The sequence below is a fragment of the Cibotium barometz genome, chromosome 40 (genome assembly GCF_041138505.1).
Source record: "Cibotium barometz isolate CiBa-2024 chromosome 40, ASM4113850v1, whole genome shotgun sequence".
In the NCBI taxonomy this organism is placed as follows: domain Eukaryota; kingdom Viridiplantae; phylum Streptophyta; class Polypodiopsida; order Cyatheales; family Cibotiaceae; genus Cibotium; species Cibotium barometz.
The window spans coordinates 8,921,968-9,066,146 of record NC_141085.1 but is presented as its reverse complement, the minus strand read 5'-3'; positions in this window follow the sequence as shown (position 1 = coordinate 9,066,146).

The window sequence follows — 144,179 nt, the reverse complement described above, 5'->3', positions numbered from 1 at the left end:
CCTTCGACACAGCTTGCTCCCGTCCACGCCGGCCTGCCGTGCTCTTTGCCGCCGACTGTCTGCAACGGCCAGACTCCAACATCCAGAGCTGTACCTTCGTTCCCGGCTGCAACAACTGGCAGCTTGAGTCCATGGCCCTTTATATGGATCTGTTGGTTGATCTTGCTGATCTTCAACGAGAGTCCATCTTGATTTTTATAAGTGATTATATTACCGAGTATTATGGGCTAGGAACTATTGAAAAGGCTCCTGTGTGGACAGGTGGTGATCGTTCTAGTTGCCAATGATGCCATAGATACTCTGATGAAGGAATGATGGAAATTATGAATCAACCGGATAAATTGGTGTGATCAGTGGTACTATGGTTTCATTAAAGGATTGTTTTAAAGTTAGCTGATGCTAAGAAAAAGGCAATTTCATATTGGGTGTGTAAGTGGTGTGGCTAGTTTTATGTTTGCATGAACTTCCGGCTACGGGGCCTTGGAACTCTTTTCCTTTGTACCCGGGACAAAACCTAACCAAATTCCAAATTGGATCCCATCACTACAGTGGTTGGGCGGTTGGCTAATCCATGGGATCGGATGGGGTTAGGCTGGACTGATGGATCCATAAATCGAGACTCAACTTTTGTTATTACGATAGATAAAGTAAATCCCGGACAGTAATTGTTCTATGGATAGGAATCAACGGCTGTGCCTCTTGAATGGGGAAAAAAGCGTTGATCCCAATGATCCAAGTGCAAGTTTCTTCCTTGATCCGACCAAATATCTTATAGATGCAATTGGATCAGTTTGATCAGAAATGATCTTGACTACGTTAGAGTAAAAAGTTATCCTGGTGGAATCGCCCGTGCTTTCCGGTAAAGGAAGTTTTTCCGGGTTCAGTTTTGGAACAACTGAGGGATTAGTCTCTTATCCGGATATCCGTGGGTGAGGCCCCGAGTGTGGGACCCCTGTCCCGCGCGAGAAGTGCTACTTCCGCTGCTAGTACCCCGAATCCGTTGCTCGGTGGGAACAGGGATCTCACAGTTGGTATCAGAGCATTTGGCTAATAAAGATCAACTGAGAAACCAAATATGTCAAAAATTTATCAAGAAGCACAAAAAGGTTATAATTGTGTGATATAATTCATACAATTTGATATTCAAACTGCAATTCGTAATTTGGTAATTGGGTCTTCAGATGGAAATACCGTAATTATATAGAATCCCTGACTTGCTTGAGGCCTAGATATGATGGTATTTACCTTATAATTCCAAGGGCCGTGACTACCCGTATATACCGAGAGTATACTGCAGCTCTTTACTGACAGTATATATGAGTAAATCTAAGACTTGAAATTATAAGCGTTAATGCTATCCAGATGATGAATTCGAATGTGGTTGATATGATTTTTAATTCTGTTTGGGAACTGATGAAATTGATTTGGATTCTGATTGAAAAATGATGATTTCTGAAATTTAGTTAAAATGTAATAAGCTGAGCGAAACCACAATGAGGATGAATGGGACGAGTCCCAGTGATAATATTCATAACTGGAATGATAATAATAATTTCAGCAAATCACTATGAGATTAGTGGATTGTGCTGTCAGATTGCTAATGTTAACACTTGAGACGGTAGATTAAGTTAAGGGATGACAAATTGAGAACTTGCTTAACTAAAATTCCTGTGGAGGAATGTTCAGAAGGAAAATTTTCAGTCTAATGGACCATTATCGTGTTAAAGATATGAATGATATGATCTGAATGAATTGTTATTTAATGATGAGTTCTATATAAGGGATAATTATCCCCGTATTCTGTTGGGTTGACCAGAATATAAGGAACCCCAGAATAAATTGGATCTTAAGAAAAAGAGTTGTCCTCTACCTTGCGAGATGAGGACATCTCGCACTTTTCAAGTGGGGTAGAATGTAAGATTCTCCCCCAGCCTTCGAGGTATACAGGAGTAAGAATCTCCCTTTCTGATCTTATAATTATTCTCTCTCTAAAATAAAAGAAAGATTCTGTTTAAAAAAGGAAGAACCTTTTCCCTGAATACTTCTCAAGAGTCCCACCTGTTTTAAGGATTCAGAACAATGAGTTCAAAAGTGAGAATCGATGTTTTGGATATCAAGGTTTTGGTCTTTATTCGAGTATGGCCCAAAAGAAGTTCTTTATCTCTTGGGAAGTATAAGAAGTTATCTCCCAGATATTGTGGACCAAAGAAAGTAGGTGATTTAGCTTACGAACTTCTTTTATCTCCTCATCTCAAAGTTCTGAATGCCTTCTATAGAAAAATGTGCCAAACCCAAATCATGGAAAGACGGTAAAACTTCAGTGGCAAGTTACCGTTTGCTTCTAAGTTACGCTAGCTCCTTCCTTTATATAAGTTGTAACTTTTACTTGTCGTTCACAGTAATCTTACTCCCATCGATCTCCTTTCTTTCTTAATCTCCTTCATGGCTTGGCAACAAGAATTAGTTTTATCCATAATGATTCCTCACCTTCAAGACGCAAATTAATCTGTGAAGAAGGATTTTATAGAGCATTGCATAGTTGAATAGAAATGAAGAAGATGAAGTTAAGCTACTAATCAAGAAGTAATTAGCATAATGATGAGCATAATGACAACATAAGTGAGGGGCAATAAAATGTGTTGATTTCAATAGATGAGAGCCTCTTTATATAGGCTGAAGTACATGAGGATTAAGCTCAAGATTAGGTGTTAATCATCATCTAAATCATCTCCACCTTCCCTCCTAGATTCAAGCACCTAAAAGTGACCACCAACCCTAGAATCTTGCTAATCACACCAATGCTACCTAATCAAGGGATCACGACCCCTTTGGCTGATGTTGAGCTCCTAAATGACTCTTTTACATCATGGTAAGATTGCATAATAACCTTTGTATCCATTTTCCCATAATCTATGACTTTAGTGCATAGTGCTAGTTACAAGGTATGTGCCCTACACATCATTTTAGTGAAGGTGTTTGCCATATTTTTTAACAGTCTGCTTAGCCATGGTTATTGAAGCTTTGGGTTTGGGTCCCTGATACTACTGCGTCATGAGATCAAGGCATCTTGGGTTTTCTGAGCGGGTCTTCTTACTGGCGTGTTTTTCTTCCTCATGAGAAGATATGCCTTTACCCCGTTTTTGGCTTGCCTCTCAGAGGTCCTTTTGTTAGATCACCTCATACCACTCAGATAGGTGCGACAAAAACCAACAGAATTATTCCCATAGATGAGTTACCTTATACTTGTGCAGCTTGTGAGTGCTGCTTTTGTGACCATATGATGGACGGGCTTATGGAAGTGTAAAGAGTTCTTCTATCTTTACTATATAAGTTCCGAGAATGAATAAATTTTAAATCTTGTTCTTATCTTGCTCTCTTTGAGACTTTTCTTGGTGGTTAATCTTGATTAAAATTTTTCTCTAAGTCTCATATTCGTGCATCTTGTGAAATTACCCTAGTTTGCGAGATGAGGACATCTCGCGTTTTATAAGTGGGGTAGAATGTAAGATTCCTCCCCCACCCCCTTTTTGATGTCTAGTATCTTTCCCTGTAATCAATCCCTCTTCAGAAATATAAAGACCTTGTTTCTAACTATTTTAACCTAGAGAGAGAAAATATTCTAGAGAGAGAATATTCAGATTTTGAATATTTTTGGATAGAAAAATATCTCTTATAATTAAGATGAATTCCCCTGAAACAGAAATTCAAAAAGAATTTTCCAATGTGCAATTGGAATTAATTGGAAATGTGTATAAAAAGGACCTTAGCCTAAGGGTCTAGATTTTCAGAAATTTTTGGATTATGGTCCAATTAAGGTTCCTATGGGCCAATAGCATCAATCCATGTGTAGAGAGGAGATAAATCCAATTTGTAAAAGAAGATACCCAAAAATGAGTAAATGCTCACATAAGATGAAGAGTTGAAAATGTACAAGGTTTATTAGTAAAAAAATATGAGCAATATTAAAAATATGAGATATTTTGGGTATCCAAAAATGAGTAAATGCTCACATAAGATGAAGAGTTGAAAATGTACAAGGTTTATTAGTAAAAAACTATGAGCAATATTAAAAATATGAGATATTTTGGGTATAATGATTCCATTTTGACACATATGTAAGGAAGGGGAGTTCTTTAAAGGAGGTGCATATTTCACATAAGATGAAGACTTGAAAATGTACAAGGTTTATTAGTAAAAAAACTATGACACATATGTAAGGAAGAGGAGTTCTTTAAAGGAGGTGCATATTTCATATAAGATGAAGAGTTAAAAATGTACAAGGTTTATTAGTAAAAAACTATGAGCAATATTAAAAATATGAGATATTTGGGTATAATGATTCATCCAAAAAGTTAGCTTAACTGACCTAAAAATGGTCAAAAATTGACCAAATTGATTTGGAAAATTCTAGAATCAGTTTGTTTGGTTAGGAGCTCAATTTTTCCTATAAATAGAAGCCTACCCTTGTTGAAAAATATAGATAGTGTTTATGCATCGTTACTCTACTCCACCTAAGCCAAGAACTGTGAATTCAGTAATAATTCACTAGTTTTTGGAGCTTCCCTCTTTCTTCAATCCCCATTGGTGCCTCCATCAACATACTTAACCAATTGATTGGTTGGGGGCCTCTACCGTGAATAAAGAATCAAGCAATTTGTAAGGTAATTAGTGAAACTTGATCATTTTCTATAATTTCTCAATGTTTCTCTCTTCTCAACCCCTCTCAAGCTTGAGAAGCTTAATTAGAATGGTTTTTGAATGTTATTGAAGGTAATTGATGAATGGTAGTGAAGAGTTACATAATTTGATGAATGCTATTGAAGTTAATTGATTAATGATAGTTAAGAATTACATAAATTTCTATTTATGCTTAATTCAAATGGTATTTATGAAATTTCTCTCTCTCACTCAAGAAATGGTCATACTCATGACCCATTCTCAATCCAAATGAAGCTTTTCATAAAGCTTTTCCTTAATCCAAGATTAATCTATACTTGAGGTCAAATTAATGGCTTTTTTCTATGCTTTTAGTTTATGTATTTCATGAATATTGATGATTCAATCCATTATGGATTATTGATCCAATTAGGGATCATTCTAATTAATTCTTAATGATAAGCTTTATCCCTTAGAAAAAAATTGAGATTTATCAGTCTCATAGCAGCGGAGCTATGGTAAAATTTTTATAACAATTACGCATAAAATAATTTCATTCAAAGCATGAAAAGACGACTTCCTACCATATTCTAGGAATTATCATCCTAGATTAATTGAAGATATTCATAGAGAAATTGATTTTTATATTATGCATAATTGATTTTCATGCATAGAGGTATGCATACTAGATTATTATTTTAACATAAAAATGTTACTTTTATCATAATTAGATTTCATGCATAGAGGTATGTATAAAAGATTATTATTTTAATGTAAAAGTGTTACTTTTAGCACAATTGAATTTCATTCATAGAAGTATGCATAAGAGTTGATTATTTTATTATAAAAGTGTTACTTTTATCATAATTGGATTTCATGCATAGAGGTATGCATAAAAGTTGATTATTTTATTATAAAAGTGTGACTTTTATCATATTTGAATTTCATGCATAAAGGTATGTATAAAAGTTGATTATTTTATTATAAAAGTGTTACTTTTATCATATTTGGATTTCATGCATAGATGTATGCATAAAACATGATTATTTTATTGTAAAAGTGTTACTTTTATCATAATTGGATTTCATGCATAGAGGTATGCATAAAAGTTGATTATTTTATTATAAAAGTGTGACTTTTAACATATTTGGATTTCGTGCATAAAGGTATGCATAAAAGTTGATTATTTTATTATAAAAGTGTGACTTTTAACATATTTGAATTTCATGCATAAAGGTATGCATAAAAGTTGATTATTTTATTTTAAAAGTGTGACTTTTATTATATTTGGATTTCATGCATAGAGGTATGCATAAAAGATATTCTTTTATACTAAAAGTGTGATTTTCATCATAAATGGATTTTATGCATAACTTAGATGCATAAGAGAAATTCTTTTATTCTAAAAGTGTAATTCCTACCAAATTGAATTTATGCATAAGAAGATGCATAAAAGATTGATTTTTACTTCGAAAGTATTAATCTCCTTAAATAGAATTTATGCATAAATAAATGTGTAAAGAAATCTTATATCAAATATAAGAATTCTCTTGTATTCTATAGATAGATATGAGATGTGATAGGATGTGATAAGAGGTGTATAAGATGTGACAAGAGGTGATAAGATGCTTATGAAATAAGTTATGAGGTGATAAGATGAATTAAGATTTGATAAGATGTGTATGGGATGAGGTAAGAAGTGTATGTGATAGGATAAGATGTATATGGGTTGTGATAGGGCGAGAATGGATGTGATGTAAAAGATTAGATGTGAAGGCATATGGGGTTATATGAATGGGAATGTGGAAATGGATGTATGTATGTGGATGTGTGGATGTGGAGATGGGAGTGTGGATGTATGAATGTGGAAAGGGATGTGTGCATGAAGATGTTTATGCATAGATGTGAATGTGGATGTGGATGTGGCTGTATAGATGTGAATGTGGAATGTGGATGTGGATGTATGTATGTATGTGGATGTATAGATGTGGATGTATGCATGTATGTGGATGTAGATGTGGATGTATAGATGTGGATGTGGATGTATGTATGTATGTGGATGTGGATGTATGAATGAGGATGTGATAGTAGATGTATGCATGTGGATGTGGATGTATGGATGTGGATATGGATGTGTATGTATGAATGTGGATGTATAAATGAGGATGTGAAAATGGAGGTAAGCATGTAGATGTGGATGTATGGATGTGAATGTGGATGTGGATGTGTATATAAGAATGTGGATATGGGATGTGGATGTATAAATGAGGATGTGAAAATGGAGGTAAGCATGTAGATGTGGATGTATGGATGTGAATGTGGATGTGGATGTGGATGTATGGATGGGAATGTGGATGTATGGATGGGAATGTGGATGTGGATGTATGTATGTATGTGGATGTGGATGTATGAATGAGGACGTGATAGTAGATGTATGCATGTGGATGTGGATGTATGGATGTGGATATGGATGTGTATGTATGAATGTGGATGTATAAATGAGGATGTGAAAATGGAGGTAAGCATGTAGATATGGATGTATGGATGTGAATGTGGATGTGGATGTGGATGTGGATGTATGGATGTGGATATGGATGTGAATATATGATATGTGATGTGAAGGAATCTGAAGTGAAGAGATGGAAAATGATGTGATTGGATGAGTACACATATAAATGGTATGTGGAATAAGTAATGTGGATTAATGAGGGATAATGTGGATTAATGAGGGATAATGTGGAAAAATGAGAGTTAATATAGAAATTGTATTTGTAAATGCTGTTTGTAAATGGCTCTTTTATGTCAAGAATGCTGGGGAAGCATTTTGACCGTCTTGTGATTAAGGTTGTGGAGACCTAACTGATAAAGTTGCAACTGCTAACGGAGAGTCAATGGAGGACGTCTCGGGTAGCAAGGTCGACCGAGGTCTTGACCAGCCTCGGTTCGATTAAAATGGTGAGCTTCCGGTACGGTGGATGAGGGACCAAGGAAACGGCCTATGAGTGAAGCGCTAGGTCACGTGGCTGCGAAGGATCCTAGAGGGTGCTGACCATACGGTGCTCGGGCTCTGGGTCGGCTAGGATACCCACGCGTGCGTCGAGGAAGATATTGGAACAAGGAGTAAGAGTTGTTTTGTGAAACTGGGCATGGATCTGGTTGATTGACCTTGCTGGTCTTCAATGGATGAGTCCATGGCTCTTTATATGGATCTGTTGGTTGATCTTGCTGATCTTCAACGAGAGTCCATCTTGATTTTTATAAGTGATTATATTGCCGAGTATTATGGGCTAGGAACTATTGAAAAGGCTCCTGTGTGGACAGGTGGTGAGCGTTCTAGTTGCCAATGATGCCATAGATACTCTGATGAAGGAATGATGGGAAATTATGAATCAATCGGATAAATTGGAAGTGTGATCAGTGGTACTATGGTTTCATTAAAGGATTGTTTTAAAGTTAGCTGATGCTAAGAAAAAGGCAATTTCATATTGGGTGTGTAAGTGGTGTGGCTAGTTTTATGTTTGCATGAACTTCTGGCTAGGGGACCTTGGAACTCTTTTCCTTGGTACCCGGGACAAAACCTAACCAAATTCCAAATTGGATCCCATCACTATAGTGGTTGGGCGGTTGGCTAATCCATGGGATCGGATGGGGTTAGGCTGGACTGATGGATCCATAAATCGAGACTCAACTTTTGTTATTACGATAGATAAAGTAAATCCCGGACAGTAATTGTTCTATGGATAGGAATCAACGGCTGTGCCTCTTGAATGGGAAAAAAAGCGTTTATCCCAATGATCCAAGTGCAAGTTTCTTCCTTGATCCGACCAAATATCTTATAGATGCAATTGGATCAGTTTGATCAAAAATGATCTTGACTACGTTAGAGTAAAAAGTTATCCTGGTGGAATCGCCCGTGCTTTCCGGTAAAGGAAGTTTTTCCGGGTTCAGTTTTGGAACAACCGAGGGATTAGTCTCTTATCCGGATATCCGTGGGTGAGGCCCCGAGTGTGGGACCCCTGTCCCGCGCGAGAAGTGCTACTTCCGCTGCTAGTACCCCGAATCCGTTGCTCGGTGGGAACAGGGATCTCACAGTTGGTATCAGAGCATTTGGCTAATAAAGATCAACTGAGAAACCAAATATGTCAAAAATTTATCAAGAAGCACAAAAAGGTTATAATTGTGTGATATAATTCATACAATTTGATATTCAAACTGCAATTCGTAATTTGGTAATTGGGTCTTCAGATGGAAATACCGTAATTATATAGAATCCCTGACTTGCTTGAGGCCTAGATATGATGGTATTTACCTTATAATTCCAAGGGCCGTGACTACCCGTATATACCGAGAGTATACTGCAGCTCTTTACTGACAGTATATATGAGTAAATCTAAGACTTGAAATTATAAGCGTTAATGCTATCCAGATGATGAATTCGAATGTGGTTGATATGATTTTTAATTCTGTTTGGGAACTGATGAAATTGATTTGGATTCTGATTGAAAAATGATGATTTCTGAAATTTAGTTAAAATGTAATAAGCTGAGCGAAACCACAATGAGGATGAATGGGACGAGTCCCAGTGATAATATTCATAACTGGAATGATAATAATAATTTCAGCAAATCACTATGAGATTAGTGGATTGTGCTGTCAGATTGCTACTGTTAACACTTGAGACGGTAGATTAAGTTAAGGGATGACAAATTGAGAACTTGCTTAACTAAAATTCCTGTGGAGGAATGTTCAGAAGGAAAATTTTCAGTCTAATGGACCATTATCGTGTTAAAGATATGAATGATATGATCTGAATGAATTGTTATTTAATGATGAGTTCTATATAAGGGATAATTATCCCCGTATTCTGTTGGGTTGACCAGAATATAAGGAACCCCAGAATAAATTGGATCTTAAGAAAAAGAGTTTGTCCTCTACCTTGCGTGATGAGGACATCTCGCACTTTTTTTCAAGTGGGGTAGAATGTAAGATTCTCCCCCAGCCTTCGAGGTATACAGGAGTAAGAATCTCCCTTTCTGATCTTATAATTATTCTCTCTCTAAAATAAAAGAAAGATTCTGTTTAAAAAAGGAAGAACCTTTTCCCTGAATACTTCTCAAGAGTCCCACCTATTTTAAGGATTCAGAACAATGAGTTCAAAAGTGAGAATCGATGTTTTGGATATCAAGGTTTTGGTCTTCATTCGAGTACGGCCCAAAAGAAGTTCTTTATCTCTTGGGAAGTATAAGAAGTTATCTCCCAGATATTGTGGACCAAAGAAAGTAGGTGATTTAGCTTACGAACTTCTTTTATCTCCTCATCTCAAAGTTCTGAATGCCTTCTATAGAAAAATGTGCCAAACCCAAATCATGGAAAGACGGTAAAACTTTAGGGGCAAGTTACCGTTGGCTTCTAAGTTACGCTAGCTCCTTCCTTTATATAAGTCATAACTTTTACTTGTCGTTCACAGTAATCTTACTCCCATCGATCTCCTTTCTTTCTTAATCTCCTTCATGGCTTGGCAACAAGAATTAGTTTTATCCATAATGATTCCTCACCTTCAAGACACAAATGAGTCTGTGAAGAAGGATTTTATAGAACAGTATGAGCGCTCACCTTTCCCTCACTTGGGAACTTCTGTAGCTCAGACCAAATGGCGGACCTATCAAGACATAACTAGGGTAACACCCTGGGGTTAGCAGCACCTTCGTAACAATGTCTGCTTAGCCATGGTTATTGAAGCTTTGGGTTTGGGTCCCCGATACTACTGCGTCATGAGATCAAGGCATCTTGGGTTTTCTGAGCGGGTATTCTTACTGGCGTGTTTTTCTTCCTCATGAGAAGATATGCCTTTACCCCATTTTTGGCTTGCCTCTCAGAGGTCCTTTTGTTAGATCACCTCATATAACCACTGAGATAGGTGCGGCAAAAACCAACAGAATTATTCCCATAGATGAGTTACCTTATACTTGTGCAGCTTGTGAGTGCTGCTTTTGTGACCATATGATGGACGGGCTTATGGAAGTGTAAAGAGTTCACCTTTTTCCGGTGGCTTGTCAGCGGGTGGTGGTGGTGGGGGGGTCTCCACGTCGCCGTCAATGCAGCTGGCGCACCGCTTCTCCACCCATCCCTCGAAATCATACTGCGTCTCCCCTCTCCAATGCCGTCCACGACATACACGCCCGATTAAACCCGCTATCACTCCGAACACCGTGATGATCGCCAACACAACGAATATCGGCCCCACTACTCCTCCTCCTCCGCCACCACTGCCGCTGCTCAATTCGGTTACGTGGTAATTGTAGGTCTGTGTATAATTCTCTTGGAATTCCATGTGGCCAATCTCAACTTGTTTGTAGCAGTATTACCAGAAAATAATTTGGGGATGTGGTGTGTGTGTGAGAGAGCAAGAGACAGAGAGAGAAAGAGAGAGGACCTCATAAATAGAAGGATTGAGCCTACCCTAAGCCCTGATATCTACTGATTCTTACTAAAATCCTAAGAAGAATTAACAATGGCAAAAATTGACCAAACTGATTTGGAAAATTCTAGAATCAATTTGTTTGGTTAGGAGCTCAATTATTCCTATAAATAGAAGCCTACCCTTGTTGAAAAATATAGATAGTGTTTATGCATCGTTACTCTACTCCACCTAAGCCAAGAACTGTGAATTCAGTAATAATTCACTAGTTTTTGGAGCTTCCCTCTTTCTTCAATCCCCATTGGTGGCTCCATCAACATACTTAACCAATTGATTGGTTGGGGGCCTCTACCGTGAACAAAGAATCAAGCAATTTGTAAGGTAATTAGTGAATTTTGATCATTTTCTATAATTTCTCAATGTTTCTCTCTTTTCAACCCCTCTCAAGCTTGAGAAGCTTAATTAGAATGGTTTTTGAATGTTATTGAAGGTAATTGATGAATGGTAGTGAAGAGTTACATAATTTGATGAATGCTATTGAAGTTAATTGATTAATGATAGTTAAGAATTACATAAATTTCTATTTATGCTTAATTCAAATGGTATTTATGAAATTTCTCTCTCTCACTCAAGAAATGGTCATACTCATGACCCATTCTCAATCCAAATGAAGCTTTTCATAAAGCTTTTCCTTAATCCAAGATTAATCTATACTTGAGGTCAAATTAATGGCTTTTTTCTATGCTTTTAGTTTATGTATTTCATGAATATTGATGATTCAATCCATTATGGATTATTGATCCAATTAGGGATCATTCTAATTAATTCTTAATGATAAGCTTTATCCCTTAGAAAAAAATTGAGATTTATCAGTCTCATAGCAGCGGAGCTATGGTAAAATTTTTATAAAAATTACGCATAAAATAATTTCATTCAAAGCATGAAAAGAGGACTTCCTACCATATTCTAGGAATTATCATCCTAGATTAATTGAAGATATTCATAGAGAAATTGATTTTTATATTATGCATAATTGATTTTCATGCATAGAGGTATGCATACTAGATTATTATTTTAACATAAAAATGTTACTTTTATCATAATTAGATTTCATGCATAGAGGTATGCATAAAAGATTATTATTTTAATGTAAAAGTGTTACTTTTAGCACAATTGAATTTCATGCATAGAAGTATGCATAAGAGTTGATTATTTTATTATAAAAGTGTTACTTTTATCATAATTGGATTTCATGCATAGAGGTATGCATAAAAGTTGATTATTTTATTATAAAAGTGTGACTTTTATCATATTTGAATTTCATGCATAAAGGTATGTATAAAAGTTGATTATTTTATTATAAAAGTGTTACTTTTATCATATTTGGATTTCATGCATAGATGTATGCATAAAACATGATTATTTTATTGTAAAAGTGTTACTTTTATCATAATTGGATTTCATGCATAGAGGTATGCATAAAAGTTGATTATTTTATTATAAAAGTGTGACTTTTAACATATTTGGATTTCGTGCATGAAGGTATGCATAAAAGTTGATTATTTTATTATAAAAGTGTGACTTTTATTATATTTGAATTTCATGCATAAAGGTATGCATAAAAGTTGATTATTTTATTTTAAAAGTGTGACTTTTATTATATTTGGATTTCATGCATAGAGGTATGCATAAAAGATATTCTTTTATACTAAAAGTGTGATTTTCATCATAAATGGATTTTATGCAAAAATTTAGATGCATAAGAGAAATTCTTTTATTCTAAAAGTGTAATTCCTACCAAATTGAATTTATGCATAAGAAGATGCATAAAAGATTGATTTTTACTTCGAAAGTATTAATCTCCTTAAATAGAATTTATGCATAAATAAATGTGTAAAGAAATCTTATATCAAATATAAGAATTCTCTTGTATTCTATAGATAGATATGAGATGTGATAGGATGTGATAAGAGGTGTATAAGATGTGACAAGAGGTGATAAGATGCTTATGAAATAAGTTATGAGGTGATAAGATGAATTAAGATTTGATAAGATGTGTATGGGATGAGGTAAGAAGTGTATGTGATAGGATAAGATGTATATGGGTTGTGATAGGGCGAGAATGGATGTGATGTAAAAGATTAGATGTGAAGGCATATGGGGTTATATGAATGGGAATGTGGAAATGGATGTATGTATGTGGATGTGTGGATGTGGAGATGGGAGTGTGGATGTATGAATGTGGAAAGGGATGTATGCATGAAGATGTTTATGCATAGATGTGAATGTGGATGTAGATGTGGCTGTATAGATGTGAATGTGGAATGTGGATGTGGATGTATGTATGTATGTGGATGTATGCATGTATGTGGATGTAGATGTGGATGTATAGATGTGGATGTGGATGTATGTATGTATGTGGATGTGGATGTATGAATGAGGATGTGATAGTAGATGTATGCATGTGGATGTGGATGTATGGATGTGGATATGGATGTGTATGTATGAATGTGGATGTATAAATGAGGATGTGAAAATGGAGGTAAGCATGTAGATGTGGATGTATGGATGTGAATGTGGATGGGGATGTGTATATAAGAATGTGGATATGGGATGTGGATGTATAAATGAGGATGTGAAAATGGAGGTAAGCATGTAGATGTGGATGTATGGATGTGAATGTGGATGTGGATGTGGATGTATGGATGGGAATGTGGATGTATGGATGGGAATGTGGATGTGGATGTATGGATGGGAATGTGGATGTGGATGTATGTATGTATGTGGATGTGGATGTATGAATGAGGACGTGATAGTAGATGTATGCATGTGGATGTGGATGTATGGATGTGGATATGGATGTGTATGTATGAATGTGGATGTATAAATGAGGACGTGAAAATGAGGGGAAGCATGTAGATGTGGATGTATGGATGTGAATGTGGATGTGGATGTGGATGTGGATGTGGATGTATGGATGTGCATATGGATGTGGATATATGATATGTGATGTGAAGGAATCTGAAGTGAAGAGATGGAAAATGATGTGATTGGATGAGTACACATATAAATGGAATGTAGAATAAGTAATGCGGATTAATGAGGGATAATGTGGAAAAATGAGAGTTAATATAGAAATTGTATTTGTAAACTGTTTGTAAATGCTGTTTGTAAATGGCTGTTTTATGTCAAGAATGCTGGGGAAGCATTTTGATCGTCTTGTGATTAAGGTCGTGGAGACCTAACTGATAAAGTTGCAACTGCTGACGGAGAGTCAATGGAGGACGTCTCGCGTAGCAAGGTCGACCGAGGTCTTGACCAACCTCGGTTCGATTAAAATGGTGAGCTTCCGGTACGGTGGATGAGGGACCAAGGAAGCGGCCTATGAGTGAAGCGCTAGGTCACCTACGAAGGATCCTAGAGGGTGCTGACCATACGGTGCTCGGGCTCTAGGTCGCCTAGGATACCCACGCGTGCGTCGAGGAAGATATTGGAACAAGGAGTAAGAGTTGTTTTGTGAAACCGGGCATGGATCTGGTTGATTGACCTTGCTGGTCTTCAATGGATGAGTCCATGGCTCTTTATATGGATCTATTGGTTGATCTTGCTGATCTTCAACGAGAGTCCATCTTGATTTTTATAAGTGATTATATTGCCGAGTATTATGGGCTAGGAACTATTGAAAAGGCTCCTGTGTGGACAGGTGGTGAGCATTCTAGTTGCCAATGATGCCATAGATACTCTGATGAAGGAATGATGGGAAATTATGAATCAACCGGATAAATTGGAAGTGTGATCAGTGGTACTATGGTTTCATTAAAGGATTATTTTAAAGTTAGCTGATGCTAAGAGAAAGACAATTTCATATTGGGTGTGTAAGTGGTGTGGCTAGTTTTATGTTTGCATGAACTTCCGGATAGGGGGCCTTGGAACTCTTTTCCTTGGTACCCGGGACAAAACCTAACCAAATTCCAAATTGGATCCCATCACTACAGTGGTTGGGTGGTTGGCTAATCCATGGGATCGGATGGGGTTAGGCTGGACTGATGGATCCATAAATCGAGACTCAACTTTTGTTATTACGATAGATAAAGTAAATCCCGGACAGTAATTGTTCTATGGATAGGAATCAACGGCTGTGCCTCTTGAATGGGAAAAAAAGCGTTGATCCCAATGATCCAAGTGCAAGTTTCTTCCTTGATCCGACCAAATATCTTATAGATGCAATTGGATCAGTTTGATCAGAAATGATCTTGACTACGTTAGAGTAAAAAGTTAGCTTGGTGGAATCGCCCGTGCTTTCCGGTAAAGGAAGTTTTTCCGGGTTCCGTTTTGGAACAACCGACGGATTAGTCTCTTATCCGGATATCCGTGGGTGAGGCCCCGAGTGTGGGACCCCTGTCCCGCGTGAGAAGTGCTACTTCCGCTGCTAGTACCCCGAATCCGTTGCTCGGTGGGAACATGGATCTCACAATATAGCATAGGGACATGCACCAATAGAGCTATTTCTCAATGTTTGTGCACTAGCTATATGAAAAGATGCAGGGAGGAAGAGAGCTTGAGCTCTTGAAAGCACACACACACTTACACAAACCCTAGAAGAGAACACATAAGATGAGAGACTGAAAATTGTTGTTGTTCTTCTTCTTCAACAAAAGGGTTCTACCAAAAGATAATGGAAATACAATATAAGTACTAAAGTACTATGTACATGCGGTCCATAATGTGAACACGCTAAGTGAGTGAGCTGGCAAGATAAGTATGCCATAACTCTATGGTGGACTAGTAGCTGGTGTAGTTAAGCTATAGAATCACTAGCAAATCTATCATGTTAGCATCCTACCAAACATGCTAGTGATGTAAGTGGGGAAACGGTCACCCAAGCATATCATAATAAGTGTCAGCTCGTGTCTTGAGCTTGACATCTCAACACTCACCCTTAAGCTCAACTCCATCTCTAGGACTCCAAGCATAGTTGAAATTTGTAAATCTTCTCTGCTCCTAGGGCTTTTGTGAAAATATCAACTACCTACTCCTCTGTGCTAACATACATGAGATCAGTGTCTCCTGCTAAGACCCTCTCTCTGATGAAGTGATAGTGGACCTCTGTGTTTGGTCTGCGCATGAAAAATTGGGTTTCTCACCAACTATATACTGATAAGGTTGTCACAATAGATAACAACATGTCTATCAACTTGCAGCCCCAAATCACCAAGTAGCTTGTGCAACCAAGCTACCTCACATGCTACCATTACAGCACCCCTATACTCTGCCTCTGTACTCAATAAGGCAACTGTTGGTTGCTTCTTGTTGCTCCATGTCATAGCCCCACTCCCAAAAGAGAACATAAATCCACTGTTAGATCTCCTATCTGTGATACTACCAGCCTAATCTGCATCGGTGTATCCAAACACGTGTATCCCAAACACCTGCAACTTTGTACTAGTCTCATAAAAGAGGCAATAGTCTACTGTAGACTTCACATAGCGCAATGTGTGCCTCACACCATCCAAATGTGGCTTTCGAGGAACTTGCATAAACCGACTCTGTAATCCAACTGTATAGTTCAAATCTGGCCTAGTGATCATCATGTAGATCAAGCTACCCACTATCTTCTTGTACATAGTGGGGTTCTCTAAAATCTCACCCTGCAACTGCACTCAACTTGTCATCTGAATCTAATGGCATAGAAATTGGCTTACAACTAGCCATTCCATACTATTAGATAGCATGTCCAATGCATACTGCCACTGTGAAAGCTATATGCCCTTGGCCGTCCTAATAACCTCAATGCCAAGGAAGTACCTCAGCTCACCCAGATTCTTTATGTCAAATTTTTTCTTGAGGAGGAATTTCACACTCTCAACTTCCTCCCCACTATCACCCCCAACAATCAAGTCATCCACATAGATTGTGATGAGACCACATGGCCCTTATCACTCTTCGGCACATAGAGTGAATGACTAGCATCTGCCACATGAAAACCAATGGTGATAAGATATTGTTCTATCTTATCATACAATGCTATTGGTCCCTATTTCAAGTCATATAAAGCTTTATGCAACTTGCATGCAAAATTAGGGTGACCCACATCCTCATAACCTGGGGGCTGATCCATATATACTTCTTCTTGCAAGAACACATTCTTAATATCCATTTGCTGTAAAACCCATCCTTTTGATGTAGCCACTGCAATAACAACTCTTACGGTTTCCATCTTGGCAGGGCTGAATGCCTCCTCATAATCAATGCCATAAGTTTGAGCATAAAACTTGGCAACCAATCTTGCTTTATACCTACTAATACTTTCATCTGAGTTGTGCTTTATTTTGTTCACCCACTTGAATCCAATAGCTTTCTTGTCCTCAGGAAATGGCACTAAGTCCCATGTAGCCATTTCTTCATCCATGGATCTCTCCCAATCTAAATTCCCAATAGCTTCTTCAAAACATGTGGGTTTAACATCTTGCATAACTTTAGCCACATATGCATAATGATGAGAGACATTAACCATCATATGTAAACTTCCCCCCAATAAGTTTTTTGAATCTCCCTAATCTGCGTTGTCCAGGATCACTCCCTACTATTTTTGCAACTTCTCTTTCCTTTCTTAAGAATCCCAAGTTCATTATCAAGACTCTGCTCCAAGCCACTAGACTCTTTGTCAACATAAGAATGCCTTGCAGAAATGTCGGACATACCAAGAAGCTCACCAACCTTCTCTTTGCCTCTTCATGATATATCAACTACATTTTCAGGATTGGTATTTTGATGTAGCCTGCCACTCCATGGTCTAACAATAGACCCAACACAAGAGGACTCTCTAGGTCCGCTCAATGACTGTGATTACTGACTTGCATTCTAGTGCAACCACATTTCCAGTTACATCAACCCTAATGGCAGCTTTCTCAATAGCATACTAGCTACTCATTTCCTCAAACACAACATCTTTGCTTACCCTCAACTCACGTGTAGTAGGGTTATAGCATATATATCCCTTTCTCTTAAGGGAATATCCAATAAACAAACATTTTTTTGCCTTTGGATCTAGCTTTGTACACAACTCATTTGGCACATGCACATATGCAATACATCCAAAAACTTTCAAGTGAGACGAATCAGGTTTCTTGCCCATTAAATTTCTCCTCTGGTGTTACATCATGTATGGATGTAGTATATAAACTATTGTAGAGAAACAGCTTCAGCCCAATAGCTATGTGGTATATTCTTCTCTGTCATCAATTTGTGCTATCTTTGCAATGTGCCTGTTTTTCCACTCAGCAACTCCATTTTGTTGTAGAGTGTATCTACATGTAAACTGTCTCTGGATGCTATTATTCTGCAAGAATTCATAGAACTCATTGGAGAAGTTTCTCCCCCCTCCATCTGGCCTTAGGCACTTCACATGCTTTCCTGTTTGTTTTTCAGCCCCATCACTTTGAAATTCTGAAAATGAGTGAAAACTTCACTCTTCTCCTTCATGAAATACACCCACACTTTCCTCGTGTGATAATCAATGAATGTTACAACCCATAGACGTAGTTTTTGTAGGACCCCATACATATGAATGCACCACATCTAGTATATTCCTACTCACATTTATATCATGTGGAAATGCATGCTTTGTTTTCTAAATTACATGCTTCACATACTTTATGCATACAATGAACCTTAAACTTAGGCAGCCTTATCACAATTTCTTTAGTTTGCACAAACTTCATTCTTTGCACATTTACATGCCCGATTATCTTATGCCAAATGTCAGTATCTGCAACAACTCCTGAACCCAATGCAAATATTACAGCGTTCAATTCAAGCATATTTAAATCTAGTTGCCCACTTTGTTGCCTTTTGTAACCAACCTGCACTTGTCTATAAAGTCTTCGGGCATAACAACCATTAGGGTTAAAGTGCACCTATAAGATTCCTCCTCAACCTGAATAATGAATAAGCTTTTACCTCAATGCCATGTAATCATTCCCTATTTCTGAATACAAGAAAATATTATTTTTTCTTGTTTTTGCCTAGAGAGAAGAAAATTCTAGAGAGAGGTAATTTAATATTGAGGTATTTTTAGATTAAAAAATTCTCCTAATATCTAAAATATATTTCCTTGAAATAGAAGTTCAAAATAAATTTTCCAATGTGCATTAGGAATCGATTAAACATGATATAAGGGACTTTAGGCTAAGGGTCTAGATTTTCAAAAAAAATTAGATTATGGTTTAATTAAGGCTCCTATGGGCCAACAGGATTAATCCAAGTGTTGGGATGAGATAAATCTAAAGAATAAAAGAAAATATCCAAAAACGGGTAAATGCTCACATAAGATGAAGAGTTGACTGAGTACAAGGTTTATTAGTTAAAAATTAAGAGATATTACTAAAAAAATGAGATATTTTAAAGAAATGATGAATTTTTGACACCTTGGTAAGGAGGGGGGACCTTTGACGTAGGCACCTCCTTAACATGTGTGGGAGGGTTTTTACTTCAAAAAAATTGTAATATTTTTATCTCTCCTCTCTCCTGGATCAAACTGGTTCAAAAGGGGAGCCAAACTGGTCCAAATCTTGTCCAAATTTAGTCAAACTAAAGTTGGAAAATTCTAGAACCCAATTGGACTTAGTTAGTGGCCTCCCTCACCTATAGATAGACCCTCATTCTTTTGTATTCTGATCTTGAGCTATACCATGCCAGTGTTACATTAAAATAATCATATTCTCTATTATCCCTTAAAAATCCTCTACTTTTGGGGAGCTTGGAGCTTCTCTCTCTCTTCAACAACTCTTGGAGCTCTCTTCTCCACTTGATAAACCAATTGATTTGTTGGGGGCTTGACTTCTAGGAAAAGAAGCAAGCTAATCCTTGAGGTAAGAATGAATTTTATGGTTTTTTTTGTTAATATTCTCAAATGACTTCTCTTCTCAACCCCTCTCAAGCTTCAGAAGTTTCTAATTGGTTGTTTTAAATTTAAATCAAGCTTTCCCTAAGAATTTTAATGTGTAATCAAGAAAAAGTTAATCTTTATGCTTATTTAGAATGCTTTCTTATGTATATCTCTCTCTCTCTCCAAAAAGAATAGTTATTCCTATGGCTAATTCTTTAGCAAAAGAATGCTTCTCATTGATAAATTCTAAATTAAAAATCAAACTCTAAGCTTGTTAAGCTAGAGACTAAGAAAATGGTATTTTTACGCTTTTATGTTAAAAAAATAATGGTAAATTCTTTTAGAATATTTATAAGTAGTTAAAAACTACTTTAATTGATTGTAAATGGGAACGAGATAATCCTAACAATTTGGGAAAGGAGGAATAATGGAAATAGCTTTATCTACTAGTAGAATAATCATAATTAAGTTTATGATTATAGTTAAAATTATGATTTAAATTCATAATTTAGATTTAAGTTTAAGAATAGATCTTCTATCATATTTGCATTACAATGTTCTATTCTTTTAAGAAAAATTAAAAATTATCAGTAATAGCAACGAAGCTATGGTAAAATTTTTAGAAATTAATACATATCTTATTTTATGCATAATGCTAAAAGAGGACTTCCTACCATATTCTAGGATTGGACATCCTATGCAAAAAGAATGATTTTCATCATATTCATGTGAAATAAATTTTAGTATTTATGCATAAATATTGAATTAAGAAAAAAGAAATTTTTGGTAAATTTATTTTTATGCAAAAAGAGGAATTCCCATGATAATTGAGATCCAAGTAATTAAATAGTAGAAGAGGAATTTTTGGCATATTTAAAATAATAGATATTTTTATTTAATTTAAAAAAAATAAATTTTAGATAAATTTATTTTATGTATAAGAATTTTTAAATGATAAAAGAGAAATTCCCATGACATTTGGAATTCAATCATTTAAATGCAAAAAGAGGAATCTTAAGCATATTCAAAAAATGGATAATTGTATTTAATTAAAAGAAGAATTTTTATGGTATTTTAAGTAGAGAAATGTTTAAATTAAATTTTGGAGACAAAAGAGGAATTTTCACCATAAATCCACTTAGAAAATTAGGGTTGATAATTAAATTGGTAGAAAGTATTCTTAGATATTTTATGTGGATAAATCACCAAATTGATATTTACCCAAAATCAGATTAATGGAAGAAGAGTATTTTTATAAAAATCCGATATTATATAGAACCATTTCTTAATCTATTATGGTTAGGAAGGAATGAAATTCATAAAGTTGGAATTTTCCTTATGGTTAGAAGTTCAATAGATTTTTATCTGAAGAAAATCATTAGGGATCAAATTTAGGATCCTAGAGGGTCAGAACCCTTTAGGATCCTACTTAGGTAAAAATCATTATGGATTTTTACCTAAGTAGGATCCTAGAGGGTTCTGACCAGGTGATGCATAGGCTCGCGGTTGCTAGGACACCCATGCGTACATCGAGGAAGATACGGATGAACCAAAAGAATGACTTTTGTGAATGGAATTTTGATATTGGATCTCATTGGTTGACCAATTGGTCTTCAACAGAGAGTCCGAATGATATATTTTGTAAAAGAATGGAGTCAATATTTTGGAGGATTATGATCAATAATACTATTATTTTATTGAAAGATTGTTTTAAAGATAGCCTAATCTGTTAAAATGGCAATTTCGTATTGGGTGTGTAAGTGGTATGACTACCTTGAATTTTGCTTGAAACGCCGGCTAGGGGGCCTGGGAACTCTTTTCCTCGGTACGCGGGCAAAATATAACCAAATTTTTATAAAGAAATCCCACCAATATAGTGGCTCGGCAGTTGGCTAACCCATGGCTGGATTGGGGGATTCCTGCGATACAAATAGTTACGATTAAGTTACGTTAGTAGAATAAGTCCTAGGAAGGCCCTTGTTCTGTGGGAGGGAATCAGCTGTGCCTCGCTGAAGAGACGGAAAAACTCTCTCACTTGTAGCAAGAGTAGTATGATCCACACTTAGCTCAATCCAATGGGATTTGCATCCCTTTCGGAGCTAGGGATTCAACCCGTACCGGTGCACAAAAGCTTATCCATTTGATGGAGAGAATGCTAGGAATACTACTACTATTGACATAGACTTAACACACACACAAGGTAAATCTTGCTATTGCTCACTCAACTCCACATTCCACTCATCCATACATCCAAATAAGAAGAAAGCTCAGCTATTGCTTACACAAGATCAAAGCATTTTTCATTCTCAAATACTCATTTCCCTAGCATGCACACAACCCTTGAAGCTATCAATAAGAAACATGCACACTAGAGAATTGACATGAGAAGAGAGACAAATATCAACTCATTGCATTGAATTAACAAAAGAATAGAACTTACAACAATGTAGATGGGGAGAGAGAAGAGCTTGCACCTCTATGGAAGAAGAGGGAGAGCTAGTCTCAAGAGAGCTCAAACATGAGTTTTCCCAATGTGTGCATAAGCTCTCAAATGAGCCACTTTTTATACAAAAACTCTAAAACTCCCAAAAGTTCCCATGTGGGATTATTGTCAAACCCACTCCCACACTCATCCACAACTTGGAACTCTTTTCAAGAGCCCTAAGTGTCTTTTTTGTTGCATCCTTGTATTGATCTTCATTCGTCATGCAACACTCCCCCCTTCCTATTTTGCGCACATCCTCGAGCGCGGTAGTAGCAAGAGCTACAAAACAAAAAAACAATGGATACAAGTAAAGTCTCTTATTGAAAAAAAGAAAAGAAAAGAAAAACCAGCAATGATAATTTCACACGTGAGCATACAAGTGCAAGGCTGTTTAAAGTTTTAATGAGTACTAAAATAGGTGAGTAAAGACTAGTCAAAGTGAGACTTAAGTGGTAGATAGTGCTATGCAAAGGCAAGTGTGCTTTGTACACCGCCGGTTATCACCGCAGTCTCAATGTCCTACAAGTATTTAAGTTATTCCTAAGTGGCAAACCTACTCCTAAATATGAGCAAAGATGATTGGAACTTTTTTTTTTTTTTAAAGACCTTTTTGATGTGTGTGTAGAAGGTGATAAAGATTAAGGTTCCATCCCAAAGAGACCCAAGCAATGGCCAAGAGACCTCCGCCAAGAGAATCTAAAGACCGCTAAGTATCTCAAGGGCGACAAACCCTTTTTCTTTTGTTTATGACATAAGGAGTACCTCTTGAAGATGAGGGCATCGGTCTCGAGGGCCCATAGTGTACCCCAAAGTCCTACCAACATCCATCAAGGCGATAGATTCCTCAAAGGTCTTTTTCTAAAGCTTTTAGACATCAGTGTTCACCCCATAGAAACCAAGGCATCGGCCCCAAGGTGCTAAGACAACCCCAGGTCCTACCAAGCATTTCTCATGGCTGTAGACACGTCATGTCTCAATTTACTTTGGATATATATATTTTTTTAGGGTATATTTTTGTAAATTTTTATTACTCCTAGCATCTAGCTCATATCTAAGAGGTAGCCACCACTAGGGATAACTAATATACCTTGAAAGCATAAGAACTCGGCATACTCCCTTGGTATATATCCTACACTATCTTTAGATAGAAATATCTTTTACTAAGTCTTCTAAGACTCTAGAATTCACTCACCATATTTTAACAACTAATCAAAAACTTAAACCAGCCAACATTGTGTGAACATGCAAACTATATATTCGAAAGATAAGAGCACATAAAGAAATAAAGATAAAGATTTGAATACACCTGTTGTAGTGCCCTATTGATGTTGTTCGTTTGCATTGATGCATTGCTGATTTTGTGCAGATTGCTCCTCCTTGATCTTTGTAGGCGTAGCATGTCTCCCCCCTTCCTAATTTGTGTGCACGATAGGTAGACTATTGGGGCGTGTTTGATGCTCTTGTTTTAGCGAAGATCTCTGCAAAATTTTTATTAACAAACAAGAAAAGAAAAGAAAAGAATAAAATTTGCCATTGGTGCCAATCACCGAATATAGCCGAGGGGAAAAACCCAGTGGGAGAAAAGTGCCCTGGCTTGTCGATCTTATTGTGGAGTCGTTGAACTTACCCTTGCGCTGGTGGTGGATCCGTGTCCTCGTCTTCTGGAAAGATGGTATCAATTTCCTCAGGATACAGAGACAACCCTTCACAAAAACCGGCCGCGCTGGAGAAGGTGGTAGAGGAAGGAGTGCTTCCTCACTAAAATATGGCATTGGTTCTATGGGAAGGTTAATCAGACAGTTTCGATTTTTGAACTGCGCAATATAGGTACTCATATTTATCCAATATTGACATGTTGAGGCTTGGGGAAGAAGGGCTTGCAAGATCCGGTGGTTGCAAGTCATTTAAGCTTGTATCCCTCCATTGTTGTGCTTGAACCTCCTCAGGTAATCTACGTTGATTTGGTCCTCTCTTTGGTATTCTCACATTAAAAAGATTATGGCGTTGGGGTGTAATTCCCACAATTTGTTTCATTAAGCCCGTGCCATATCGTCTAAAGTAAGAGCGGCATATCCAACAAATATGTGAAGCTTCTTCTAATACGAGCTGTGCACACTCTTGACAATGTGGAAATGGGTGATGCTGTTGATAGAATAACGTGACAAAGTGATGCCCACAGCAATTTTCACCTAAGGGAGCATAGAAGTACCTAGAATGTGTTTGAAACGGAGGAGCACTATAACCCCCGCGATGATCTGGTCGAGTACTATCAGGGTCAATGCATGGTGGACATGTATCTCGCCAAATATCCATCAGGAGCTATCTGGACGTAGAACAATGAAATTTAGAACACATATCCATCATGACAATTTCAATCAAAGACAAGAATATCTCAAAGAGAACACATCTTCTAAAGGCATAAGGAACTACATTATTCAAACATTGATTTACCAAAGAGCTTTAATTGTAGTGTTAATGCCTTATCTTTAGTTTTTGGTATATCCTTTTTAAGAGGTGGAAACTTTAGCAATTGTCTTGGAATTTGAGCAAGATAAGAGGATTTAGGCATTGAAATGCTAGAATCTATGCTCAAATTAGACTCATTTTGACTTGTCGTAGGTACACAAGTTGATGGTTGAATTGTGTAACAAGGAGAAATCGGGACAACCGATGTTTCAATACATGTTTTAGGAAGATCAACACAAGTAGTTTTGTAGGTGCTATCACAGCCACCTTTCCTTTCTTGAAGAGTTTGTGTTGATTTCTTTTGCACCCACTGATATGGACAATCAAGGGTGGCTTTTGGCACCTTTCAGAAACACTCTTTTACCCCTAGCAAATCATGGCATTTTGGAAGCCAAATTGCTGTTGCACCCTCATAATAGCCTTGTGCTTTAAGAACATGTTTTGGGACCCATCGATTAACAATCCGAGGTTTAGGCTTGGAAATGATGTGCTTCTTAGGAGGCTTAGCAACTGGACTAGATGGTACAAGTTTGTACGCATCTTTGGGTAGCCACATTGATAATTCCTTCTTGCCTGGCCTTCTTTGAGCAGCAACTAGAGTAGTTGGAACATGCCAGCCATGGCCCTCACTTGAATACTCATCAATTATCCACATCATTTGTTTTGGGGCTTCAAGAGCAGATTTTGAGTGTGGGTTGGGTAAGGTAGAAACATTACCCCTTTGACACGATAAAGCTCGTGGAGTAGCAGATCCCAAGATGCAATCAGAATCAATTTGCAACTTGTATTGTCTATTCTTCCAATCTAATGAGCAATTGGTAGCACTTAACCACGATCTACCGAGAACAACCTCTACTATTGCCTTGGACTTACGTGCCACATAAAAGGGCACTGACATCTGGTGATCCTGAATGGTCATCATAATGACACATTTTCCCTCTATAGGGTTATCTTCTCCGGAGAAGCTTCGTAGGTCCACAGGAATTTGCACTAGTGGTGGTTGACCCAAAGCTATCCAGGTGTCAAACGAGAGAACATTATAATCTACACCAGAGTCAATTAAGGCAGAGACAAAGTAGGTAGTCTCATGAAGATGAAGGCACACTTGAATATTGAATGGTTCGACATATGGCTCATCAGTAGCCAACTGTATGGCTAACATAGAAGCTTTGCGACGCTCCTTGGCTTTTGCAACTCTAGCTTTAGCCTCCTCTTGAGCCTGACGTTTAAGTAGGTCAAGTGCTTCTTTCTGTGTTTGTGCAGCATGCATCTGTTGAAGCATGGCTTCAGTTAATGGTTCATTGTATTTCTTGAGACGACTTCCATTAATGAAGTTAGGCATTTGTTCACCGTCTAGTGTCTCTAAACGCACTGCACCACTTGGAGTAAGCTCATTAATCAGAAACGGTCCTAGGCCATGTTTTTTTAGCTTTCTCTTATGTTTCTTAAGTGTGTACAGGAGCACCAGGTCTCCTTTTTTGAATCGGTCAGTTGTTACATTTCTATCATACCATTGCTTTTGTCTCCTCTTCTCGGCATATATCCCCATTGTTGGAAGTGACGAAGGAGACGAGAGATGCACACGATGAAGATCCCCAAAAGTGTGTGGAATACACACAATAGATGAGTATATATAGAGGAGATCCTAGGGCTATATATATAGAGACATTCTATATATAGCCAACACCCCCGCTCAAAGAAGGGTCTCTAACTGTGGATGAAAAAACCCTTGGGGGCTCAAGGGAAAAACCCACAGCTCTATATACACCTACCGCTATATTAAATTATTTTATAGTTACAAAGTATTATTCAAAGGAGCTACATCACTCCCATATATACAATAGCCATGAAGGCTGCGAAGGAGCTACATCACTCCCATATATACAATATCCATGAAGGAGCTACATCACTCCCATATATACAATAGCCATGAAGGAGCTACATCACTCCCATATATACTTCATCACTCTTATGTGTACAATAGCCAAACGAAGGCTTTGAAGGTCATCCATTTTCATGTTGTCTTGATCCATTCATGTAGGTTGGGTGCGAGTCTATCTTCGTGGGGTGACGATGCCAAATAATATTTTTGTAGTCTCTTCTCTATATTGAAGCTCAGCACTGATCCAAATACAATCCTGATCCATAAACCCTGTAATATGGAAGAAGTCTCCATAACAAATGGAAAACCATAATTTTGTTATAGAAATATGAGATGTACACGAAAAGATGTACATAAAGAAATAGACATAAAGGTATCTATTATATGGTTGCTTAGGAATATAGTCAATCCGCAAGGATATGCATGGCAATGTCAACTTGTGGAAGATCATCCAATCAATGGCAAATGAACTAGATTTGGTAAGGAAATCTGGTTACTTGGAGAAGTTCACTTGGAAGATTGACCTGTCACTAAAATAGAAAATGACACTCATTCTAGTTAGTAAGGATATCATGGAAAGCTAGAATCATATCTTTGCCATGGGAAAAATCTATGACATAAGATCAAACCTCCAATATTATGAGTCAAGATAATGAGACAACTATAACTTGGATCAAACCTCCAAGATGACATGATATGAAAGTAAACCTCATAAGATGACAAGACGAGAAATCAAACCTCTTACGTCCATAGGTAGGATAACCAGACATGATGGAAAAGCGAACCTCTGACATGAAACAATAATTAGGATGTAGACACCTCTGACAAGATGAAAAAGCAAACCTCTGACATGACGTACTTGAAAGTAAACCTCATAAGATGATAGGCCGAGAAATCAAACGTGTGACATTCACAATCAGGATAGTAAACCTCATAAGATGACGGAACAAGAAATCAAACCTTTGACATCCACAAGCAGCATGTAGCCAGGATGACATGATGTGAACATAAAGCTCATAAGCTGATAGGACGAGAAATCAAACCTCTGACAGGAAGAGAAATCAAACCTCTGACATGTAGTCAGGGGATGACATGACATGAACGTAAACCAACCTCGTAAGATGACGGGACAAGAAATCAAACCTCTATCATGTAGTCAAGATGACATGACGTGAACATAAACCTCATAAGCTGATAGGCCGAGAAATAGACATAAAGGTATCTATTATATGGTTGCTTAGGAATATAGTCAATCCGCAAGGATATGCATGAGTATATATAGAGGAGATCCTAGGGCTATATATATAGAGACATTCTATATATAGCCAACACCCATTACTGCCAATAAGCGGGTCTCATCAAGCTTTTCCAATTCGTCAACACGTTGTGAAAGCTCATGACTAGTCCAATCCAATTGTTTAGCTACTCGTAGAGTAGGTACAAGAAATTCAATGGGAAGAATTGCGTCTAGCCCAAAAGCAAGCTCAAATGGGGTTGTGCCCACAGATGTTTTATAGGCTGTCCTATATGCCCAAAGAACTGAGTGCAACTTTTGCTCCCAATCAGTCCTATGTCCCTCAACAATCTTTTGTGAGTGCTGTGCAGAGAATCTTATTAGTACTCTCGGCTTGTCCATTGGTCTCTGGGGATGATAGGGTGCCGAACGCTTGTGAATTACCATAAATTCTTGAAGCAAAAATTCTATGACTTCATTTACAAAGTGTACACCTTGATCACTAACGATCTCAATTGGTAAGCCATAGCATGTAAACACGTACTCATACAAGAACTTGGCTGTGGTTCTGGCATCATTTTTGACTGTTGCCTTTGCCTCTACCCATTTGGTCAAATAGTCGGTTGCGACTATAATATATTCTGCATGCGTGTTACGAGCTGGAGGTTTAATGGGACCGACAAAATCAATACCCCATTTTGCAAAAGCACGTGTGCTTAACATAGGCCGCAATGGCATATTGTCCTTTGTAATGGGAGGTTTGGTCCTTTGACAATCGTCACAACGTTTCACATATTCTTTGGCATCCATTTGTAAGGTTGGCCACCAAAGCCCAGACCACCTAATCAACTTAGCTGTGGTATTGCCAGAAAAGTGTCCACCCCCAACACCTGCATGTGCATGAGTTAAGATTTTCAGATAGTCAGCTTCACATACACACATGCGTAAGTTGCCATCCTTGCCCCTCTTGTAGAGTTGGCCCTCTATCAGCATATAGTTTGCCGCTTCAATTTTAATAGCCTGCTTCGATGTTTAGGAATTGTTTGATCCAAATGACCATGCTGAAGATAGTCCACAATATACTTACTCCAACTTGGTGTAGTTGAAATTTGGAATAATGTGACATTATGAATTGGCTTCTGAATTTTACATGAAGCACAGTTACGAACAAATGTTTCAGCATCTGCATGCATGGTAGGCCACCATTGCCCATCTTGAGATATACGTCGCACACAAGTAGTAGCTGATGCATGGATTCCATCGATACCCGCATGTGCCCATTCCAAGATCTCCTCATATTGGTCGGGGTTAGGTATAAGCCTCAACACTCCATCATTACCTTGACGATATAATCTCCCTGAGATTAATGTGAATGGTCGCCATAGGTCCACATTAGGACCCGCTAGTTGTATCTGCCCACTTGTCAAAATTTCTAAAATGGATTCAGACCATCTAGGAGCTGTCTCTACAAGGAAAAGTGTTGAATCTAACATATCATCATCCACACCCACAGTGTGAGATCCCTATTCCCACTGAGCAACGGATTCAGGATACTGGCAGCGGAAGTAACACATCATGCATGGGTAGGGGTCTCACACTCGGGGCCTCGCCCACGAATATCCGGACAAGAGACTAATCCGTCGGTTTGTCCAAAACCGAAACCGGAAAAACTTCCTTTACCCGGAAAGCATGGGCGATTCCACCAGGATAACTCTTTACTCTAACGTAGTCAAGATCATTACGGATCAACTGATTTGACTGCACCTTTAACGGTACTTGGTCAAATCAAGGAAGAAACTTGCACTTGGATCATTGGGATCAACGCTTTTTTCCCCATCAAGAGGCACAGCCGTTGATTCCTATCCATAGAACAATTTCTATCCGGGATTTACTTCATCTATCGTAATAATAGAAATTAAATCTCGATTTACGGATCCATCAATCCAGCCTAACCCCATCCAATCCCATGGGTTAGCCAACCGCCCAACCACTGTAGTGATGGGATCCAATTTGGAATTTGGTTAGGTTTTGTCCCGGGTACCAAGGAAAAGAGTTCCAAGGCCCCCTAGCCGGAAGTTCATGCAAACATAAAACTAGCCACACCACTTACACACCCAATATGAAATTGCCTTTTTCTTAGCATCAGCTAACTTTAAAACAATCCTTTAATGAAACCATAGTACCATTGATCACAATCTTCCAATTTATCCGGTTGATTCATAATTTCCCATCATTCCTTCATCAGAGTATCTATGGCATCATTGGCAACTAGAACGCTCACCACCTGTCCACACAGGGGCCTTTTCAATAGTTCCTAGCCCATAATACTCGGCAATATAATCACTTATAAAAATTCAAGATGGACTCTCGTTGAAGATCAGCAAGATCAACCAACAGATCCATATAAAGAGCCATGGACTCATCCATTGAAGACCAGCAAGGTCAATCAACCAGATCCATGCCCGGTTTCACAAAACAACTCTTACTCCTTGTTCCAATATCTTCCTCGACGCACGCGTGAGTATCCTGGGCGACCCAGAGCCCGAGCACCGTATGGTCAGCACCCTCTAGGATCCTTCGCAGGTGACCTAGCGCTTCACTCATAGGCCGCTTCCTTGGTCCCTCATCCACCGTACCGGAAGCTCACCATTTAAATTGAACCGAGGCTGGTCAAGACCTCGGTCGACCTTGCTACGCGAGACGTCCTCCATTGACTCTCCGTCAGCAGTTGCAACTTTAACAGTTAGGTCTTCATGACCTTAATCTACAAGATGGTCAAAATGCTTCCCCAGCATTCTTGACATAAAACAGTCATTTACAAACAGTCACAAAATACAGTTTCTAAATCGAACTCTCATCTTTCCACATTATCCCTCCTTAGTCCACATTACTTATTCCACATTCCATTCAATGTGTACTCATTCTCATCCATTTCCTCATATCGACGACACATTAATTCACATACACATTCACATTCACATCCATACATCCACATTTACATGCATACCTCCATTTTCACATCCTCATTTATACATCCACATCCCTTATCTACATTCATACATACACATCCATATCCACATTCCCATTCACATCTATACATCCACATCTACATCCACATTCATATACATCCACATCCACATTCTCATTCACATCTATACATCCACATCTACATCCACATACATACATACATCCACATCCACATTCCCATTCACATCTATACATCCACATCTACATCCACATTCATATACATCCACATCCACATTCTCATTCACATCTATACATTCACATCTACATCCACATCCACATCCACATTCTCATTCACATCTATACATTCACATCTACATCCACATCCACATTCTCATTCACATCTATACATCCACATCCACATCCACATTCTCATTCACATCTATATATTCACATCTACATCCACATTCTCATTCACATCTATACATTCACATCCACATCCACATTCCCATTCACATCTATACATCCACATCTACATCCACATCCACATCCACATTCTCATTCACATCTATACATTCACATCTACATCCACATTCTCATTCACATCTATACATTCACATCCACATCCACATTCATACATACATCCACATCCACATTCCCATTCACATCTATACATCCACATCTACATCCACATCCACATCCACATTCTCATTCACATCTATACATTCACATCTACATCCACATTCTCATTCACATCTATACATTCACATCCACATCCACATTCCCATTCACATCTATACATCCACATCTACATCCACATCCACATCCACATTCTCATTCACATCTATACATTCACATCTACATCCACATTCTCGCCCTATCACAACCCATATACATCTTATCCTATCACATATACTTCTTACCTCATCCCATACACATCTTATCACATCTTAATTCATCTTATCACCTCTTATCACCTCTTATACACCTCTTATCACATCCTATCACATCTCATATCTATTTATAGAATACAAGAGAATTCCTATATTTGATATAAGATTTCTTTACACATTTACTTATGCAGAAAAATCAATCTTTTATGCATCTTCCTATGCATAAATTCATTTTAAATGAAAATGACACTTTTGAATTAAAATTCAATCTTTTATGCATCTTCCTATGCATAAATTTAATTTAGATGAGAATGACACTTTTGAATTAAAAATTCAATCTTTTATGCATCTTCCTTTGCATAAATTCAATTTAGATGAGAATGACACTTTTGAATTAAAATCAATCTTTTATGCATCTTCCTATGCATAAATTTAAGTTAGATGAGAATGACACTTTTGAATTAAAAATTCAATCTTTTATGCATCTTCCTTTGCATAAATTCAATTTAGATGAGAATGACACTTTTGAATTAAAATCAATTTTTTTTAATGCATCTTCTTATGCATAAAGTCAATTTGGTAGGAATTACACTTTTAGAATAAAAGAATTTCTCTTATGCATCTAAGTTATGCATAAAATCCATTTATGATGAAAATCACACTTTTAGTATAAAAAGAATATCTTTTATGCATACCTCCATGCATGAAATCTAATTATGATAAAAGTAACACTTTTATAATAAAATAATCAACTTTTATGCATACCTCTATGCATGAAATTCAATTATGATAAAAGTCACACTTTTATAATAAAATAGTCAATCCATTATGCATACTTCTATGCATGAAAATAAAAATGGTAAAAGTAACACTTTTGATATAAAAATTTAACCATTATGCATACTTCTATGCATGAAATAAAAATGGTAAAAATAACACTTTTGATATAAAAATTTTTCCTTTATGCATACTTCTATGCATGAAATTTAAAAATGATAAAAGTAACACTTTTAATATAAAAAATTTATCTTTTATGCATACTTCTATGCATGAAAATCAATTATGCATAATATAAAAATCAATTTCTCTATGATTACAATGAATATCTTTCAATTAATCTAGGATGATAATTCCTAGAATATGGTAGGAAGTCCTCTTTTTATGCTTTGAATGAAATTATTTTATGCATAATTTTTATAAAAATTTTGCCATAGCTCCGCTGCTATGACTGATAAATCTCAATTTTTCTAAGGGATAAGCTTATCATTAAGGAAATAATTAAAATGATCTCTAATTGGATCATTCATCCATAATGGATTGAATCATCAATATACATAAACTAAAAGCATAGAAAAAAGCCATTAATTTGGCCTCAAGCATAGCTTAATCTTGGGTTAAGGAAAGCTTTATGAAAAGCTTGATTTGGATTGAGAATGGGTCATGTGTATGACCATTTCTTGATTGAGAGAGAGAAATTACATAAAAACTATTAGAATTTAAACATAAATGGAAATTAACTTCAATAGCATTTATTAAATTATGTAACTCTTCACTAACATTATCAATTCACTTCAATAGCATTAAAAAAAAACCATACCAATTAAGCTTCTCAAGCTTGAGAGGGGTTGAGAAGAGAGAAACATTGAGAAATTATAGAAATGATCAATATTCACTAATTACCTTACAAATTGCTTGATTCTTTGTTCACAGTAGAGGCCCCCAACCAATCAATTGGTTAAGTATGTTGATGGAGCCACTAATTGGGATTGAAGAAAGAGGGAAGCTCCAAAAACTAGTGAATTATTAAATGAATTCACAGCTCTTGGCTTAGGTGGAGTAGAGTAACGATGCATAAACACTATCTATTTTTCAACAAGGGGGAGGCTTCTATTTATAGGAAAAATTGAGCTCCTAACCAAACAAACTGATTCTAGAATTTTCTAAATCAGTTTGGTCAATTTTTGACCATTTTTAGGTCAGTTAAGCTAACTTTTTGGAACTAGACTTGAATGAGGAGAGAGGAGAGATGAAATATCTCAATTTTTATGAGTTTAAAACTCATTCAAGCATGTGAAATATGCACCTCCTTTAAAGAACTCCCCTTCCTTACATATGTGTCATAATGGAATCATTTTAATATTGCTCGCGCGCACGCGTGGGTCGCCTTCAACGCCTGCACGACTTCGCTCAACTGCTCCACGCTCTTGCTCCTTCTTCAACGGCCACCTCTTCTACTGCAGAGCCCGCCTTATACGCCGACTCTTAATACTCCATCGCCTTCTGCCGGCTGCTGCCCACTCCTACGCTTCTTCCACCGCCGTCTGTGCAGGCTGCTCCCACTGCAGAGCTCCCCTTCTACACCGACTCTTCCCACTACAGAGCTCGCCGCCTTCTACAGCCAACTCCTCCCACTGCAGACACCTCACACCGGCCAACGCGTCCTCTACCGTCTGCGCCCACTGCAGACACCTCACAGTGCTGCCGTCTTCTACTCCTCCTGCCAACTTCGCCTCTGCTCTGCTCCCGGCTATGCCAATGCCGCCGGCCGCCTCTGCTCTGCTCCCGCCTATGCCAACGTAAAAAAATGATTATATATATATATATATATATATATATATATATATATATATATATAATCATTTTTTTTAAAAAAAGGTCTCCTCTGCGTTCCTTTCAGCCGCCTTCTGCTGCAAGCTGCGCCCACTGCAGCTCCACACCGGCCACTCTTCCTTCACCGTCGGCTTTCACCTTCTTTTGTGTGTTTTCTTTATATATATATATAAAACAAAAAAAAATAAAAAACGAAATTTCAACCTCTTCTCTCTTCCTTTCACCCTTCTCTTTCCCTCTCTCCTCTCATCCATAAGCGGACTTCATGCTTGGGAGTCTATGGGGCTTGCATAAGCTATGGAAGAGCTTAGCAACGCACCTCTTTTCTTTTTATTTATTTATACTAATTACATGTTAACGAAGAACATGAAAGCATTAAATGGCAAAAAAAACAATGAATGTAAGCATACTGACGGTACTTGAAAAGCAATAAAACATAAAAAACAATGCGGGAGAAACCTCAACCTTCAATGGTTTTTTTTTCTTATCCTAACCATATCCACTCACACCGAGATCACACACTTGAACTTAACCTAATCACTCAATGGTTTTGCAACCAAAAGAGGAAATAGTGGTGGTTTCCACACACTCTCAACCGGATTTGAGTCTTCTCCCCGGCAGCGGCGCCAATGGAGAGAGGGAAAAACTCTCTCACTTGTAGCAAGAGTAGTATGATCCACACTTAGCTCAATCCAATGGGATTTGCATCCCTTTCGGAGCTAGGGATTCAACCCGTACCGGTGCACAAAAGCTTATCCATTTGATGGAGAGAATGCTAGGAATACTACTACTATTGACATAGACTTAACACACACACAAGCTCAATCTTGCTATTGCTCACTCAACTCCACATTCCACTCATCCATACATCCAAACAAGAAGAAAGCTCAGCTATTGCTTACACAAGATCAAAGCATTCTTCATTCTCAAATACTCATTTCCCTAGCATGCACACAACCCTTGAAGCTATCAATAAGAAACATGCACACTAGAGAATTGACATGAGAAGAGAGACAAATATCAACTCATTGCATTGAATTAACAAAAGAATAGAACTTACAACAATGCAGATGGGGAGAGAGAAGAGCTTGCACCTCTATGGAAGAAGAGGGAGAGCTAGTCTCAAGAGAGCTCAAACATGAGTTTTCCCAATGTGTGCATAAGCTCTCAAATGAGCCACTTTTTATACAAAAACTCTAAAACTCCCAAAAGTTCCCATGTGGGATTATTGTCAAACCCACTCCCACACTCATCCACAACTTGGAACTCTTTTCAAGAGCCCTAAGTGTCTTTTTTGTTGCATCCTTGTATTGATCTTCATTCGTCATGCAACACTCGCTAAAGGAGGAAAGAAGCGGTGATTCTATGGACCAAGTGCAAGTCTCTTCCTTGATCTGATCATGTGACTTTTGGGTTCGGTCAGATCAGTTTGGTTAGTTAAGACTTTGACTTGTTAGATCAATTCTCCGGTTAGATGATTTTCTTGGTGGAATCGCTCGTGCCTTGGGCGAGGGAAGTTTTTTCGGGTTTGGTTTTTGGAGAAATCACCGGGCTAGTCTCTTGTTCGGATATCCATGGGCGAGGCCCCGAGTGTGGATCCCTGCCCCACATGAGAGGCTGACGCTGTTTCCACTGCCAGCGCCCTCGGAGGGGGCATTGCAGAGGGGGCGGGGATCTAACAGCTGGTATCAAAGCTTTGTTGAAAGCTAATAAGGAAAAATGAATTCTTATCAAAAATTTATAATAAAAACTCAGAAAGAGCATTTATGTATTGTATTTTCATTCCTTAAGCTTCATTAATGAAGATTTTTAATTAAAGAATTTGGTTTTATAAATGGAAGTTTCACTCTTATCCAGTATTCCCAATCTCACCCAGTCACAAGATATGACTGCTTTCGCCTTCGAGCATCTCATCTCTTCCGCTACAACTCGAATGAGCCGAGCTAGACTCGCAAGCCATTTCGAGGATTTATATTTCCTAGACCTAGCGGAGAGACGACAGCACAAGTGGTTTGCAGGGGTAGTATGTCCACGCCTCTTGCGACAAGCGCGTGATGCTGAGGGAAAATATCTTGTTGGCCATGATTCTAATGAGGCTAAAAGTGATTCATGATTTTATTTTATATCACGCTACACCTTGAGATTTCAGACTTTCCTGCCATATCTACAGACTTCTTAGCCTCTTTATTCCAAAGGAGAAGATAGTATCTCCCTTGCAATAAGGGGACATTTGTATCGGGGCATGTCTGTAGCCCAGTATTGCCGTCTTATGCATTTTTCAAGGAGGTTTTGATTTCTAGAGCCGAGGTACTCTATATACATATTGAAACCTTTATATAAATAAAGAAATGTTTTGTGGAAAAATTTCCTGTTATATAAGTTATTGTTTATTATATGAGACGAATTGATGAAGTAAAATCTGCTACACGGACATATGTCATAGATCTCCAATAAGATCGTTTACCTTGTTTAAGTAATTATTTTTCGAACCTCTTAAGTCTTAGAATCTCGTTAACAAAATCAAAATAAAAATTTAATAATGTATCATTTTTGGCAGAATCATGAGGCGAGCGAACCGTGGCTGTTAGCCAGATCCTCTCATTGATTGAGGAAGAGCTTGACCTCCACGTTCGCAAGGCTCTTCACAGAACTCAGCCAAGACCCTTCAAAGGTGAAGGGGAGAAGTGGGTTGAAGCCATGGAGGAATATTTTGATGTCACCGGATACAATAAGAGGAGCAAAATGACTCTCGCTAGGCTGAAGATTGTGGAAACAGCCAGGGTGGCATGGAGAAACCATTGCAACACCAACCATCTGGATAGGAATAACCAGTCCTGGAATGATCTCAAAGCCTATCTAAGCAAGAGATTTTGTCCCCTAGATTTTTAGAAACCAAGATGAATGAATTCTTAGAGCTAAACCAGGGGAGCAAAACTATTGAAGAATATCACCAGGCATCTACTCTTCTCCTCAAGTACTCATCACCGCTAGACGAAGAGCAACTTATGGCCAAGTTCATTCGGGGAATGAACGAACCTTTAGCCACCCTGGTCAAGAATGCCAAGCCAGTTTCCATGGCTGAAGCTGTAAGAATGGCGAAGGACTTCACCAAAGCCTTCATCGTTAAAGTCCCGCCAAAGCCAGCTCCCTCATCCTTCAAGAGATTCCAGACACCAGGAAGTTATTCCAACCTTTTACCTCCAAAGAGACACCAAGGTCCCAACTAGAATCTGGAGTCAGGAAGTTTCAAGAATGAAGGAAGACCTTTTCCTCGAAGATCTTTCTCAGGAACTCCGGCTCTTTCAAGAATGCAGAGGGAGGAGCTTTGAAGTGAGAATGTAGGTGCTTCGGATGTTAGGGGTTTGGGCACCAGCTCAAGGATTTCCCATATCCTTGTGTGGGCCACGGAAGCCAGGGGGTCCCAGAGTTTAGAGACAGACTCCCTCATCCTTCAAGAGATTCCAGACACCGAGAAGTTCTTCCAACCTTTTACCTCCAAAGAGACACCAAGGTCCCAACTAGAATCTGGAGTCAGGAAGTTTTAGGAATGAAGGAAGACCTTTTTCTCGAAGATCTTTCTCAGGAACTCCGGCTCTTTCAAGAATGCAGAGGGAGGAGCTTTGAAGTGAGAACAGGTGCTTCGGATGTTAGGGGTTTGGGCACCAGCTCAAGGATTTCCCATATCCTTATGTGGGCCAAGGAAGCCAGGGGGTCTCAGAGTTCAGAGACAGACTCCTTCGTATCAGTCCAATCAGGGTCCCCTGTGCCAAAATGAAGGCAACCCCAGAAGAGTGCCAGCTCAACCTGCAGCCTCCATGCAAAGCACTCTCCAAACTCCCTCCCAGAATTGGGGTAACCAAAGAGAGAGAGTTCCACCTCAGACTGCAGCAGCTAGAGCCGTCACTATAGCTGAGGAAATGGAGGAAGAAAAAGGATAGATCTATGCCGCAAATGAGCATCAGGGGAATAATCATCAATTTTCAGTCCTCCAGATTCCTTCTTTGGGTACAAATTGGATTTCCTCATATGTGAAGGGGGTCAAGAGAAAATTCCGAAGAGCGTGAAGGACCACCTCTCTGTTTGTGCAAGGACTGAATTGGCGGTTGGGAGGGAACAGGGGATTCCATCACTCTCCCGATAAGACCACTAGCACCGGCGGGAGGAGTGGAAAGTATTCCTTCCAAAGACCTAGAAAGAAAACTATCATAGGAAAGCCCGAGACGCCAGCCAAAGGGTCGGACACCAAGTCGAAGCCATGCTGCCACTGCGCAAAGAAGGCCTAGGCCGTATTTAGTGCGACAAGGCTCAATTACACGACTCTATCCGAAGCTGGAGGTGAATTTATTATAATAATCGGCTATGCATTCCCAATGATGAGGGAATAAAGGGAAGAATTCTGAGAGAAGTCCATGATAGCCTGATAGCTGGACATCTGAAAGATCCCTGTCCCCTCCGCACAACGAAATCGGGGGTGCTAGTAGTGGAAGTAGCACTTCTTGCACAGGGCAGAGCCTCTCACTTGGGGCCTCGCCCACCCACGGATATCCGGACAAGAGACTAATCCTCGGTTCTTCCAAAACCGAACCCGAAAAAACTTCCCTCGCCCAGAAAGCACGGGCGATTCCTCCAAGATATTTTTATTCTAACGTAGTCAAGAGCCTTAACTAAACCAAACTGATCCGACCAAACCCGTAAGTCACATGATTAGATCAAGGAAAAGAATTGCACTTGGATCATAGAGACCAACACTTTTTTCCTCATCGAGAGGCACAGCCGTTGATTCTTTTCCATAGAACAAAGACTATCCGGGATTTACTTCATCTATCGTAACTTAATAGAATTGAGTCTCATTTTAGGGATCCATCAATCCAGCCTAATCCCATGGGTTAGCCAACCGCCCCAACCACTGTAGTGATAGGATCCATTTTGGAATTTGGTTATGTTTTGTCCCGGGTACCAAGGAAAAGAGTTCCCAGGCCCCCTAGTCAGTGCTTCAAGCAAAGTTCAAGATAGTCACACCACTTACACACCCAATATGAAATTGCCTGTTTCATAGATTCAGCTATCTTTAAAACAATCTTTTAGTGAAACCATAGTATCATTGATCATAATCCTCCAAAATATCCAGTTGAATTCTAATTTCCAATCATTCCTTCATTGGTATACCCATTGGTATACCCATGGCATCATTGGCAACCAAAACGCTCACCACTTGTTCACTCAGGGGCCTTTTCAATAGTTCCTAGCTCATAGTACTCGGAAATATATTCACTTATAAAAATCCAGATCGACTCTCCGTTGAAGATAAGCAAGATCAACTAACAAATCTATATAAAAGAGCCATGACTCCAACAAGGCCAATCAACCAGATCCATGCCCGAGTTCAGAAAACAACTCTAACTCTTTGTTCCATTTTCTTCCTCGACACACTTGTGGGTATCTTCAGCGACTCAGAGTCTGAGCACTGTATGGTCAGCACCCTCTAGGCTCCTTCGTAGGTCACCTAGCGCTTCACTCATAGGCCACATCCTTGGTCCCTCATCCATCGTACCGGAAGCTCACCATTTAAATCGAACCGAGGAGGCTGGTCAAGACCTCGGACCGACCTTGCTACACGAGACGTCCTCCATTGACTCTCCAGCAGCTCGCAACTTTATCACTTACGTCTCCACGACCTCATTCACAAGATGGTCAAAATGCTTCCCCAACATTCGACATAAAACAGTCTCATTAAAAATAGGTCATAAATACAGTTTCTAATGAACCTTCATCTTTCCTCATTCCACATCATTTCTCGTTATTCCACATTGCTTGGCCTAGTGAAAGGTACTTTTTCTCGACGGATATTTTTATATTCTTTCTCAAATTTCTCAAATTAAATATATTCTTCTTTTGAGTAAAAGATTCATGGGATTTACAAAAATCAATTCTACATATATTTCCCAATAAAATTAATAATGCTCAAAATTCCACTTTTGATAAATACTCATAATTTGAATTATGATGAAAATTTCTCTTTTTTCATTTAATTTATTGGATCTCAAATATCGTGGGAATTCCTCTTTTTGCATTTAATTGATTGAATTCCAAATGTCATGGGAATTCCTCTTTTATCATAAAATAAATTTATCTAACATTTCTCTTTTCTTTAATAAAAATATCCATTATTTCAAATATGTCAAGAATTCCACTTTTACCATTTAAATGATTGAATTGCAAATGTCATGAAAATTCCTCTTTTATCATTTAAAAATTTCTCATGCATAAAATAAATTTATCTAAAATTTCTCTTTTCTTTAATAAAAATATCCATTATTTCAAATATGTCAAGAATTTCACTTTTACCATTAAATGAAATGTCATGGGAGTTTCTCTTTTATCATTTAAAAATTTTCTCATACATAGGATAAATTTATCTAAAATTCCTCTTTAAATTCAATAATATCCATTAATTTAAATATGCCAAGAATTCCACTTTTAGCATTTAAATGATTGAATTCCAAATGTCATGGGAATTCCTCTTTTATCATAAAATAAATTTATCTAAAATTCCTCTTTTCTTTAAAAAAAATATCCATTATTTTAAATATGTCAAGAATTCCACTTTTACCATTTAAATGATTGAGTTCCAAATGTCATGGGAATTCCTCTTTTATCATTTAAAAATTTCTCATGCATAAAATAAATTTATCCAAAATTCTTTAAATTCAATTAATTATTTATGCATAAACACTAAAAATTAGTTTTCCATGAATTTGATGAAAATCATTCTTTTAGCATAGGATGTCCAATCCTAGAATATGGTGGGAAGTCCTCTTTTAGCATTATGCATAAAAATGAGTTATGTATTAACTTCTAAAAATTTTGTCATAGCTTCGCTGCTATTATTGATAATTTTTAATATTTCTAGAAAGAATAAGACTTTGTAATACAATTATGATAGAATAACTATCCTTAGACTTAAATCCAATTTATGGAATTAAATCATAAGTTTACCATAAGTTTATTAGCATAAAAGCATAAAAAGCCATTTTCTTAACCTCTAGCTTAACAAGCTTAGAGATTGATTTTGAATTAAGAATTTATCAATTAGAAGCATTCATTTGCTAAAGAATTAGTCATAGGAATGGCTATTCTTTTGGAAGAGAGAGCTATACATAAAAAGCATCCTAATTAAGCATAAAGATTAGCTTTTTTGTGATTAATCATTAGACTTGCTATAGAAAGCTTGATTTGCATTGAAAACAATTAATTTGAAACTTATAAAGCTTGAGAGAGGTTGAGAAGTGAAATCTTTTGAGAATATTAATGAAAACCATGAAATTACTTCTTACCTCTAGATTTGGCTTGCTTCTTTATCTTAGAAGGAAGCCCCGAACCAATCAATTGATTTAGTATGTTGAGAAGAAAGCTCCAAGGATTGTTGAAGAGAGAGAGAGAAGCTCCAATCTCTCCAAAAGTAGAGGATTTTTAAGAGATAATAGAGCAAATATCATTATTTTAATGTAATACTGGCATGGTATAGTTCATAAATGAGAATACAAAAGAATGAGGGTCTATTTATAGGTGAAGGAGGTCACTAGTTTGATCTAGGAGAGAGGAGAGATAAAAATATCTCAATATTTTTGAATTAAAAACCCTCCCACATAATGATCGAGGTCACTAACTGAGTCCAACTAAGTTCTAGAATTTTCCAGCTTCAGTTTGGCTGAATTTGGACAAGATTTAGACCAGTCTAGCTGCCAGTTTGATCCAGGAGAGAGGAGAGATAAAAATATCTCAATATTTTTGAATTAAAAACCCTCCCACACAATGATCGACACCAATTATTTGAGATATTATGGCATTGCACATGGTTTGACCACTTCTTGAGAGAGTGAACCTTAAGGTTTCTCTCGCTTCTTCACTTAAGCTTCTTTTCCAAAGATAGGGTAGTTTAGTGCCATTTTCATGAAGTTTATGAAAAGATTCAGGGGAGAAGAGAGCTTGACATCTTGCAAGCACACACACACTCACACAAACCCTAGAAGAGAATACACAAGGTGAGAGGCTGAAAATTCTTCTTCTTCTTCACACAACAAAAGATGTCTACAAAGAAGATAAAGTGACTAACACACATAATAGAGTATATACAAGTGGTCCATAATGTGAACACGCTAGGTGAAGCAAAAAGGTGTGGACTAGTCGGTGTAGTCCAGCTGTAGAGTCTTTGGCAAAGATATATCGGTGTGCCAGCTACCAAACCCACCAATGTGTTGATATATATATATAGGCAGTGATGTGTGTGAACACACTTAAGACCACCGGGACACTTGTTCCCTCTTTAGGAGGTTTTTTTCCCCGGCTTGTATATACGCCTATCGTTCTAGGGCTAACTTATCTTTTGTACATTGACACAATCTAATACATTGTGTGTTGTGTGCATTCTTGCTTCTTCTTCTCCAAGATTTGTGTGCTTTCCTGCAACCCTAATTCCAACAATTGGTATCAGAGTAGGCATCGGCTCCCAGGGCTACGCCGCCGGCACCCTCCGACTCACGTTCTCCAATTGAGGTGAGCTTTTACGAGTGCTTGCAAGTCCCTATACTTTGCAATTAAGCTCGTAGGACCATGCGTTCTTAGAAATCGCATCTGAGGTCGTTTCGGGCTCCGTTTTTGCATTGCAAGTTCTGCACAGGTGTTTTCGTCATTTTCTGCACAAATTTTGAAGTCTGGTACATGTGTCAACAAAAAAGGAGAAGGCCTTGTTGACTGGCACAATTGAAAATGCCGCATAAGGTGAGGAAAAGTGAATGTCATGCTTGTTCTAAGCTTCTCTGAGAACTTGCTGAACATTGCATCAATGTCTTCATGTGTGTGACCCACCATGAGAAACCCAACTTGGATCATCTTGAAGGTCCCTCGTGCCACAAGCAATGATAAATATGCAAAGAGATAACGGTTTTTGTTTTCTGATCCACAATTATCTAGCTGTAGTAACAAGTTTTCTGGTAGTTGTTTAAAACCTTGTTGTCCATTAGTATTATGTCCTCCATTAGTGTAGTAGTATGAGAACCTTGTTGATGGTAGTCTAGTGCTTTCCTTGAGTTTAAAGCATTTAGCAACAAAGAGCTTGATCTTGGCATTCCATCTAGTTGTAGATCACCAGCTTCATGCCTGTCAAGTCGCTCCAAGTTCTTGAAACACAGAGACAATGAGGCAACTGTGAAGTTAGGATCATGGGGCCAAAGATCAATCGCGCAAAGTGCCCATATCTTCCTTCCCCATGCCCATGTGTGATCATGCCTGTCAAGGAAATTGGTAGTTGAGTGGATCTATCTGTCTCTTTTGATCGAACTCTCAACCTCGGGATAGCTGTCTTTTGTTGGTCCATCTTGTCATGTATGATGCACAAGTTCTTTTCAGGATTTGCGCATTGATGCTAGACGCCATCCATAGTATATGTTTCAACAACTTTGTTGTTGCAGCATGTGACTTCGACGCTTCCTCAATAGTATGTTGCATTCTTCAAGGCATTTGGTTGCTGCAAGTTGTTCTTTGATCTCTGAGCAGACACTACATTTGGAGAACTCGCTTGTCTTTGATAAGGTGACATGCTTGAACTCTGTATTCCAAATTCGATTGAATGTGGACAAAGACATTTGCTTACATCCAATAGCATCTAATGTGGCATTCACTTCTTCCCATATGTCTATTTGCTTATAAACATCTGGGATGACCAATTGTGTCTCTCTGGAACCATCCTGCATGGTTCTACTTTTATGTGGCATTTGCTCTGCATTCTTCTCAATAAAGTCTCTCAAGATTGCCCTGCCCATTTGTGTGTGATCCCAAGCTGCTCTAATTGCTCCTTTATTGCCATGCATTGCCCTCCTTACGCCATTCTCAAATTGTAACCTATACCTGTAGAAAGATGTTTTGGGGATGCCATGCATCCCATACCATGCCCTACCACATACAACTTTCCCATTGAATATAAAACTGTATTTTCGTGTACCCATATTGTCAATGCAGCATGATGACTCCAAAACACCATAAACATAGTTGGTACGTTCTTCCAAACGTAACCCCCAGAAGTGCCTCCACAATTAGTGTACTGCATCTCTATCAGCATATTGACAATACTTTGCAGGACAACAATCAATTGTAGCAACAAGTAAAACTGATTCCATTGAGGTTCTCAAGTTTGAAGCTTTGAGAGCAAGAATTCTAGGCCTTCTATTGATCATACAATATGATCTCTTCTGTAAGAAAGTGGATTTTGAACCTGAAATAAAGTCCTCAGTTTCCTCACACACATCTTTTATGCTCTCATTTGGAGATGTGAAAGCTTGTGTTTCCTGTTCATGTAGCAGTGGTGTACCATAATCAAAAGTGACCTGTTTTATAGGCCACCTAACCAAATTGACGCACTGAAGCATGTCACATGTGTCTATCCCTGTAGTTGGATCAAGGATCTGATCTACCACCACACCCACATCTTCTTCTCCTAATAGATCAAAGTTAATCACATCATATGGAAATGTTAAGAGAATAATCCCTGTTCCAACGTACTTCTCATTGCCTTCTGTGCAGAGCATCACTTTATGCTCTTTCCAACTTTCACGGATACTTGGAGTGTCCTCATCTCCAACAGCATTAAAATCATTAGAAGGTGGCACCGCATGATCATCATCAACAATCATGAAGGCACCTGTAACAACCACCACATCTTTCTTTTCCCACTTTACAAAACTACCCACCACTGCCTGAATAACCTTTGTTGCATTGTTGTTTGGAAATGGCAAGCAAGCTGCATCATTTAGGCAGTTGTCGATAGAAACTGACAAAAATCCATCTCCAAGGACTTGCCCATGGCATGTGTCAGTTGGACGTATTGCACATACTGTTCCAAGTGCAACAACATCTCGATCCATCATCAAATTGACACGATCCCCACAATGAAAGTCTTGGTCCATGTTGCCTGAGTAAGTGAAAAAATTTGAGATTTAATCATAAGCGATTGAGTGATCTTATATTCATCATAAGACATTTAATCATAAGAGATTGAGTGATCTTATATTCATCATAAGACATTTAATCATAAGAGATTGAGTGATCTTATATTCATCATAAGACATTTAATCATAAGAGATTGAGTGATCTTATATTCATGAAGTAATCACATAGCATTGATAATGAAAACATGCATTAATAGATGACAAGCTGAAGTATACATTGCAAAATTAGTGCAATATTCCATTTTCCAACATCATAAGAGAGAGAATAAATTTGACCACATGGCCAAAACTTGTTTTCTCAATGAACATGGTAGTATATCCTTGATCTAGATTACTTGAGTTACTAGATAAAAAAGGTCTATGTAGTCATCACATTGCTTAGTTGAAATGGATGCTTTGACCATATGGCCAAAACTTCATTAGCCTATAATATATGCACATCATATCTTACTTTAGTATATATGCACATCATATCTTACTTTAGTATAAAAAGTATTCATGGTGTGTGTGATGGTCTACATAATGTTTTAGCCAAATGGACAAATTCTCGCACGGCTTATCATTCTTAAGACATGGGTAGATCATTTGTTACTTTTCCATGGGAAGATAATTTATTGTGTGCTAGTGTAGAGAATGTTTTAGCCACAAATCCTATCAAAGCTTATTGTTCTTATAATATGTACAAATCATATGTAGCTTTTCCATGGAAGACAGTATATTGTGTGCTAGTGTAAAGAATGTTTTAGCCACATGGTTGAATCCTCTCAAGGATTATCATTCTTAAAACATATGTAGATCATATGTTACTTTTTTGCGGAGGACACTTTATTATGTGCTAGTGTAGAGAATGTTTTAGCTACATGGTCCGATCCTCTCAAGGCTTATCATTCTTATAATATCTATAGATCATATGTTACTTTTTCATGGAAGATAATTTATTGTGTACTAGTGTAGAGAATGTTTTAGCCACATGGTTGAATCCTCTCAAGGATTATCATTCTTAAAAAATACTTATATTATATGTGACTTTTCCATGGGAAGACAATTTATGGTGTGCAAGTTTAGAGAATGTTTTAGCCACATGGTCGAATCCTCTCAAGGCTTATCGTTCTTAAAATATTTACAGGCCATATGTAACTTTTCCAAGGAAGACAATTTATTGTGTGCTAGTGTAGAGAATGTTTTAGCCGCATGGTCAAATCCTCTCAAGGTTTAATGTATTGCAGGCATAGTATGAATAAGATTTGGTTGGTGCAAAGTTTATGTCCACGTGGTAAGTAGAATAGTTATTAATATATTGGGAAGCACAAATGTTAGTGCATGCACAAGCAATAATTTTGGATGCAAAATTGAATAATCATATACCAATAGTTGGTATTATGGCCTAAATGTAGTGCACATTGTCAGTAATATACATCAAGAAGTAACTAATATGAGTTGTGTCAAATTAAAAAGTAGATTTGAAAAGAGTAGATTTATCCATATAATGAAAAGTAAAGGTCGTGAAAATAGAATAGCAAGATATGAATCTTATTTTATATGGCATTAATATTAGAATAGCCTCAACACCTTGAAATATCTATGTAGACATAGGAACTCTTGTAGCAAAGCAATAAATGATGCAAAATGAGTAATCCTATGTAACTAACTTATTGCTTTCTATGTTGTCTTATAAAAAAATATATCAATAAATTAATATTATATTTAAAAACATGATATTTTAATATTTATTATTCAATATAATATTTAATAATATAACTTATTATCATAATATAAAATAATATTGTATTATAATAGTATATTGTGGAATATAATAATATTATAATATTGTTCATTATAGTGGTGGATTTCTTGGAAACTCTAAATGACATTTGAGGCACTAGTTGCTATGGGCAATGCTCCCTAATGGGGGTTTGGGGGCAACGTCCCTAGCCGGGGGTCCGAGGGGCAGCGCCCCCCAGGGTCTGGGGGCAACGCCCCCAGTCGGGGGTCCGGGGGGCAGCGCCCCCCGGCGGACCCGGTGGGGGTGCAACGCCCCCGGTGGGGGGGCGTTGCCTCCCGTCCCCCGCCGGTGGGGGATGGGAGGCAACGCCCCCAGCGGCGGGGTCTGGGGGCGTTGCCCCCCGTCCCCCATTTACGAACTTTGATATGAAAAAAAATTGATTGCTTAATTCTTATTACGACCTTTGATAAAATTGATTTTTTAAAGATAATTCCATTTATTGTCAAACGTCCATATTTTATAAACGTTCTTCATTAAATGTGATATATTCTTGAGAATATATGCTTCATTAAAGAAGATATCCTTTAATGATGTGAACCTAAAAGTGATTTTTTTAAGATAATTCCATTTATTGTCAAACGTCCATTTTTTATAAATGTTCTTCATTAAATATGATATATTCTTGAGAATATATGCTTCATTAAAGAAGATATCCTTTAGTGGTGTGAACCTTTTCTAAGAATTTGAATTTGGCCCTCTTTTTATCTTCTCTCTCTACGATTTTCCTCTTCTCCTAAAAACGTACTCTTCTTCTTGCTCGCACTTTCGACCCTGGTTTTTGTTCTTGCTCTCTTTGTGATGTTTTCTCTACATTACGACTCACCTAAGCTCTCTAATCAAAAGATTTAGTTGTGCTTAAGCAAGATTTTGACCCTTCATGTATTATGCTTCATCTACATATCTACTTCTTTTCATCTTCTTGTTTCTGTCTTCACACGCTAATCAGATGCTAATCAAAAGCGACTTTGCCAGCAAGCTTCACAAAACAATAACAGCCATTCACAATATTGACGCTAATCAAAACTTTGCCAGCAAGCATCGTAACCATAGCCATTTAAAGGTAGGCTCTTTGCCTCATGCATGTTCTTTGTTTTCTTAATTTTTTGGTTCATAATACTTTATTACATAATTAATCTTTCTTATCATAATTACCTAGTAAGATAAATAAGATCATATAGTACATTCATGACATAAAAATAAAAATATGGTTAACTTCACACCCAGTTTTCTTTAAATCGAGAATGTTTCTTGACTAAGAGCCTACTTGAAAAAACAAACAATGCAGAAATAAGAAAACAAGTATGAAACTAACCTTGATCAGTTTTTCAACACTCTTGTTATGGCAAAGATGCGACCTTGTCCCTTGAGAATGCTTCTGTCTTGCTGACTCTTCTTGTATGCTGCGTTGACCTTGCTTGTATAAGCGTATTTGTATATACTACTTGCACATATGTGTAATCACTCGCTATGCAGAAAATAGTGATCTATCCATGTAGCACAATAGAGACTAATTGGACATTGTAGAATAATTCTCTGTATATGTATGCATTTCACATGAAATGACTTTTTCGAGACACACATATACTTGTGCTTACAAAAGAGGTAACAAAAATATACTTCTGGTTATATGATGCTTCAAACAAAAGTGACTGTGTGGCCAAAAGCCATGGTCAATATGAAAGCTTCTTTCTGAAATAGCCATAGGATATTGCCTTGTGGTCAAATCTTTGTACCTCAACTATTACACGTAACATGTTGTGTCTCTATTGCATATGAGACTAAAATCGGATGAAAGTAAGAAAATCATGCATACTTTCAATGTCACATAATAATATGGCTAAAATCCATGGACACCTATGTTTGATTGTTACATGAAATTATGGTTAAAATCCATGGACACCTAGGTTATTAAGATGGTTCTTTTTGTGTTGTAAATTTTTTTTAATCATCTTATATCCAAGATCACTTGTACATTGAAAGGATTTAAGGAAGTTGGCCAAGTAGAGCTGTCTTCTAAGAGTAAAACCAAACATAGCAAAGTTTTTACCATATGGTCAAATTCTATAGAAGACATCTCCTTAAAAAACCCATGCTACACATAGAATATAAATTATCAATTGGCCACTTTCATGACAATATGTCCACGATGAATCTATGACGATGTCTACATGAAATTTGGTATTACAAAAAAACCTTTCATTGTGGCATGAGAGTATGGATAAAATCCATGCTCACTTCTGTATATCCATTAGTGATCTCTAACATTAGTGCTCTCCATTGTCACAAGATTTGTTCATATGGTCAAATTCTACCTTATAATTATTACATTCAACGTTTTGGACACATAGGCTTTTGCCTTGTGGTCAAATCTTTGTATCTCAATTGTTACATGTAACACATTGTCTCTCTGTTTCATGTCAAACTAAATTTGAAATTATGGGAAAAAAGTAAGAAAATCATGTATTCTTTCAATGTTGCATAATAGTATGGCTAAAATCCACGAGCACCTATGTTTGATTGTTGCATGGAATCATGGTTAAAATCCATGGACACCTAGGTTACTAAGATGGTTCTTTTTCTGTTCTAAAATTCTTTTTCAATCATCTTAATTTCAAGATCACTTGTATATTGAAAGGCCTCAAGGGAGTTGGCCAAGTAGAGGTGTCTTCTAAGAGTAAAACTAAACAAAGCAAAGTTTTTTCCACATGGTCAAATTCTATAGAAGACATCTCTTCAAAAGCCCATGAATATGAATTATCAAATGGCCACTTCCACTATAATAGGTCCATGATGAACCTATGACCATGTCTACATGAAAATTGGAATTACAAATAAACCTTTCATTGTGGCATGAGAGTATGGATAAAATCCATGCTCACCTGTGTTTGATTGTTGCATGAAATTATAGCTAGAATCTATGAGCACCTAGCTTACAAAGATGGTTCTTTTTGTGTTCTGAAATTGTATATGGATCAAGATCACTTGTATATGGAAAAGCCTCAAGGCTAGGTAGAGATTCCTTCTCAGAGTAAAACTAGATAGATAAAAGTTTTTGCCATATGGTCAAATTAAATAGAACACATTTCATAGAAAAACCCATGATCCAAACTACAAGGTATTGTCCTTCTTGCAATTATATTTCATTCAATAAACCTTCATATAGCCATCTCATTTCTTGGAACGATATTTGACCATATGGTTAAAATCTAAGCCATACATAGAATATGAATGCTCAAGTGACCAATTCCATTGTAATAGATCTATGGTGAAATGATCACCACTCGTACACAAGATTTTTGACATTACAACAAAACCTTCATACTCTAGAAGACCATGTTGATATGGACACTAGACCCTAGTCACATGGAATGTGTTTAGTTGGAAAAAGTACACCTCTACTACAATCCATTACTACTCTCGACTGTCCCAAGATTTGGCTATATGGTCAAATTCTACCTTGCAATTGAGGACAAATTACATTCAACATTTTGGACACAAGGGATTTTTTTCTTGTTGTCAAATATTTGTATCTCAATTCTTACACTATAACACGTTGTTTCTCTATCACAAGTCAACTAGATTTGAAATTATGGACAAAAAAAGAAAATAAAGCACACTTTTATGGTTGCATGATAGTATGGTTAAAATAAAAGGTACCCTTGTAATACCTTACAATATGGTCAAATTCTACCTTACAATATAGGCATATTACATTCAAATCTTTGTATCTCGTCGACGGTTACACATAGCACATTGAGTCTCTGTCGCATGTCAAACTACATTTGAAGTTATGGGGACAAAATTCTTTGTGAATCATCTTGTATTCAAGCTTACTTGTATATGGTTATGCCTCAAGGAAGTTGACCATATAGACATGTCTGCTCAGATTAAGCAAATTAGAGCAGACATTTCCTTTACAATCCATGCTACAAACTCGGGGGGTCCACTATATGGAAGCCCCTCCTACGACGTGCGTTCAAGCGGTATTTAAAAATCCCCTTATCTGTGAATTTTGAGCTAATAAAACTACCCCTTTTTCTTTATAAACTTACGGTTTTTTTTCCAAAGAACAATTAAAATACCCCACTTGTAATTGTATTTCTGTAAATTTACCCAATATTTTGGATTAAAAAAACCCCACCTAATGATCGCACGTGGTAGACTTACATATTTTGAGGTGCACCCCCCGAGGCTACAAACTACAAGGTAGTGTCCTTCTTGCAATGATTTTTTATCCAATAAATATTCATATGGCCACTTGTACAACAACACATTTATAGTCTAGAAGACCATGTTGGTATGACCAAATTGCCAACACTAGACCCTAGTGGCATGGAATGTGTTTAAATGGAAAGGACCTCTATTGATATCCATTATTGCTCTGCATTATGACAAGATTTTCAAACTCTACCTTACAAATGAGGACATATTAAGGTTAATTTTTTTGATAAAATTATTTTTTACCTTACTATAAGAAAAAACTTTCCACATGCCATGTTTGTGCCAAGGACATGTTACATTGTTTTCTTCTTGAAATCATACTTTACCTGTGGTACATTTTCGCTAGCCATATGAATCTAACACAGTCCCCTTTTACATAAGTTTAGACCATATGGACAAAACAATTTTCTATGGTGAACTTATCACCACTCATTGTCCATTGTATTGCCATTGCAACAAAAAAAATATACTCTATAAGGCTATGTTGGTTTGGCCAATTTTCTAGATATAGACTATGGTGGCATGCATCTTCCTTATTTAGAAAGATCAAATGTAATATTTCTCAATTGTTATAAGTTTTGGCATTATTATCGCCAAATTATACCTTACAAATAGGGACATACTAACTTAACCCTTTGTAGGATGAGATTTGGACATATGGTCAAATTCTATATCTCATCAAAATGCATATTGTATTCAACACTTTCTATTTTGAGATGTGAAAATATTATCAACATGCATACTAAAACATGGCGTGATATATCAAGGTCCTCTAGTACTAAAAAAACTTTAGTAAAGACTTTGAAAATTCATGATACTAATAAACATGTATATACCCTCCTTCTTGTGATAAGTATTTCATCCAAACTACATTTTGTATAAGCCAGAACACTCTAACTTGGTCCTTTTTTAGATAATATTTCACCAAATAGACAAATCTATAAGCCTATGTTTTTATGTCCAATTTTCTAGGAATAGAATATGGTGGCATGCATCTTCATCAATTGGAAAAGCCAAATTTGATGTTTCTCTCCATTGTGAAAATATCTTGCCATATGGTCAAATTCTAGCTTAAGAGTTAAACTCTTCTATGATAATATTTGGAAATACATTGGTCAAATCCTATGCATGCATATTATAATCATAACTTTATTGAATAAAGTTTTGGCCATGTGGTCAAAACCTAATATTTCTATGCAATATCTTGCCATATGGTTAAATTCTAACTTAAACCCTTTCTATGATGATATTTGGACATACATTGGTCAAATCCTATGCATGCATATGGTAATCATAACACTATTGAGTAAAGCTTTGGCCATGTGGTCAAAACTTGAGATTTATTTCTAATATATCTTATTTTTTGTACTTATGTAGGTTTATTCAATGGCAAAGAAATCTACTTCGGCAAGGAAGGAGAATCAAATCATTGATGGAGTTAGTGGGGATTTTGTGTGGCCTTGGTTTATGGATGTTTATGATAAAGAAGGAAAAAGGGCAAACAACATTTGTCCTTTTATATGCTTGAAAGCTTGAGGATTCAACATATGATCAAGTTGGGATCATTGAGGGGTTGATGGATGTGCTGGGAAGGAAGGGATCCCGTGTATTGTAGTAAAGATCAAGGGAAAGAACATTGAATACAACCTGGATCCCTTATCTTTTCAATCTACACATATAAAAGAGGATAAAGTATACTCTTTGAGAGCAATGGGTTGGAGCCTCCTAAAGGAGATATCAGGCACACAAGACATAATAGCTACATTTGAGTCTATCAAGCATAGTGAACTTCTTTTTCCTACAAAACATGGTGATCGACCAAAGAAGAGGACAAAGATTCAAGATGCACAAGCACAATCAATAGCTTCAAACTCACAGGCTCTTGTTTGTGAGTGTACCTCCTAACACTCCTCTAGACAACACAAACCAATCTTCAAAGGCACAAGTAATCCAAGCAACACCTTTGGTGTCACTTGAAGTCAAGGGTGTTGAAAGAACCTTTGACTTTTCGGACATGGTTAAGAAGAAGGGTAAAAAGGATGGTTCAGGATTTCACATGTTTGAAAAATACTTTCCATTTGGCTCAACCACATAGTTTCCTATTGATGTTGGTAGATGCTATGAGGCACCACCTTTATATGCCTATAGAACACTTTGTTGGGATTATGTGCAAAATTTAACATCATCTTTTGTAAAGAATCCCATAAATCCAGCAACAGCAGCATACCTCATGCCCTTTTTGGAGGAAAGTGATGTGAAGCGACCCATGCATCGTGACGAGGTGGAAGTGGATAAGCTACATTCTTACTCCTATTGGATCATATCAGGTCTTCACTCAATCCATGTGGCAAAGATCTATATCCTAAGTAGCACTCATCGATGCCTAGCAACCAAACGTCTATATGCCACAAGGAATGCAAGAATCTTGGTGGACTGTCCTGCTGAAATGTGCATTGAGATTTCTAGGATGACAAATATGGAATCCCACAATGTTATGAAGAATGGTCCTTATCTTGAGCAACTTCAACAAGTAAGGGATCAATGGATAGCATTTGGGTCTCCACCAAAACCTCAACAAGGGCTTCCAAAAGAGTACCATGGGAGGTAATGATGTACAACATTAGCTTGTCTCATTCAAGATGCATTTGGTGTTTTCTTTCTCATTTCATATTTTTATTTTTGATAGAGATTTATAGAATACATTGGAGAAAAGTGTGCATCACATGATTGTCATATGATAGTGAGCACACAAGAGATATTTGATGGTTGGATTACCATCATGAAGAGATACTCAAAGGGGGAGCTTTCATCTCAAGAGGATACCACCACAAAGAAGGGAAGGCAGCCTTCTCCCGTAACGTTTCGTTGCCTTATGGGTCTAAAGGATGGGGACATCCTTTTGATTACAAAAGGAAGTTAATGATGGACACATCGTCTTTCTTAGAAACAAATGGGACAAAGAGGATGTTGTTGACATGGAGACAAGGGCAAAGCAAATCAAGCAAGATAGGGTGCTCCATGAGGAGCTAGTTTCTCTCTTCAATGCCTCAACTCATGCTAGCAATAGTATGATGAAGAGTTGGGAAGATCTTGTTGCTGAATACGACATCACCAACGATGTATACACAAAGATTTTAGGTGTTTGTAGTGATTGGGTGTCAAAAAAGCTCACACGTGGGGCTGATGCAGGACCATTGCCAAATGGTGCAAAAGACATTGTAAACTTTCTTATTATGAAGAAGCAAGATCCTCTTCATTCTTCTACTAGCTTACCTTGGCAAGTATATATTGTGGGGTGCAACCTTGAGGCATTCGATCTTATATACAATGTGTATAAAGATCCTATTACAATTGGTGTGGTTGTCTTAGAAGTGGCACATGGAGTTGGGGGCATGACATGGGATTCTATCATGTTTGGAAAGGTGGTCTTCACATTGTTAAAAATGACATGTGAGCCTAAACAATTCATTTTGTTGTCATTTCTCAACCGCAAACAAATGGCAGCTATGGAGGAGGCCCTTGAGACTCTTTCATGCAAGTACCATATGCAAGTTGGAAGTGTTGACTTCCTACCAATGGCCAAGAGTCTTGCTTTTGGGGCCATGGATTCATTTGTTGTGTTGACACTTGTGACCATGGAGAAAAGCTTCATCAATCTAGATCAATATGTTGGAAATTCCAGCAAGCCATGCATTTTGGATATTGAATCCATTGAAGCCATTGACAAGGAAGGAAAGGATGGAGAGCTTGAAGAAGAACAAACTATTGCAAAGGCCATATTTAGAAAGAAAAAGAAGGTCATCAAGGCTACAATCAAGGCATTCAATGATGCACATGAGGTTGTATGTGATATATTCTCATGTGGTGTTGCATCAAAGCTCGCATTGGAACATCACATGAAGACTATTGCAGTGGTGTGCAATAGTCAAGAGCAAAGAGAGATTGAAGCAGCATGTTGTAGAGCCCATGAGAGCACCAACCCACCTACAAGTGCTCAAGAGGTTCCTCCCATTGGCGATCTAGCTCTTGACCTACCGCCGGAGGGTGTGGATGAATCAAGCCAAGACATAGCAAATATTATTATGAAAGAGAGGTTGAAGGCTACTTCAGGTGTTTAAACCTCTCCATCTCTAACTTTTGTCAATGAGAACACTATGGTGTAAGGTTGAACTTGTGTTTTGGAGGACGATTTCATGACATAACATTTCCTACATATTTTCTCATTTTGTGGTGCTATCTAAAGCAAGCCTTACAAGCCTATTTCTCTCAGTTTTGTGTTTATTGTTTAAGAGTCCTTATTTCTTGAAATATTTTCATCATATTGTACCTAAAATTGGTTGCAAAAAGTTTGTGCTTTTGTATTAAAATACAAGTATGAAGCACATGATAATGTTGGAAGAAATATTTTCTTGTATGGTATAGCTAGAATGCTTCAATCAATTGCTATTACATTACTTTGATCCAAATGTTGGTAATAGTTTTCTCTAAAGTTTTGTGTCCAATATTTTGCCATGTGGTCAAATATATCAGAAGAAAATGTTTTGTGTCATACAACTACATTGAGTTTTTCAATTTCAATTGCAGTGCTTTGATTGAAACATTGGTATGACTTGTATTATCAAAGGTGTCAATGTGGTGTCTATTGATATTAGGCCACATGATCTAATATTTTTTTTCTTGAAATATGTTTTTCTAAGTATGCTGAACATGCATGTCCTACATGCACATCAATGTGGAATATTGTAGCATGTGTGTATGGAAAAATATTCTAAAATGTTCATTGCAACTATATACATTGTTGTATCTTAATTCAATAGTCATATAATAACTTTTTGAGATTTTTTTGCCACATGGTCAAAAATATATTTTGATGACCATCCATGCATACTATTTGCATATTAAATTTAATGTCTTATACAATGTACATATGGAATAGTACAATAAACTTAGCCCTATTGAACTATATATAATGTTTTTATCTTAGCTTACTAGCTCTAAAATGAAAAAAAAATCTTGTAAGAGACTAGATGTCTATTTTGTTCTTAACCTTTGTGTTGTATGATAGAATGATTCAAATTTGACTAAGAATAGTCTATTTGCATATTTGGCAGATTTGAGCAGAGCAAACAAAGTAAGTGATGTGGCCTTGGCGAAAAGTGCTGCCAAACTATGTGTGATACTTGATCTCAATGGTCTTCTTTTACAACGTTGTTTTTCCAAATCAAAGAGGTTCCAAAGTTTTCGAGTGGACAAGCAATGGGTTGTTCTTCGACCAGGATGCATTGAGTTTCTTGAAGCTACATTTGTAAGATTCCAAGTGGGAGTTTGGTCTACAGCTTCACACAAAAATGTCATCGCAATAATCAATTGCTTGGAGAGCTATGCAAAAAGGAGATATCCTTTTTTCATGATTTGGGGACAGGAGAAATGCCATACGCATCCACTCAAGATCATCTATCGGCCAGACAAGATGGGGGTGGAAGCAATGTTCAAGCCCCTTCAATATGTGTGGAACGAATATGGCAATGTTTGTGAACATAGCAAGACTATTTTGATAGATGATAGTCCCTACAAGGGGTGTCCTAACCCTCTTGAGAACTGCATCTATCCACAGACATTTGATGTTAACCAAGGAGACTCAATCTTGATTGAGGAACTTCTACCCTACTTGACTCGCTTAAGTGGATCCCATGATGCACGTGAAGTCATAAAATTTGATCAATATGGACTTGAGCCAGTTCAATATGGACGAGTTGTACACACAATTCAAGGTTGTGATTGACACATGGCTTAAAGGAGATGATAATGCTATGTCATCTTCATCATCAGTAAACCCAACAGCATCAATCGTGGAGATGGAATATATATGAAACAATCTTCAATCACTTCTTGCTTGAAGAGATCATCAATTATACAAGGATCATCATCAAGAGTCTCAATTCATCCAACCCATCCATTGGGTGTCTCACAAGTATCGAGATTAAAGCGGATTCCTTTGGTTTCTACTCTAAAGGATATGGAAGCAATGCAACTTGCTCATCAGCTAGGATATAAGGAAGACTACATAAATGGTTGTGTAGCTAGACACTTCATAAAAAACCTTCAAAAATTGTACTTTCCATGAAAATGATGTGACACAAAAATAATACACTCTTTTCTACAACTTGTAACTTGGTGTTTGTAAATGCGTTCAACATCAGAGAGACTAGCTCAAGATTTCTGGATTGTGATTTCATGGAAGAATTCATTATATTATATACAAGCTCCTCAATGAAGAATGATATTCTAAATGTAATTTGATGGAGAAAATGTGTTTTTATGAAAAGGTATACTAATTGTGCTTTGATATTAAATGAATGCGTGCATGAATGCAAAATATACTAGAAAAGTTTAAATCTCAAATTAGTCTCGGTATTGTTGTTTTGAATTTTATTTTCAAGTATATTGTTGAAGTTATATCGGCGGAAGAAGCAATTTCTTGTATGGTAGCTAGAATGCTTGAATCAATTCCAATTGCATTACTTTGATCCAAATATTTGTCTAAAGTGTTGGATCTTTTGATGTTTTACCACATGGTCAAATATATAGGAAGAATTTTTTTTGTATCATATAGCTACAATGCTTTTGCCAATTGCAATTGCACTGCTTTGATTGAAATATTGGTATGACTCATATTATCAAAGGTGTCAAGTTGGTGTCTATTGATATTTGGCCACATGGTCGAATATTTTTCCTCTTAAAATATGTTTTTCTATGTATGATCTACATATATGTCCTATATGCATATTAATGTGGAAGTGTTGTAGCATGTGTGTATGGAAATATATTCTAAAATGTTCATTGCAGCTATATGCATTGTTGCTTCTTAATTCAATATATTCTAAAATGTTCATTGCAACTATATGCATTGTTGCTTCTTGATTCAATAGTCCTATAATATTGTCTTTTGTGATCTTTGGCCACACGGTCAAAAATATACTTTTATGAAGTATCTTGTGGTCATGTAGCTAGAAACTTCATTAAAAAACTTTAGAATTTTACCTTCCGCAAAAATGATGTGATAAGGCAACAATACATTCATGTCTCTAACTTATACCTTGGTGTTTATAAATTCTTTCAACATTGGAGACTAGCTCAAGGTTTTTGGGTTGTGATTTCATAGAAGACTTGATTGTTTTGTAAACAAGATCATCATGGAAGAGTGATATTCTAACTATATTTTGATGGAGAGAACGGGCTTTGATGAAAAAATATACCAACTGTGCTTTGATATTAAATGACTGCAGTATGAATGCAAAGTATACTAGATATATTAAATCTCAAATTAGTCTCATTATTGTTATTTTGATTTTTATTTTCAAGGGTAACGTAGATATCCTTTTTCCAACTTAGAAACATTCAGCACAAATATAGACAAAAAGAATATAGTGTGCTTTGATCTCAAATAATTCTAAGTAATATTTTTTGGGATTTTCTTTTTGAGACTATTAACCACACATACATATTCTTTCCAACTTACTAGAAAGAGCTAACCAGAATAATAACCATACTATTATATTGTATGGCGACTATGCATATGTAGTCAAAGGTCAAGGGTTGGAGAGAGAGAGAGAGAGAGAGAGAGAGAGAATGCATTGAAGTCCAAGCATCATGTATTAATATAAAGTGAAGTAAAGAAGAAATTCCTTAGGAAAACACACATACTCTATAGTTTTCTAGTTATTTTTTCAACATTTAATTTGCTTTATTCTCATAGATAAGGTAAACTTTTAGGTTTGGCTATAAAAATACAAATATTTCTATACAAAATGCATAAAAAATAGATCTATTTCTCAAAGTGGGACTTAGGAAATTCCCAAATTTCCCAATATGGTGTTATAAAAACAAGTTCAAACCTAGGAAAGGGTAAAGAGCTAATGTCTGAGACCACCTCGAGCTAAAGGGATCTGTAAGGACATTCACAAAACATGTCCTTAGCTGACAAGCATGCAACCTTAAAGTCATGCCAAGGTGGGCACTGTGTGAGCAAAGCAATGTCTTGTAGTAGATAAATTCAACTGTGTGTAGAAAGACCCTCTATATTTCTTTTGTAAGATGGTGCTAAAACATATAAAGCGGCCTTACCTTGCTTAATATCAAATAAGGAAAGCCTAAGAACTTTGTATACATACTTGCTTAAGACCAAGAATACACGTTGGACCATTTTTAAGTTTAGCCCACCTAGTGTGAAAACTAGTAACTTGTATATAAGTCATTTTTGACACTAAGCAATAGAAATTCATTCCCTTGCAATATAATACTTGTGAGCTCTTCTCTTATCTCTTATTTCTTACATGTATGCTATTGAATCTTGCTTGCATAATGGATGCCTGCTAGATAGGTTTGTATGTAGGTTTCCCTCTTGCATTAGCTTCTTCTTCTTCTTCCCCAAATTTTTGTGAGAGGAGATAACCACCGCAAAGAACATTCTCCTTTTGCCTCGATTTAGGAATTGAGAGCTCTACCTTCACACCACCGGTGAAGGAGCATTCTAGTGTGACAATAGAGGGAGGAAGCTGTTAACCACACTGGTTAACATTATTTTAAAGCATGGTTATGCTTCATGTAACTCATTTTACGTAAACCATGATAAACGCTTCATGTAAAGGATATATGGGATGACCAAGCTTATGACGTGTAATGTTGTCCATGAGCATAAGACTAGGTACACATAGAGCTAGAAGAACCTATTTTGGGTCCCCAATTGTTAAATGGGCAATTGGCAATTATAAAAAGAGATTTCATGTATATAAGTGACTTATGAAATATGAAAAGGGAAAATCCCATTATCACAATTGAGTTTCTCTCTCTCTCTCTCTCTCTCTCTCTCTCTCTCGTGTGGCTATGGTGGTAAGCTTGTGTGTGTGAGAATGCTTGCTTCCTTGGTTGTGTGTGTGCATGTAGGTGATGCTCTCTTTGCTTGCCTCTTCTTCTTCTTGTCTCTCTCTCTTCCACTCTTACAAACAAGAAGGCATTGATTAGGAGTTGAGATCTCCATAGCTCCTTTGCTACCCACCTAGCTTAAGGAAAGCTCCACTTGGGTGACACAAATGGTGGAGGACTTGCAGCATAAAAAATAAGGAGCATATCCTATGGTCAAAGTAGAGATGGGTTGGCAATTCTTTCTTTCATAGAAGATAGAGTTTATAGGAAAATTTGGCAAATGTTTAAAAATTTTCAAGATATATGCTCACTTTTAGTGTAAATTTGGTAATTTTTTGTCTAAAATTTACCCAAAAATGCTACCTTAGGCTAATGTGTTAAAAAAGTCACCATTTTTTTGTTCTAAAATAGCCCAGGACTTTTGGAAGGCCCTTGAAAATTAGCCTTTGGGTTAAATCTTTTCCCTAATGTTTTCCTTGTGGTGGAGTGATCCCCTAGCGGCGGCATCACATCGAGGGGTTAACCCTCATTAGGGGACATACGTCTATTCCCTGTAAGTGAACACCCATACTTTCCCAAGTGAACACCCATTCCTCCCATTGAAAATCTTTCTGAAAGATCCCTGTCCCCACCGCGCAACAAATTCTGGGGTTCTAGCAGCAGAAGTAGCACTTCTTGCGCAAGGCAGGGTCCCTCACTTGGGGCCTCGCCCACGTATATCCGGACAAGAGACTTATCCCTCGGTTCTTTCAAAACCGAACCCAAAAAAACTTCCCTCACCCAAAAAATAGGGGCGATTCCTTCAGGATGTTTTTACTCTAACATAGTCAGAGCTTTAACTAACTGAATTGATCTGACCAAACCCATAAGTCCCATAGTCAGATCAAGGAAAAGATTGCACTTGGATCATAGAGACCAATGCTTTTTTCCTCATTGAGAGGCACAGCCATTGATTCTTTTCCATAGAATAATTTTTAATTTGGGATTTACTTCATCTATCGTACCATAACAGAATTGAGTCTCTTTTTAGGGATCCATCAGTCTAGCCTAACCCCATCCACTCCCGTGGGTTAGAACTGCCCAACCACTGTAGTGATGGGATCCATTTAAGAATTTGGTTAGGTTTTGTCCCACCATTAGTTGACCTTAAATTGGAGATGAGAAAAACATATAGTCTAATCTCGATCGAGAGATAGAGTAGCTTGGAAAGGTCGTGCGACTTGAGGGACATAAGGCAATGGTTATGGTACCAGGGAAAAGAGTTCCCAGGCCCCCTAGCCAGATACTCATGCAAACTTAAAACTAGTCACACCACTTACACACCCAATATGAAATTGCCTTTTTCACAGATTCAGCTGTCTTTGAAACAATCTTTTAATGAAACTATAGTATCATTGATTATAATCCTCCAAAATATCCGGTTGAATCCTAATTTCCAATTTTTCCTTCATCGGTGTACCTATGGCATCATTGGTAACCAGAACGCTCACCACCTGTCCACTCAGGGGCCTTTTTTGATAGTTCCTAGCTCTTAGTACCCGGCAATATATTCACTTATAAAAATCAAAATGGAATCTCCGTTGAAGATCAGCAAGATTAACCAATAGATCCATATAAAAGAGCCATGGACCATTGAGGACCAACAAGGTTAATCAACTAGATCCATGCCCGAATTCAAAAAACAACTCTTACTCCTTGATCCAAAATATCTTCCCCGATGCATGTGTGGATATCTTTAGTGACCCAGAGCCCGAGCACCGTATGGTTAACACCCTCTAGGATCCTTCGCAGGTCACCTAGCACTTCACTCATAGGCCGCTTCCTTGGTCTCTCATCCACCGTACCGGAAGCTCACCATTTAAATCGAACCGAGGCTGGTCAAGACCTTGGTCAACCTTGTTACGTGAGACGTCCTCCATTGACTCTCCGTCAGCTGTTGCAACTTTATCAGTTAGGTCTCCGCACGACCTCATTCACAAGACGGTCAAAATACTTCCCCAGCATTCTTGACATAAAACAATCATTTAAAAACAGGTTATAAATACGGTTTCTATAACGAACTCTCATCTTTCCACATTGTTCCACATCAATCCATATTACTTAATCCAAATCCAATCATTTGTATTCCCATCGTCCTTCATCCATTCTCATCCAATCACATCATTTTCCATCTTTTCACATTTATACTCTCATCACATCTCATCCACTCATATCTACCCATATCCACATCTCATCACATCACATTCAATTCACATCACATTCAATTCACATCTCATCCATTCATATCTACCCCAATCCACATCACATCACATTACATTCACTCACATTCTGATTCACATGACATCACATCTCATTCATTCACATCACATATCATCCATTCACATCTATCCCAATTTACATCACATCTCATCACATCCATTTTGCCTCACATCTCATTCATTAACATCTATCTTGATTCACATCACATTTATTCACATCACATCATCCATTCACATCTATCCCAATTTACATCACATTCATTCATATCCATCACATTCATTTATATATCCATCCAATCGTTCACATGTACGACTACCCACATCTATCCATACATTCATATCTATCACTTCACATCCACATATATTCATGTCACATCACATCACATTCTTTCACATACACATCCACATCCATTCTTTCACATACTCATCCACATTCTTTCACATAGATCCACATCCATTCCTTCACATACTCATCCACATCCATTCTTCACGTACACATCCATTCACATCCCATATCATTTATTTACATCCCGATTCCCATGACATCACATCTCATTCATTTACATCTTGTTTTCACATCACATTACATCTCATCCATTCATTCACATCTATCTGATTCACATGGCATCTCATCACATATCATCACATCTATTCACATCAGATCTATGCAAGTTTTCAGTTTGATTTTCTTTTGAATACAAGGAGTATTTCTTGAATCAGTATCCCCAAAACTTCTTGATCAAAATTCTGAATTTCATACCAGAATTCCTCGAGTTCTATAACCTTGATCCATAGATCAATTCAAAGGGCCTCAAACTTAGTTTCAGATTTGGTGGGAGTATTTTTTCTAAACTGGTCACACCTTCTTTCCTCGAAACTGACGAAAGAGTTTGGTATTGGTCATAGTCTGATTCAAGGTTCGAGTCGGATAAGATTTTTCCTGAACTATCTTTCTCAAAAAGGTTTGGTAATTCAGTTACTATTTTATTGAATTTCTTTCTTTGAATATTCTCTAAACTAATTTCTAAATTAGTTACAAATTCCAATGAGAAATAAATTAATCATTTATCTAAATATTTCGATCTCGATAGATTTCCTGAATTTTCTTTTTACAATTCATGTGAATATAAAACGATAGAAATTTCTCTCTTAGAGTATTTAATTGTTCATTTATCAAATACTCATAGAATTTAAACATAGAATTTAAACATAGAATTTAAGAGAATTCTAATCTTGATATAAAAATTCTTTATGCATCTATTTATGCATAAAAATCAACTTCAATGGGAATAACACTTTTATAAAAGAAATCCTTTTATGCATCTATTTATGCATAAAATAAAATTTAATAGGAATAACACTTTTAAAATAAAAAAAACTTCTTTATGCATCTATTTATGCATAAAAAGAATTTTAATTTGAATGGAAATAACACTTTTATAATAAAAATATTTCTACTATGCATTTTTCTATGCCTAGAATGAAAATAACACTTTTAGAATACACAAATGGTGGGGATTACTCTTTTTGAATAATAAAAGATAAAACTTATTTCACAAAATTTAAGAAACTTTTGCCATAACCTCCTTTGTATAGCTGACCATTTTTCAATTTTTTCTATCCTCAAGTTACTTAAAAATTATCCCAAATGGTTTAAAGCATTCTAAACTAATCAAATTCCACTTTTAAAAGAGAAACAATATGAAAAGTTTAATTCTAACAATTTGATTACTTATCTAGGATAAAGAAAGGCTGAATTTAAGAATGAAGAGAGGGGGAAAGCCTTTCCAACAAGGCATAACATCATTTTTTCATTTTAAAGAAAATAAAAATTAGAAAACCATTAAAAGGAATAAAGAAAAAGTAGGATTTCTAGCTTACTTGAATTTTTGTGAGCTTTCCTTTCGCTTGATGGTTTGAGGGATCTACTCTTGTTTGCAACAAGAGTGACCACCAATTCTTTTGAAGAGAAAAAGGTCAAAAACTATTTTTGGCTCTAGAGTGGAGTAGAGTAACAGTGCATAAAACACTATTAAGCTTCTACAAAGGGAGAGGCTTCTATTTATAGGAAAAAGTGAGCTTCTAACCAAGCAAACTGATTCTAGAATTTTCCAGATTAGTTTGGTCAATTTTTGACCATTTTTGGGTCTGTTAAGCTTACTTTTTGGAACTAGACTTGAATTAGGAGAGAGGAGAGATGAAATATCTCAATATTTGAGAATTTAAAACTCCACCACACATGTGAAATAGGCGCCTCCTTCATGAGGGAGAATCTCCACTCCGAGGTGTCAAAATTTTATTTTTTTAGTATTTCCTTTGGTCCTTAGTCCACTCTTCATCTTATGTGAGTATTTACTCATTTTTTTTGGGGGGGTTTCTTTATTTCTTCAATTTATCTCCTCCATACATTTGGATGAATCTGATTGGCCCCTTAGAACCTTAATTTAAAATTTTTAAAAATACTGGACCCTTAGGATAAGGCCTTTTGAACATATTATAATTTATTTCTAATGCACCTTCTGAAAATCTTTCTGAACTTTTGTTTTGGGGAAATTTATTTTAATAAGAAGAGATATTTTTCCATCCAAAATATCTAAAATCTGAATAACCTTTGTCTAGAACATTTTCTCTATCTAAGCCAAAATAGGTAGAAACAAGATCTTTTATTATTCTGAAGAGGGAATTGATTACAAGGGAAGATACTGGACATCTTGAGGGGCTGGGGAGGAATCTTACAGTCTCCAAAAAGGTATCCTTTGTGAATAATTATCCAATTCCTATTCCAATAATGAAGTTGCTTCAATAGCATGAATATGTTGTGAAACTCAACTTTCATAATGTGCATCCCTTGTTGTGAGTTGCTAGCTTCCACTGAAATGGTAGTGCTTTCACTCAATGAAAGATATATATATATATATATATATATATATATATATATATATAGAGAGAGAGAGAGAGAGAGAGAGAGAGAGAGAGAGAACCACACAGATCTTCAATGGAGACTCATTAGCAGCATAGAGAGAGCGAGAGGCTTGTAATCACTTCTCAGAGTGGTGGAGTTGTGAGACCGTTTCAGTTTGTTTTGATGGACTCATTAGCATCACAGAGAGAGAGAGAGAGAGAGAGAGAGGGAGAGAGAGGGAGAGGGAGAGAGAGAGAGAGAGAGAGAGAGAGAGAGAGAGAGAGAGAGAGAGACCCATATCACTTCTCAAAGTGGTGGAGTCGTGAGACCGTTTCAGTTAATTTATTTTTTTTCATTTTCCTTTAATTTTACTAAATTTTCAAGCCCTTTTTAACACACTAATATTTTAACTATGTTTGTAGTGATAGCTCAATAGTTGGTGTCCATGGACACCAACTATTGAGCCACTATTCCATGCTTTCACCCTACGGCCTAGTGAGAGTTATGACCGTATGTGAATGTAGGTATAGTCGGGGATAGAGAGAAAGAATGGGTGTTCACTTGTAGAGGAACAAGCGTTCATGAGAGCCAGAAGGTTAAGGATGGGGATAGGCTCAGGAATGGATGTTCCCTGATGGAGAAACGATTGTTCGCTTATGAGGAGGAGAACGGCAGTTGGTTGGTGTCATCAGAAAGTGTAAGATTTATCCCTCTAGCTTTTGTGGTGTGCAGGTGTAAGAACCTCCCCTTCTGATCTTATAATTATTCCCCTCTCTGAAATAAAAGAAAGTTCCTGTTTTACCATGTTTTGGCTTGGAGCGAGAAAATGTCTAGAGGGAGGTAATTCAAAATTGAGATATTTTTGGATATAAAAATCGTCCTAGTGTCTAAAATGGTTTCCCCTAAAACAGAAATTCAAAAAGAACTTTCCAATGTGTAATTGGAATTAATTAAAAATAGGTATAAAGGACCTTAGCCTAAGGGTCCAGATTTTTAGAAATTTTTGGATTATGGTTCAATTAAGGTTCCATGGACCAATAAGATTAATCCAAATGTAAGGAGGAGATAAATTGAAGAATAAAAGAAAAACCCCCCAAAAATGAGTAAATGCTCACATAAGATGAAGAGTGGACTAAGGACTAAAGAAAAGAATTAAAAAACTGAATTTTAGCACCTCAGTGTGGGGATCTCTTGAAGTAGGCGCCTTTTTCTCATCATTATCCCCAATTTTTAATCAATAAAATGAGATATTTTCATCTCTCCTATTTCAAAAAAAGATCCAAAAAGTAAGCTGAACTGACCCACCAAAAATGGTCAAAAATTGACCAAACTGATCTGGAAAATTCTAGGATCAGTTTGCTTGGTTAGAGGCTCACTTTTTCCTATAAATAGAAGCCCCCCCCTTTGTAAAAGCTTAATGGTGTTTATGCACTGTTACTCTGCTCTTGTCCTGAGCCATCTACATTGAATTTTTTAATAATTCAATTGTTTTTGGCCTAATCCTCTCCAAATTGAATTGGTGGCTACTCTTTCTCTCAATCTCTCAAGCCAAAGGAGAGCTTACAAGCTCCATATAAGCTAATTTTCTTACTTGTTTAATGAAAAATCTATGGTTTTCGTAATTTTTATGTTTTGCAGATGTTGAATTAAATTCAAATGCTATGCCTTTGATAAAAAGGCCACCCCCTTCTCCTCTTTACATTCCAACCTTTCTCAATCCTAGAAAGATTAACTGAGGGATTAATTAAACTCTTCTTATTGTTTACTCTCTTGAATTTAGAAAATTGTGTAGATTAGAGTTCTATAAATCTAATTTGGGTTAATTTAAGTTAAATAAAGAATGATAAAAATGAGAAATGGTCAGCCATACAAAGGAGGTTATGGCAAAATTTTCCAAAATTTTGTGAAAAAGAAAGTTTGTTTTTTGTTATTCCAAAAGAGTAATTCCCACCATTTTTGCATCTAAAAGAAATATTCTAATTACTCCATGTATATATTCACCTATGAATATGCATGGATATCACTGATATTCTTATTAAATTTGATTTCTATGCATAGAAAGATGCATAATGGAAATTTTTTTATTACAAAAGTGTTATTCTTATTAAATTTGATTTTATGCATAGAAAGATGCATAAAGGATTTTTTTTTAATTACAAAATAGTTATTCTTATTAAAATTGATTTCTATGCATAGAAAGATGCATATTGAAAATTTTTTTATTACAAAAGTGCTATTCTTATTAAATTTGATTTTATTCATAGAAAGATGCATAAATAACTTTTTTTAATTACAAAAGAGTTATTCTTATTAAATTTGATTTCTAAGATGCATATTGATTATTTTATTATTATAAAAGAGTGATTTCCATTAAAATTTAAATTCTATGCATAGAAAGATGCACATTGGTTATTTTTTTATTATAAAAGAGTGATTTTCATTAGATTTAAATTCTATGCATAGAAAAATGTATATTGGTTATTTTTTATTATTATAAAAGAGTGATTTTCATTAGATTTAAATTCTATGCATAGAAAGATGCATATTGGAAATAATTTTTTTATTATAAAAGTGTTACTTTCATCAATATTGATTTTTATGCATAAAATTATGCATAAAAGAACTTTTTTATTATAAAAGTGTTACTTTCACCAATATTTATTTTTATGATGCATAAAAGATTTTTTTAAATATAAAAGTGTTACTTTCACCAATATTAATTTTTATGCATAAAATGATGCGTAAGAGAATTTTTTTATTATAAAAGTGTTACTTTCATCAAAAATGATTATTTTGCATAAATAGATGCATAAAAGGATTTTCTTTTATATAAAAGTGTTATTTCCATAAAAGTTGGATTTTATGCATAAATAGATGCATACAGAATTTCTATATCAAAATAAGATTTCTCTTTAATCCTATGTTTAAATCCCATGAATATTGGTAAATGAATAAGTAAATACTCTATGAGAGAAAATTCTACCGTTTCATATTCTCTAGGATGGTAACGAGAAAATTCAAAAAAACTATCGAAGTCAGATTTTTAGATAAATGATTAATTTATTCCTCATAGGAATTCATGATTAGTTTTAAATAGCAAAATACTCAATGATTAGTTTTAAATTCAGTGAAGCAAAATACTCAATGATTGAAATTCAGTAAAGTAGTAATTGAAATATTACCCTTTGAGAAAGTTAGTTCAGGGAGAACCTTTCCAGACTCAAACCTTGAATCAGACTATGACCAAGACTTAATCTCCTTTGTCAGTTTCAAGAAAAGACAATGTGACCAGTTCACGAAAATTTCACTCAAATCACCCACCGAATCTGAAATCAAGTTAAGACCCTTGATTCTGATCTGAGGATCAAGGTTACAGAATTCAAGAAATTATGTTGGAATTTTAGACCTGTGATCTAGAAGTATTGGGATACGGGTTTAAGATATACCCATTGTATTTAAAAGAAAATCAGAACTGAAATCTTGCATAGAAACCCTGTTTTCTTAAAGGACTATCTTACGCCAGAATGCTCGAGGGAGCATTTGGTATATGTGTTTTTCTAAGGGAAGTTTGGTTGTAACAGCTGGTGGGGAGTGTTCAAATGACGGCTCACACGACAAAAACCTATCGAGGTCTTGACCAACCTGGGTATGGTGAAAAATGGTGTGCTTCCGGGTATGATGGGCGAGGGCCGACGAAGCGGTCCCTCTGAGTGAAGTGCCAGGACACCTAAGGAGGATCCTAGAGGGTTCTGACCAGGTGATGCACGGGCTCGCGGTGCTTTGGGCACCCATGCGTATGTCATGGAAGATATATATATGTATGATGACGAGAAAATTATTGTAATATGTTGCTGGATCTCGTTACTGACCTGATGGTCTCAATGGAGAGTCCAGAGTGATACTGTTTTGTGGGAAACAAGGATTGAATGGAAATTTTGAGTTATGACATCTGTAACCTTTGTCCATGGATTGTTTTAAAAGTTAAAGTTTAAAGAGGAGTGTGTGCGTATCTGTATTCTAAAGCAAAAGTTAAGAAAGGCATTCAATTATGGGTGGGTGAGTACTTGTCTGGTTCTACCAATTCCAATGGTTGGGCGGTGGCTAACCCATGGGCCGGATGGGGTTAGGCTGGAATCAGTAGAGTTTTTATAATAAAATTGATTAATAGGAATACATTAGAACTCGAGTAGTTAAATAAAAGCCTGAAGACTTCTCTGATGAATAGATCAACGGCTGTGCGTGATTCAATTAGGAAAAAAGCATTGATCCCTTCAAGTTAAATCTGTAATAGTTTCCCTTCTATCTCGTTTATTCAGATGAAGGTTAGTTCAGTATCTTGACCTTGTAAGACAAATACAAAATGGTGGAATCGTCCCCGTTTTTCGGGCATGGGAAATTTTCGCGGTTTCGGTTTTCGGGATGACCACCAGCTTAGTCTCGTGCCCAGACATTCGAGGGCGAGGCCCCGAGTGGGAAACCGTGCCCTGCGCATGAGGGAGCTGCTTCCGCTACCAGCTAGTGGGAATCCGGTGTGCGGAGGGGGCAGTGGGATCCCACAGTTGGTATCAGAGCACTATTATAAATTTACGTAACAGCAACAGAAATTGCTTAAAATTTTAAAGTAAATCTCGGAAATAATGTTTTCACTTGTTAATATTATGTTGAATGAACTTCAAAAATTGAAAACTCATAAATTGAATTAGAAATTTATAGATGGATATCTGGCATTCCTGAACTCTCCCAGAGTCAGGATATGATAGCCTTTGCATTTGAGCATCTCATCAACTGTGCTACGACCCGAGTAAGCAGAGTGAGACTCGCACGTCATTTTGAGAGTCTTTACTTTCCTGGTCCTATTGAGTGACGTCATTATATGTGGTTCTTTGGAGGACGATGCTCCGTGTAGCCGTAATTATAGATTTTTTGACGTAAGGAATCATTCTAACGTTTTGTACTTTTGAGCTAGCCCTACATCCAATCTAGTGGCTCAATAGCCATAATTCATTAGAGTAATATTGAGCATGGTATGTAGCAATAACTTCTATAATGGGAGTTTTTGCTCAAGAGCACTTCAAAGCCAAAACCTCTCATTATCTCTTTTATTATAATGTAGATTCATCCCTTGAGAGATTTTAGCATCATGACAATAGGGCCATTTGATAAAAGAGACCATAACTACTTCAAAGAGAGTTATAGATTTAAAACCATCACTTCCAATGACTAATTTGGCTTTAGAGCCAAACATTTAGATTATTTAAAATATAGAGTTTTTATAACATGTTGCCTAGATGAACTAGCCTTGTTTCCCATCTATTATCCACAGGAGTTTTGGCTATATGACTTTAGAGAACCAAAACCTCTCAATGGTTGTTGCTATATAATCTTATACATTATGTCTTTGTGATAATCAAAAGAGGCAGTGGGAAATTTTAATGCTAGAACCATGAGAGTTGTCACAGTAGTTATGGATGTTAAGTTATCTATCCTTAATGGATCCTTTATATATATTGATCTTAAGTTATTAAACCCCAAATTGAGCTTTGTAAAGCATTGGCTCTTGGCCTCTAATTTCCTAAAGCTTCAAATTTTGGCTAAGAGACATTGTGGATTCTAGGAGCTTTAACCACATTTTAGATACACTAGAATTGAGAAGGTTGTAGTGGTTCTAAAGAAAAAGCTACTTGAATGAGATTTATTAAACCTAGATCCACAACTTTGTAATGGTGGCAATGTATTGAAACCCGTGGATTTATAGCCAAAACTCTCCAATGAAATATTCCTAAATCCATGTGAGATCCCCCTGTTCCCACCGAGCAACGGATTCGGGTACTAGCAGCGGAAGTAGCACTTCTCGCACGGGACAGGGGTCCCACATTCGGGGCCTCGTCCACGGATATTCGGACAAGAGACTAATCCGTCGGTTTTTCCAAAACCGAACCCGGGAAAAACTTCCCTTACCCGGAAAGCACGGGCGATTCCACCAGGATAATTTTTTACTCTAACGTAGTCAAGATCATTACTGATCACGCTGATCCAACTGCACCTATAAAGATACTCGGTCGGATCAAGGAAGAAACTTGCACTTGGATCATTGGGATCAACGCTTTTTTCCCCATCAAGAGGCACAGCCGTTGATTCCTATCCATAGAACAATTACTATCCGGGACTTACTTCATCTATCGTAATAACAGAAATTGAGTCTCGGTTTACGGATCCATCAGTCCAGCCTAACCCCATCCGATCCCATGGGTTAGCCAACCGCCCAACCACTGTAGTGATGGGATCCAATTTGGAATTTGGTTAGGTTTTGTCCCGGGTACCAAGGAAAAGAGTTCCAAGGCCCCCTCGCCGGAATTTCATGCAAACATAAAACTAGCCACACCACTTACACACCCAATATGAAAATTGCCTTTTTCTTGGCATCAGCTAACTTTAAAACAATCCTTTAATGAAACCATAGTACCACTGATCACAATCTCCCAATTTATCCAGTTGATTCATAATTTCCCATCATTCCTTCATCAGAGTATCTATGGCATCATTGGCAACTAGAACGCTCACCACCTGTCCACACAGAGGCCGTTTCCATAGTTCCTAGCCCATAATACTCGGCAATATAATCACTTATCAAGATGGACTCTCGTTGAAGTTCAGCAAGATCAACCAACAGATCCATATAAAAGAGCCATGGACTCATCCGTTGAGGACCAGCAAGGTCAGTCAACCAGATCCATGCCCGGTTTCACAAAACAACTCTTACTCCTTGTTCCAATATCTTCCTCGACGTACGCGTGGGTATCCTGGGCGACCCAGAGCCCGAGCACCGTATGGTCAGCACCCTCTAGGATCCTTCGCAGGTGACCTAGCGCTTCACTCATAGGCCGCTTCCTTGGTCCCTCATCCACCGTACCGGAAGCTCACCATTTTAATCAAACCGAGGCTGGTCAAGACCTCGGTCGACCTTGCTACGCGAGACGTCCTCCATTGACTCTCCGTCAGCAGTTGCAACTTTATCAGTTAGGTCTCCACGACCTTAATCACAAGACGGTCAAAATGCTTCCCCAGCATTCTTGACATAAACCAGCCATTTACAAACAGCATTTACAAACAGTTTACAAATACAGTTTCTATATTAACTCTCATTTTTCCACATTATCCCTCATTAATCCACATTACTTATTCCACATTCCATGTATATGTGTACTCATCCAATCACCTCCTTTTCCATCTCTTCACTTCAGATTCCTTCACATCACATATCATATATTCACATCCATATCCACATCCATACATCCACATCCACATCCACATTCACATCCATACATCCACATCTACATGCTTATCTCCATTTTCACATCCTCATTTATACATCCACATCCCATATCCACATTCATACATACACATCCATATCCACATCCACATCCACATCCACATTCACATCCATGCATCCACATCTACATGCTTACCTCCATTTTCACATCCTCATTTATACATCCACATCCCATATCCACATTCATACATACACATCCATACATCCACATCTACATCCACATACATACATACATCCACATCCACATTCCACATTCACATCTATACATCCACATCTACATTCACATTCACATACATCCACATCCACATTCCCATACATCCACATCTATACATCCACATTCCACATTCACATCTACATTCACATTCACATACATCCACATCCACATTCCCATACATCCACATTCCACATTCACATCTACATTCACATTCACATACATGCATCCACATCTACATGCTTACCTCCATTTTCACATCCTCATTTATACATCCACATCCCATATCCACATTCATACATACACATCCATACATCCACATCTACATCCACATACATACATACATCCACATCCACATTCCACATTCACATCTATACATCCACATCTACATTCACATTCACATACATCCACATCCACATTCCCATACATCCACATCTATACATCCACATTCCACATTCACATCTACATTCACATTCACATACATCCACATCTACATCCACATTCACATACATCCACATCCACATTTCCATTCACATCTATACATCCACATCCATTCACATCTATACATCCACATCTACATCCACATTTACATCTATGCATATACATCTTCATGCATATATCCATTTTCATGTTCATACATCCACACTCCCATCTCCATATCCACACATCCACATACATACATCCATTTTCACATTCCCATTTATATAACCCCATATACCTTCACATCTAATCTTTTACATCACATCCATTCTCGCCCTATCACAACCCTTATACATCTTATCCTATCACATACACTTCTTACCTCATCCCCCCATACACATCTTAATTCATCTTATCACATCCTAACTTATTTCATAAGCATCTTATCACCTCTTATCACACCTCTTATCACATCCTATCACTTTCCATACGCATCTTATCAATTCTTATCACATCTCATACACCTCTTATCACATCTTATCACATTTCATATCTTTTTAAAAAAAAAAAGAGAATTCTTTTATTTGATATAAGATTTCTCTACACATTTATTTATACATAAATTCCATTTAAGGAGACTAACACTTTCGAAATTAAAATCAATCTTTTATGCATCTTCTTATGCATGATTTCAATTTGGTAGGGAATTATACTTTTAGAATAAAAGAATTTCTCTTATGCATCTAAGTTAAGCATAAAATCCATTTATGAGAAAAATCATACTTTTAGTATAAAAAGAATATCTTTTATGCATACCTATATGAAATCCAATATGATAAAAGTAACACTTTTGATATAAAAAATTTTCCTTTATGCATACTTCTATGCATGAAAATTAAAAATGATAAAAGTAACACTTTTGATATAAAAATTTTCCTTTATGCATACTTCTATGCATGAAAATTAAAAATGATAAAAGTAACACTTTTGATATAAAAATTTTCCTTTATGCATACTTCTATGCATGAAAATTAAAAATGATAAAAGTAACACTTTTGATATAAAAATTTTCTTTTATGCATACTTTTATGTATGAAATAAAAATGATAAAAGTAACACTTTTGATATAAAAATTTATCCATTATGCATACTTCTATGCATGAAAATAAAAATGGTAAAAATAACACTTTTGATATAAAAATTTATCCTTTATGCATACTTCTATGCATGAAAGTAAAAATGATGAAAGTAACACTTTTGATATAAAAATTTATCCATTATGCATACTTCTATGCATGAAAATAAAAATGGTAAAAATAACACTTTTGATATAAAAATTTATCCTTTATGCATAATATTAAAATTCAATTTCTCCATGATTATAATGAAATTCTTTCAATTAATCTAGGATGATGATTCCTAGAATATGGTAGGAAGTCCTCTTTTTATGCTTTGAATGAAATTATTTTATGCATAATTTTTATAAAAATTTTGCCATAGCTCCGCTGCTATGACTGATAAATCTCAATTTTTTCTAAGAGATAAAGCTTATCATTAAGGAAATAATTAAAATGATCTCTAATTGGATCATTAATCTATAATGGATTGAATCATCAATATGCATAAACTAAAAGCATAGAAAAAAGCCATTAATTTGGCCTCAAGCATAGCTTAATCTTGGATTAAGGAAAAGCTTTATGAAAAGCTTCATTTGGATTAAGAATGGGTCATGAGTATGACCATTTCTTGAGTGAGAGAGAGAAATTACATAAAAACCATTAGAATTTAAACATAAATAAAAATTAACTTCAATAGCATTTATTAAATTATGTAACTCTTCACTACTATTCACCAATTAACTTTAATAGCATTTAAAAAAATCATACCAATTAAGCTTCTCAAGCTTGAGAGGGGTTGAGAAGAGAGAAACATTGAGAAATTATAGAAAGATCAATATTCACTAATTACCTTACAAATTGCTTGATTCTTTGTTCACGGTAGAGGCCCCCAACCAATCAATTGGTTAAGTATGTTGATGGAGCCACTAATGGAGATTGAAGAAAGAGGGAAGCTCCAAAAACTAGTGAATTATTAAATGAATTCACAGTTCTTGGCTTAGGTGGAGTAGAGTAACGATGCATAAACACTATATATTTTTCAACAAGGGGGAGGCTTCTATTTATAGGAAAAATTGAGCTCCTAACCAAACAAACTGATTCTAGAATTTTCTAAATCAGTTTGGTCAATATTTGACCATTTTTAGGTCAGTTAAGCTAACTTTTTGGAACTAGACTTGAATGAGGAGAGAGGAGAGATGAAATATCTCAATTTTTATGAGTTTAAAACTCATTCAAGCATGTGAAATATGCACCTCCTTTAAAGAACTCCCCTTCCTTACATATGTGTCATAATGGAATCATTTTAATATTGCTCATAGTTTTTTTACTAATAAACCTTGTACATTTTCAACTCTTCATCTTATGTGAAATATGCACCTCCTTTAAAGAACTCCCCTTCCTTACATATGTGTCATAATGGAATCATTTTAATATTGCTCATAGTTTTTTACTAATAAACCTTGTACATTTTCAACTCTTCATCTTATGTGAGCATTTAAGGGACTCCCCTTCCTTACATATGTGTCATAATAAAATCATTATACCCAAAATATCTCATATTTTTAATATTGCACATAGTTTTTTACTAATAAACCTTGTACATTTTCAACTCTTCACCTCATGTGAGCATTTACTCATTTTTGGGTGTTTTCTTTTTACAAGTTGGATTTATCTCCTCCCTACACATGGATTGATGCTATTGGTCCATAGGAACCTTAATTGGACCATAGTCTAAAGATTTCTGAAAATCTAGACCCTTAGGCTAAGGTTCTTTATACCTATTTTCAATTAATTCCAATTGCACATTGGAAAATTCTTTTTGAATTTCTGTTTCAGGGGAACTCATCTAAATTAGAAGAGATATTTTTCTATCCAAAAATATTCAAAATCTGAATATTCTCTCTCTAGAATATTTTTCTCTCTCTAGGCTAAAACAGATAGAAACAAGGTCTTTATATTTCTGAAGAGGGATTGATTACAGGGAAAGATACTAGACATCAAAAAGGGGGTGGGGGAGGAATCTTACATTCTACCCCACTTAAAAAATGCGAGATGTCCTCATCTCGCAAACTGGGATAATTTCTCAAGATGCACGAATATGAGACTTAGAGAAAAATTTTAATCAAGATTAACCACCAAGAAACGTCTTAAAGAGAGCAAGATTCAAAATAAGAACAAGATTTAAACTTTATTCATTCTCGGAACTTATACAGTAAAGATAGAAGAACTCTTTACACTTCCATAAGCCCGTCCATCATATGATCACAAAAGCAGTCCTCACAAGCTGCACAAGTATAAGGTAACTCATCTATGGGAATAATTCTGTTGGTTATTGCTGCACCTATCTCAGTGGTATGAGGTGATCTAACAAAAGGACCTCTGAGAGGCAAGCCAAAAACGGGATAAAGGCATATCTTCTCATGAGGAAGAAAACATGCCAGTAAGAAGACCCGCTCAGAAAACCCAAGATGCCTTGATCTCATGACACAGTAGTATCGGGGACCCAAACCCAAAGCTTCAATAACCATGGCCAAGCGGACATTGTTACGAAAGTGCTGCTGACCCCAGGGTGTTACCCTAGTTATGTTTTGATAGGTCCGCCATTTGGTTTGCGCTACAGAAGTTCCCAAGTGAGGGAAAAGTGAGCGCTCATACTGCTCTATAAAATCCTTCTTCACAGATTCACTTGCGTCTTGAAGGTGAGGAATCATTATGGATAAAACTAGTTCTTGTTGCCAAGCCATGAAGGAGATTAAGAAAGAAAGGAGATCGATGGAAGTAAGATTACTGTGAGCGACAAGTAAAAGTTACGACTTATATAAAGGAAGGAGCTAGCGTAACTTAGAAGCCAATGGTAGCTTGCCACTGAAGTTTTACCGTCTTTCCATGATTTGGGTTTGGCACAATTTTCTATAGAAGGCATTAAGAACTTTGAGATGAGGAGATAAAAGAAGCTCGTAAGCTAAGTCACTTACTTTCTTTGAAGTCAGATAAGGCTCACAATATCTGGGGGATAACTTCTTAAACTCCCCAATAGATAAAGAACTTCTTTTGTACCGTACTCGAATGAAGACCAAAACCTTGGTATCCAAAACACCGATTTTCACTTCTGAACTCATTGTTCTGAATCCTTAAAACAGCGTGACTCCTGAGAAGTATTCTAGGGAAAGGGTCTTCCTTTTTTTAAACAGAATCTTTCTTTTATTTTTGAGAGGGAATAATTTTAAGATTAAAAAGGGAGATTCTTACTCCTGTATGCCTCGAAGGCTGGGGAGGAATCTTACATTCTACCCCACTTAAAAAAGTGTGAGATGTCCTCATCTCGCCAAGTAGAGGACAACTCTTTTTCTTAAGATCCAATTTATTCTAGGGTTCCTTATATTCTGGTCAACCCAACAGAATACGGGGATAAATATCCCTTATATAGAACTCATCATTAAATAAATTCATTTCAGATCATATCATTCATATCTTTAACACGATAATGGTCCATCAGATCGAAATTTTTTCTTTCTGAACATTCCTCCACGGGAATTTCAGTCAAGCAAGTTTTCAATTTGTCATCCCTTAACTTGATATACCGAGTCAAGTGTTAACAGTAGTACTTTGACAGCACAATCCACTAATCTCATAGTGATTTGTTGAAATCATTATCATCATTTATCATTACAGGGACTCGTCCCATTCATCCTCATTGCGGTTTTGCTCAAGTTATTATATTTCAACTAAATTTCAAAAATCATCATTTTTCAATCAGAATCCCAATCAATCATCAGTTCCCAAACAGAATTAAAAATCATATCAACCACATTCAAATTCATCATCTGGATAGCATTAACGCTTATAATTTCAAGTCTTAGATTTACTCGTATATACTGTCAGTAAAGAGCTGCAGTTATACTCTCGGTATATACGGATAGTCACGGCCCTTGGAATTATAAGGTAAATACCATCATGTCTAGGCCTCAAGCAAGCCAAGGATTCTATATAATTGCGGTACTTCCATCTGAAGACCCAATTACCAAATTACGAATTTCAATTTGAATATCAAATTGTATGAATTATATCACACAATTACAACCTTTTTGGTGTTTCTTGATAAATTTCTGACCTATTTGTCTTCTCAATTGATCTTTATTAACCAAATGCTCTGATACCAACTGTGAGATCCCCCTGTTCCCACCGAGCAACGGATTCGGGTACTAGCAGCGGAAGTAGCACTTCTCGCACGGGACAGGGGTCCCACATTCGGGGCCTCGTCCACGGATATTCGGACAAGAGACTAATCCGTCGGTTTTTCCAAAACCGAACCCGGGAAAAACTTCCCTTACCCGGAAAGCACGGGCGATTCCACCAGGATAATTTTTTACTCTAACGTAGTCAAGATCATTACTGATCACGCTGATCCAACTGCACCTATAAAGATACTCGGTCGGATCAAGGAAGAAACTTGCACTTGGATCATTGGGATCAACGCTTTTTTCCCCATCAAGAGGCACAGTCGTTGATTCCTATCCATAGAACAATTACTATCCGGGACTTACTTCATCTATCGTAATAACAGAAATTGAGTCTCGGTTTACGGATCCATCAGTCGAGCCTAACCCCATCCGATCCCATGGGTTAGCCAACCGCCCAACCACTGTAGTGATGGGATCCAATTTGGAATTTGGTTAGGTTTTGTCCCGGGTACCAAGGAAAAGAGTTCCAAGGCCCCCTCGCCGGAATTTCATGCAAACATAAAACTAGCCACACCACTTACACACCCAATATGAAAATTGCCTTTTTCTTGGCATCAGCTAACTTTAAAACAATCCTTTAATGAAACCATAGTACCACTGATCACAATCTCCCAATTTATCCAGTTGATTCATAATTTCCCATCATTCCTTCATCAGAGTATCTATGGCATCATTGGCAACTAGAACGCTCACCACCTGTCCACACAGAGGCCGTTTCCATAGTTCCTAGCCCATAATACTCGGCAATATAATCACTTATCAAGATGGACTCTCGTTGAAGTTCAGCAAGATCAACCAACAGATCCATATAAAAGAGCCATGGACTCATCCGTTGAGGACCAGCAAGGTCAGTCAACCAGATCCATGCCCGGTTTCACAAATATAAAAATTTTCCTTTATGCATACTTCTATGCATGAAAATTAAAAATGATAAAAGTAACACTTTTGATATAAAAATTTTCTTTTATGCATACTTTTATGTATGAAATAAAAATGATAAAAGTAACACTTTTGATATAAAAATTTATCCATTATGCATACTTCTATGCATGAAAATAAAAATGGTAAAAATAACACTTTTGATATAAAAATTTATCCTTTATGCATACTTCTATGCATGAAAGTAAAAATGATGAAAGTAACACTTTTGATATAAAAATTTATCCATTATGCATACTTCTATGCATGAAAATAAAAATGGTAAAAATAACACTTTTGATATAAAAATTTATCCTTTATGCATAATATTAAAATTCAATTTCTCCATGATTATAATGAAATTCTTTCAATTAATCTAGGATGATGATTCCTAGAATATGGTAGGAAGTCCTCTTTTTATGCTTTGAATGAAATTATTTTATGCATAATTTTTATAAAAATTTTGCCATAGCTCCGCTGCTATGACTGATAAATCTCAATTTTTTCTAAGAGATAAAGCTTATCATTAAGGAAATAATTAAAATGATCTCTAATTGGATCATTAATCTATAATGGATTGAATCATCAATATGCATAAACTAAAAGCATAGAAAAAAGCCATTAATTTGGCCTCAAGCATAGCTTAATCTTGGATTAAGGAAAAGCTTTATGAAAAGCTTCATTTGGATTAAGAATGGGTCATGAGTATGACCATTTCTTGAGTGAGAGAGAGAAATTACATAAAAACCATTAGAATTTAAACATAAATAAAAATTAACTTCAATAGCATTTATTAAATTATGTAACTCTTCACTACTATTCACCAATTAACTTTAATAGCATTTAAAAAAATCATACCAATTAAGCTTCTCAAGCTTGAGAGGGGTTGAGAAGAGAGAAACATTGAGAAATTATAGAAAGATCAATATTCACTAATTACCTTACAAATTGCTTGATTCTTTGTTCACGGTAGAGGCCCCCAACCAATCAATTGGTTAAGTATGTTGATGGAGCCACTAATGGAGATTGAAGAAAGAGGGAAGCTCCAAAAACTAGTGAATTATTAAATGAATTCACAGTTCTTGGCTTAGGTGGAGTAGAGTAACGATGCATAAACACTATATATTTTTCAACAAGGGGGAGGCTTCTATTTATAGGAAAAATTGAGCTCCTAACCAAACAAACTGATTCTAGAATTTTCTAAATCAGTTTGGTCAATATTTGACCATTTTTAGGTCAGTTAAGCTAACTTTTTGGAACTAGACTTGAATGAGGAGAGAGGAGAGATGAAATATCTCAATTTTTATGAGTTTAAAACTCATTCAAGCATGTGAAATATGCACCTCCTTTAAAGAACTCCCCTTCCTTACATATGTGTCATAATGGAATCATTTTAATATTGCTCATAGTTTTTTTACTAATAAACCTTGTACATTTTCAACTCTTCATCTTATGTGAAATATGCACCTCCTTTAAAGAACTCCCCTTCCTTACATATGTGTCATAATGGAATCATTTTAATATTGCTCATAGTTTTTTACTAATAAACCTTGTACATTTTCAACTCTTCATCTTATGTGAGCATTTAAGGGACTCCCCTTCCTTACATATGTGTCATAATAAAATCATTATACCCAAAATATCTCATATTTTTAATATTGCACATAGTTTTTTACTAATAAACCTTGTACATTTTCAACTCTTCACCTCATGTGAGCATTTACTCATTTTTGGGTGTTTTCTTTTTACAAGTTGGATTTATCTCCTCCCTACACATGGATTGATGCTATTGGTCCATAGGAACCTTAATTGGACCATAGTCTAAAGATTTCTGAAAATCTAGACCCTTAGGCTAAGGTTCTTTATACCTATTTTCAATTAATTCCAATTGCACATTGGAAAATTCTTTTTGAATTTCTGTTTCAGGGGAACTCATCTAAATTAGAAGAGATATTTTTCTATCCAAAAATATTCAAAATCTGAATATTCTCTCTCTAGAATATTTTTCTCTCTCTAGGCTAAAACAGATAGAAACAAGGTCTTTATATTTCTGAAGAGGGATTGATTACAGGGAAAGATACTAGACATCAAAAAGGGGGTGGGGGAGGAATCTTACAATCCAAAACTTTTAAATGCCTCATTTCATGCTATGGCCCTAAAGCCATGACTTGGTTCCATATTGCAAGGTTGCGGCATGATTTCTTTAAGGATCCACGAGGTTGTTTTATAGACATGGCTCCATCTTTATAGCCATGTATATCCTTCCAACATTTAAGCATAAATTTAGTCTCAAAGGTCTATGCATGCAAGAAAAAGATTACTATCCTCGTGAAGGTGTTGCAAAACAAGAAATCGATAAAACTTAAGACATCACTAACACTCTTCTCTACCACCCACACAGCAAATGTAGAGAAAGTACAACTACAAAATGAGTCAATTGAAAGCTCTGATTTTATATTCACGTGATCACAATTTTTTTTTTGTTAATAACATGTGTTAACATGTTATTAACATGTTCACATGTTATGTTCTCAAAAAAGCCGGTGGCAAGCGACCTGGTAACCGGATAAAATCCCGTCGGGCTTTTGCTATGCCCGGCGGGCCCGCCGGGATAAAGCAAAGCCCAGCGAGTCCCTACGGGGTCGTCATGCGGGGTACAATTTCCTATATATATGGGCCCGGGGGGCCCTTTGGGAGTTCATTGCTGACAGCATACACAGGTAATGAAACTTGTGTGTGTGTGTGTATGTGGGTGTGTTCGTGCGGGCAGCCGCCCACTGTCGCAATGCGCGGCAGGATGTGGGTGGTCCGCCACACGAGGGATGTGTGTGTGGGTGAGTTCGTGTGGGCAGCCGCCCATTGTCGCAATGCGCGGCAGGATGTGGGTGGCCCGCCACACGACTGGTGTGTGTGTAAGGCCATTCTTCGGAATGGTGCTTACCCTGGGGCACTTAGTTGGTAACGCGGCTAGTCTGTGTCCTATGGTAAGTATGGCACGCCATAGCGGTACTAGTCGGTAACGCGGAAAGCATAGTATCGTTATGGCGATGTCACCTTCCCTTCCCTTCCCTTTGTCAAATGCGGACATATGGTCGGTAACGCGGCCAGTGTATGTTCGTATCCTATTTGTATTCCCATAGAATTGGGCGGCATTTTGTCGTTAACGCGGCAAGTTGGTGTCGTCCGCTAGTGCATAAATTATTTTTTGCATATTGTGGCATTTGATCGTTAACGCGGTCGAAAAAGTATCGTAAATTTACTTGCATATTACGGCATATGATTGTTAACGCGGTCAAATAAATGTCGTAAATTTGTTTGATTTGACTTGTATTGTTTTTATTGTGTTTGATCCATGCGATACTTGGTTGCTAACGCGGCATGAGTATTTCATGGATCAAAGTTTACATCATATTGTCTAAACGTTTTATTTTATAATATCGTGATTCGTAACTCGAAAAATATGAATATCTCTCTCTTCTTACCCCCCTCTCTCTCTCTCATGATACACTTCACAACTCTTTCTCTATCTCTCTCATGATTCACTTCACAACACGATAGATGTGTAGATAATGATTTTTTTTATTTCTCTTAAAATATACATAATTCTTAATAATTTCTTTTTTCTCCCTCTATTTACTTAAAAATTAAAATAGTACATTATTTTCCTCTTTAGGAACTCACAAAAACAATAAAATTTGTCATCTAATGTTTCTTCTCTCTATCTGTTTCACAACTCTCTCTTCCTCTCCTCTCTCTCTCTCTCTCTCTCTCTCTCTCGCAATGATACACTTCACAACTCTCTCTCTCTCTCTCTCTCTCTCTCATGATACACTTCACATCTCTCTCTATCACGATAGGTGTGTAGATGAGGAGTGCTTTAGGATTACAAAACATTATTTCTCTCTTAAGGAACTCACAAAACTATAAAAAATGTCATTTAATTTTTCCTCTCTCTATCTGTCACACCTCTCTCTCTTCCTCCCCCCCTCTCTCTCTCTCTCATTCGATAATGTATACACTTTGTAAGTAATAATGCACTTGTTGCGGTTGTCTCACGTTCGATAATGTATTGCATGATGTTGAGTTCAGTAATATTGTTTGATATATTCTGTTTTTGTTTGATCATTGATAAGTAATGATACACTTGTTGCTGTTCTCTCACGTTTGATGATGTATTGGATGATGTTGAGTTCATTAAAATTATTTGATATTCCGTTTTTGTTTGAGCATTGACGATATTGATATACTTGTTGCTGTTCTCTCACGTTTGCTTGATGTTGATTTCAGTAATGTTTGATATTCTGTTTTTTTGTGTTTAGTGATATTTGCTAGATTTACGAAGAAGATCAACATGCTTTCCCCCGAAGAGCGTAAAATCGTTCTGCGAGAAATTCGCATTGAAGCAGTCATCACAGTGTCACAATGTGCTGATGATGTCGTCAAAAAGATCAATGAGTCTGAGATACTCATGCGAGATCTAATAGACCAAATATGGGAAAATGCACAGCGTCGAAGCGGAGGCAACGCTGAGTTGCTTGATAGACAGAAGATAGCAGATTTCAACCATCAACACATAACACGAACCATTTTGGGGAGCATGCGTGTAGCATGCAGTGATCTTAGAGATGCTGCCCCGCCTGAAGCCAATATGCAACGTCTACAGTTATGGGACGTTGTATGGAGCGAGCAAAGAGCCAAGAGCAAGCGCATGAAGGCGTTGGATGCAGAGTCCCTCCCCAAAAGAGTGCGCATTGCCCAAGACGTCGCTGCAACGTCCAGCCAGGCAGATGCAAGTGGTACAGGTGTCATTAATCGTACCATCTACAATTCTATGTGCACACATCTTGAAAGAAAGTAACAGGGGTGGGTTAGTCCCTCACCAAGGTGTTGAAATGTAGAGAGAAAGAGACGAGACAAGAGACACGTCATGTACGCTCCCAAAGACTGATTCATATTGAGGACAAGATACATATATATAGGTGAGACCAAGTTAGGTAGAGTGAGCCATATATAGAGCTCCAACACCCCCACTCAAACAAGGGTCTCTAGCTATGGATGAAAAAACCCTTGGGGAGTACAAGGGAAAAACCCAAGCCCCTATACAAATGTGAAAATATGAACCAGAAGTAATGATGTGAAAGTGCATTGTGCATCTATGTACAAATATACAAAAGGACCAAGAGGTCATAGTGAGCAATTGTGGAATGTGCAAAGTGCATGGTGTCTAGAAGATTACAACGATATATGTACAAAGCTACCATAAGAGTAAAGAGCCTAATCTAGAAAGAGTGAGCCCGAGGCAACTCCAAGCTCTGAGCGCAAGAGAATGAAGCGTGACTCATTGAGACCTTTGGTAAGAATATCTGCAATCATCTGGTCACTTGGACAATGTTCAATCATGATAGTGCCTTTGCGTACTTCGTATCGAACATAATGGTAATGCACAGCAATATGTTTTGACTTGTTATGTTGGACATAGTCTTTTGCAAGACTAATAGCACTCTGATTATCACACCGCAAGGGTGTACTAGAAAGAGGAGAATGGCCGATATCTGTCAACACTTGTCGAAGCCAAATGAGTTCACGAGCTGCAAGTGATGCCGCAACATATTCAGATTCGGTTGTAGAAACTGCAACACAACGTTGTTTCTTGCTGGTCCAAGAAATAAGACAACCATTAATGAAGAAACAATTGCCACTAGTAGATCGCATAGATAAATGTGAGCTAGCCCAATCTGCATCTGTGTAACCCAAAAGAGAAAGAGATGGAATGGAGTCGGATGTGAATTGTCGTTGATAAACCAAACCATAATCTATAGTGCCTTTCAAGTATTTCAACACGCGCTTTGCTGAAGACCAATGCTTAAGAGAAGGACATGCAAGGTGTTGCCCGAGATAGTTAGCAATAAACAAAATGTCAGGACGAGTGTTCAAACCAACAACTTGAAGACATCCAACCAAATTAGCATATGGTTGATTTGTAACAAGCTGGCCACCACCATCAGAAGTGTTTTTCATGGAACTCGCAAGACAAGGAGTAGTTGCTGAATGTGCAGATTCCAAACCAAACTTCTTAATAGTATCTTCAATAAACTTTGACTGTCGAAGTAATAAAATACCTTTACTGCGATCCCTTTGAATCTGAATGCCAAGACACGAGTGAAGCTCTCCAAGATCCACCATATCAAATGCCGAAGATAACAACTGCTTACTTTGGTGTAGAAATCCCAAATCATTGGAAACAAGGATTGTATCATCCACATAAAGGGCAAGGATTACAAAACTACCATTTTGGTGTTTGGTAAATAAGTTGGGATCAGAAGAGCAAGAGAGAAAACCATGGGATGTAAGAAAAAGATCAAACTTGATGTACCAGGCCCGTGAAGCTTGTTTAAGACCATATAAAGCCCTATGAAGACGAGCAACAAGATCTTCCTTCCCTGCAATAACAAATCCTTCTGGCTGCTCCATGTAAATTTCTTCATTCAAATCTCCATTCAAGAAAGCTGTGCGCACGTCCATCTGATGAATTTCTAAGTCAAATTGAACAGCAAATGCCAATAAAACCCGAATACTAGTAATGCGAACAACTGGTGAAAAGGTTTCGCGATAATCAACGCCAACAACTTGAGAATAACCTTTGGCAACTAAACGTGCCTTGAATTTGTCAAAGGATCCATCTGCTTTAAATTTTGTCTTATATACCCACTTACACTTAATGGCAGTACGGCCAGGAGGTAGCTCAATGAGTATCCATGTACCTTTAGAGATAAGAGAATCATACTCTGCTTCCATAGCCTCTTGCCATTGATCCTTTTGTGGAGAACATATAGCATCACTGTACGTGGCTGGATCTTCAGAAGTAGAGAAAACATTAGCCTCAAAATCTTCATCATAAACATGACAAGAACCATGCTCAAAATCAATAGGCAGATCAATAAAAATGTCAACATCATCAATGGCAGCATTCGGAATCAATGGTTGTGAAGAGGAAAGTTGCTCTTTAGATGGTTGTGAAGAGGAAATTTGCTCTATAGAAGAAGATTCATCATCACACAAGAATGGAAAAGCTTGAAGCAAAGATTTAGTATCATCAGAATCATCCATGGACCATGTACCACCCATAAGCTGTTCATTGAAAATAGCATCACGATTCACAAGCACTTTCTTGGAGGACGGGTCATAGAATTTGTAGCCTTTGGAAGTGTCAGAATACCCAATAAAAATAACTTTAAGGCCAGGAGCATCAAGCTTTGCTCGTGTTTCTTTAGGAACATGAATGTAAGCAATACATCCAAAGGTTCGAAAATGAGATACAGAAGGAATTTCACCTGTCCATGCTGTGATGGGTATCTTACCAGAAGGAGCAGTAGTAGGAAGATGATTCTGAACAAAGACTACTGTCAAGAGAGCTTCACTCCAGAAGACACGAGATAACCCAGAATGAATCAGCATACATCGTATAGCATTGATAAAGCATCACTGTACGTGGCTGGATCTTCAGAAGTAGAGAAAACATTAGCCTCAAAATCTTCATCATAAACATGACAAGAACCATGCTCAAAATCAATAGGCAGATCAATAAAAATGTCAACATCATCAATGACAGCATTCGGAATCAATGGTTGTGAAGAGGAAAGTTGCTCTTTAGATGGTTGTGAAGAGGAAATTTGCTCTATAGAAGAAGATTCATCATCACACAAGAATGGAAAAGCTTGAAGCAAAGATTTAGTATCATCAGAATCATCCATGGACCATGTACCGCCCATAAGCTGTTCATTGAAAATAGCATCACGATTCACAAGCACTTTCTTGGAGGACGGGTCATAGAATTTGTAGCCTTTGGAAGAGTCAGAATACCCAATAAAAATAACTTTAAGGCCAGGAGCATCAAGCTTTGCTCGTGTTTCTTTAGGAACATGAATGTAAGCAATACATCCAAAGGTTCGAAAATGAGATACAGAAGGAATTTCACCTGTCCATGCTGTGATGGGTATCTTACCAGAAGGAGAAGTAGTAGGAAGATGATTCTGAACAAAGACTACTGTCAAGAGAGCTTCACTCCAGAAGACACGAGATAACCCAGAATGAATCAGCATACATCGTATAGCATTGATAATAGTGCGATTCTTACGTTCAGCAACACCGTTCTGTTGAGGTGAATATGGAATTGTATGTTCATGATGAATACCATGGTCCGTACAATAACTCTCAAACTCACGAGACACATATTCTCCACCATTATCGCTACGAAGTTTCTTGAAGCGACGTCCAGTTTGAAGTTCGGCAGCCTTGTGAAATTGCTTAAAAACAGATAACGCCTCAGATTTTTGTTGAAGCAAGAAAACAACTGTATACCGTGAGTAATTATCAATAAACGTAATGAAATAACGATGTTGTGTTCTCGATGGAGGCAAAGGTCCACAAATGTCGGTATGAACAAGATCCAACAAATCATGAGAATGAACTGAATTCGAGAGAGGAAAGGGTTTACGATTGTGTTTGCCAAGAGCACAAAACTCACAGATTCCCATATGAGGATGAGCTTTAAGATCCATTCCGCGTACAAGACCTTGATGATGAAGATTAAGAAGCTTTGAGAAATCAGCATGAACAAAGCGATGATGCCATATCTTGCAATCATGATCCCCTGGAGCAGTGACAACATTTGCTACAGCATCATTAAGAGAGAGCTCAAACAAATTGCCATTACAAGAAGCAGTTGCAATAATCTGTCCATCTTTCTCAATGCGGCATTTGGTGTGGTCGAATCCAACAAACAAACCAAGATCAACAAGTCTTGCAACTGAAAGAAGATTACGTTGAAGTTCTGGGACATGTAAAACCCCTCGTAAAACTCGAGTTGAAGAAGATAAGGTGCCAAGATATAAATCTCCAATGCCCTCGACTTGGCAAGTTGTATCATCAGCAAGATAAACAACACGCTTAACAGGTAAAGAATGATAGTTATGTAGCCACTTAGATTCATATGTCATATTTCCTGTAGCACCAGAATCAATAATGAAAAGTGAACCATCACGTACATGAAGTATTCTGTCTGGGGGAACTGAACATAAAACACAACTTGTTTCAGGCATAACATTATCATGATGCTCGGCTGCATATGCTCGATTTCGATCTACATCAAATCGACGCTTAAAGCACATGCAAGAGGGATGATCAGATTTTCCACAATAATCACAAGAAGAAGAATCTCTAGATAAACGTGGTTGTTTTGTGGTAATGTTGTGTTCTTCATCATATTGACGTGCCCAACAGTCATCTTCAGTATGACCATTCCTATTGCAGTAAGAACAATGCTTGTTAGGAAATTTGAGACGAGAGAAACTACCACCACGACGACCACCTCTACGGTTGCCTGGTTGAAAAGAACACCTTCGCACATTAAAGGCCCGTTCCAACTGTTGTGACTTAGGCTCCTCTTGTTGCGAAAACATAACTGCATCATGACCAACACTACGTCGTTGTTGACGTTGAGAATACTCAATCAAAGATATGCAAGTTTGGTCAAAATCAAGACCATCCTTGTTAGAAAGAATGGTAACAATGTTGTCATAAGACGGATCCTTTATTGTATCAAGAAGAATTGTAATAAGTTGCTTTCGTGGAACAGGATCACCCGCAGCAGCAAGTTGATTAATAATACATTTGAAAGAATCAATATGTCCCGTCATAGCAGTACCAACTTCATACTGTAACTTTGAAAGCAAACCTCTCAAATAAAGTGTTTCTGTAACAGACTTTTTCTGAAAATTTGCTATAAGATACTCCCATACGTCATGGGAAGTAGGAAAGTCATACACATCAAGCATGAGAGAATCACTAAGAGCAGAAAGAATATACCGACGAGCTGCTTTATCACGCCTCTGCCAATCCATATAAGCAAGACGCCATGCATCAAAAACAGGGCCTTCCGTGATAAGAACGTTGTCAGAATTCGGAATAATAGGCTGAGACGGACATAGAGAATTGCCAATAACAACATCTGAGAGCTCATCGCCTTCAAGAATTAACAGCATCTTTGCTTTCCAACCGGGAAACCCTTGGCCTTGAAAAGAAGGAATAGAACGTTGGCCAGAAGGAAAACCATTGACGAGAACAGTCATAGCCATATCTATCTGTGAGAAGACGTATAAGATAAAATCACAAAATTTGCACACCATAGACAAGGACGACTGCAAGAGGTAAGAGATGTCAATAAGAAAAGAGTCCTCAAAATAGCGAGACGTGGGATGCAAGATTCATTGGTAGATGCTGGATGAAAAAGCTAGATTGGTCGCTTTGCTAAAAATAGCAAAATCCGAGACGTGGGACGCAAGATTCATTGGTAGACGCTTGACGAAAAAGCTAGATTTGGCGGTTTGCTAAAAACGCTTGACGAAGAAGCTAGATTTGGGCGGGTTGCTAAAAACGCTTGACGAAGACGAAACTTGTGTGCTCACAAAGACACTTGATGAAGACGAAACCTGTGTGCTCACACAAAGAACCTGTTTTGCTGTTTTACAGATGCAGTTTGCCTGAACTGTCATAACTTTTGACTCACAACTCCGTTTGACAAACTTTTTTGATAGGATTCACCAGCACAATACAATCTATGCACCTGCACCTCATAGATGCTCTGATACCATGTTGAAATGTAGAGAGAAAGAGACGAGACAAGAGACACGTCATGTACGCTCCCAAAGACTGATTCATATTGAGGACAAGATACATATATATAGGTGAGACCAAGTTAGGTAGAGTGAGCCATATATAGAGCTCCAACACAAGGGAGTGGCTCATGAAGGAGTCACCACTTAGCATCTCACGGGAGAAGCTCACCATTGATTCTTGGAATAGATAACATTATCATGAATGAGCCATAATCCCATTTACATTGGTATTTATACTCCACCCAAGAGTTCACACCTACTTACTAGTTGTCCATGGCCTTGGGCCCATAATGCTTTCTTACAAACCATCCCTTCCCCAATGGTTTCGTCCTCGAAACCTCAAATGAATACCCCAAATTTGGAGAAGAATGTTCCATGTGGCTGAATTTACACCAACCCATATTGCTCTTTCAATGCTTCATATCCCTCCAATGCTGAAATAGGTTGCCATGAAGCTTCTTCCTTAGGTAAACCTTTCCATTGAACAAGATCCTCCACCAAGGTACGAGTGCGAAGTACCTTTTTCCTTATACCCAAGATAGCTTCTGGAATGTATTCAATCATTCCCTCTTCATTCATTGGAGGTAACTCATCAACCATTTGATCGATCATACCCACATATCCTTTCAAGTGAGAGACATGAAACACATCATGAATCTTTGTTGTAGATGGAAGTAGGAGTTGATATGCAACCTCCCCAACTCTTCGTATCACTTGATAAGGACCATAATAGTGATGAGCTAGTTTGGTGTTGGTGCTTCCCTTCAAAGACGCATATCTTGACTTTGGTATTCTCAAAAGAACCCAATCTCCCAGTTTGAATTCCAATGGTCTTCGATGAACATTGGCATATTGTCTCATTTTCTCTTGTGCAACCTTCAAATTACTTTTGCATTGTTGCAACAAAGCTTGCATCCTTTCAGCTTCCTCCTTGGCATTATGGTTAGAAGTCTCATATGTACCCACCAACATAGGCAAATTGACCTTGTAACCATATAAAGCCTCAAAGGGTGACATGCCAATGCTCACATGATATGTTGAGTTGTAAGCAAACTCAGCCAAAGGTAACCAATCATCCCATGTGCTTTGAGTATCATGACAATAGTGGCGTAGATATGTTTCCACCCATTTGTTTACTCTTTCTGTTTGACCATCGGTTTCGGGATGATAGGCGGTGCTTGGAGTAAGCTTGGTTCCCATATATTCAAACAATGTTCTCCAAAAAGTGCTCATGAATTTGACATCGCGATCACTCACAATTTGTGACGGCATACCATGCAACTTGAAAACCCCATCAACAAATTGCTTGGCAACATTTTGGGCTGAATATGTGACCTTGGAAGGAATGAAATGGGCCACTTTGGTCAATCTATCCACCACAACATACAAGCTGTCCCACCCTTTCTTTGTGCGCGGAAGGTTAGTAATGAAATCCATTGATATATGACTCCATTTTCCTTCGGGAATGGGCAATGGCTGAAGAAAACCTCCCGGTTTATGTGTAGGATCCTTGTTCAATTGACATGACCGGCACCCACTTACATAAGCATGAATGCTCTTCCACATCCCCTTCCAAAAGAAACTTTTCCTTATTGCATCAAAGGTTTTGTAGACACCCAAATGACCAGCCATAGGAGTACAATGCATCTCTTCCATGATCTTCTTGATAAATAATGAAGTAGGAACCAAGTAGACTTTTCCTTTGTAGTAGAGGAGACCATTTTTCAGCTCATAATGGGGTAACTCTTCACATACACCTTGCTGTAATTTCTGCACTATTTGTGAGGTTTCTTCATCAAACAAGTACTCTTCTTGTATCTCCATGATCCAATCTTTATGCACCTCAGAAATAGCATACAATGAGCAGGCCCACATACGAGACAAGGAATCGGCAACCACATTTTCTTTGCCCTTTGTGTATGTGATTTCAAAATCATAGTTTTGTAGTGTTGCTACCCACCTTCTTTGCTTAGGAGACAAATTGGGTTGTGTGAGGAAATACTTCAGCACCCTATGATCACTTCTCACATAAAAATGACTTTCATATAAGTAATGGTGCCATTTCTTGATAGCATGGAGTATAGCAATCATCTCTTGCTCATACACATGGAGTTCTCTTTCTTTGTCATTCAGCTTTCTACTTTCATAAGCAATGACTCCATGGTCTTGGTAAAGTACCGCACCAATCCCTCTTCCACTTGCATCCGCCCTTATTGTGAAAGGTTTGGTGAAGTCTGGACATACCAAAATAGGTGCTGATGTGAGCATCTTCTTCATATCTTCAAAGCTTTTGTTGGCAATGGCATCCCAAAAGAAGGTTTCCTTCTTCAATTTATCCATCATTGGGGCTGCAATTTCTGCATAGTGGGCAATAAAGCGCCTATAGAATGAAGATAACCCCAAAAATCCCCTCAATTGAGTAGTGTTTGAAGGAACCGGCCAATTCCTAATACATTCCACTTTCTTTGGATCCACACAAATGCCATCCTTGCTCACAATGTGACCCAAATATTCCACCTCATGTGCCATGAAGGTACATTTTGTCTCCTTAACATACAACTTGTTTTGCCTCAAGACCTCCAAAACCTCTTTCACGTGCTTCAAATGCACTTCCTCATGTTTGCTATAGATAAGTATGTTGTCGAAAAAGACCAATACAAACTTGTAGAGGAAAGGTTGAAGCACTTTGTTCATCAATGCTTGAAAAGTTGCCGGTGCATTGCATAATCCAAACGGCATAACCATGAATTGGTAAAGACCCCTTTTCTGTACGAAATGCTGTTTTGAACTCATCACCACTTTTCATCCTTATTTGATGGTATCCGGAACGCAAATCAATCTTTGAAAAGCATGTGGCACCCTTCAACTCATCCAAAAGATCATCCACCCTTGGTATTGGAAAACGATTTTTGATGGTGATCTTATTCAAATCACGGTAATCAATGCACATGCGGAAAGTACCATCCTTTTTCTTCACAAGTAGCACCGGAGAAGCAAAAGGAGATTGACTTGGTTCAACCCATCCCATGTCAATGAGTTCTTTGACTTGCTTTGCCACCTCTTCCTTTTCAACCTTTGACAAACGATAGGGAGGCTTGTTGATTGGTTTGGCATTTGGTTCCAAATCAATAGCGTGATCAACACTCCTCTTTGGCGGCATTGATTTTGGCATGGTAAACACATCTTCATAATCCTTGAGTAGCTTAACCATGTCTACATTTTCGATGCAATCCTTTTTGCTATTATCTTCCTCTTTGCAAAGCTGTAGTACATAAACATAGCCCTCTTTCTTGAACTCTTTCTTCATTTGAGTAGCATTGATCATGAAGAGCTTGGACCCTTGCATTCCATTCAATGTAATAACCCCTCCATGATGCACAAAACTCATGAAACTTTTCTGTAAGTTCATGGTAAAAGAGTTCAAAGTGGACAGCCAATCACATCCAAGTACTATGTCAATTGGTCCCAACTCAATCACCAAAAGATCAACTTTGCAAGAGTAGCTCTTGGACAACTCCAATTCTGTACTTTGACACTTCATATTGCAACCCATTGAATCACCATTGGCCACTTGCACCATGTGCTTGTTTGGTAAAGAAGTTGGTTGCATTTTGAGAGTGTTCAAAGACCTTTTATTGACAAAACTATGCGTGCTTCCAGTATCAATGAGTGCATATGCTGTTCTCCCATTCACCTTGATCTTCAATCTCAATGTGTTGGCACCCTTACTTCCCGCATAAGCATCATGAGAGATTGTACACAAGGTAGTATGTGCACTATTGTTTTCATTCCACACGCATAGAGGCATCCCATCATCCATTTTGTCATGAGCAAACTTTAGTTTCCCACCCGGATCAAAAGGAAACTCGGGATTTTCTTCATCAAAACCATCATCATGAGAACCTCCACCCTCATGGCTCCCCATCCAAAGGCATCATTGCATTCAAGGAATTCCTCCTCCTCATGATTAGCATTGTCCTCAGTGATAATGTAGCTTATGGACATATCCTTGGATTTGCATACTTTGAAGTGATCCTTGTTCCATTTTTCTCCACATTTGAAACATAGACCTTTGAGCCTTATTTCATGCAAACGGTCCTCATTGATAACCTTGCTTTTTGAACCCCCATTTGCTGGCTTGGACTCATTGTATGTAGCTTTGTTGGACATAAATGGTGGTTTAAACGGAAGTCTATTAGACCCTCTACCATACACGGTAGGAAATCTTGGAAGATTAGGTCTTGTGTTTGCATGAGAACCCATGTCAGTCCTTGTGATCACTTCCCCTTTGATATTCTCTTTGCTAGCCCACTTTGTCAAGTACTTCTCTTCATGAATTTTTGCAAGCATCATTGCCTTCTTCAAAGTGGCGGGTTCATGAGACTTGACATCACCACCAATAGGAGCTTTCAAGCCCCTTATATACTTGACAACAAGATAATGCTCATCAAAGTCATCCAAGTATAATAGAAGCTTTAGAAACTTATGAGAATATTCCTTCACGGTAGTGATTTGCTCTAGCTTGTCCCATTCCACAATGTGATTGTCCCTTTGCATGCGAGAAGTAAACTCTTCTGCCATGTCATTCTTGAATCCTTCCCAAGTAGTGATGACATAACCATGAGATTGCTTCCTCCTCCACCAAGTGTGAGCAAAACCTTCAAGATGAAGTGAGGCGAGGTAGACTTTGGCAATCTCGCTCCTTGGGCTGATTTCGAAGTAGAGATCCATCTTGTTGGCCCACTCTTCAAAGTCTTCGATAGAATTTAATTTTCCTTTGAACCTATTAAATATGATTTTGTCCTTCACAGCATTGTCAAAATCACCATGCATTCTTGAACCCCTCTGCCGTGCTCTTGGATCATCAAATCCTCTTCCTTCACCCAAGTGTCTATGCATCTGCTCATCTTCCAATTGCCAATCACCTGCATCTTTAAATCCCTTCTGTTCATACCCTCTTCTTGCATCTTGCATAAAGGATGAAGTTCTTGGAATACTGGCATTGGATCTCTCATAAGAAGCATCACCCATAGGTCTCTTGCCCTTGTCCATGTAAGAAGAATGTGGCATCATTTGAGGTGGCATCATTTGTCTTACTTTGTTCTCTTCTGGCATAGAAGGCTTTCCATCATGTTTGGCATCATAATGTACACCATCCATTGCATTCATATCGGCTTCTTGGTTGAGCTTGAGAGGAGCCAATGCACTAATGGCTTTCTCCAAGTCTTTTAACCCTCTTTGCATCACGTCATCCAGGTAGTGGTGTCGCTTGTCGAACCGTTCCATGAGGTGTTCACCAAATTGTTGTTGCCGATTTGTTTGGTTATTTTCAATTCTTTGAAACATACTCTCCATAGCCATTAACATCATGTCCACTGTTAGCGGAGTAGTTCCCAAAGATTGAGGCATTTCCACTGGCTGAGATTCATCTGGAGATGGTGCTTTTATGGTTGAACTTTCTTCATTCCTCGTTGATGAACTCGTTGCCATCATTGCTTCCGGTTGTCTTTGATCATTTTCATTCCGGGCTCCCTTGTTTTGACCTCCTCTAGTCATTTCCATGCGCGTAATTGATCCTCCTTGCAAAGACCACTTATTTGATTTTTTTTTCTCTATTCAAACGGTATCCGATTTGGGTGATCTTTATATCGATGCGAAGCTCTTGACGAGACGAATAAGAATCCCCAAAAATAGATCTAAAAAGTCAACAGCCTTTGACCAGTCAATTGTACCGGCTGAAAGTCAACTCTTAACTTTGACCGCTCAATACTACTCCGATTTGAGTGATCTTTAGCTTGTTTGAAAGAGGTTTTCGGGTAGATTGAAGAGCTTTCAGGACAGATTTGAAAAGATTTTGAAAAACCCTAGAAATTCAAGGATTTGTCCTGGCTGCAAGTAGGCAAATTTTACAAAAATTTTACCATGGTCTCCCCTCTTTTTGCACCAAATCTCAATCAAATCAAAGCATCTCAATCAAGTATTAAAATCCTTATGCATTTGACCACTGTAAGCAAATCAATCCTCAATCATTTTTCCATCTGAGCATGTGACCTTATGGCATCAATTTTGTCCTTTTGCATGAGAAGTCAATGTAGAGGATTTGCTTGTTTGCTCAAGTCGAATGAAGTGGTCGATGAAGCGCGTCGATGCTTGTCGATCTCCCGGCCAAGCACTTCTCACCCCTTGAGGCCATTTCTTTACCACCAAGTACCTAATCCTCTTCCTTACCGCGTTACCCGGCACTAACGGCAAGGAAGATTCAAGACATTCTCCCCTTGGCCTCTCCTCCAAATGCCAAGGTACCCTTACTTCATTCTAGATTCTAGGAATAAAATCGTGAGTTACAAGCTCAAATGAATGAGTAGAGTTGACTTACAATTGATTTATAGCATGACTCATGCTCATTCATATCATAATACATGGTTCATAGTGCTTCCTTCATCACATCCACTCATGTCAATGTCAATACATTTCCACATACATCAACAACATCCAAGTGTCACGGAGCGGTGATCTCGGGTCGTGTTCTGGGCGCGAGTTCCTGCTCGGGACTAGAAAATCCAGTACAAAAGTGAAAACAGAGAGCACTTGCTGAATCCTGCACCTCAAGACCTATAGCTCATCTCAAAGAGGACGACGAGCCGGTCGTTTTGAGTACTAGAACTCCAAAAACGGAGTTCGTATGAGAGAGTTATGACCAAAAATGTGCAACCGGCAATGGAAAACGGTGTCACCAAAAAGTGGGCTTCCAACCCAAAACATTTTATTCAATCCCCCAAATGTGCCAAAAGTTATGCTCACTTATGCCAATATGCAATGCATAGCATTGAATGGCTATGTGTAGCATTCAAGCATTCATAATGCATAAAGAGCAGCATGAATGGCCATGATTAAAGTCCAATTTCTGAAAATTAGATTTTTATGTGTAATAAAACCCTAATTCACTTCATAGCTTGAAAGAATGCTTGAAAATTGTAAGGAAGTGATGGAGCAACTCACCAATGTCACCCGGGAAGCTTTAATGCTTGAATTTGTTGAAGGAGATGAAGATTAGGGTCACTTTGGTGAAAAACGTGGGCAGCTTTGGTAGTGATTTTCAGCCACATTGGGAGCCCCATTGCTCATGGAAAATAGGTGAAATACTTCATAAAACATTGCTAGATACATGAGAGACTCAATGCCCTTTGCTCATGTTGAGATTCCATGGCTAGGGTTTGCAAGAAAGCTCCCAAACAAAAAAACGTTTTTGATTAACAACTGCTAATCAAGATTAGAAATTTTTCCCAATTTGGTCCACTCATTCAAAAAAAAAAAGGTCCATGTGCTCAGATTTGAACCACAAACTCTACCTTAGCCATATCCCCTTCCCCCATGAATCAAATGAAGCAGAAATTTCACGAAATGAGAAGAAGAAAAGAAAAATTAAAAATCATGGATCAAAAGCCATGCTCTGATACCAATGAAAGAAAGTAACAGGGGTGGGTTAGTCCCTCACCAAGGGAGTGGCTCATGAAGGAGTCACCACTTAGCATCTCACGAGAGAAGCTCACCATTGATTCTTGGAACAGATAACATTATCATGAATGAGCCATAATCCCATTTACATTGGTATTTATACTCCACCCAAGAGTTCACACCTACTTACTAGTTGTCCATGGCCTTGGGCCCATAATGCTTTCTTACACATCTTATTGGCATCCCGCACGAGGCTCTGTTCGAGAAGGGCGAACAATAGGCTCCGGTGTTTTTGGCACAGTAAAAGAGTATACAGTTAAAGGTATATCATTTTTACCAGAGCACATTACTTTTTGCGGAAAGCACTACAAAGGAGAAGGCAACGCCAAGTTCGAGAGCTTCCAGGCAGAGCAGGGTATGCAAGTGCTACATCCATCGATTGTCCGGTGCATTGCCTTTACAAAAGAGGCTCCTTGGATCACTATTTTCCCGTACTATAATGGCGGCGCTCTTGGTGATACTCTTCTTAAGGTTCCCTTCAGATTCAGTGAGTTCACCAGAGCAATTTTTCGTTTGGATCGAGGATGGAGACAACCCCCGCCTGATAATATCCCTTTAAGTCATCTAGAACTTTCGAAAATAAAACAAATAGTAATAAGCATGCCACATATTATGCATGCCCTGGTGGAAGGCCTAGCGGCTGCACATATGGCAGGAATTGTACATACCGACCTACATCCATTCAATGTAGTGTTGGATTTTACAAAAGAGCTAAAGCCACGCATAGGTATTATCGATTGGGGGTTGCTGCTGAGAGCGCCCAAAAAACGGGTGTCTCTCAATTTTGTGTTTGAAGCAGACAAGAACCCTGAGAAGGTGGCACAGGCAGTCTCCTACGCAGATAGAGAGCGAAATAAACGGCCGTGGATAGCCCCAGAGCTTTATGATCCATTTTTGGCAGATGCATACACTCCTCCATCTGATGTTTTTGCCTTGGGATATTTATTACAAACTTTATATGACTTTTGGCAGAAAGTGCAAGAGTTGTGGATGGATAATAGTTCCCATGACAAAGTTACCATGGATACTATTATTCATAGAGTCAAAAATTGGATGTTTCTGCCTAATCGCGATGAGCGAAAATCAATTTTGCAAGTAGTTGAATTTTTTAGATCACTAAATACTGACCCAACGAGGGCACAACGTCCTCTTGTAGAGCTATCGGTGTCATTCACCCCAACTTTGTAATGATACAGTATCAAGAGATTAAGTTTCAGGAATGGCATTTTGTTTCTCTCTTCAAAATTTGATGTGTCCAATGTTTCAAAAATTATCTCATTGAGTCTTTGCAATATCTCTCTCCTCTTGTGGTGTTTAAGTTTATGTTTTCTCTTCAAAATTTGATGTGCGCGCATTGTTTGAAGTGTTTTTGGAGTCAAGTGGATATTTGTCATCGAGTCTTTGCAATACATATCTCCTCTCGTGGTGTTTAACTTTAAGATTTTGAGAGTAATGGTCAATTTATCTTACGTTGATCTTTACAGTTCATTAAAATCCTAAAGTCATTTACGTTCATGCAGATATGGCAGAGGCGCAAGCGAACGAGCATCAAGAGTTAGCCAAGAAGGCATACGAGCGAATGAAGGCCCTTGCACATGGCCTGACGGCCCGCGAAGCTACAAGAACAGCATGTAGGTTGTCGAAATGGACAAATCCATCTTATGCCCAATGGAAAGACATAAACAAACGCGTAACCACAGAGATGATAAAGGAAATATGGCCATGTCCAGATGGCGAGATTAAGAAGGGAAGATGGAAGATTTCACGTTGCACTCACAATGATATCGAAACTAATGCCGAGCGCATTTTCTTGGAGGTGTACGGTCGTCCTCTCCATAACGCCGACGCTCCACTCTATTTTGCTAAGATGCTATATGCTCAATTTATCTTAGAAACTCCAGTGGACTTCGCCTCCAGAGAGGCCACTGTCAACACCCACGACATACGTGAAGAGACAGTGACATTCACAAGGGAAGAACTTGCTCTCATGGTGGAGGGCGCTGGATTGGAGTTAAACCAGGTCAAAGAAAGCTTAGGGGCACAGCTAGCAGAGAAGGAGAAAGAAGCTGACCGATTAACTCAAGCGTCAACTCCTCCCCCGGCCAATAGAGGGATTCAAGAGCAGCTAACAAAGATCAGCCAAGATGTGCAGAGCATCTCTTCACGTATTGCTCCTGTGCGCCAAGGAAACCACATCTCTCATTTTTTGATACATCCTGATCTTGTGGGAGTTTCTGCTGAGGCTACAAGTTCCTCCACCCCCCAATGTCCTGTATGTTACAAAGTATTCGATGGGTGGAGCGGCCAGTATATACTACCATGTGGACACTACTACCACTTAATATGTTTAGTGAGGCAAATGCAAAATACTTCCACATGTGCATTGTGCAATGTCCCAATAAATCAAGGTATTTATACAGTGTTCGGCATGGCTAGTGAATATAAACCACCAGGACCTTTAGATGCAACTCCTAGTGCAATTCGTAATTTATTTCAAGATGAGAGCTAAGAAAAACAAATCCTACTTTTGTATTGATAATTTCTCCAAATATGATCATTTGTACAAGTACTTTTTATTAAATTAATGAAGTGACTTCTTCCTCTATGTCAGTATCTTGCTCCAAAATTCTTTCGCCGTTTACTCTCTCGTCTGCTAAATTAAGCTCATCTAAGTCAATGTCTAAATTGTCTTCTATCTCAAGGGTGGTGCACAACGTGCGTCCAACATCAAAGTTCTCGTCTACTACATCATCACAATTGTACATCCATCTGGGCATATCTTCTTCATACTCTTCGCTTTCAATGTCTCGCAAGATCTTTTCATTGCAGTACATGTAAACAAGTTTATCTGCTCGATTTGCAAGAAGTCGACTGCGAATAGTACTGTGAATATATTTGTACATGCTCCAGTTTCTTTCTGAGCCTGAGTTTGAAGAGCACTGACTTAGAACCTTCATCGCAAGGTTGTGCAATAAAGCATAATGCTCACCACCATTCATCATCCACCACTTCCATGCAGGTTGCTCTTTAGCCATTTGTTGAACAAGGGAGTTGGAAAATAAACCCTCTTTCAACCGAAATGAGGTCATCTCCTTTATGCACTGGACACGATCATCATCATTATTATAGAAAGTGTTTACCACTTTATAAGAATCTTGCACCACCTCAACGTTGGACATCAAATCCATATTTCAATATTCAGGATCTAACATGTAAGCAGCACTGTGCAGTGGTGAATGCGCTCCAATCCATCTAGCATGAAAGTACTTCAACAGAACTTTTCTTTGTCTACTGGAGAATGGTACATGCCATTGCTTTTCCACCACTGAATGCTCTAATTTCTCAGGACACTCCAAACTCCGCTGGACAGTTCACCATTGCATCCATGCTTTTCCGAGATTAGGCGCTCTTTGATCAAGACTTCGTATAGCATACATAACAGGCATCATTACATGGTATGCATCCATGCCATCACACTGTTCCACCAACTTCTTCTCGTAAGCGCTCCCTTCAAGACTTTGATTTTCTCTTTCACTTTTTCAAGTTGAGTGTTCTCCCAGTCATGAAATGCCATGCATGTAAATGTTTCGCAAACTGCATCTTTATTTCTAAGAAGAGACTCAAAAGTGTAAAAGCATTAGGAACTCAATGGAGTCTTCTTGGGCCCTTTTATTTGGCAGTTTAAGGGAGTCAAACCTTTTCTCTTAAGAAGAAACGTTTTCTAATTTGAAGCTTCAAAACGGCTACTTTATTCGAATTTGAATTTTGGGGGGAAAATGGAATTTAAAATCTAGCGGATAAAACCATATCATGTAACATATCTATGGAAAGCTCTTGATGCGTAGATCACGGATCTATAATCTCCGCTCAAATCGGAGCTTGTATGTAGAAGTTATGGAGGTCCGAAAATTGTAAAATTGCCCCCTCCCCTTTTGGGGGAAAAAGTGCACCCTTTGACCACTCTTACACCTCTCTTACAAACCATTGGTTTTTGCTTACATGGCGGGCTCCTATTTGTCAAAAAGTTAAACGTTTTCATAACCTCATGGCAAATTAAAGGGCCCAAAAAGACTCCATTGAGTTCCTAATGGTGAGTGCAAAACCTAGTCTCCGCTGGAAGCTTTAACATAACTGACATGCGAGGTCGAAACATATCTAAAACTCTTTGTCTCTTGAGCATGAATTTCACAAGCTGGCGAGCAGTGTCGACGATTGAGGCAAACCATTTGGTATCATCAGATTTATACCAATCTTTTAATACAAGATTCAAACTATGAGTATTACAGCCTACCGGAAAAATATGTGGATATTGTCGCTGTAGGATTTTGGATGCATTTTTACAATTTTTTGCATTGTCCATGACGACTTGGACTACATTTTTGGCACCCACTTCCTCTATCATAGAGCTAATGACTTGAGCAATGTAAGCCCCAGTTTTGATTGAACCAGCTGAATCCACGGCACGGATGAAAGTCTCACCTCTAGGTGAAATAACCATTATATTAATTAATGGTTTTCTTTGCACATTAGACCATCCATCACTTACTATACTACATCCAGAAAGCTCTATATTGCTAAGAATTATTCTTTGTACACGTTCTTTTACTTGCGCATAACATTTCTCTAATAGATCATTTCGCATAGCATGGTACGTAGGCGGTGAAAACCCTGGTCCAAACTCACCAATTTTCTTCCATGCTCTCTTCCAATGCTCACTGTCCACCATCATCATAGCACTCCTAGAAAAGTAAATCGCTTCAGCAAGGACGAGTTGTGCATCATCGAGTCGACCTTGACGTAGGCTTTCTTGCAATGAAGTTTGACGCATGGGTATATTTCCTACGTCAAAGTTTCGCTTGCAAGAAGATGCACTGGGTTGATTACTTTCTGGTTGCATATTGCCGTTCGGGGTACAAGTAGGCGATGTAGCGGGAGTTTGATGATTAGAACAACAGTGTTCTTGCTGCCTTGATACATTAACGGTAGGAGTGTCATGTTTTCTTGAATCTTTCTTTTGAATTTCTTCTCTTATGCGTTTGGCCACTATAGGTGCAGAGGGGTGGGTACATGACTTTTTCTTCGGTCCGCCTAAAAAGTGTTCTCTTAGTCGAGGCGCCCCACCTGATTTTACTGCATGGCATAGCTTACACTCCCAATCTATGAATCGATCACCAACGTTAATTGCATACTGCCACTCTATCCCAGGTTCCTTTTTTTTCTTGCTATTTAAAATTTGGACTCTATTGGAGGTATCACTGGATCCAACATTGTCCTCCATCTCAACAAATAACCTATTCAACCAAGCATATAACAATGAATACACAAATGGAAAAACAACAAATCACTCACGTATAACAAAACATACATTAGCAGACAAAGTACTTCGAAACTATCTTGACAAATACAAAAGATCATCACATAACACAAAACTACTTCAAACTATCTTGCAAGGTCTTACTACAAAACTACTTCGAAACTATCATGCACATTGCACCCCCAATGAAGGATGCCTTTTGTACCCAATTAAGGATACTTTACACAATCAAAGATCTATGCTTGCCCAATACTCTAGTATAGGACAATAGACCTTCTCTAACATTCACAAAAAAAATCAAAGATCTATGCTTGCCCAATACTCTAGTATAGGACAATAGACCCTTGTCTACTCTAAACTATATCAAGTATCAAGAACCAATACAAGCCCCTAAGCACGACTCTTGGCTCCATCAAACCATTCATAAAGCAGAATGAGGTAGATTACGTACGTGGCTCAAATGCAAAGCTGAATGACTCCAAATTTGTCCCTAAATCTCCGCAAGTATTAGCTACGAACCACACCCTGCCCCCAGTTCAAAGAACTAAGGACGAGTGGCTCAATAGCCTTAGGAGTGCCTACAAGGAAAGACGACAGCCCCTAAAATAAGGACGTTCTTCCCAAGAGGACACTTCTAGCAACTCGAGAGCTCTACAAGTACTTTGAGGAGAGATATCACGCCCCCAAAACAAGGACTATCTCCCCAAAAGTTGTACGATGGGTGTCGGGCAGTGTTTATATACAGAATAGTACCCCGCCGGTGTTCCATGTTTTTCCCGGCAGGCCCGTCGGGCTTTTATCTTTTCCGGTGGGCCCGCCGAGAAAACTCTATTTCCCGGCGGGCCCGCCGGGAAAGTAAAAGCCCGGAAGTGTTACGGGACTAGTGGGTTCTGGCAGGTCATTGCTCAGGTCATGTGAATATACAATGTGATCACAAGTTTTAATATGTTAACAATAGGTTTTGTTAACGTGATCACGAAATTGTGAAGACGTTAATGAAATCCCTGATTGAAAGTGACCATGATTGGAGTAGAAATCAAAGTCCTCCCACAAAACCAATGTTTACTATGGCATTGGACTTAAATGGATTATTGTTGAAGTGTTGCATGTTTAGGTCATTTATAAATCCTTTCTCGTAGTTCTTTAGCCTAAGTGTATGGAGTTTCTGCACATCGTATTAAAGATTTCAATGTAGAAATTTGGTCAATTGCAATGGAACATAATGTTATTAATATTTTGGAATGTTGCAAATTCATGCAAAGGAAAAACTACCTTTCTTTGGACCTAGCTTGGATTCTACACCTATGAGAAGAAGAGATTGACTAGGCTCGAAAATCTAGGTGTTGAGGCAATGTTCAAACCCTTGGAAAAAGTCTCTTTAGTATTTAATTGTGTTCCTAGGAGGATAGCTCTTATGGATGATTCCCCATATAAAGGTTGTGTTAGTTATCCCCACCATCAAACTGCATCTTTCCATCCTTGTTTAATATTAAAGGCAATGGTGATAACATTCTTCCTTACTTTTTCTTAATGAAGCCAACGATTTACACACTAATTGATACGGCTTCGATCATTTTAAATGGTTTAGGAAGTTAATACCAAATGGAAAGAGGAGAATGCAAAATGGTTAAAAATGATGTTCAACACAAGTAGACTTCCTATTGCAGTTCAGTATAAAGAGTCTTATAATGATGTAAGCCATATAACAAGTAATAATGGTGGTTCTAATTAGAAAGTTATAAATAATCAAGTATAACTTTTGATGAATGTTCCACCCATAGATAAGATCCAATGCAACTTATTCCATTGGTTAAAAAATAAAGTACAAAGGATGTATAATCAAGGCACACATTACTAAGGTCTTTATAATGTAACTTAAAAAAAGATGGTCTTACAAAATAACACAAAGGTACACATGTCGACAATTGTCTTGCTTTTATCTTCTAAGGTATTACTAGTTAAGTAGGGATCTTTATCTTATATTTTATATTTAATTAGATGTGTTTTCTTTCATACATACTCAAGGAGCTAGGTGTAAGAACTATAGGCAACTAAAAATAGAATCTTTGTACACAAGATATACACAAAGAATATGGAGAATAAAAGAGTTACTGATTACTATAAGTGTGATTATAATAGATAGCAGTGTGCTTCTCAATCATGTGCTTGGCTAACAAGTTTCGATAAGCCGATTGGAATCAACAGAGAGCAAAGCTTTTAAGCTTGAGTATAAGGGCTATATGAAGACTAATAGAGGACCTTATGTAGAGTGCTTAAATAGGACAAAAATCACTTCCACTCAATAAAGCTTACGTGCTTCTTTTTATAGAACACGGCTATTAAATAACCACCAACCACTTAGGCGATTGGTTGATGGAAACTATATTGGTCTTGGTATAATAGCCCCATGGGTTGGGTGAATCGGCCAGCCCGGGACCAATATAGTTTCCGTAGAGCAATAATCTCCCCTATACCTCCTCCAAGTAGGCTAGTGTGAAATCGCACATTGATAGGTGAGATTTAACCCATCACACATGCATTTAGCCTGGCTGACCATGCACCAGCTTTCTCTAGAATTATCTCTAGACATTTGCCACATTCAGCCACCATCCAATTTTTAAATCGATACCTACTGGAAATTTTGCTACTCATAAATGGCTTTTCCTTCCATAGGTGGGCTTACAAAGTAGAGTTCTCTAGTACTTGTGTAGTTACCTGAGGCTGGATCATTTATATCCAGTCTCAGGTAACTTGATGAAGATGGTGTTCCAAGGTCGCCCCCAAGAGATTTGGTGGAGATATTTGCACAATTATCCTCTATAGGACAATACTCCAAATCCAACATTTATCATCTCAAACTCAATAAATAGTGCTTCCTTTGTCTAAGAAATCTTGTTAGTATGATCTTTATACATAGTGCTTCCTTTGTCTAAGCAATCTTCTCAAGTTGTTAGCCACTTGAGTCTCAAGGTTATCTCATTTGTTATGTAATGAGTCTTGAGAATTGCCCATGCTTCTGCACAGCTGGGTTAACATGTTGAATTAGTGAAAAAAAATTGATGCTAGTGACAAGTGAATATAGAGTGTCTACATCCCTTCTACTCCATGCTAACATAGTAGCTAGATTAGGCAGAATGGTTACGTTGGGGTCCCTAGAGTCTTGGGTTGGTATAAGCTTTGTATCTGTACCAATTTCAATTTCTCATAGTAAAATATACACTCAATATGGTCTTCATCTTGAGCCTCTACAGAGTGTTGTTAGTGTCATCTCCATACCCCATTAGGAGTCAAACATGTGAAGGTGTGTTCATCAGCGGGTTGAGCCATCTCTCAAAAAGCTTCTCAACAATCTCTTGTGTAGAGCCTATGATTTGATACCATGCAAGAATTACAAGGAGAAAAATAAATCTTTGTAAACAAGAGATACATAGAGAATATAGAGAATCAAAAAATTATTGATTACTATATGTGATAGCAGCCACTTCCTAGCCATGTGCTTTGGTAAGAAGGTTTGATAGATGACTAGAGAAAATAGAGAGAAAAGGTTATATGTTCAAGTACAAGGGCTATGAAAACTACATAGAGGACCTTGTGCATAGTGCTTATAAAGGCCAAAAAGCATCGTTACTCTCAATAAAGCTTATGCATGTGCATTTTATAGCACGTGGCTATTAAATAACCACCAACCACTCAGATGATTGGTTGGTGAAAACTATATTGGTTAAAGTATAATAGCCCTTGTAGATTAGGGGGATCAACTCCCTTATAATACCATGGAGGGAGTCCCCCCCTTCGCACATCGCCCAAGTAGGCTAAAGTGAAACTACACGCTGGAACAAGGTTTATTTTTACAACTCCTTTATTGGCATGTGAGATTTAACCCACCGGACATGCATGTAGCCTAGCTCACCATGTGCCAACTTTCTCTAGAATTATCTTTAGCCATTTGGCCACCATCCTCTATTTAAATCAAGACCTGCCAAGAAACCATGATACTCATAAATTCCTTCCCCTCATATATGGGGGGCTTACAAAGTAGAGTTAGCTTATCGTTACATTACTTGAGTGTGGAGCATTGATATTTGACACTACACTAACTCCCTTCAAAGTAAGCATGGCTTCATATCAAAAGTAGTTTCTCAATGTCTATTAATTCCCCATTTGGATTATGGATATATGGCCATATCTTTAAAGTAGCCATTGCAAAAGTTTTCCTATGTATTTGATATTCCTAGATTTAGAATCATCTAATGAAAACAAGTTTTTAACTTATTGGCATCAAGTTCCTTGTATAGCTTGTTGTCAAAGTGCACTCTACTTTAAGGGGCCTTCATTTTTTGTTGTTTAAGTTGACAAATTTCCCCCTACTCTAAGTGGACTCTTAAAACTTGTAACAATTATCAGAGCGTACTCTCTTTTAAGGGAATCTTTTAGTGTGATGTATGCATCATTGGAGTGCATTCTATTCTATGGGGAGCTACATATGGTAGAATATCTATTATTAAGATAACGGTAGAAAATCTATTATTAAGCTAGTTGGTTCACACCATTCCTTATGTGCTTTGTGAAATCAAAGTGCACCCTGCTCTAAGGGGACTCTTGTGTATTGTCTTTATCATTGAAGTGAACTCTACTTTGAGGGGACTCCTCTAGAGTGATGTATCTATCATCAAAGTACACTCTATTATGAGGAGACTCTCTTCTGAGTTGTTTAGATTAGCTAACCTAACATTATAAACCACCAATTCCATTTTTCTTATAATTGCTCATGTAAAAGGAATCATCCAGATCCTTTAGCTATAGATATATTATGGTGGTTATCAACACTATATTGATTTTGGAAGATTATTTATTCTTCATGAGGCTATACAATCACACCCAGGACATGGCCATAAGTTCACATCAATTAAAACTAAAAAGTAAATACTTTTTAATTAGGTGAATCTTGATTTAAATCATTTCATTTTCACATGTACACAATACTTTTTTGTTTTATAATTGGTTTTATGAACAACACTAATGTTTATGAGATGATTCTCACTCATTCAATGTTGTATTTTATAATTATTCTTCAAACTTTGAATTATCCAATTTATAGGAAAAAAATAATAACTTTTGAAGAGTTAGATAATGTTCAATCACAAAAGATATGCCCATAAGACCACACTTACTTTTTTACTCAATTTTAGCTTTTTCTAAACCCCAAGGATAGTCTTTTGGCAGTGGTACGAATCTTTGCACATATACAGATGGTGTACATCAACATCACTAATGTTTACAAGATTGTGTTTAATTGGTGAATGTTGTGAGTTGAGAAAAACATTTTCTAACAACTCTTTAATACATAGTGATAGAAACATATGATGCATTGATATTCAATTACACAATACATGGCCATAAGGCCACACCTAAATATTGTTATACTTGTGTTCACATTGCTCCACATCCTGGACTTCTCCTCTTTACTTTGGCAACCAGAATATATATAGGGTAGTAGCTTTACTCAACTCAATGTTTTTTATGTTTTCTAAAAACTATGGCCTTGTGAACAAATTTATGGCATCCTATTTGCTTAAAACTTTGTTGATACTTTCTATACATTTGTAAATGTAAATTTGAATTTTTTTACCTAGTTTACATTAATTATTTTTAAAGAAGGCATTATTAAGCCAAAACATGGCCAAATCTAAGAATTAAGATTTTGCCAAATTATTTAATATTGAGATATGATACTAATGCAACATAAAGATGTAAAGGCATGTAACCATTGCACAATACTTACAAAATCTCTTTTAGCTAACACTCCAAGATGCAAGGATCCCAGTCTCTCATTATGCCATTACCTTTTGCTGACTAAACTTATTTGGAGTGTCCCTCTTCTTGTGCTAAACAAACCGCCACTCCTATTTATCTAGCTATGTTTGTTTAGATTTCCTTTTGGCAAACACTTCCCTCACCTATGTTCTGTAATGTGACATGGTAAAAACTATGTTGTTTTTAATCCATTAATTAGATAGAGGCTCTCTTAGATTTGTAGGATTTTACTCCCTCTTTATCTACTCTATGATGATGTTTTTTTTTCTCTATTTTACCCCATGTTTTCATCATGAGTTCATTGCATTGTGCTCAGATTGGCTTAACCACAATAGGCATATGTGCTCTCTCAACCCTTTCCCCATTGTTAACCATTGCCTCATTGAATAGATGGCACACCTTCTTTGTAAAAGACTCTAGGTGGAGATTGTGGTGTATTAGCCATAGAGGAGATGGGTGGGCACTACAACAATAGCCTTCACCACTTGAGCCATGTTATCTATAGCATACAGAGAAGCAACCAAAATGTGGGGTGTGATTGTAATGGTGTGACTAAAGTGGTGGTGGGAGTAGAGGAGCCCCAATGCCCCCCAAAACCCAAAAAAGGGAGTTTGCCTAAGCCACAACTCTTTTCCTAAAGGTGGAGGATGAGATGAATTTCCAAATATGGTTAAGCCTTAAGGCTTGTGGTATAAGCGTGACACTAAAGTTAGGTGATGACAAAGTGGAAGTGAGAGGGGGAGTGTATAGAGGTCTCTCACGTGGCAATGTATTGCATGTGGGTATATAAACACACAAATGCATGGATAAGGCTTATGTAACTACAATGCAAAAGGATATGCTTATGTAAATGAATTTGATGTATGCATGGGCATGCCTAAGTATAGCTAAGAATAGCCCAAAATCTCTCAAGGCGGCCTTCTAAGTCTATAGTAGAGCAAGGCAGCCATACAAATAGCTTTGCAATTATAATGCAGCCTTTACATAGCCAAGTGTATACTCCCAAACCTCCATGCCATGCTATGAGTACACATCGGCTAGCCAAAGTATACACTTTAGTATTCCCATGCCTAGCCACAAGAATAGATCAAATTCTTACTTGGTGGCCTTGGCTAAGCATGGGCATACACTTCAGTATACCTATGCCTAGCCAAGAATAGATCAAAGTCTTATATGGTGGCCTTACAAAACCTTGGCCTATGCTTGGCTAAGCATGGGCATGCTCATGTGTGTGCTTTGGCTAGATATACATAGGCATAGCAAGGTATGGTGGTTTGCAAGCCTAGGTATGGATAGACTACATCGCAATTGTATAGCCATTTGTGTGATGTTTTGAGATTTTGGCTACAAAATGGCTTTACATAGTGTGCCTATGCACATCTAGGCTTGTCCATGTTTAAGGCATAAGTAGGTAGCCATGATTCCATGGCCTTAGTGTACACATAAGCATACCTATGTGTAACCAATAATAGCCTAAAGTCTTGCAAGGTGTCCTTGAAAGACCTTGGCCTATGCTTGGCAAGGTGTGAACATGCTCATGTGTATGCCAAGGCCATGATATGATGGGTTACATAGACACACCTTACACATGGGCAAGCCCACATGCACATGGGCACACCTTTTCATAGCTAACCTATAGGTGAGGTCTTTCAAGGCTACAAAGATGGTTGTGCAACCACAATGTAACCTATACATAGTCATGGAGGTGGGGAGGGAGGGGGAGGGAATGAAAGTAGGGGAACAATTCTTAATTGTAGTTTACGATGTGTGATCTAGTGGTACATGTTCAAAGCTTGATTAGATTATTACTCTTATAAGATGACCAACCATACATACAATTTTAGTAGAATACATCTTTGCCTTTGTGCTTAAGTAAAATACATGCTTCTATTATACACGTATGCTTCTTACATCTTTCCATCTTGCCATATGTATAAGCTTAAGATCTACTATATAAATCTTACACCTTAAATAGGGGGTACTTGAGTTTCATGAGTGTGAATCATAAGTGTAAAAAGGGGTATAGTTTATTTTTGAGAGAAACTTAAATAGGGAGTTTTTATGAGTTTCATGCACGCACAGGACGTCCCCTTTCTATGTAAACTAAAGCCCCTTTGGTCTTATTTAGATTTTAAGGCAAAAATAGTGTATTGTAGGTCTTGCTTTATAGCTGGGATTTGTGCAAATGAATTTCAACTTATCTTCCCAAGGAAGTTGACTAATTTTGCAACAATATAATATTTACCCTAAATTTACTTACTTATGGTCCTATTTGTTGTATAGCCAAGTTTGGGTGCAGAGAACTTGAAAGGTGACCTTTCTTATCTCTTTTATGCCAATTGTTGTGTAGTGCTAGGGTTTTGATTTTCTTCTAGTTTGTATCAGAAATGACCTCATAGTTATCCTTAGGGTTTAGGGTTTGTTATTCAAATTTTAGGATTGAGAGTTTAGGGGTCTAGAAATTTAGAGAGCCAAAATTCTAGGATTTAAGTGCATTTGAAATGTTATCTAGAGCTGTGCTATTAAGAATAGGATTTAGTGTTAAAAGATATATAAATTATTTTAGAGTTTTAAACCCACAAATGAGTGCAAAGCTGTGTTAGTAAGGGTCCGTCCATCTGGACTGCGAATGCCATAGATAGTAGGTCAATTCCTTCTCACAACTTAACATCGACACCTTGATCTCCACGAGATGCAAGGATACGAAGGACCTAGCTGTATCTCATAGGGGATGCATGGTCATCCTAAGGGGCATCTAGTCCTCCTCACACCAATTGAGACACAGTGGTCCTAGGCATGGCCGAGATGAGGTCATAAAGTCAAGTTCCGCACTTCAAGGAAATCAATGCCTTTTTCCCTATTTGGCAAGCCAGCCATTGATTCGATCCCCTAAAATGGAACTTGCTTGGGTTTCTTATTTCTACTAAACGCACTTTCCTAGGAATTGTTGAAAAGTACTCGACTAATCGGGTCCACTTGTCCATAGAAAAGGTGCCATCAGGGTAATAATTCTCCCTTTTTCCACCTTACACTCACCCATTGCCTTTTAGCTTTTTAGTTTCCTCCCACACTGTTTGACATATACAAGCAGGTTCCTTAATTATTTCAGACACAATGCTCATTAAAGCAGTCCTTCAAACAGTATTTAAAGACAGTAACAACACAAATAGTATCATGCACTTACAACTTTCAACTTGTGTCACCTCTGGTGGCTATATCCTGGCATTAACCTAGTGACATTACATAATACAACCGAAGGGTCTAGAATTTGGTCCCCATCCAAGATCCGTGGATGGGTTTAATCTAAGGAAGCATCATTCCTTTTTGTCACACAAGAGTGCTTCGTCTATTTTTTTATTGGTGAAAATGCCATTTTTCGGTTCATTTCAAGGCCTAAGGATTTCTTAGGTTTGACTAAGGTCATGCATGCATATGCAAATAAACTATCAACTTTGGTGCATGAATTTAAAATGACAATCTAACTTGAATCTTTGTATTCACGTTGGCTGGCAAGACATTGGTTATGGTGGCTATGTTGTCTCCATTGTGCATTGTGTTGTTGGGGCCAGCTTCTCCAGTGGATGCATGAGTGCATTTTTGGGCCATGACTCCCTCACTTAGACAAAGTTATCTTGAAAAAACAATTCTAGACTAGGCTATAACAAGGTAGGCTGGGCTATAACAAGGTTCAATTTGTGTTAAGAAGTAGGCACCTTTCTCTCATCATTACCTCCAATTTTAAATCAATAAAATGAGATATTTCATCTCTCCTCTCTCCTATTTTAAAGCTAGATCCAAAAAGTAAGCTGAATTGACCAAAAAATGGTCAAAAATTGACCAAACTGATATGGAAAATTCTAAAATCAGTTTGCTTGGTTAGAGGCTCACTTTTTCCTATAAATATAAGCCTCCCCCTTTTGTAAAAGCTTAATGGTGTTTATGCACTGTTACTCTGCTCCTATCTTGAGCCATCTACATTGAATTTCTTAATAATTCAATTGTTTTTGGCCTAATCCACAATGTAACCTATACATAGTCATGGGGGTGGGGAGGGAGGGGGAGGGAATGAAAGTAGGGGAACAATTTTTTAATTGTAGTTTATGATGTTTGATCTAGTGGTACATGTTCAAAGCTTGATTAGATTATTACTCTTATAAGATGACCAACCATACATACAATTTTAGTAGAATACATCTTTGCCTTTGTGCTTAAGTAAAATACATGCTTCTATTGTACACGTATGCTTCTTACATCTTTCCATCTTGCCATATGTATTAGCTTAAGATCTACTATATAAATCTTACACCTTAAATAGGGGGTACTTGAGTTTCATGAGTGGGAATCATAAGTGTAAAAAGGGGTATAGTTTATTTTTGAGAGAAACTTAAATAGGGAGTTTTTATGAGTTTCATGCACACACAGGACGTCCCCTTTCTATGTAAACTACAGCCCCTTTGGTGTTATTTAGGTTTTAAGGCAAAAATAGTGTATTGTAGGTCTTGCTTTATAGCTGGGATTTGTGCAAATGAATTTCAACTTATCTTCCCAAGGAAGTTGACTAATTTTGCAACAATATAATATTTACCCTAAATTTACTTACTTATGGTCCTATTTGTTGTATAGCCAAGTTTGGGTGCAGAGAACTTGAAAGGTGACCTTTCTTATCTCTTTTATGCCAATTGTTGTGTAGTGCTAGGGTTTTGATTTCCTTCTAGTTTGTATCAGAAATGACCTCATAGTTATCCTTAGGGTTTAGGGTTTGTTATTCAATCTTTAGGATTGAGAGTTTAGGGGTCTAGAAATTTAGAGAGCCAATATTCTAGGATTTAAGTGCATTTGAAATGTTATCTAGAGCTGTGCTATTAAGAATAGGATTTAGTGTTAAAAGATATATAAATTATTTTAGAGTTTTAAACCCACAAATGAGTGCAAAGCTGTGTTAGTAAGGGTCCGTCCATCTGGACTGCGAATGCCATAGATAGTAGGTCAAATCCTTCTCACACCTCAACATCGACACCTTGATCTCCACGAGATGCAAGGATACGAAGAACCTAGCTGTATCTCATAGGGGATGCATGGTCATCCTAAGGGGCATCTAGTCCTCCTCACACCAATTGAGACACAGTGGTCCTAGGCATGGCCGAGATGAGGTCATAAAGTCAAGTTCCGCACTTCAAGGAAATCAATGCCTTTTTCCCTATTTGGCAAGCCAGCCATTGATTCGATCCCCTAAAATGGAACTTGCTTGGGTTTCTTATTTCTACTAAACGCACTTTCCTAGGAATTGTTGAAAAGTACTCGACTAATCGGGTCCACCTGTCCATAGAAAAGGTGCCATCAGGGTAATAATTCTCCCTTTTTCCACCTTACACTCACCCATTGCCTTTTAGCTTTTTAGTTTCCTCCCACACTGTTTGACATATACAAGCAGGTTCCTTAATTATTTCAGACACAATGCTCATTAAAGCAGTCCTTCAAACAGTATTTAAAGACAGTAACAACACAAATAGTATCATGCACTTACAACTTTCAACTTGTGTCACCTCTGGTGGCTATATCCTGGCATTAACCTAGTGACATTACATAATACAACCGAAGGGTCTAGAATTTGGTCCCCATCCAAGATCCGTGGATGGGTTTAATCTAAGGAAGCATCATTCCTTTTTGTCACACAAGAGTGCTTCGTCTATTTTTTTATTGGTGAAAATGCCATTTTGCGGTTCATTTCAAGGCCTAAGGATTTCTTAGGTTTGACTAAGGTCATGCATGCATATGCAAATAAACTATTAACTTTGGTGCATGAATTTAAAATGACAATCTAACTTGAATCTTTGTATTCACGTTGGCTGGCAAGACATTGGTTATGGTGGCTATGTTGTCTCCATTGTGCATTGTGTTGTTGGGGCCAGCTTCTCCAGTGGATGCATGAGTGCATTTTTGGGCCATGACTCCCTCACTTAGACAAAGTTATCTTGAAAAAACAATTCTAGACTAGGCTATAACAAGGTAGGCTGGGCTATAACAAGGTTCAATTTGTGTTAAGAAGTAGGCACCTTTCTCTCATCATTACCTCCAATTTTAAATCAATAAAATGAGATATTTCATCTCTCCTCTCTCCTATTTCAAAGCTAGATCCAAAAAGTAAGCTGAATTGACCAAAAAATGGTCAAAAATTGACCAAACTGATATGGAAAATTCTAAAATCAGTTTGCTTGGTTAGAGGCTCACTTTTTCCTATAAATATAAGCCTCCCCCTTTTGTAAAAGCTTAATGGTGTTTATGCACTGTTACTCTGCTCCTATCTTGAGCCATCTACATTGAATTTCTTAATAATTCAATTGTTTTTGGCCTAATCCACAATGTAACCTATACATAGTCATGGGGGTGGGGAGGGAGGGGGAGGGAATGAAAGTAGGGGAACAATTTTTAATTGTAGTTTACGATGTGTGATCTAGTGGTACATGTTCAAAGCTTGATTAGATTATTACTCTTATAAGATGACCAACCATACATACAATTTTAGTAGAATACATCTTTGCCTTTGTGCTTAAGTAAAATACATGCTTCTATTGTACACGTATGCTTCTTACATCTTTCCATCTTGCCATATGTATTAGCTTAAGATCTACTATATAAATCTTACACCTTAAATAGGGGGTACTTGAGTTTCATGAGTGGGAATCATAAGTGTAAAAAGGGGTATAGTTTATTTTTGAGAGAAACTTAAATAGGGAGTTTTTATGAGTTTCATGCACACACAGGACGTCCCCTTTCTATGTAAACTACAGCCCCTTTGGTGTTATTTAGGTTTTAAGGCAAAAATAGTGTATTGTAGGTCTTGCTTTATAGCTGGGATTTGTGCAAATGAATTTCAACTTATCTTCCCAAGGAAGTTGACTAATTTTGCAACAATATAATATTTACCCTAAATTTACTTACTTATGGTCCTATTTGTTGTATAGCCAAGTTTGGGTGCAGAGAACTTGAAAGGTGACCTTTCTTATCTCTTTTATGCCAATTGTTGTGTAGTGCTAGGGTTTTGATTTCCTTCTAGTTTGTATCAGAAATGACCTCATAGTTATCCTTAGGGTTTAGGGTTTGTTATTCAATCTTTAGGATTGAGAGTTTAGGGGTCTAGAAATTTAGAGAGCCAATATTCTAGGATTTAAGTGCATTTGAAATGTTATCTAGAGCTGTGCTATTAAGAATAGGATTTAGTGTTAAAAGATATATAAATTATTTTAGAGTTTTAAACCCACAAATGAGTGCAAAGCTGTGTTAGTAAGGGTCCGTCCATCTGGACTGCGAATGCCATAGATAGTAGGTCAAATCCTTCTCACACCTCAACATCGACACCTTGATCTCCACGAGATGCAAGGATACGAAGGACCTAGCTGTATCTCATAGGGGATGCATGGTCATCCTAAGGGGCATCTAGTCCTCCTCACACCAATTGAGACACAGTGGTCCTAGGCATGGCCGAGATGAGGTCATAGAGTCAAGTTCCGCACTTCAAGGAAATCAATGCCTTTTTCCCTATTTGGCAAGCCAGCCATTGATTCGATCCCCTAAAATGGAACTTGCTTGGGTTTCTTATTTCTACTAAACGCACTTTCCTAGGAATTGTTGAAAAGTACTCGACTAATCGGGTCCACCTGTCCATAGAAAAGGTGCCATCAGGGTAATAATTCTCCCTTTTTCCACCTTACACTCACCCATTGCCTTTTAGCTTTTTAGTTTCCTCCCACACTGTTTGACATATACAAGCAGGTTCCTTAATTATTTCAGACACAATGCTCATTAAAGCAGTCCTTCAAACAGTATTTAAAGACAGTAACAACACAAATAGTATCATGCACTTACAACTTTCAACTTGTGTCACCTCTGGTGGCTATATCCTGGCATTAACCTAGTGACATTACATAATACAACCGAAGGGTCTAGAATTTGGTCCCCATCCAAGATCCGTGGATGGGTTTAATCTAAGGAAGCATCATTCCTTTTTGTCACACAAGAGTGCTTCGTCTATTTTTTTATTGGTGAAAATGCCATTTTTCGGTTCATTTCAAGGCCTAAGGATTTCTTAGGTTTGACTAAGGTCATGCATGCATATGCAAATAAACTATTAACTTTGGTGCATGAATTTAAAATGACAATCTAACTTGAATCTTTGTATTCACGTTGGCTGGCAAGACATTGGTTATGGTGGCTATGTTGTCTCCATTGTGCATTGTGTTGTTGGGGCCAGCTTCTCCAGTGGATGCATGAGTGCATTTTTGGGCCATGACTCCCTCACTTAGACAAAGTTATCTTGAAAAAACAATTCTAGACTAGGCTATAACAAGGTAGGCTGGGCTATAACAAGGTTCAATTTGTGTTAAGAAGTAGGCACCTTTCTCTCATCATTACCTCCAATTTTAAATCAATAAAATGAGATATTTCATCTCTCCTCTCTCCTATTTCAAAGCTAGATCCAAAAAGTAAGCTGAATTGACCAAAAAATGGTCAAAAATTGACCAAACTGATATGGAAAATTCTAAAATCAGTTTGCTTGGTTAGAGGCTCACTTTTTCCTATAAATATAAGCCTCCCCCTTTTGTAAAAGCTTAATGGTGTTTATGCACTGTTACTCTGCTCCTATCTTGAGCCATCTACATTGAATTTCTTAATAATTCAATTGTTTTTGGCCTAATCCACAATGTAACCTATACATAGTCATGGGGGTGGGGAGGGAGGGGGAGGGAATGAAAGTAGGGGAACAATTTTTAATTGTAGTTTACGATGTGTGATCTAGTGGTACATGTTCAAAGCTTGATTAGATTATTACTCTTATAAGATGACCAACCATACATACAATTTTAGAAGAATACATCTTTGCCTTTGTGCTTAAGTAAAATACATGCTTCTATTGTACACGTATGCTTCTTACATCTTTCCATCTTGCCATATGTATTAGCTTAAGATCTACTATATAAATCTTACACCTTAAATAGGGGGTACTTGAGTTTCATGAGTGGGAATCATAAGTGTAAAAAGGGGTATAGTTTATTTTTGAGAGAAACTTAAATAGGGAGTTTTTATGAGTTTCATGCACACACAGGACGTCCCCTTTCTATGTAAACTAAAGCCCCTTTGGTGTTATTTAGGTTTTAAGGCAAAAATAGTGTATTGTAGGTCTTGCTTTATAGCTGGGATTTGTGCAAATGAATTTCAACTTATCTTCCCAAGGAAGTTGACTAATTTTGCAACAATATAATATTTACCCTAAATTTACTTACTTATGGTCCTATTTGTTGTATAGCCAAGTTTGGGTGCAGAGAACTTGAAAGGTGACCTTTCTTATCTCTTTTATGCCAATTGTTGTGTAGTGCTAGGGTTTTGATTTTCTTCTAGTTTGTATCAGAAATGACCTCATAGTTATCCTTAGGGTTTAGGGTTTGTTATTCAATCTTTAGGATTGAGAGTTTAGGGGTCTAGAAATTTAGAGAGCCAAAATTCTAGGATTTAAGTGCATTTGAAATGTTATCTAGAGCTGTGCTATTAAGAATAGGATTTAGTGTTAAAAGATATATAAATTATTTTAGAGTTTTAAACCCACAAATGAGTGCAAAGCTGTGTTAGTAAGGGTCCGTCCATCTGGACTGCGAATGCCATAGATAGTAGGTCAAATCCTTCTCACACCTCAACATCGACACCTTGATCTCCACGAGATGCAAGGATACGAAGGACCTAGCTGTATCTCATAGGGGATGCATGGTCATCCTAAGGGGCATCTAGTCCTCCTCACACCAATTGAGACACAGTGGTCCTAGGCATGGCCGAGATGAGGTCATGAAGTCAAGTTCCGCACTTCAAGGAAATCAATGCCTTTTTCCCTATTTGGCAAGCCAGCCATTGATTCGATCCCCTAAAATGGAACTTGCTTGGGTTTCTTATTTCTACTAAACGCACTTTCCTAGGAATTGTTGAAAAGTACTCGACTAATCGGGTCCACCTGTCCATAGAAAAGGTGCCATCAGGGTAATAATTCTCCCTTTTTCCACCTTACACTCACCCATTGCCTTTTAGCTTTTTAGTTTCCTCCCACACTGTTTGACATATACAAGCAGGTTCCTTAATTATTTCAGACACAATGCTCATTAAAGCAGTCCTTCAAACAGTATTTAAAGACAGTAACAACACAAATAGTATCATGCACTTACAACTTTAAACTTGTGTCACCTCTGGTGGCTATATCCTGGCATTAACCTAGTGACATTACATAATACAACCGAAGGGTCTAGAATTTGGTCCCCATCCAAGATCCGTGGATGGGTTTAATCTAAGGAAGCATCATTCCTTTTTGTCACACAAGAGTGCTTCGTCTATTTTTTTATTGGTGAAAATGCCATTTTTCGGTTCATTTCAAGGCCTAAGGATTTCTTAGGTTTGACTAAGGTCATGCATGCATATGCAAATAAACTATTAACTTTGGTGCATGAATTTAAAATGACAATCTAACTTGAATCTTTGTATTCACGTTGGCTGGCAAGACATTGGTTATGGTGGCTATGTTGTCTCCATTGTGCATTGTGTTGTTGGGGCCAGCTTCTCCAGTGGATGCATGAGTGCATTTTTGGGCCATGACTCCCTCACTTAGACAAAGTTATCTTGAAAAAACAATTCTAGACTAGGCTATAACAAGGTAGGCTGGGCTATAACAAGGTTCAATTTGTGTTAAGAAGTAGGCACCTTTCTCTCATCATTACCTCCAATTTTAAATCAATAAAATGAGATATTTCATCTCTCCTCTCTCCTATTTCAAAGCTAGATCCAAAAAGTAAGCTGAATTGACCAAAAAATGGTCAAAAATTGACCAAACTGATATGGAAAATTCTAAAATCAGTTTGCTTGGTTAGAGGCTCACTTTTTCCTATAAATATAAGCCTCCCCCTTTTGTAAAAGCTTAATGGTGTTTATGCACTGTTACTCTGCTCCTATCTTGAGCCATCTACATTGAATTTCTTAATAATTCAATTGTTTTTGGCCTAATCCACAATGTAACCTATACATAGTCATGGGGGTGGGGAGGGAGGGGGAGGGAATGAAAGTAGGGGAACAATTTTTTAATTGTAGTTTAGGATGTTTGATCTAGTGGTACATGTTCAAAGCTTGATTAGATTATTACTCTTATAAGATGACCAACCATACATACAATTTTAGTAGAATACATCTTTGCCTTTGTGCTTAAGTAAAATACATGCTTCTATTGTACACGTATGCTTCTTACATCTTTCCATCTTGCCATATGTATTAGCTTAAGATCTACTATATAAATCTTACACCTTAAATAGGGGGTACTTGAGTTTCATGAGTGGGAATCATAAGTGTAAAAAGGGGTATAGTTTATTTTTGAGAGAAACTTAAATAGGGAGTTTTTATGAGTTTCATGCACACACATGACGTCCCCTTTCTATGTAAACTAAAGCCCCTTTGGTGTTATTTAGGTTTTAAGGCAAAAATAGTGTATTGTAGGTCTTGCTTTATAGCTGGGATTTGTGCAAATGAATTTCAACTTATCTTCCCAAGGAAGTTGACTAATTTTGCAACAATATAATATTTACCCTAAATTTACTTACTTATGGTCCTATTTGTTGTATAGCCAAGTTTGGGTGCAGAGAACTTGAAAGGTGACCTTTCTTATCTCTTTTATGCCAATTGTTGTGTAGTGCTAGGGTTTTGATTTTCTTCTAGTTTGTATCAGAAATGACCTCATAGTTATCCTTAGGGTTTAGGGTTTGTTATTCAATCTTTAGGATTGAGAGTTTAGGGGTCTAGAAATTTAGAGAGCCAAAATTCTAGGATTTAAGTGCATTTGAAATGTTATCTAGAGCTGTGCTATTAAGAATAGGATTTAGTGTTAAAAGATATATAAATTATTTTAGAGTTTTAAACCCACAAATGAGTGCAAAGCTGTGTTAGTAAGGGTCCGTCCATCTGGACTGCGAATGCCATAGATAGTAGGTCAAATCCTTCTCACACCTCAACATCGACACCTTGATCTCCACGAGATGCAAGGATACGAAGGACCTAGCTGTATCTCATAGGGGATGCATGGTCATCCTAAGGGGCATCTAGTCCTCCTCACACCAATTGAGACACAGTGGTCCTAGGCATGGCCGAGATGAGGTCATAAAGTCAAGTTCCGCACTTCAAGGAAATCAATGCCTTTTTCCCTATTTGGCAAGCCAGCCATTGATTCGATCCCCTAAAATGGAACTTGCTTGGGTTTCTTATTTCTACTAAACGCACTTTCCTAGGAATTGTTGAAAAGTACTCGACTAATCGGGTCCACCTGTCCATAGAAAAGGTGCCATCAGGGTAATAATTCTCCCTTTTTCCACCTTACACTCACCCATTGCCTTTTAGCTTTTTAGTTTCCTCCCACACTGTTTGACATATACAAGCAGGTTCCTTAATTATTTCAGACACAATGCTCATTAAAGCAGTCCTTCAAACAGTATTTAAAGACAGTAACAACACAAATAGTATCATGCACTTACAACTTTCAACTTGTGTCACCTCTGGTGGCTATATCCTGGCATTAACCTAGTGACATGACATAATACAACCGAAGGGTCTAGAATTTGGTCCCCATCCAAGATCCGTGGATGGGTTTAATCTAAGGAAGCATCATTCCTTTTTGTCACACAAGAGTGCTTCGTCTATTTTTTTATTGGTGAAAATGCCATTTTTCGGTTCATTTCAAGGCCTAAGGATTTCTTAGGTTTGACTAAGGTCATGCATGCATATGCAAATAAACTATTAACTTTGGTGCATGAATTTAAAATGACAATCTAACTTGAATCTTTGTATTCACGTTGGCTGGCAAGACATTGGTTATGGTGGCTATGTTGTCTCCATTGTGCATTGTGTTGTTGGGGCCAGCTTCTCCAGTGGATGCATGAGTGCATTTTTGGGCCATGACTCCCTCACTTAGACAAAGTTATCTTGAAAAAACAATTCTAGACTAGGCTATAACAAGGTAGGCTGGGCTATAACAAGGTTCAATTTGTGTTAAGAAGTAGGCACCTTTCTCTCATCATTACCTCCAATTTTAAATCAATAAAATGAGATATTTCATCTCTCCTCTCTCCTATTTCAAAGCTAGATCCAAAAAGTAAGCTGAATTGACCAAAAAATGGTCAAAAATTGACCAAACTGATATGGAAAATTCTAAAATCAGTTTGCTTGGTTAGAGGCTCACTTTTTCCTATAAATATAAGCCTCCCCCTTTTGTAAAAGCTTAATGGTGTTTATGCACTGTTACTCTGCTCCTATCTTGAGCCATCTACATTGAATTTCTTAATAATTCAATTGTTTTTGGCCTAATCCACAATGTAACCTATACATAGTCATGGGGGTGGGGAGGGAGGGGGAGGGAATGAAAGTAGGGGAACAATTTTTAATTGTAGTTTACGATGTGTGATCTAGTGGTACATGTTCAAAGCTTGATTAGATTATTACTCTTATAAGATGACCAACCATACATACAATTTTAGTAGAATACATCTTTGCCTTTGTGCTTAAGTAAAATACATGCTTCTATTGTACACGTATGCTTCTTACATCTTTCCATCTTGCCATATGTATTAGCTTAAGATCTACTATATAAATCTTACACCTTAAATAGGGGGTACTTGAGTTTCATGAGTGGGAATCATAAGTGTAAAAAGGGGTATAGTTTATTTTTGAGAGAAACTTAAATAGGGAGTTTTTATGAGTTTCATGCACACACAGGACGTCCCCTTTCTATGTAAACTAAAGCCCCTTTGGTGTTATTTAGGTTTTAAGGCAAAAATAGTGTATTGTAGGTCTTGCTTTATAGCTGGAATTTGTGCAAATGAATTTCAACTTATCTTCCCAAGGAAGTTGACTAATTTTGCAACAATATAATATTTACCCTAAATTTACTTACTTATGGTCCTATTTGTTGTATAGCCAAGTTTGGGTGCAGAGAACTTGAAAGGTGACCTTTCTTATCTCTTTTATGCCAATTGTTGTGTAGTGCTAAGGTTTTGATTTTCTTCTAGTTTGTATCAGAAATGACCTCATAGTTATCCTTAGGGTTTAGGGTTTGTTATTCAATCTTTAGGATTGAGAGTTTAGGGGTCTAGAAATTTAGAGAGCCAAAATTCTAGGATTTAAGTGCATTTGAAATGTTATCTAGAGCTGTGCTATTAAGAATAGGATTTAGTGTTAAAAGATATATAAATTATTTTAGAGTTTTAAACCCACAAATGAGTGCAAAGCTGTGTTAGTAAGGGTCCGTCCATCTGGACTGCGAATGCCATAGATAGTAGGTCAAATCCTTCTCACACCTCAACATCGACACCTTGATCTCCACGAGATGCAAGGATACGAAGGACCTAGCTGTATCTCATAGGGGATGCATGGTCATCCTAAGGGGCATCTAGTCCTCCTCACACCAATTGAGACACAGTGGTCCTAGGCATGGCCGAGATGAGGTCATAAAGTCAAGTTCCGCACTTCAAGGAAATCAATGCCTTTTTCCCTATTTGGCAAGCCAACCATTGATTCGATCCCCTAAAATGGAACTTGCTTGGGTTTCTTATTTCTACTAAACGCACTTTCCTAGGAATTGTTGAAAAGTACTCGACTAATCGGGTCCACCTGTCCATAGAAAAGGTGCCATCAGGGTAATAATTCTCCCTTTTTCCACCTTACACTCACCCATTGCCTTTTAGCTTTTTAGTTTCCTCCCACACTGTTTGACATATACAAGCAGGTTCCTTAATTATTTCAGACACAATGCTCATTAAAGCAGTCCTTCAAACAGTATTTAAAGACAGTAACAACACAAATAGTATCATGCACTTACAACTTTCAACTTGTGTCACCTCTGGTGGCTATATCCTGGCATTAACCTAGTGACATTACATAATACAACCGAAGGGTCTAGAATTTGGTCCCCATCCAAGATCCGTGGATGGGTTTAATCTAAGGAAGCATCATTCCTTTTTGTCACACAAGAGTGCTTCGTCTATTTTTTTATTGGTGAAAATGCCATTTTTCGGTTCATTTCAAGGCCTAAGGATTTCTTAGGTTTGACTAAGGTCATGCATGCATATGCAAATAAACTATTAACTTTGGTGCATGAATTTAAAATGACAATCTAACTTGAATCTTTGTATTCACGTTGGCTGGCAAGACATTGGTTATGGTGGCTATGTTGTCTCCATTGTGCATTGTGTTGTTGGGGCCAGCTTCTCCAGTGGATGCATGAGTGCATTTTTGGGCCATGACTCCCTCACTTAGACAAAGTTATCCTGAAAAAACAATTCTAGACTAGGCTATAACAAGGTAGGCTGGGCTATAACAAGGTTCAATTTGTGTTAAGAAGTAGGCACCTTTCTCTCATCATTACCTCCAATTTTAAATCAATAAAATGAGATATTTCATCTCTCCTCTCTCCTATTTCAAAGCTAGATCCAAAAAGTAAGCTGAATTGACCAAAAAATGGTCAAAAATTGACCAAACTGATATGGAAAATTCTAAAATCAGTTTGCTTGGTTAGAGGCTCACTTTTTCCTATAAATATAAGCCTCCCCCTTTTGTAAAAGCTTAATGGTGTTTATGCACTGTTACTCTGCTCCTATCTTGAGCCATCTACATTGAATTTCTTAATAATTCAATTGTTTTTGGCCTAATCCACAATGTAACCTATACATAGTCATGGGGGTGGGGAGGGAGGGGGAGGGAATGAAAGTAGGGGAACAATTTTTAATTGTAGTTTACGATGTGTGATCTAGTGGTACATGTTCAAAGCTTGATTAGATTATTACTCTTATAAGATGACCAACCATACATACAATTTTAGTAGAATACATCTTTGCCTTTGTGCTTAAGTAAAATACATGCTTCTATTGTACACGTATGCTTCTTACATCTTTCCATCTTGCCATATGTATTAGCTTAAGATCTACTATATAAATCTTACACCTTAAATAGGGGGTACTTGAGTTTCATGAGTGGGAATCATAAGTGTAAAAAGGGGTATAGTTTATTTTTGAGAGAAACTTAAATAGGGAGTTTTTATGAGTTTCATGCACACACAGGACGTCCCCTTTCTATGTAAACTAAAGCCCCTTTGGTGTTATTTAGGTTTTAAGGCAAAAATAGTGTATTGTAGGTCTTGCTTTATAGCTGGAATTTGTGCAAATGAATTTCAACTTATCTTCCCAAGGAAGTTGACTAATTTTGCAACAATATAATATTTACCCTAAATTTACTTACTTATGGTCCTATTTGTTGTATAGCCAAGTTTGGGTGCAGAGAACTTGAAAGGTGACCTTTCTTATCTCTTTTATGCCAATTGTTGTGTAGTGCTAAGGTTTTGATTTTCTTCTAGTTTGTATCAGAAATGACCTCATAGTTATCCTTAGGGTTTAGGGTTTGTTATTCAATCTTTAGGATTGAGAGTTTAGGGGTCTAGAAATTTAGAGAGCCAAAATTCTAGGATTTAAGTGCATTTGAAATGTTATCTAGAGCTGTGCTATTAAGAATAGGATTTAGTGTTAAAAGATATATAAATTATTTTAGAGTTTTAAACCCACAAATGAGTGCAAAGCTGTGTTAGTAAGGGTCCGTCCATCTGGACTGCGAATGCCATAGATAGTAGGTCAAATCCTTCTCACACCTCAACATCGACACCTTGATCTCCACGAGATGCAAGGATACGAAGGACCTAGCTGTATCTCATAGGGGATGCATGGTCATCCTAAGGGGCATCTAGTCCTCCTCACACCAATTGAGACACAGTGGTCCTAGGCATGGCCGAGATGAGGTCATAAAGTCAAGTTCCGCACTTCAAGGAAATCAATGCCTTTTTCCCTATTTGGCAAGCCAGCCATTGATTCGATCCCCTAAAATGGAACTTGCTTGGGTTTCTTATTTCTACTAAACGCACTTTCCTAGGAATTGTTGAAAAGTACTCGACTAATCGGGTCCACCTGTCCATAGAAAAGGTGCCATCAGGGTAATAATTCTCCCTTTTTCCACCTTACACTCACCCATTGCCTTTTAGCTTTTTAGTTTCCTCCCACACTGTTTGACATATACAAGCAGGTTCCTTAATTATTTCAGACACAATGCTCATTAAAGCAGTCCTTCAAACAGTATTTAAAGACAGTAACAACACAAATAGTATCATGCACTTACAACTTTCAACTTGTGTCACCTCTGGTGGCTATATCCTGGCATTAACCTAGTGACATTACATAATACAACCGAAGGGTCTAGAATTTGGTCCCCATCCAAGATCCGTGGATGGGTTTAATCTAAGGAAGCATCATTCCTTTTTGTCACACAAGAGTGCTTCGTCTATTTTTTTATTGGTGAAAATGCCATTTTTCGGTTCATTTCAAGGCCTAAGGATTTCTTAGGTTTGACTAAGGTCATGCATGCATATGCAAATAAACTATTAACTTTGGTGCATGAATTTAAAATGACAATCTAACTTGAATCTTTGTATTCACGTTGGCTGGCAAGACATTGGTTATGGTGGCTATGTTGTCTCCATTGTGAATTGTGTTGTTGGGGCCAGCTTCTCCAGTGGATGCATGAGTGCATTTTTGGGCCATGACTCCCTCACTTAGACAAAGTTATCTTGAAAAAACAATTCTAGACTAGGCTATAACAAGGTAGGCTGGGCTATAACAAGGTTCAATTTGTGTTAAGAAGTAGGCACCTTTCTCTCATCATTACCTCCAATTTTAAATCAATAAAATGAGATATTTCATCTCTCCTCTCTCCTATTTCAAAGCTAGATCCAAAAAGTAAGCTGAATTGACCAAAAAATGGTCAAAAATTGACCAAACTGATATGGAAAATTCTAAAATCAGTTTGCTTGGTTAGAGGCTCACTTTTTCCTATAAATATAAGCCTCCCCCTTTTGTAAAAGCTTAATGGTATTTATGCACTGTTACTCTGCTCCTATCTTGAGCCATCTACATTGAATTTCTTAATAATTCAATTGTTTTTGGCCTAATCCACAATGTAACCTATACATAGTCATGGGGGTGGGGAGGGAGGGGGAGGGAATGAAAGTAGGAGAACAATTTTTTAATTGTAGTTTATGATGTTTGATCTAGTGGTACATGTTCAAAGCTTGATTAGATTATTACTCTTATAAGATGACCAACCATACATACAATTTTAGTAGAATACATCTTTGCCTTTGTGCTTAAGTAAAATACATGCTTCTATTGTACACGTATGCTTCTTACATCTTTCCATCTTGCCATATGTATTAGCTTAAGATCTACTATATAAATCTTACACCTTAAATAGGGGGTACTTGAGTTTCATGAGTGGGAATCATAAGTGTAAAAAGGGGTATAGTTTATTTTTGAGATAAACTTAAATAGGGAGTTTTTATGAGTTTCATGCACACACAGGACGTCCCCTTTCTATGTAAACTAAAGCCCCTTTGGTGTTATTTAGGTTTTAAGGCAAAAATAGTGTATTGTAGGTCTTGCTTTATAGCTGGGATTTGTGCAAATGAATTTCAACTTATCTTCCCAAGGAAGTTGACTAATTTTGCAACAATATAATATTTACCCTAAATTTACTTACTTATGGTCCTATTTGTTGTATAGCCAAGTTTGGGTGCAGAGAACTTGAAAGGTGACCTTTCTTATCTCTTTTATGCCAATTTTTGTGTAGTGCTAGGGTTTTGATTTTCTTCTAGTTTGTATCAGAAATGACCTCATAGTTATCCTTAGGGTTTAGGGTTTGTTATTCAATCTTTAGGATTGAGAGTTTAGGGGTCTAGAAATTTAGAGAGCCAAAATTCTAGGATTTAAGTGCATTTGAAATGTTATCTAGAGCTGTGCTATTAAGAACAGGATTTAGTGTTAAAAGATATATAAATTATTTTAGAGTTTTAAACCCACAAATGAGTGCAAAGCTGTGTTAGTAAGGGTCCGTCCATCTGGACTGCGAATGCCATAGATAGTAGGTCAAATCCTTCTCACACCTCAACATCGACACCTTGATCTCCACGAGATGCAAGGATACGAAGGACCTAGCTGTATCTCATAGGGGATGCATGGTCATCCTAAGGGGCATCTAGTCCTCCTCACACCAATTGAGACACAGTGGTCCTAGGCATGGCCGAGATGAGGTCATAAAGTCAAGTTCCGCACTTCAAGGAAATCAATGCCTTTTTCCCTATTTGGCAAGCCAGCCATTGATTCGATCCCCTAAAATGGAACTTGCTTGGGTTTCTTATTTCTACTAAACGCACTTTCCTAGGAATTGTTGAAAAGTACTCGACTAATCGGGTCCACCTGTCCATAGAAAAGGTGCCATCAGGGTAATAATTCTCCCTTTTTCCACCTTACACTCACCCATTGCCTTTTAGCTTTTTAGTTTCCTCCCACACTGTTTGACATATACAAGCAGGTTCCTTAATTATTTCAGACACAATGCTCATTAAAGCAGTCCTTCAAACAGTATTTAAAGACAGTAACAACACAAATAGTATCATGCACTTACAACTTTCAACTTGTGTCACCTCTGGTGGCTATATCCTGGCATTAACCTAGTGACATTACATAATACAACCAAAGGGTCTAGAATTTGGTCCCCATCCAAGATCCGTGGATGGGTTTAATCTAAGGAAGCATCATTCCTTTTTGTCACACAAGAGTGCTTCGTCTATTTTTTTATTGGTGAAAATGCCATTTTTCGGTTCATTTCAAGGCCTAAGGATTTCTTAGGTTTGACTAAGGTCATGCATGCATATGCAAATAAACTATTAACTTTGGTGCATGAATTTAAAATGACAATCTAACTTGAATCTTTGTATTCACGTTGGCTGGCAAGACATTGGTTATGGTGGCTATGTTGTCTCCATTGTGCATTGTGTTGTTGGGGCCAGCTTCTCCAGTGGATGCATGAGTGCATTTTTGGGCCATGACTCCCTCACTTAGACAAAGTTATCTTGAAAAAACAATTCTAGACTAGGCTATAACAAGGTAGGCTGGGCTATAACAAGGTTCAATTTGTGTTAAGAAGTAGGCACCTTTCTCTCATCATTACCTCCAATTTTAAATCAATAAAATGAGATATTTCATCTCTCCTCTCTCCTATTTCAAAGCTAGATCCAAAAAGTAAGCTGAATTGACCAAAAAATGGTCAAAAATTGACCAAACTGATATGGAAAATTCTAAAATCAGTTTGCTTGGTTAGAGGCTCACTTTTTCCTATAAATATAAGCCTCCCCCTTTTGTAAAAGCTTAATGGTGTTTATGCACTGTTACTCTGCTCCTATCTTGAGCCATCTACATTGAATTTCTTAATAATTCAATTGTTTTTGGCCTAATCCACAATGTAACCTATACATAGTCATGGGGGTGGGGAGGGAGGGGGAGGGAATGAAAGTAGGGGAACAATTTTTAATTGTAGTTTACGATGTGTGATCTAGTGGTACATGTTCAAAGCTTGATTAGATTATTACTCTTATAAGATGACCAACCATACATACAATTTTAGTAGAATACATCTTTGCCTTTGTGCTTAAGTAAAATACATGCTTCTATTGTACACGTATGCTTCTTACATCTTTCCATCTTGCCATATGTATTAGCTTAAGATCTACTATATAAATCTTACACCTTAAATAGGGGATACTTGAGTTTCATGAGTGGGAATCATAAGTGTAAAAAGGGGTATAGTTTATTTTTGAGAGAAACTTAAATAGGGAGTTTTTATGAGTTTCATGCACGCACAGGACGTCCCCTTTCTATGTAAACTAAAGCCCCTTTGGTCTTATTTAGGTTTTAAGGCAAAAATAGTGTATTGTAGGTCTTGCTTTATAGCTGGGATTTGTGCAAATGAATTTCAACTTATCTTCCCAAGGAAGTTGACTAATTTTGCAACAATATAATATTTACCCTAAATTTACTTACTTATGGTCCTATTTGTTGTATAGCCAAGTTTGGGTGCAGAGAACTTGAAAGGTGACCTTTCTTATCTCTTTTATGCCAATTGTTGTGTAGTGCTAGGGTTTTGATTTTCTTCTAGTTTCTATCAAAAATGACCTCATAGTTATCCTTAGGGTTTAGGGTTTGTTATTCAAATTTTAGGATTGAGAGTTTAGGGGTCTAGAAATTTAGAGAGCCAAAATTCTAGGGATTAAGTGCATTTGAAATGTTATCTAGAGCTGTGCTACTAAGAATAGGATTTAATGTTAAAAGATATATAAATTATTTTAGAGTTTTAAACCCACAAATGAGTGCAAGCCTGTGTTAGTAAGGGTCCATCCATCTGGACTGCGAATGCCACAGATAGTCGGTCAAATCCTTCTCACACCTCAACATCGACACCTTGATCTCCACGAGATGCAAGGATATGAAGGACCTAACTGTATCTCATAGGGGATGCATGGTCATCCTAAGGGGCATCTAGTCATCCTCAGACAAATTGAGACACAGTGGTCCTAGGCATGGCCGAGATGAGGTCATAAAGTCAAGTTCCGCACTTCAAGGAAATCAATGCCTCTTTCCCTATTTGGCAAGCCAGCCATTGATTCGATCCCCTAAAATGGAACTTGCTTGGGTTTCTTATTTCTACTGAACGCACTTTCCTAGGAAGTACTCGACTAATCGGGTCCACTTGTCCATAGAAAAGGTGCCATCAGGGTAATAATTCTCCCTTTTTCCACCTTACACTCACCCATTGCCTTTTAGTTTTTTAGTTTCCTCCCACACTGTTTGACATATACAAGCAGGTTCCTTAATTATTTCGGACACAATGCTCATTAAAGCAGTCCTTCAAACAGTATTTAAAGACAGTAACAACACAAATAGTATAATGCACTTACAACTTTCAACTTGTGTCACCACTGGTGGCTATATCCTAGCATTAACCTAGTGACATTACATAATACAACCGAAGGGTCTAGAATTTGGTCCCCATCAAAGATCCATGGATGGGTTTAATCTAAGGAAGCATCATTCCTTTTTGTCACACAAGAGTGCTTCGTCTATTTCTTTATTGGTGAAAATGCCATTTTTCGGTTCATTTGGCCTAAGGATTTCTTAGGTTTGACTAAGGTCATGCATGCATATGCAAATAAACTATTAACTTTGGTGCATGAATTTAAAATGACAATCTAACTTGAATCTTTGTATTCACGTTGGCTGGCAAGACATTGGTTATGGTGGCTATGTTGTCTCCATTGTGCATTGTGTTGTTGGGGCCAGCTTCTCCAGTGGATGCATAAGTGCATTTTTGGGCCATGACTCCCTCACTTAGACAAAGTTATCTTGAAAAAACAATTCTAGACTAGGCTATAACAAGGTAGGCTGGGCTATAACAAGGTTCAATTTGTGTTAAGAAGTAGGCACCTTTTTCTCATCATTACCTCCAATTTTGAATCAATAAAATGAGATATTTCATCTCTCCTCTCTCCTATTTCAAAACTAGATCCAAAAAGTAAGCTGAATTGACCAAAGAATGGTCAGAAATTGACCAAACTGATATGGAAAATTCTAAAATCAGTTTGCTAGGTTAGAGGCTCACCTTTTCCTATAAATAGAAGCCTCCCCCTTTTGTAAAATCTTAATGGTGTTTATGCACTATTACTCTGCTCCTATCTTGAGCCATCTACATTGAATTTCTTAATAATTCAATTGTTTTTGGCCTAATCCACAATGTAACCTATACATAGTCATGGGGGTGGGGAGGGAGGGGGAGGGAATGAAAGTAGGGGAACAATTTTTAATTGTAGTTTACGATGTGTGATCTAGTGGTACATGTTCAAAGCTTGATTAGATTATTACTCTTATAAGATGACCAACCATACATACAATTTTAGTAGAATACATCTTTGCCTTTGTGCTTAAGTAAAATACATGCTTCTATTGTACACGTATGCTTCTTACATCTTTCCATCTTGCCATATGTATTAGCTTAACATCTACTATATAATTCTTACACCTTAAATAGGGGGTACTTGAGTTTCATGAGTGGGAATCATAAGTGTAAAAAGGGGTATAGTTTATTTTTGAGAGAAACTTAAATAGGGAGTTTTTATGAGTTTCATGCATGCACAGGACGTCCCCTTTCTATGTAAACTAAAGCCCCTTTGGTCTTATTTAGGTTGTAAGGCAAAAATAGTGTATTGTAGGTCTTGCTTTATAGCTGGGATTTGTGCAAATGAATTTCAACTCATCTTCCCAAGGAAGTTGACTAATTTTGCAACAATATAATATTTACCCTAAATTTACTTACTTATGGTCCTATTTGTTGTATAGCCAAGTTTGGGTGCAGAGAACTTGAAAGGTGAACTTTCTTATCTCTTTTATGGCAATTGTTGTGTAGTGCTAGGGTTTTGATATTCTTCTAGTTTCTATCAAAAATGACCTCATAGTTATCCTTAGGGTTTAGGGTTTGTTATTCAAATTTTAGGATTGAGAGTTTAGGGGTCTAGAAATTTAGAGAGCCAAAATTCTAGGATTTAAGTGCATTTGAAATGTTATCTAGAGCTGTGCTATTAAGAATAGGATTTAGTGTTAGAAGATATATAAATTATTTTAGAGTTTTAAACCCACAAATGAGTGCAAGGCTGTGTTAGTAAGGGTCCGTCCATCTGGACTGTGAATGCCATAGATAGTCGGTCAAATCTTTCTCACACCTCAACATCGACACCTTGATCTCCACGAGATGCAAGGATACAAAGGACCTAACTGTATCTCATAGGGGATGCATGGTCATCCTAAGGGGCATCTAGTCCTCCTCAGACAAATTGAGACACAGTGGTCCTAGGCATGGCCGAGATGAGGTCATAAAGTCAAGTTCCGCACTTCAAGGAAATCAATGCCTTTTTCCCTATTTGGCAAGCCAGCCATTGGTTCGATCCCCTAAAATGGAACTTGCTTGGGTTTCTTATTTCTACTGAACGCACTTTCCTAGGAATTGTTGAAAAGTACTCGACTAATCGGGTCCACTTGTCCATAGAAAAGGTGCCATCAGGGTAATAATTCTCCCTTTTTCCACCTTACACTCACCCATTGCCTTTTAGTTTTTTAGTTTCCTCCCACACTGTTTGACATATACAAGCAGGTTCCTTAATTATTTCGGACACAATGCTCATTAAAGCAATCCTTCAAACAGTATTTAAAGACAGTAACAACACAAATAGTATCATGCACTTACACCACTGGTGGCTATATCCTGGCATCAACCTAGTGACGTTACATAATACAACCAAAGGGTCTAGAATTTGGTCCCCATCCAAGATCCGTGGATGGGTTTAATCTAAGGAAGCATCGTTCCTTTATGTCACACAAGAGTGCTTCGTCTATTTTCTTATTGGTGAAAAAGCCATTTTTCGGTTCATTTGGCCTAAGGATTTCTTAGGTTTGACTAAGGTCATGCATGCATATGCAAATAAATTATTAACTTTGGTGCATGAATTTAAAATGACAATCTAACTTGAATCTTTGTATTCACGTTGGCTGACAAGACATTGGTTATGGTGGCTATGTTGTCTTCATTGTGCATTGTGTTGTTGGGGCCAGCTTCTCCAGTGGATGCATAAGTGCATTTTTGGGCTATGACTCCCTCACTTAGACAAAGTTATCTTGAAAAAACAATTCTAGACTAGGCTATAACAAGGTAGGCTGGGCTATAACAAGGTTCAATTTGTGTTAAGAAGTAGGCACCTTTTTCTCATCATTACCTCCAATTTTAAATTAATAAAATGAGATATTTCATCTCTCCTCTCTCCTATTTCAAAACTAGATCCAAAAAGTAAGCTGAATTGACCAAAAAATGGTCAAGAATTGACCAAACTGATATGGAAAATTCTAAAATCAGTTTGCTTGGTTAGAGGCTCACTTTTTCCTATAAATAGAAGCCTCCCCCTTTTGTAAAAGCTTAATGGTGTTTATGCACTGTTACTCTACTCCTATCTTGAGCCATCTACATTGAATTTCTTAATAATTCAATTGTTTTTGGCCTAATCCACAATGTAACCTATACATAGTCATGGGGGTGGGGAGGGAGGGGGAGGGAATGAAAGTAGGGGAACAATTTTTAATTGTAGTTTACGATGTGTGATCTAGTGGTACATGTTCAAAGCTTGATTAGATTATTACTCTTATAAGATGACCAACCATACATACAATTTTAGTAGAATACATCTTTGCCTTTGTGCTTAAGTAAAATACATGCTTCTATTGTACACGTATGCTTCTTACATCTTTCCATCTTGCCATATGTATTAGCTTAACATCTACTATATAATTCTTACACCTTAAATAGGGGGTACTTGAGTTTCATGAGTGGGAATCATAAGTGTAAAAAGGGGTATAGTTTATTTTTGAGAAAAACTTAAATAGGGAGTTTTTATGAGTTTCATGCACGCACAGGACGTCCCCTTTCTATGTAAACTAAAGCCCCTTTGGTCTTATTTAGGTTTTAAGGCAAAAATAGTGTATTGTAGGTCTTGCTTTATAGCTGGGATTTGTGCAAATGAATTTCAACTTATCTTCCCAAGGAAGTTGACTAATTTTGCAACAATATAACATTTACCCTAAATTTACTTACTTATGGTCCTATTTGCTGTTTAGCCAAGTTTGGGTGCAGAGAACTTGAAAGGTGACCTTTCTTATCTCTTTTATGTCAATTGTTGTGTAGTGCTAGGGTTTTGATTATCTTCTAGTTTGTATCAGAAATGACCTCATAGTTATCCTTAGGGTTTAGGGTTTGTTATTCAAATTTTAGGATTGAGAGTTTAGGGGTCTAGAAATTTAGAGAGCCAAAATTCTAGGATTTAAGTGCATTTGAAATGTTATCTAGAGCTATGCTATTAAGAATAGGACTTAGTGTTAAAAGATATATAAATTATTTTAGAGTTTTAAACCCACAAATGAGTGCAAAGCTGTGTTAGTAAGGGTCCCTCCATCTGGACTGCGACGAATGCCATAGATAGTCGGTCAAATCCTTCTCACACATCAACATCGACACCTTGATCTCCATGAGATGCAAGGATACGAAGGACCTAGCTGTATCTCATAGGGGATGCATGGTCATCCTAAGGGGCATCTAGTCCTCCTCAGACAGATTAAGACACAGTGGTCCTAGGCATGGCCGAGATGAGGTCATAAAGTCAAGTTCCGCACTTCAAGGAAATCAATGCCTTTTTCCCTATTTGGCAAGCCAGCCATTGATTCGATCCCCTAAAATGGAACTTGCTTGGGTTTCTTATTTCTACTGAACGCACTTCCCTAGGAAGTAGTCGACTAATCGGGTCCACTTGTCCATAGAAAAGGTGCCATCAGGGTAATAATTCTCCCTTTTTCCACCTTACACTCACCCATTGCCTTTTAGTTTTTTAGTTTCCTCCCACACTGTTTGACATATACAAGCAGGTTCCTTAATTATTTCGGACACAATGCTCATTAAAGCAGTCCTTCAAATAGTATTTAAAGACAGTAACAACACAAATAGTATCATGCACTTACAACTTTCAACTTGTGTCACCACTGGTGGCTATATCCTGGCATTAACCTAGTGACATTACATAATACAACCGAAGGGTCTAGAATTTGGTCCCCATCCAAGATCCATGGATGGGTTTAATCTAAGGAAGCATCATTCCTTTTTGTCACACAAGAGTGCTTCGTCTATTTTTTTATTGGTGAAAATGACATTTTTCGGTTCATTTGGCCTAAGGATTTCTTAGGTTTGACTAAGGTCATGCATGCATATGCAAATAAACTATTAACTTTGGTGCATGAATTTAAAATGACAATCTAACTTGAATCTTTGTATTCACGTTGGCTGGCAAGACATTGGTTATGGTGGCTATGTTGTCTCCATTGTGCATTGTGTTGTTGGGGCCAGCTTCTCCAGTGGATGCATGAGTGCATTTTTGGGCCATGACTCCCTCACTTAGACAAAGCTATCTTGAAAAAACAATTCTAGACTAGGCTATAACAAGGTAGGCTGGGCTATAACAAGGTACAATTTGTGTTAAGCAGTAGGCACCTTTTTCTCATCATTACCTCCAATATTGAATCAATAAAATGAGATATTTCATCTCTCCTCTCTCCTATTTCAAAACTAGATCCAAAAAGTAAGCTGAATTGACCAGAAAATGGTCAAAAATTGACCAAACTGATATGGAAAATTCTAAAATCAGTTTGCTAGGTTAGAGGCTCACTTTTTCCTATAAATAGAAGCCTCCCCCTTTTGTAAAAGCTTAATGGTGTTTATGCACTGTTACTCTGCTCCTATCTTGAGCCATCTACATTGAATTTCTTAATAATTCAATTGTTTTTGGCCTAATCCACAATGTAACCTATACATAGTCATGGGGGTGGGGAGGGAGGGGGAGGGAATGAAAGTAGGGGAACAATGTTTAATTGTAGTTTACGATGTGTGATCTAGTGGTACATGTTCAAAGCTTGATTAGATTATTACTCTTATAAGATGACCAACCATACATACAATTTTAGTAGAATACATCTTTGCCTTTGTGCTTAAGTAAAATACATGCTTCTATTGTACACGTATGCTTCTATCTTTCCATCTTGCCATATGTATTAGCTTAACATCTACTATATAATTCTTACCATTTAATAGGGGGTACTTGAGTATCATGAGTGGGAATCATAAGTGTAAAAAGGGGTATAGTTTATTTTTGAGAGAAACTTAAATATGGAGTTTTTATGAGTTTCATGCACGCACAGGACGTCCCCTTTCTATGTAAACTAAAGCCCCTTTGGTCTTATTTAGGTTTTAAGGCAAAAATAGTGTATTGTAGGTCTTGCTTTATAGCTGGGATTTGTGCAAATGAATTTCAACTTATCTTCCCAAGGAAGTTGACTAATTTTGCAACAATATAATATTTACCCTAAATTTACTTACTTATGGTCCTATTTGTTGTATAGCCAAGTTTGGGTGTAGAGAACTTGAAAGGTGACCTTTCTTATCTCGTTTATGCCAATTGTTGTGTAGTGCTAGGGTTTTGATTTTCTTCTAGTTTGTATCAGAAATGACCTCATAGTTATCCTTAGGGTTTAGGGTTTGTTATTCAAATTTTAGGATTGAGAGTTTAGGGGTCTAGAAATTTAGAGAGCCAAAATTCTAGGATTTAAGTGCATTTGAAATGTTATCTAGAGCTGTGCTATTAAGAATAGGATTTAGTGTTAAAAGATATATAAATTATTTTAGAGTTTTAAACCCACAAATGAGTGCAAGGCTGTGTTAGTAAGGGTCCGTCCATCTGGACTGCGAATGCCATAGATAGTCGGTCAAATCCTTCTCACACCTCAACATCGACACCTTGATCTCCACGAGCTGCAAGGATACGAAGGACCTAACTGTATCTCATAGGGGATGCATGGTCATCCTAAGGGGCATCTAGTCCTCCTCAGACAAATTGAGACACAGTGGTCCTAGGCATGGCCGAGATGAGGTCATAAAGTCAAGTTCCGCACTTCAAGGAAATCAATGCCTTTTTCACTATTTGGCAAGCCAGCCATTGGTTCGATCCCCTAAAATGGAACTTGCTTGGGTTTCTTATTTCTACTGAACGCACTTTCCTAGGAATTGTTGAAAAGTACTCGACTAATCGGGTCCACTTATCCATAGAAAAGGTGCCATCAGGGTAATAATTCTCCCTTTTTCCACCTTACACTCACCCATTGCCTTTTAGTTTTTTAGTTTCCTCCCACACTGTTTGACATATACAAGCAAGTTCCTTAATTATTTCGGACACAATGCTCATTAAAGCAGTCCTTCAAACAGTATTTAAAGACAGTAACAACACAAATAGTATCATGCACTTACAACTTTCAACTTGTGTCACCACTGGTGGCTATATCCTGGCATTAACCTAGTGACATTACATAATACAACCGAAGGGTCTAGAATTTGGTCCCCATCCAAGATCCATGGATGGGTTTAATCTAAGGAAGCATCATTCCTTTTTGTCACACAAGAGTGCTTCGTCTATTTTTTTATTGGTGAAAATGCCATTTTTCGGTTCATTTGGCGTAAGGATTTCTTAGGCTCGGGGGGTCCACTATATGGAAGCCCCTCCTACGACGTACGTTCAAGCGGTATTTAAAAATCCCCTTATCTGTGAATTTTGAGCTAATAAAACTACCCCTTTTTCTTTATAAACTTACGGTTTTTTTCCAAAGTATAATTAAAATACCCCACTTGTAATTGTATGTCTGTAAATTTACCCAATATTTTGGATTAAAAAAACCCCACCTAATGATCGCACGTGGTAGACTTACATATTTTGAGGTGCACCCCCCGAGTTCTTAGGTTTGACTAAGGTCATGCATGCACATGCAAATAAACTATTAACTTTGGTGCATGAATTTAAAATGACAATCTAACTTGAATCTTTGTATTCACGTTGGCTGGCAAGACATTGGTTATGGTGGCTATGTTGTCTCCATTGTGCATTGTGTTGTTGGGGCCAGCTTCTCCAGTGGATGCATGAGTGCATTTTTGGGCTATGACTCCCCCACTTAGACAAAGTTATCTTGAAAAAACAATTCTAGACTAGGCTATAACAAGGTAGGCTGGGCTATAACAAGGTTCAATTTGTGTTAAGAAGTAGGCACCTTTTTCTCATCATTACCTCCAATTTTAAATCAATAAAATGAGATATTTCATCTCTCCTCTTTCCTATTTCAAAACTAGATCCAAAAAGTAAGCTGAATTGACCAAAAAATGGTCAAAAATTGACCAAATTGATATGGAAAATTCTAAAATCAGTTTGCTTGGTTAGAGGCTCACTTTTCCTATAAATAGAAGCCTCCCCCTTTTGTAAAAGCTTAATGGTTTTTATGCACTGTTACTCTGCTCCTATCTTGAGCCATCTACATTGAACTTCTTAATAATTCAATTGTTTTTGGCCTAATCCACAATGTAACCTATACATAGTCATGGGGGTGGGGAGGGAGGGGGAGGGAATGAAAGTAGGGGAAAATTTTTTAATTGTAGTTTACGATGTGTGATTTTGATGGTACATGTTCAAAGCTTGATTAGATTATTACTCTTATAAGATGACCAACCATACATACAATTTTAGTAGAATACATCTTTGCCTTTGTGCTTAAGTAAAATACATGCTTCTATTGTACACGTATGCTTCTGACATCTTTCCATCTTGCCATATGTATTAGCTTAAGATCTACTATATAATTCTTACACCTTAAATAGGGGGTACTTGAGTTTCATGAGTGGGAATCATAAGTGTAAGAAGGGGTATAGTTTATTTTTGAGAGAAACTTAAATAGGGAGTTTTTATGAGTTTCATGCACGCATAGGACGTCCCCTTTCTATGTAAACTAAAGCCCCTTTGGTCTTATTTAGGTTTTAAGGCAAAAATAGTGTATTGTAGGTCTTGCTTTATAGCTGGGATTTGTGCAAATGAATTTCAACTTATCTTCCCAAGGAAATTGGCTAATTTTGCAACAATATAATATTTACCCTAAATTTACTTACTTATGGTCCTATTTGTTGTATAGCCAAGTTCTTCTAGTTTGTATCAGAAATGACCTCATAGTTATCCTTAGGGTTTAGGGTTTGTTATTCAAATTTTAGGATTGAGAGTTTAGGGGTCTAGAAATTTAGAGAGCCAAAATTCTAGGATTTCAGTGCATTTGAAATGTTATCTAGAGCTGTGCTATTAAGAATAGGATTTAGTGTTAAAAGATATATAAATTATTTTAGAGTTTTAAACCCACAAATGAGTGCAAGGCTGTGTTAGTAAGGGTCCGTCCATCTGGACTGTGAATGCCATAGATAGTCGGTCAAATCCTTTTCACACCTCAACATCGACACCTTGGTCTCCACGAGATGCAAGGATATGAAGGACCTAACTGTATCTCATAGGGGATGCATGGTCATCCTAAGGGGCATCTAGTCCTCCTCAGACAAATTGAGACACACTGGTCCTAGGCATGGCCGAGAAGAGGTCATAAAGTCAAGTTCCGCACTTCAAGGAAATCAATGCCTCTTTCCCTATTTGGCAAGCCAGCCATTGATTCGATCCCCTAAAATGGAACTTGCTTGGGTTTCTTATTTCTACTGAACGCACTTTCCTAGGAAGTACTCGACTAATCGGGTCCACTTGTCCATAGAAAAGGTGCCATCAGGGTAATAATTCTCCCTTTTTCCACCTTACACTCACCCATTGCCTTTTAGTTTTTTAGTTTCCTCCCACACTGTTTGACAGATACAAGCAAGTTCCTTAATTATTTCGGACACAATGCTCATTAAAGCAGTCCTTCAAACAGTATTTAAAGACAGTAACAACACAAATAGTATCATGCACTTACAACTTTCAACTTGTGTCACCACTGGTGGCTATATCCTGGCATTAACCTAGTGACATTACATAATACAACCGAAGGGTCTAGAATTTGGTCCCCATCCAAGATCCATGGATGGGTTTAATCTAAGGAAGCATCATTCCTTTTTGTCACACAAGAGTGCTTCATCTTTTTTTTTATTGGTGAAAATGCCACTTTTCGGTTCATTTGGCCTAAGGATTTCTTAGGTTTGACTAAGGTCATGCATGCATATGCAAATAAACTATTAACTTTGGTGCATGAATCTAAAATGACAATCTAACTTGAATCTTTGTATTCACGTTGGCTGGCAAGACATTGGTTATGGTGGCTACGTTGTCTCCACCATTGTGCATTGTGTTGTTGGGGCCAGCTTCTCCACTGGATGCATGAGTGCATTTTTGGGCCATGACTCCCTCACTTAGACAAAGTTATCTTGAAAAAACAATTCTAGACTAGGCTATAACAAGGTAGGCTGGGCTATAACAAGGTTCAATTTGTGTGAAGAAGTAGGCACCTTTTTCTCATCATTACCTCCAATTTTAAATCAATAAAATGAGATATTTTATCTCTCCTCTCTCCTATTTCAAAACTAGATCCAAAAAGTAAGCTGAATTGACCAAAAAATGGTCAAAAATTGACCAAACTGATATGGAAAATTCTAAAATCAATTTGCTTGGTTAGAGGCTCACTTTCTCCTATAAATAGAAGCCTCCCCCTTCTGTAAATGCTTAATGGTGTTTATGCACTGTTACTCTGCTCCTATCTTGAGCCATCTACATTGAATTTCTTAATAATTCAATTGTTTTTGGCCTAATCCACAATGTAACCTATACATAGTCATGGGGGTGGGGAGGGAGGGGGAGGGAATGAAAGTAGGGGAGCAATTTTTAATTGTAGTTTACGATGTGTGATCTAGTGGTACATGTTCAAAGCTTGATTAGATTATTACTCTTATAAGATGACCAACCATACATACAATTTTAGTAGAATACATCTTTGCCTTTGTGCTTAAGTAAAATACATGCTTCTATTGTACACATATGCTTCTTACATCTTTCTATCTTACCGTATGTTTTAGCTTAAGATCTACTATATAATTCTTACACCTTAAATAGGGGGTACTTGAGTTTCATGAGTGGGAATCATAAGTGTAAAAAGGGTTATAGTTTATTTTTGAGAGAAACTTAAATATGGAGTTTTTATGAGTTTCATGCACGCACAGGACGTCCCCTTTCTATATAAACTAAAGCCCCTTTGGTCTTATTTACGTTTTAAGGCAAAAAACGTGTATTGTAGGTCTTGCTTTATAGCTAGGATTTGTGCAAATGAATTTCAACTTATCTTCCCAAGGAAGTTGACTAATTTTGCAACAATATAATATTTACCCTAAATTTACTTACTTATGGTCCTATTTGTTGTATAGCCAAGTTTGGGTGCAGAGAACTTGAAAGGTGACCTTTCTTATCTCTTTTATGTCAATTGTTGTGTAGTGCTAGGGTTTTGATTTTCTTCGAGTTTATATCAGAAATGACCTCATAGTTATCCTTAGGGTTTAGGGTTTGTTATTCAAATTTTAGGATTGAGAGTTTAGGGGTCTAGAAATTTAGAGAGCCAAAACTCTAGGATTTAAGTGCATTTGAAATGTTATCTAGAGCTGTGCTATTAAGAATAGGATTTAGTGTTAAAAGATATATAAATTATTTTAGAGTTTTAAACCCACAAATGAGTGCAAAGCTGTGTTAGTAAGGGTCCCTCCATCTGGACTGCGACGAATGCCATAGATAGTCGGTCAAATCCTTCTCACACCTCAACATCGACACCTTGATCTCCACGAGATGCAAGGATACAAAGGACCTAACTGTATCTCATAGAGGATGCATGGTCATCCTAAGGGGCATCTAGTCCTCCTCACACAAATTGAGACACAGTGGTCCTAGGCATGGCCGAGATGAGGTCATAAAGTCAAGTTCCGCACTTCAAGGAAATCAATGCCTTTTTCCCTATTTTGCAAGCCAGCCATTGATTCGATCCCCTAAAATGGAACTTGCGTGGGTTTCTTATTTCTATTGAACGCACTTTCCTAGGAATTGCTGAAAAGTACTCGACTAATCGGGTCCACTTGTCCATAGAAAAGGTGCCATCAGGGTAATAATTCTCCCTTTTTCCACCTTACACTCACCCATTGCCTTTTAGTTTTTTAGTTTCCTCCCACACTGTTTGACATATACAAGCAGGTTCCTTAATTATTTCGAACACAATGCTCATTAAAGCAGTCCTTCAAACAGAGTTTAAAGACAGTAACAACACAAATAGTATCATGCACTTACAACTTTCAACTTGTGTCACCACTGGTGGCTATATCCTGGCATTAACCTAGTGACATTACATAATACAACCGAAGGGTCTAGAATTTGGTCCCCATCCAAGATCCATGGATGGGTTTAATCTAAGGAAGCATCATTCCTTTTTGTCACACAAGAGTGCTTCGTCTATTTTTTTATTGGTGAAAATGCCATTTTTTGGTTCATTTGGCCTAAGGATTTCTTAGGTTTGACTAAGGTCATGCATGCATATGCAAATAAACTATTAACTTTGGTGCATGAATTTAAAATGACAATCTAACTTGAATCTTTGTATTCACGTTGGCTGGCAAGACATTGGTTATGGTGGCTATGTTGTCTCCATTGTGCATTGTGTTGTTGGGGCCAGCTTCTCCAGTGGATGCATGAGTGCATCTTTGGGCCATGACTCCCTCACTTAGACAAAGTTATCTTGAAAAAACAATTCTAGACTAGGCTATAACAAGGTAGGCTGGGCTATAACAAGGTTCAATTTGTGTTAAGAAGTAGGCACCTTTTTCTCATCATTACCTCCAATTTTGAATCAATAAAATGAGATATTTCATCTCTCCTCTCTCCTATTTCAAAACTAGATCCAAAAAGTAAGCTGAATTGACCAAAAAATGGTCAAAAATTGACCAAACTGATATGGAAAATTCTAAATTCAGTTTGCTTGGTTAGAGGCTCACTTTTTCCTATAAATAGAAGCCTCTCCCTTTTGCACTGTTACTCTGCTCCTATCTTGAGCCATTTACATTGAATTTCTTAATAATTCACTGTTACTCTGCTCCTATCTTGAGCCATCTACATTGAATTTCTTAATAATTCAATTGTTTTTGGCCTAATCCACAATGTAACCTATACATAGTCATGGGGGTGGGGAGGGAGGGGGAGGGAATGAAAGTAGGGGAACAATTTTTAATTGTAGTTTACGATGTGTGATCTAGTGGTACATGTTCAAAGCTTGATTAGATTATTACTCTTATAAGATGACCAACCATACATACAATTTTAGTAGAATACATCTTTGCCTTTGTGCTTAAGTAAAATACATGCTTCTATTGTACACGTATGCTTCTTACATCCTTCTATCTTACCGTATGTTTTAGCTTAAGATCTACTATATAATTCTTACACCTTAAATAGGGGGTACTTGAGTTTCATGAGTGGGAATCATAAGTGTAAAAAGGGGTATAGTTTATTTTTGAGAGAAACTTAAATATGGAGTTTTTATGAGTTTCATGCACGCACAGGACGTCCCCTTTCTATGTAAACTAAAGCCCCTTTGGTCTTATTTAGGTTTTAAGG